Below are 144179 nucleotides of genomic sequence, written 5' to 3' on the forward strand. Positions count from 1 at the left end.
CCCTCAGGAGCTATTCGTCTCCTTATGTCATTGCTAAAAGGGCTCTGACAGTATTTCTGACGTTCTCAAATGGAGTTTAGAAAGGATCTCCCAGGCGCAGGCTGCTGGGCAGGTTGCTTAGTTCTCATGACCACGGAAGAGACAAGGCAGCACTCTGTTCCTCTCTCCTTTCTGAAAGCCCTCCTCAGCCAGTCAGCCCTTTGCCACCGAGTCACCAAACCTCCTCTAACAGGGACCCCTGCGTGTGTGCGGCTCGTAAGGGACCCGTGCAGCTTTTCTCACGGCCACTCTCCATCCTGCTCCAAATACAAGCCAAGCTGAAGTGAGCTGTCTGGCGCCCTGGAGGCACCTCACCATTGCCATCATTGCTGAAGGGTTCAAACCCTGCCGTCTTAGCACTCAGTGGACAGCAAACAGACAATGCAGTGGTGGAATAGAACAGTGGTGAAGCCTTTTTGGGCTTGCCAGCCCCATTTGAAATCCCACGAAAAGTATTAAAATGCACCCATAGTGTACTGTAAAAATACTATTGGTACTGTAAAGAAAACGGGACGAAGTCTTTTATTTTCTTTTTAGGTTTTATATTCCTTATAATATGTTCGTACATATACATCATTGTTCATCTCATACGTGCTGTGCTCCCCTGATGTCCCTCCGTTAACCTCTCTCCTCTCTTAAGGAAAAATGTCTGTTATACCTTTGTGCTTTGAAATTATTTTACTTCAAATATCATGATCATTTATAATATGTGATTTTACTGTTATTAGTGTTATCTTTTTGAGACACGTTCTTATAGTCCAGAATGGCCTGGAACTCACTATTTAAGTAAGCTGGCTTCAAATTCATGGGAACCCTCTTGCCTCAGCCTGTATGATCTCTTAAAAATAAATACCCAGTGGTCTCAAAGGCTGGTTGGCCTCTCTTTGCACTGACTAATATTGTCCAATGCTTTGTCCAATAGCATGTTCCACATATGAGAGCTGCCTAAAACTCTTCGTAACCCTTGTCTATTTATCTACACCAGAAAGAATACCACCACCTTGCTTGCTCTCAGATGGCTTCCTACCACCCACAGTCACCTTCTTCTGTGAAATTGCTCTTCTTTTTAGTTTTCATTTTTGACCACTTGATAGGATCCATTTACCACTGTCAAAAGTTTCCTGTTTCGGTTACAGTTGTATTCAACATAAACATCCGGAAGAAGATCATTCTCTTTTCTATCCTTCAGTAAAGTTCTATGTGGACAAAACACTTGCAGATTTCGTGTTTACTTTGTCCAACAGTGCCCAATGGCTTTTGTTGAGTTTTATATCTGTTTAAATCTTCCGCTATACCAGGAAGGTAACTCTTTCACAATGTCTATCTTAATGAGTTCTTATAGGTCTTAGTACTATACATCATAAACATGACCAGGTCTTTCTGAACAGGTAAGAAGCGAGCCCGCCCACGCACGTGTAACCAGTTGCAGCCCGTAGAACAAGAGAAGCAATGATACCTCTTCTGGGCAAAGACACGGGGAAGCTCCGGAGAGATTCCACAGCAGACTCGGATACCATTGATCAGGTGGTAGATCTGAACTGATGAATCACACACAGCATGGCAGTCACTCAAAACCCACCCATGAGAAAGAAAGAAACTGTCTTTGTATTGATCTACCTACATTTCAGGTTAGATGCTCCGCAGGATAACCCAGCCTTTGTTGACCAATACAGTTGTTCCATAGATTCTTTTGGAAGTTATATATATGTATATACATATATATATATATATATATACATATATATGTATATATACACACATATATTACATATATAAAACATATATACTATACATAATTATAACATATATAATATGTATTAATTATACATATTTGTGTGTGTAAATATATATAATTGTTATATAATCTATTGACTAATATAGTTTGTCTATAGATTCTCAGAACATATATATATACATATATATATGTGTGTATATACATATAGATAGATAGATAGATAGATAGATAGATAGATAGATAGATAGTGTGTGTGTGTGTGTGTGTGTGTGTGTGTACCATTAGAGCAGTCATGAGTAATGGTGGTTGTGTTTCTTTTGTTCTAATACTTAGGTAATTAAATTTTTATGAATACTAAACTTGACAGTTAATGAAATTGACACAGTGTTACAGTTTGCCGCTCCTTACCTCAGGGTTTGTTAGTTTTGATTTGCACTTTCCCTGTGTGCTCTTTCAGGTCCCAGACGTTTGCCGAGACCTTACAGAGCAGAAAGGCCCTGAGTCCTGGGCTGAGACCATCTAAAGGTGAACAGGGCCCTGACTGGGCTGGCCACAGTTATATAATGTCATGGGGGAAGGGGAGACTGTGCCTTCACAGGTGAGAAGAGTGTGACTGGCACTCTGACTTAGACCCCAAACAACAATGGCACAGTAGGGAAGCTCACAGACTGATGCTGGCAAGTCTCCCTTTGTCTCCTTCATCTTCCTCCATGGGAGCAGAGCCCTTAGTTTTCACCTTTCTTCTCTTACCTCTAGACCTCAGAGGACACTCTCCCTATCTTATTATTATGACTTTAATGTGGTAGGTATGCTGTAGCTTAGAAAAGTCCAACATAATAAATACCGATCTTATCATACACACAAACACACACACACACACACACACACACACACACACACGGATGGTAACTTGCTTTTTTAAAAAAAAAAACGGTTCCTTGCCCCATAAAATGAATTCAACTTTGGTCTCCCTAAAATAGCCCACTCCCTTGGTGCATGTTAAATATAATTCAATTTACAAAAATTCGATTTGCATATAACCTTTTCTGCAGCACATCCATTGTGCAAAGCAATGTACACTTGTAATTGGCTGCAAATTGCCAGGAGACCACGCTTGCACATATTGTTCCTAGATGTGCAATTTTTTTTTCTTAGTCTCCATGGGATAAGGGGGGTGGAGCGGCTGAAATTCCAGTTGTTCATCTGATCCCATTGGCTATGCTGAGGAGGGAGGTTTGTCAATTATTCGGAGGCTGCACGTGCTAGTGCAAATCAATGCGGTGCATTTAGAAATGGGAAATAGGGAGAGGCTAGGCCACTGAGCCTGGACTGCCTGGCTGCGGTTGGTGACAACTGAGGATGCCGGCAAGCCCTCTTTATCTCAGTGCCTGACAGGTATCAGGAGGAGAAATGAAGCAGAGGACAACTCACAGTAGTGGCTGGGCTATCAGTCGTCCCCCATGAGATGAAAACAGCAGAGCTGAGTCCAGTGACCTGGGCCATGTGGATAAAGAGAATGAGCCCCAGCTGCACCAGTAGCTCCAGTGTCCTGCCCTGGGAGCCTTCTGGCCACAGGAATGTAGCCAAGGCATTTAGCAAAGAGCAGGACGAAAGTGTGTGTGGGAGGGAGTGGGGGACATTTTCTCACGCATCGGCGTAAGAGGCACAAGTGGCATCTTTTTGCAGCAAATTAAATTAAACTAGATTATTGCCGATGATGCCAAGTCGCATTTAAAACCCTTTCCAACCTGAATATTAAAAACCCTGCCTGGCACATCCTGCTCTCCTTTCAGAGATAAAGCTCAACTCGCACACAGGCTGCTGCCTTGCCTCACTGAGCCTCACTCCCCGCCTCTTCTGATTAGGCCTCTCTCCCGTCTCCCCTGGGATTTCATCTGGGAGGCTAACAGCACTGGTTCCCCAGGCTAGCCTGCAGGGTGTGTCAGATACCTGGGGAAGAGTCAGGCCCCTCCCTCTAGAGACCTGGGCTGTACCGCCAGAGCTTGGAAGATGTTCTGAAAGGAGCCTAGAGATGCCTACCTAGACCTCATTTTCTTGGTACTTTTTTTTTTTTTTTGCTGGAGGGAAAAGCTCCTTAGGCCCCCATGTAGCTGAGAAGTCTCTCACACTGCAAGTTCAACTCCCTGAAGGCAGTGCTTGGCTCCTTCTGGTTTTAAGGTAGGTGTTATAAATTGCCTGCCATAAACTCCCTGGAAGCAGATGAGGTACCACATCAGCTAATAAGCAACAATGACTTGACAACTGGAGTTTCTGCTCAACCAAGTAAGAACACTGAAAACTCACAAAGCTGTGCTTGTGGTAGCTGCTTTAAAGTTCTATTTTTATTTATTTTATTTATTTTTATTATTTCTGGAGGGGTTGTTTTGTTTTGCTTTGCTGTGGGGACCAAGTCTCATTCTGTAGCCTAGACCGACCTAAAATGCATTATGCAGCTGTGGCCTTAAACTCAGGGCAATCCCTCTGTTGCAAACTCCCACGTGTTGAGAATTATAGGCATGAGACACTATACCTGAGTCCCTGGGAAAACTCATCTCAGCCCACTTCCAACATAAAATTGTTTATCTGGGCAAATCTCCTTTTTCTTTTTTAGTGTGGTAGGGCACCATACGACTCTGAGCCATTGGCACAGGAGTCCTCACACTGGTGCCCTTAGAGGCAGATCACACATTGCACTGGGCAGTGCTGGCCCTGGGAAGAATGGGGCTAACATGTTTTTAATTAAGTTTGATTTCAAGGGAAGGAAATGGCTTTGTGAGCAAGCCCACTCAGTTCTTATACATGGTTAGCTCCTGTGCTCAGCGCTATCCTGGACAATACACACAGGCTCTAAGTAATTGCCCCGCTCTGACTCACAGGCTGAGAGTGGAAATGAAATCACAGGATGAGCTGGCAGTGCCCAGTCCCTTGTTGTCAGAGTAAATGGGAAGTCCCCTTCCCTGTCACCAGTGCTGCTGATACATGGGCATGACCAACAGCTGGGCAGGACAGGTCAACAAGGGCAACCTGTAAAACTAACAGAAGGCCAGAGCCACTGCCTGGTGGCCTGCATGGGCCCTTTGTGTGAAGGGCTGGAAGTACTAAGCCCTGGCAGATGCAGGCATCCTGAGCCCCTCTCAGAAGACGCTCCTGTACTCTTTCTATTCACATCCAAGCCATGTTGCTGAGACAGTAAGTGGCTGCGGAGGAGGCTGAAGTAGATGAGGTTGTGCGTGTCCCTTCTGTTCTCGGGAAATATCAGTAGGGAATAGGAGAATAAGGGATAAGTCATGGTTTCTACAGAGACAGTTATTTCCTATGCTTGCTTCTCCTTTCATATGTACCAGTATATTCAACAAAGCCTGCAAGACCTAAGTGGAAGGACCTGACCCAGCAGAGGCCACTGTATCACGAAGCAACAGTGACCAGGTCAAAGTCTTCCACCAAGGTTTTAGAATGTGGAAAGCCACCACTGGACCTTTGGGTGTCCTCTCTATTTATCTCCATTAGGGATGTAGACTCCAGGATCTTCTGGGTTAAGTCCTTGGAATTTTATTTGAAGAAGCCTTCTTTCTTTCTTTCTTTCTTTCTTTCTTTCTTGCTTGCTTGCTTGCTTGCTTTCTTGCTTTCTTGCTTTCTTGCTTTCTTGCTTGCTTGCTTGCTTGCTTGCTTGCTTGCTTGCTTGCTTGCTTTCTTGCTTTCTTGCTTTCTTGCTTTCTTGCTTTCTTGCTTTCTTGCTTTCTTGCTTTCTTGCTTTCTTGCTTTCTTGCTTTCTTGCTTTCTTGCTTTCTTGCTTTCTTGCTTTCTTGCTTTCTTGCTTTCTTGCTTTCTTGCTTTCTTGCTTTCTTGCTTTCTTCCTATCTACTAGATATGTTAGCAACACAGACATGGTGCATTTCAGAGGTTTCCTCTAGCCAGCTTTCTTCGGGAGAGGCATAGAATAGAGCCACAGAAAACTGGAATAGTGACTCATTATGGCTAGTGGAAGGGGATGTTTAAGAAATCTTTTTCTGAGTCAGGTGGTGGTGGTGCACGCCTTTAATCCCAGCACTTGGGAGGCAGAGGCAGGCGGGTTTCTAGTTCGAGGCCAGCCTGGTCTACAGAGTGAGTTCCAAGACAGCCAGGACTACACAGAGAAACCCTGTCTCTAAAAAACCAAAAAAAAAAAAAAAAAAAAAAAAAAAAAACCAAACAAAAAACAAAAAACAAAAAAAAACAACAACAAAAAAACTTTTCTGGGCTGGAGAGATGGCTCAGTGGTTAAAAGCACTGACTGTTTTTCCAACAGTCCTGAGTTCAAATCCCAGCAATCACATGGTGGCTCACAACCATCTGTAATGGAATCTGAGGCTCTCTTCTGGTGCATCTAAAGACAGTTCATATATGTATGTATATATATATTAAATATATATGCATGCAGTTCTGTGGTCACCTGACTTGTGTTCACTCGAGCTGTAGCATCCCACTGTGGTGAGATGGTAGGTGGAGCCGGAGTCACCTGAAGACTCAACAGAACTGGAAGTCCAAGGATGTCCATTGGTGCCAGCTGCCAGCTGGAATTACTGTGTATGTTTTCATTGGGTGGTTTGGGCTTTTTACTATTGGCAGCTCATTCCAAAGAGAGGGTGTCCTAGAAAGAAAGCCCGTGTCGTGTGTGGTCAACAGCAAGCCATAGGACCTTCTAGCTCACAGAAACAGAAACTACGTAATGGATGAATGATGGGAGGTGAGATTGATTCAGTGCAGGGGCCGTCTTTGAAAATTATTGCAGACATGTATTATTGAAGCTGGTCCTATAGCATGACTGATCTTATATATATGGGGTTCTTATAACAGCCCCCCTCCCTTCAGCTTTCCCAAAGGTAAAATGTTACTGAGATCATATTCGAACTCTCTGATAAATTAATGAATGCCTCCTTATAAACCGTGCTCTTATTATTAGCCTGACTCGTCACTGCCACCTGGGAGTCAGTCCACAGAAAACAGCCACAACATTACATGTATCTCAACAACAAAATTCCATTAAATTCGTTGAAATAACACAGACATTCAAATTGAGTACAGATCAAATCCTATTACAAACAAATTGCATTAGGTTGTCTCCAAAAATCCAGTGGAACCAGATGTTTTTGCAAGCCCTACTTTCTGCAAGCAAATACTCCATGTTAGCAATGTGGAGGACTGGCGCTGAAGGAAACAGCCCCTGACATCTGCAAGGGTGGGATTTAGGCTCATTATCTTTTAGTCTTAAGTCCCAACACCTTAAAAATCTAAAAAATGTTGGCAAGATTCGTATGTGTGGGATACCTGGGAAACAGTTACATTATGGAAGTTGCTTCTTTTTTCTCCCATCAGGCTTCTCTTCTGGACCATAGCAGGGTGGGATCCATTTGACTCTTTAGCAGGGATTTGGTGCCCTCATAGTGAAGAAGCCCGACCAACAGCTGGAAGCCTCGGCCACACCAATAACCTTATGCACTGCAAGAGTAAATTCAAAACAGAAGAAGGGCTTCAAACTGCCTGAAAATGTGGATGACTGCTAGTTAGCTCCTTGTCACTGTGGCAACCTATGTTAGAGAAGCAACCTGCAAAAGGGAAGATGTTGTTCTACTAGTGATTCCAGTCCATGGCCAGCTGGTTCCATTGCTGTGGACCTGGGGTGAACCTGCGACATCATGTTAGAGCATTGATGAAGCAAGCTGTTCAGCTCCTCCTATCCGGGAAGCAGAGATGAGGTGGGTGGAGTGGGTGGGGATGGGATAAGATGTATCTTTTAAACGCATGCCCTCACCACCTTCCTCAAGATCTAGCTATCCCAGAACACTGCCGTGAGAGGAAGCCTTTAGTATCTGAGCCTTTGGAGACACATTGTATCCAAACATTGTATCCAAACAATAGCAATAAGCCAAGCGAGGCTCTTGCTTTATTTTGTCTAAGTATATATCATATTAATGATTTTCTCCTTATCCTTGCTTCATAGTCCTAAGAGGTTAGGTCACATCTATAAACACTATCTAATGTCATTATGCTTGCAGATGGCAAGCCATCACCCAGTAAAAACATTCCTAGAAGTTATTCCAGTCCTTCCCTCCACCCACTGAACCTCTGCTAACCACAGTCCTGTGTCAGATGGCATTGTTCCTTCCCGGTGGAGCTCAGAACATTCCAGCATTTCAAGTTGCCCCACAGAACTTTCTTCCTTCCCTTTGACCAAAACACACACGGGAGAAGAGAGAGGGTGTGAGGGTGTCTTTTTTTTTTTTTTCTTATAGCAAGAGTCCAGACATGAATCTGCCTGCTCACACGGGTTCCCAAAAATACGCCACATCTAAAACTGGAGATTCCCAAGACAGACACCATTTGTTCAAGCTATCTTCATGTTACCGTCCCTTGTGAATTCAGCCATTTCTATCCCTGTGTCTTTTTCCTCCATTACAGAATCCCATTTCCTCCCCTCCCCCTAGTTCACTGCCAAATTAACCTCGTTCTTTCTACCAAAATTCATTTAATTGACTGTTTCGTTTTGTCTCACAGTTAGACGCCATATGTACTACATTATTTGTGTTTGGGTTTTCTCTGATTCTGTCTGAAATGAAGCAAGCGTGGCCTGGGAACTTGCTGAAATACCAAGATTCTGCAAAGCTGGAGAGGTTCAGAGACACACACAGAAGGAGACAGAGTTGGGGCGGTACTTTCCCAGATGGGCCATAGTCTTTCCGGTCTCTCTTATACTTACCCTGTGTATCCTAGTAGATTATCAGCACTTGAAAGATAGGAATCAGGTCTCTGCTCCTATTTGTCACTCCCCTGTCAGCACAGTCAGCCCAGGGTTCTGCTCTTTGCGGACACGCCATGCTAACAAGTGAATGGCCAATGGTCCCAGACTAATCAGACCCAAGGCTCCCTTTCTTTGAAAGGATGGCTCAAAGTGTTGAGTAGATTTATAAGACCCTATGGAAGTAAATAAAGATACTGGTCCTGAACTTCCAAAACATATCACACAGGTGCCACCCTTGGGTGCCGTGAGAAGCTTCCATTTTAAAATGGTTGCTTCAATCTCACCCACATAGGCAATCCACAACAAAGAGCTTGTTTCTAGTGCCTTCCTAGTATATTCCTAAATGACAAATTTGACTCTAAGATGTTGGGCAGATTTAAGATTGCCTCTCTGTATCTGCTGTAGGCCACACACGCGACTGCAACAATTCAGGAAAAACTAGGTAAGTTATAATGAGCAACACTGCACTTCACACACTTCCAGACACTGCGAAGTCCACGGCCCACGGGATGCTTTGGTGTCTAGTGAGGCGTGGTCTCCACTGCTGAGGGAGCATTACTGCATCTTCTGGAGGAGAAGAATACCTCACATGGCAGGGAAGCTAGAGACGAAAGCCATGCTGTTGTTGATTTTTTTAAAAAATCTTTTATAGATCTACTTTGTTTTTATTTTATATGTATGGATTTTAGCCTGCATGTATGTATGTGACAGATGGCTATAGGAGAACTAGGACTGTAGTACTAGGACTTGAACCTGGGTCTTTTGCAAAAACAATAAGTGCTTTGAACCCTGGAGCCATCTCTCTAGCCCCATAAGCCATGTTATTAAGGCATTAATGTATCCATTAAGATGGAGTTCCTATGGTCTCAGCATCTCATTCTAAAAGCCATGACTCTATTACTATTGATAATTAAATTTATCTTTCTTTGATGTTTTATTTATGTGTGTGTGTGTGTGTGTGTGTGTGTGTGTGTGTACATGTTTCGACCTACCTTGGACACATGTTTGTGGTCATCAAAGGACAACTTCTGGTTGGCCCGTGAACTCCTACTCTTGGTCATCTTGCCCTCCCCACAGAAATTCCATTTTGATGTCAGTTTTGAAGAGGTCAAACACTCAGTCTAGAGCACCGACTCACTTTTTCTCCTCCACTCTGCTGAGAATGTCTTCATCGCGTGGTGTTGGCTTCAGAATCCTGGGTAGAAGCGGGTAAGAGGCAGCTTACCCAGTTGGCCTGGCCCAGCAGAGCGCGAGAATTCATGTTGGCAGCTACTAATTTTCATAAAGAAAGCTTTCTCGCTTTTTTTAAAATCCATGTTTTCTTGAAGTATATTTGGCTTGTGAACCCCGTATTTACATGTGTTTGGGGGAGAAAAGGACTGACAATCCTGCCTTTAATATGACCTCTCGCTGAGATGTCTCCGAAACAGAGAACAATTGGAGGGCTTTGGTTTACATTTCTGAATCTGTTCTATCGGTATGCCAAGGCCTCTGAAAGGTGTGACTGGTCTTTGTGGTACACATTTAGGAACTTTTTGCCTGGCCCAAACACAGCAGAGCTCCTATTTGCTAGTCTACTATGGCAAACGCTTGCCTTAAACATTGTTGTTTTATTGATCGGGTATATGACAGTAATTGCCCTTCAGCTTTATGCATTTTAATTACTTGCTTTTCCTCCTGTCTTTGAATCTCAGTGTGATGGGATCACAAAGGGTACAGCTCGAGTCATTTCAATAAAGAAATGAGCCCGTTGCAATGCTGGTGAGGTGGCCCTCTTTATCTGGCCAGTTCCAAAATGAAAAGCCTTCTTAAGAGACTCCGTGAAAACGGAGCTCACATTTGGCTGGCTGTGGGGTGTGCACAAAGCCTGGAAGGCCACAGTGTGGTGATGCACGTGTGTGCCTGTGAGCCTGTGCTCCTGCATGCATCTGTGCAGTCCCCTCCCAGAGATAGCAGCAACAAGGCTCTCTGCCTTTATCCAAGGCCCATCCAGAATGACAAGCAAATTAAGCTAAGGCTGTCTGCTCTCGATGCTCACAAAGGAGCAATTTCCTCTGTTCCCTGTGTTACTTTTTTGTCTTGTTGCTGTGACAAAATCCCATAGGAGTGGGAAGGGCGAACTAGGGACTTAAACTTGCTTCTTGTGACAGTAAGGTTTGTCCCTTCGGAGCCACGTGTTCGCATGTGCATGAATTTGGATGTGTGTCTATGTGGTACATGCATGTGAGGCTGGAGGCCAATTCCAGTTATTGTTCCTAGGTCAGGAGCCTGATCCAGTCAGCTTGGCAGGCTCTCTGGTCATCGAGCTCCAGAGATCTGTATGTCTCAGCTACGCAGTTCTCACCACTGCTCCACATCTGGGATTTTTGTGTAGTTTCTGGGGATCAAACTCAGGTTCCCATGTTTGCCAGGTAAGCATTTTACCAGTGAAGTCACCATCCCGGGCCCCAAGCTGCTTTTTAAATACCATGTTTTGTCTACAACTGTTTTCTCTCTTTCTGTTTCATCAAGAATCCCCACAGGACTCCGATATTTGTTCCACAGTCATTTCCTCCCTTGAAACCTTCATGAGGGACCCACCAGGAGGATCCTTCAGACACGGGTTCAAGTCTCTGTTAGATGGACAGTGACTACTCTGGGTGTCTGAGACCTGTGTCAAGTCTCAAGTCTTTCTCAGGGTGAGCTTTAAAGCACAAAAGCCACACTCTGTATTGACACAGTACAGTTAGCAACAACAACAACAACAACAAACAACAGTTAACCAGAAATAGAACTGCAAAAGCCAAAAAGCAAGCTTAGCACAATTAGGAGCTTTCCCCAAGCCATGGGTTTGATGGGTTAGCCCTTTCCTTTTGTTTTGGCAAGTGGTGCTGCTTTCCTGCTCTGTTCCAAGGCCCGAATGGGACTCCCATCATGGCGTTGGTTGGGCTAGGCTATGGGGGCCTGTAACAAAACACCACCTTAGAAACTGATTTTCTTAGATAGTTTTGGAAAGTCAACTCAATACACTGTGATTTGAGCACATGTGTGTCCACACACAAGTGGTCTCAATCGAAGTATTTCAGTCTCTGGGGCTATGGGCAGCTGAGCAAGTCTCAGTAAGGGCAGGATGCTTCGCCAGAAGGACCCAGGTCTCACTCAGACCCACTGACAGCTCCTCACACACAGAGCTTGCTCTGAAATTTTGGAGGGCATTTTTTTAACCCTTGCAGTTACCATGTATCTGGTATGTTTGGTCCATGTATTCTCTGTAAGAGATGAATAGTGATTGTGTTAGTCAGGGTTTATGTTCTTGCACAAATCATGACCAAGAAGCAAGTTGGGGAGGAAAGGGTTTATTCAGCTTATACTATCACATTGCTGTTCGTCACCAAAGGAAGTCAGGACTGGAACTCACACAGGGCAGGAAGCAGGAGCTGATGCAGAGCCGTGGAGGGATGTTCCCCTGGCTTGCTTCCCCTGGCTTGCTCAGCTTGTTTTCTTGTAGAACCCAGGACCACCAGTCCAGGGATGGCACCACCCACACTGGGCCCTCCCACTCTTGATCACTAATCCATTTACAGCTAGATCTCATGGAGGCATTTTCTTTCCTTTCTCTGTGATAACTCCAGCTTGTGTCAAGTTGACACACAAAACCAGCCAGGACAGCGATGTGATGACTATTCCTCATTTACAGATTAGGAAACCAATGTCCAAAACCTGTACCTTTGTCAGTGTTGAGTAGAAACTTATTTTTACCCAAAGCCTATATTTTCCTTCCTTCCTTTCCTCCTTCCTTCCTTCTTGCCTTCACTTCTACATTTCTTCCTTCCTTTCCTTTTGATGTTAATTCTTTGACGGTAAGAAAACAACAGAAACATCCTAGATTAATCATCACCGAGAACATCACACTTAAAGTCACAAGTTTTAGCCTGGAGCATAAGACTCAAAAATAGTCAGGAGTTGCAGATTCAGATGTACAAGACTTTGGGCAAGGAGCCTTCCTTGCCTCTCTGGGCTCCCATTGCCCAACTGTGTGAGGCTCTCTCCGAAGTCCCTTCTTATTCTGTGATTCTTGGAGCACACCTATGGGGACGGACGTGTTCTTGTTCAGAATAGTTCTACCACCAGGAATCTTATGAAGCAATAAGGCTCAATTCCCCACAGCCACCACATTCAGCATCCAGACTTCCCGAAAGCATATGGCACAGTGGATGCCTGCCAGGATGCTCTGTGAACGGAAGTGAAGAGCGAATGAGCAGCAGCAGCAGCCAGCATGTTGGGTTTGTCCCTCTTGTTCTCATGACTGCGAGTCAGCAGTGCTGTGCTCCCGCGTGGGAGTTGGCGCGGTTTGCCAGTGATTTCCTGGACGGAAGCTCAGGCTTTGCATGGCCAAGGATTTCCGCTGTCTCCTTCCGTACTGCCCATCACCTGCACTATCTCCTGCCTATTCTTCCTTTTAGTGTTTCCTACTTCTCTGTGTCTCCATGTTTACTACACTACGGAGAAAAGTTTAGGAAAGACGGGAGGGGGGAAAGAGAGAGAGAGAGAGAGAGAGAGAGAGAGAGAGAGAGAAATAGAGAGAGACAGAGGGAGACAGAGAGACAGAGTCCAGTGTGGCATCCTGACCTCATTTCAAAGAGGAAGCTGTAAGAACTGTTGACCTGCTTCATTTGTGTAGAGGGAGAGTTTATGGACTGAGGAGGAAGAAAGAATGTGAAAACATTTAAAGTTTTAATTTTATCGGTTTTTCTATTCATTCTCAGCCTTCTCCAACTCTGACCCAATTTTGCCTCTTTTCATGAAGCTCTTGATGAGAGAGAGGAAGATGGAGAGAGAGAGGGCAGGATTTATGGTAAATTAAGTTAATCTCATGAGCAATCATTTTATACAGGCTCCTTCAGAATCCTAACATTCAAGATACAAGCCTGAATTCCATTTGTAAAAGCTTAGACTTTTGTTTGTTTATTTTGGCTATTTGAGAGGTAGTGATTAATTTTTTTTCTTTTAATCACAGGACATTATGTGGGCACAAACATTGCTCTGTTGCCAGACTGTGGTACCCCAGGCCAGAGGGAAGCCAAGCACAGACACCATTCACACAATTGGTAGGAAGGCAGGAATAAGGCTCACGAATGCTGCTGCATTCTGGATTGTCTTTTCTACCCAGGGGAGGGTGGGCCCATCTCAGGCTTTGCCAGCTTCACGAGGAGTTGTTCAGGCAGAAATCCCCTCCCCAGAGTTTCATCAGAGAACGGGGGTAAGGGAGGTGGCCCGAACCTTGATCTGTGACAAAGTTATAATCAATGCTGTAAATTGCAGTTAGCCTCACCAGCTACAAATGACAGTCAGCTCAGTGACACCAAAATGTTGCTGTTGTAGATGGCCAGCCTCGCTGGGAGGGGTACACCTTGACTGAGGGGGACACATTCAGTCCCATAAGGCCAGTGTGCAAAGTAGCCGTGTGTGTGTGTGTGTGTGTGTGTGTGTGTGTGTGTGTGTGTGTGTGTGTTGATTGTGGGGGGAGGCGGTTGAGTAGGAAGGCTAACTCACTCCAAATCTATGAAGCAGTGACCTGCAGAAAGAACACAGCACTCTGCCCTGTACTGTAATAGTTACCTGCTATAGTGAGTCCAAGTAGAGACCAAGGGCTTCTCAATGTGGTGGCCACGGCCACAAGGTCTATAAATGATCCAAGAGAAAGGAAAGAAAGCAGAGTTGGCTGATCACTTGCCCTTGATTGCTTAAGTAAGGCCGGCTTTCTTAACTGGCGTTTGAGGTGAGTCTGATTGCTCGTCCCCTTTGGTTTGACGTGGCAGCCAGTGTTTGGAAGGGAGCCCTGGAATGTGTGTCTTATTATACAACTGTTTATACTTTTGATAACAAAAGAATATAGTGACTGGGGTGGGGGGAGGGGGAGGTGACTAGAGAGTGGAACAGGCAGACTCTCTGAGGGGTGGGAGGGGCTGTAATTGAAATTGTAGCAAAGGAAACTTTTGAGAATCCTGGCTTCTGAAGCTCAGCTCCTGTCCCAGGTGTCTAAGGAAAATATTTTGAAGATTTTTGTGACTTTCATAGAGTATTTAATAAATGCACATTTTTAATATTACTATGTCCCATTTTAAGTTGAAAAGGGCTTATGAAGGCTTAATGGGAGATTCGCTCCGAGTCAGGGGGAAAGGAATGCGATAAAGATAGCGATTTACCTGAGATCTGAGACATACCCCTGGGAAGGCACTTGACTGCTGTGTAGGATTAACCGTCCTCTGAAATCTCAAGTTCATCTGCATATGTTTTGGAGAGGCACCCAGCCCCATTCGCTCCCTGTAGCTCTATTTGTTCAGTTTGCTGACACCAGACTCTGGCGCTATTGTGAAGATGGCACTTAAAGCCCATTCGAATTAGGTAGAACATCCTTTGAAATAGTCTTAGCCTCATTTTTCTCGGAATGTGTACAATGAGGAAAATTCATTTCCTTCCTGTCGAGAAAAGTTAATGATAATTTTTCATTATATTAAAATATTACCCATTGTTATGACTTCAGTTCAATGTTCCAGGGTTTAGCTGTGCCAAGGCCGAGACACCCATGTGTTATTTTAGACTTCCTCTAAAAAGAAAAAAAAATAGATTGTTTAAGATGAGTTATGATTCAAAAAAAGAGAGAAAAAAGGCAAGTCATACCATTTGGGAAGAATTAGTAGGTAATTATATATTTTTTTTTTAAAAAATCACTTTTTAGCATGAAAGCCCAAATTTTTAACAATGTTGACTCCAGAATATAATTATAAATGCCATGATGTTGAATCTCTGAACCAGAAATAAGAGCTTTCTTTCTTCTAAGATATAATAAAGGCTTTACTTATTGGGCACCATTTCTCTTTCAGTAGCAATGAAAGAAGAATTATAGGCTACTATTGTATTGTAATCCCTCAAGAAGTTTATTTATTTATTTTTAAATTTCTATAATCTCCCAGGGGTAATTTGTGTGTGAACGAGATATGGTAAGTTCTGGAAGGAGAAGTTACAATCCGGGGTTCAGGCAGCAATTTGGCTGATGCAAGACAACCAGAGCCATGGTTTCACTCCTGTACTCTGGAAACAAAGAGAACAGGAGGGGAGATCCTAGCAAGGAGTGAAGTTCTTGTTGGGAAAAGGGAGAGCAGCCTGGGGTGCCCTCCAGCAGCTAATGAATGCAGGCCCCCACCTCCATCCCATCCTGGACCAGTATGCCTGGGCCACAGGCTAAAGGTTCAAACATACAAACTTCCATCTTTCTGCTTTGAAGGCTGAAGTTCATGATCAAGGTGCCAGTGGGACTGGTCCCCTTTGAAGCCTCAGTGCCTGGCCAGTGGATAGTCACCTCTAGCTGTCTCTATGGTTGCTGTCTTTGTGCCTTGGTGTTTCTCTTTATCACAAAGACACCAACTATGCTAATGTCTACCCACTGTCTCAATCTAACCTAATCACCTTCCCAGAAAACTCTATATCCCCAAACACAAAGCTCCATAGCTGCCCACATAAGGTCCTTTCACCTTAGTTATATTTTTACAGATACACTTTCTGAGGCACTAAGGTTGGGTCTTTAACATGAGTACAGAGGACACACTTTAGACACACCCATCACTTTCCTGATGCAGCTGTAATATGTCAGAAAGAGCAGGTGATGTATCCGTGGTACACAGATGGAGGCTGTCTCCTATGCATTAGCTTGAAGGAAGAATTAACAAGAGATGAGAGCTTTCCACCTAGAGATGTTTCAGGAACTGCAAATGGTAAGAAACTAGTTTTATTTCGGCGGAACTGTTTTTTAATTGTTCCACGCATGCTTTCAATGGAGAGAATAGTATAGCTAGCTGCCTATATTCCTGGGCTGGATTCAACAACTGTGATTCTCAGCCTCTTGTTCCAGCTATCCTTCTTTTTGCCTTTTTTTCTCTTTTAACACAAATCCTAGTGACTCTGTCATGTTATTCCAGTCCTCTTCAATATAAATATTTAATTAGGAGACTATTAAAACACTAACGCTATCTTATATGACAAGAATGCCATTCCCGTGCCTTAAAAATGAGTGCTAATTTCACATTTTAATCTTAATTCAGATTTTCCCCATCTCAAAAAAATTATAATTGAGTACATGAAGCAGGCGTCTAGACAAGATTGTTACTGCAGTTGGTTGTTAGTAGACTGTTTGTTGTGGAAAAATGGTATTTTCCAGCGTCATCTACTTAGCTTGTCCTGTAAGGCTGAGGTTTTATTTGTTGTTTATTTGGGAATGGTCCCAACTATCAAAATAAATTCACCTTCTAATGAGTGAGCCTGGGTGGAATTGCATATATTTTAGCCTTGATGGCTGCACTTTGACCTGGTGAGTGGCCGGCCTTACCACAGAGAGAATTAAAGTAGCTTTTTCTCTAGCTTCTCCATGTCTGTGTCATTGTAGTAGAGTCTAAAATGTTTCCTCTCATCGTAGGTAACATATCTGATTCAAAACACAGAGGTAATGGACAAGTTTCCCTATTTCTGTTACTGAGTTTATGTACACATGGCCTGGGTTTTAGAGGCCTCCTCCACCCATCTTTAAGATAACTCTTCTCAAAGCCAGCTCCACTGCTGCTCAAGGACCCCACCCTTTCTTTGAGTCTTCCAGGATCAGTTTCCTCATGGACTCCATAGCCCTGTGGTCATGGGAACTGCCTGACTCATACGTGTCACCTGGACACAAACCTCAGCTCCTTCAGTGGATTTCACGAACTGTCACAATGGTCATTGTGCATTCTGCGAGCTTTGTCGCTTAATTTAGTACCAGGAGGAGAGCCAGTGAGATGGTAGAAAAAAGGCACTTGATGTACAAACCTGAGGACCCGAGTTCAAGTCCCAAAATGAATAGTAGAAGGAGAGATGTGTCTCCCAAAAGTTGTCCTCGACTTTTGTTCCTGGCTGCCAGGAACTGCAGAATCTATCACTGTGAGACTCAATTCTGGGTCCCGGTATCTTGAATCTGCTTATAATCCCTTGTCTTTCTCCTAGAGCATGTTATGTTTACAGGTGTGTGTGTGTGTGTGTGTGTGTGTGTGTGTGTGTGAGACCTTCACACCAAGTGTCCTATGCGCATGTATGCATGCACAAACACACATAATGATGGACTTAAATGAACTGGAGACTTCCATGTGGGTCACAACCTTTTACCTCTCGCTGGTCTCTGGCTCCCACACTCTCTATCCCACTTCCTCACACCCTCTGTTCAGTCCCTCTTTTGTCTATTATTAGAATTATTTCTAGCTTAGTCTGGGGTCTCACTCGACCCTGCAGATGGCTTGCTAAAATATTTCCCGTCCTGGTATATTCAGGGCTTGCCTTCAGACGAGTTTTGATGAATGAGTTCTTCTCCATGTTCTTACAAGTAGACGTTGGCCAGCCCCTACTTCCAATCCAGCTCCCACACTCACCCTGCACCGTCCCATGCTGTGCTGCGTCTGTCTCCTCCCCTTTGCCTGAGCAGGGCACTGTGAACGCTGCTTGCCTGGTACATCTGACACTGTTTAAAAATTAGTATCAGAGTTGTGGAGAAGAATGTCCCATATTCCAAATGGCCTTTACATCTTGTTGAAAAAACATATCTGGACTATAGAAGTTCCCAGTTTTACCTGTATGCATTTCTCTCAAAACCCCCTCTGCAAACCTACATCAGAGATCAGAAACCCGCCCCTTTAGCAAAACAAATTTTCTCAACCTCTCAAGTTCCTGTGGCCAAGGAATTCTCGCTTGCAACAGAAACAAACAAACAAACCAATTCTCTGAATAATTGTGCCTCACCCAATTTGGCATGGCACAAAGGCTAACTGGACATGCTCTCTTTGAACTTGGTTTCAGCAAGATGTGCAAGAATACCAACGATCCCGCTGCCAGGAACTGCAGAATCCATCACTGTGAGACTCAATTCTGGGTCCCAGTATCTTGAATCTGCTTATGATCCCTTGTCTTTCTCCTAGAACAGGTTATGTTTACAGGTGTGTGTGTGTGTGTGTGTGTGTGTGTGTGTGTGTGTGTGTGTGTGTGTGTGTCTGTGTGTGTGTGTGTGTGTCTGTGTGTGTGTGAGAGAGAGAGACAGAGACAGAGACAAAGACAGAGAAAGAGAGACACACAGAGAGAGACAGTGACAGAGACAGACAGAGAGAGAAGAGAGAGAGAGAGAGAGAGAGAGAGAGAGAGATGGGTTTGGACATGTTCATGTGTTGGTACTTATGCAAGTGTGTAGACCAGGAGTAGACATCAGGTCTCTTTCTCAATCCCTTCTCTTATCTTCTTTTTAAAGAAAGGATCTGAAACTGAACCTGGGGCTTACTGACTGGCTAGATCTTGCTCTTTCCCTCTCCATCACCCCCGTACTGGGATTACAGGCACATGCCACACCAGTGAGCTCAGCTTTTTATGTAGACCCTGCCAACAGCACTTGGGCCTTCATGTTTGTGCAGCAAGCAGTTTACTGAGGGTGCTATCTTCCTGGGCCTGGCCAGGGGTCTTTATGTCTCCCTTCCTCCACACTCCTCTGTCACTTCCCTCGGCTTCCAGCCATCTTAAATGTGCCCATCTCCAGAGGACTGAAACACTAGCTGCTAGTTCACCGTCGGAGGAAAGCTCTCTATACATGTGAGAATATTGACGATGAGTGTGACAGCACTTGAGGTATGCAGTATTCTCAACTCATCCAAAATGCCTAACACACCTCGTGGAATGCATGTGTGCATATAACCATTCTAGCAAGATGCCTACAGGCTCCTGGGAAGTCTCAAGCTCCTGGCACTCAGTCCTTGAAATTAAAGTCACACAACATCTTAATTTCCTTCTTTCTAAGCCATGGAGTTGGCCGCTTTTGCTACACACCTACAGTCGGATCATCCATCCCCAGGGTTTGTCTGCAAAGGGTATTCTAATGGCTGTAATATTTGATTCGCTCTGCATTTCCTACGTACCCACCTCGTTATCTTAACAGAATCTGTATGTCCTTTGTTTGGAAGTGTGCATACTGTAAAGGCTATTACAACTTACATTTGAGTGAAAATAGTAGATTTATGAGCTGTCCTCCAGTTCTTGTCTGCCCTCTCCTAAGGCCACAACCCTGAAAAATCAGTCACTGAAACCTGTTTTGGTGTCAACTCTGAAATTCTGCTTTTTACGAACATTTCATAATGAAATCTTGGAAGTAAGCGCACAGAGGTTTTGCTCCTGTCATACCCCAGAAGGTCACATGCTCTAATTCAGCTTAAAGGGACACTAATCATATTCAGTGTGTGAGCGGAGAGGCTTACAGTTGGAGATGACACCATCATTTGCATAGGATGTAAAAATGAAGGACCATTAATTTTATAGCATTAATTGAAGAGCAGAAGTGTTAGACCTCTATAATTATCTCCAGTGAATACATTTCAAAGACATCTCCACAAATGAGGCTTGTGCGTGCGAATGTGTGAGGACATAGACACAAAGAGCAAAGCGAAGCCTCCACTTCGTCCTCCTTCAAGATGCATAGATTAGCGAATTGTTAAGTTAAAACCCCCAACTTAAATTTGAATTGCTTCTTCTGTGTGGAAACAAGACGTGTGCGAATTCTAGACTCCCAGGGGGATAGCTCACACAGAAGGGGACTACCCAGCCTGAAGGCTACGTCTCAGAGCCACTGGAGAGAGAACAAGAGAAGTGGCAGCTCTAGCAGGTGGACCATGTCTAGAGGAGGACATATGGGGATATGTCCTCCTCTAACACTCCTAACTCCATCAGCCATAGCTTCGCCAGGACCTGGTGCCCTTCCTCCTAGCATGTCTTTCCTCACTCTGGGTTTACCAGCCCTGTGTATATTCCCAATGTCTCAGACTGATAGACACGGGTTCAAATAAGGAATCCCTTTGTAATACTACTCATCTTAGTGGTTTGTGGTTCAAGGCCAAAATGAAAGTGTTTTCTGTTTTTCTCTCTCTTCTCTCTCTCTCTCCCCTCTCTCTCTCTTTCTCTCTCTCTGTATGTGTGTGTGTCTGTGTTTCTGTCTCTCTCTCTCTCTGTCTCTCTCTCTTTCTCTCTGTCTGTCTGTCTGGTAGGGTATCATGAAGTTCAGGCGGACTAAAAACTTGGTATGTAGTTGAAGCCTTGACCACCTTGATCGTCTTGTCTCTACCTCCTTGTTCGCACGAACCACAATACCCTGCTGGAAAATAGCGTTCATTCCTGAAGGTTTAAGGGGAATATTATAGGAGTTATTTAAGTGCCATTAGTTTTGGAACCAAAAAAGTCAAAAGTACAATAAAGGCCACGGATTACTGGGGAAAGGGAAAAGGAGTGAGAGAAAGGAGAAGACAGCTGTGCAATCGCCCCTGACACCCTGCTAGGTCAAAAGCACCTTTCACCTCTCAGGACTGCTGGGCCTTTGTTTCCACTGTTGAGGGTTTAGGAACAGAGAAATCAGGGAAAGAGAAGGTGCAGCCTGAGGCTTAAAAGCTACTTGGGCGTTTTAGTAATTATATTGACATGAAACACTCATCACTTTTAAAAATATGAGCTACCTCTGAACCTTAGAGTCCCAGGATCTCCCTGGGGTATAATTTTGGGTTCCTGAGGGGAAGGTTGGAAGCCAGTGGTGTAAATCAAGCAAGGCTTTAGCTAATGAGCTAATCCGATGCACACACTCAGTTTAAATATCCCTGTCTCCAGGGTCCCTGCAGGAGTGATAACCCTGGTGAGGGTGTCAGGTACCACTATACACGGGCAAAGGAGGAACTTGGGAGCGTGTGGGCTTTTAAGATATCTTACCCGACAGAGCACAGTGTAACTCTGCGAAGCTTCTCCGGATTGATGGGGTTACCAGGGGTGGTAGCTGCTTCCTTTCCATTCTTTATACCTCCCAGCTCAACCGGCTTTTCATTTCATGCTTCATTTGCTTAGTTTGGTACAACATTCTTTTCTCTTTTATGGCTTTCTGGAGGTAGACTGTACGTACAATAAACTTTACATATTTAAAGTGTACAACTGGATGTGTTTGGAAACACACATATACATGCACATATACATACTCCCGAGGCAAAGCATCAGATGTCCCTGTTCCCACCACAGCGGCCTATGTCCTTTTGCAACGCTTCCTTCCCTCGGCCCTGGTCCCAGCAAGTGCTGACCTGTTTTCTGCTGCTGGAGGTTGGTGTGCATTTTCTAGATGTTCTGCTAGATACTCACACACGTGCAGCTTTCACTCTTCTTTCTTAGGCTCCTTTCATGCACCAGGACCATGTCTTGCTCTTCTGCTAGAAACATTTCCCCCATCACATTAGAAATAGCTTCATGCTCCACGATGGTCCATGATGTGACAAGATTTGTATCTTACACAGGATGAGAGCATTAGCTTCTGTGTATTGCTTTGTTCCGAGACATTCACAGAACTATGCAGATAGGCTCCCTAGCCTTATTGGTTTTTAGTAGGAAGGGAGGGAGAGAGGGAGGGAGGAAGGGAGACAGAGAGACAGCGAAGGTCTTGGTTTTGTTTTTGGATGGGGGGGGGGGAGGATTAATTCTTATCAAGTTATTCTTCCTTTGCGGTGTAAATTCCAAGAATTTGAGGGGGATTTCTTCAGATCCGTCTGTGGAACTGGGTATGGAATATCCCCATTTCCTTTTATTGCTTCAATAAAGCAGCAAGCCAAACTTCTGTATGGAATGTAAAGCAAGCTGATATACCTGTGAGAGTGACTTACCTCCGGCTTGTTTCTCTGACAGCCCCTTGTAGGAACTGCAAGTACCACAGGGAGGAACTTATACTAAGAAACCTCCAAGACCCTCCTCCTCTGTATCTTGGAGTCTAAACATCTGCCCATGGTTCAGGCAGAAGTGTCCTTAAATGTTTCAGGTCACACTTCCGACACTTGCAGATGTCAGAAAAGTCACAAAAAGTGATGGCAAACCAAACCAAAACAGTCCGAGAGGCCCAAGCAGTTAAAATTCCTGGGGTTGGCTGGACTGGATCCAGAGGCTTAAGCATGTCCACCACACCCAGGCTTGTTTAGCCCTGCCTTTCTCTGTATTGATTTTATTCCCAGGCCATTCTCTCTGTATAGTGATCTCCCTTGGCTTCAGGCTCATGCCTGGCAGCTTCAACCTACCATCCCAAGAGAAACAAACCAGGGAGAAGTGCTTTACTGTGAATACATCCATGGCTGCGGGTAGAGAGGGACAGATAATCCCATATAGACTGTTGGGAGGAGGATGTCTTCTCGTCCCAGGGAGATGAAATATACTTAACTAAAAGAAAAGGATGGAGGGCATAGATGCTGTGCACAGAATGAAAGGTGCTCACTGGAATTGACCTGTGTCTAACTTCTGCAAGCCAGAGCACAAGCATATTAGCAGGACCTAAAATCAAACACACTTTATAAGATCTTGAGATGTAGTGTGAAGAGAGAAACACTGAATGATCTCTGTGGTGGAGAGCAGTGGAGAGGCAGGCAGCCAGCCATCTTTCAGAAGAGCGATGATGTCCTAGGGCAAGCATCCTGTGCCAGACATGAGCCACATACTGTTAGCAGCAGCAATGGAGTGGGTAGGGGCTCTCCACTGGAGCACGATTGTGGCATTCTATGAACATTGCTAATGATTCTATGATCTTTATAATTACGTTTTGGCTCTTTGTGAACTGATTAATATGATTAATACATCCTATATCTGCATGTCATAGCTCATATGCACTGATTGGTTCTTATTGACACAGCAAAATACAGAGTTATACTGTTCTGTACAGAATGTTTCTGGAAGTTAAGAGATCCTCTGGGTACTTCCACATATTTCTCAATAGAAGACTATAGCAACTTCAAGAACCTTTTGACCAATACAGTGATCTCAAGAGTGATTTTAGGCTGTTAAACATATAAAGAAATGAGTGCCTAGTATGGATTTTCTAGTGAAAACCTCAAATGGCATTAAAAGCTAGGTATCAGGAGAAAATTCTTAATGTTCTCCTAGGAGATTAACATCTGAGAGTGAGCCTTGGTTAGGTTGCAACAGAAGGAATTTAAGTGTCTGGATGATGTTAATTCCTCAAGCATACATCAAATTGCACCAAAGAGTTTAATTTCCATACTCAGGACATGATCCTAAGAAGGGAACTTCTCGGTATTAAACTAGACTATCCCTTTTAGGTGCAGCAACAGAGCTCAAATTTGATCCTGATGTGGTAGCCAAATTACAATGCTAAAGGAAAATCATAGCCTTATCAAGTCTTTCTTGTAGGAGTTAGGAAATAACTGATGGAGAAGAAAGTGGCCTTGGGAATTTAATTTAAGGGCATGTAAAAATCTTCCAGTGATTCTAAGAACCCTGGTGGTCACTGAGTCTATCAAAAAAATAGCAACTGGACTTGCACAAAGGTGGGGTGTCCACTGAGATGTCAGTGATGGTGTTGGCTACACAATAGCACATTACAAGCTTGGGGCAGTCTGCATAGCACATAGGACATCTTCAGACCCATGATACATTCCTGGTGCTCTTTGATCTCTTCTACCATAAAACCCATGGGTTTGGAATCAAAGAGTAGATGCTGAAAAGGCACAGTGCCTCTAATAACTCTCCTACAGACATTCTCCTTTCAATGTCTATAGTTCTGGGATCCTCCAGCATAAAGGACTGAATGCCCAAGGGAAGAATGGTTCTACCAAGAAAGAGGCCACTACCCTTGGGTTGGAAAGTGATACTCCTTCATGCTAAAGTTTTTGTTTGGACCTCTCATGGCCCTGTAAAATCAGGCAACACAATAGGTTTTCAATGTTGCCTAGGCAATTGGTTTTTTGCTGAGATAGCAAAACAGAGAGTTCTATCATACTGTACCTAGCATAGAGTGTACAAATCTGTACAAAGAATATTTCTGGAACCCCAGGGGTCCTCTAGGTACCTCCACACATTGCTGTGTCTGGGTGTAGAATTCAATAGAAGTCTATAGCAAAAATATGTCAGAAGGATCACCTAGAGGCACCCCCTACCCCAAATGAAGGTTGAAAGAGTCTCTTCATCAGATAAAGGGCCCTTGCCTGATAGTTCTAAAGAGGTTTTGCTGTTGATGTTGATAAACATGGAATAATTCCGAGGAAGAATGTCATAAAAATCCTCCCATAGCCGTATGTCTGCGTGCATTTTTACTTCTTGAAGTAGGTACATGGCTGTGTTGGCTACTCTTCCTCCCCTTCTTTTTAAAAAATTTCCTCTTATTTCTACAAAGCTTTGTGGGTAGGCACAGACAGAGCCTGACTCGTGGACCATCAGGATGGAATGACTCAACTGAATAAGGTTCACATCCATCTGCCGTTACCTGAGCTCAGATCTCAAGGCACAAACTGAGAGGTTCCAATCCATCCCCTTGGAGGAGAGGGTGTGCATATTTCTTAGTTACTGAGAATTAAAAGAATTACTGCAGGATATTAGGCAGTGGCACTGGTTTGTGTGTTGTTCTGGACTTTAGTATAGAAGAAGTTGACAGGAAGACTAGGTGAGCGGCTAAGAGGTGGGTGCTGCACATGTGCTTCACACCACGTGCCGCCATTCTCTCTTTTCGCTGTTGGAAAGGACTTTCAGCTGCTCAGGGTGGAGGTTGGGAATTTGCTTTCTCTCAGCCGGAGAAGAGCCAGGTGACCAGATGTGCCACATGAGATTTCATTTTGCAAGACTGTGTCATAAAACTGAAGCCAGGAAGAAAGTAGTTTAGTAAGGGAGGCAGAAACTCATAAGTTATCTGAGGCATCGGGGCCTGAGATTCTAGCCATGGTAGCCCATACCACTTTGCTGGAGGGAATGATGACATCTGCTTCATGGATCAGTTCAGTGGTGTGCCCAGAAGACCCTTCCTAACTCCACCCACTCCAAGCTTGATTCTGTGGCCATCTAGAAATTTCTTGGGCTACCAAAACAAGTCATTACCAAGCTATATTTCCTGCTTCACTGAGAGTCATAAAAGCTTTTCCTGCCTGTCACTGCCCCTGCTGAAAAGCACAAAGAAAAGCGTTCTCTATTCCTACAGATGTTGCTGCATCCTGTTGTCCCCTGCTCAAAACTCTGGACTCACATCAGGTTAAAAAAAAAAAAACAAACAACAAACAAACCAAAAAAAAAAAAAAAAAAAAAAAAAAGAGGTGCAACTTAAACAGTTCTTTACACAAAGGGACATTAGCACAGCTGTGGTTTGCCTAGAAAACTTAAGAGTGGCCCATAAAGGGAAAACCCATCTGTTTGGGGACACTAAATCTGTTTGCAGTCCACAGGATATCGCACACCCAAAGCAGGGACTCTAACTGCGTAGCCTAATTCTATAGACAAATTGTATTTGCCCCTTCTGGCAGCCTAGTGGGATACACCACAGTGTGCAGGGGGCTGCTCCTTGCGTCAGTCCGTTGCTGGTGTGTGTTAGCAGGTCTGCAGTGTAGTTTGACTAAACCTAAGTTTGAAGAGAATTCTGAAACAGCTTATCCCCAAAGAGCACAGAATGTGTTCTCAGTTCAAAATTCCTAGAAAGCCCTTTCAAAATACCTCAAAGAGTTTTAACTAAGAGGAATGCTTGATAAGACAGAATTCTAAGGATTCTTAATTGTCGTCTATCATGTGCTCAAAACAGTGTCTTTTTCTTGTAATTTGTGTTTTTAGGGACTAGATATGGGACTTAAAACCATCCCACTCCTTAAAGCTTATGTCATCCTGGGTTAGTGGACTAAAACTGAAGGCCATTATCAGAAGGATAGCATGTTCTCTGATTACTCTCACGTACAAACTATCTTTCCTTTATAGCCCATTTTAGTACAAGTGCCCAGCATCCGCCTGCTTTGCTGGTACCATATGGTGTTGATGTAGGTTTATTTAGGCTCTGTGTTATCTGGGGAACTGAAAATTGACTGGGGAGTTAGGCAAACTCTTATCTCCTGCTGGCTTCTTTGCTTGCTTATGCTGCACTTTAAATAAATCACTGAGCCCCTGAGCCTCTGTTTTCCCATTTCGAGAATGGGATGGGTGAATGTCTTCTTTGCAGGCTCTTGGGAAGCCAGGAAATGCGAAGGTCTGCTGTATGCAGGAAGGCAAAGAGCTATTGGAGACAAATGTAGTAGTGGTGTCTGCAAGAAGGTAAACTCAAGCCTGCAAGAGATACTGACACTCCCTCCAGTGGACTTCCTGTCTTCTCTCTGGTACTAATTGATGGTGGGCACCCAAATTCTGTGCTCTCAAAGGGAGAGAAATGCTTCTTACTCCCACCATCACTTTCTCTCCCTTCCCCTCATTTTGTTTGTTTTCTCAGAGGCAGTAAGGAGAGGGGCTGTGGCTTGGAGGGTTAACCATGCAGCCTAATTGGCACGTGCACAAAGTGGCAGGGCTCAACCTGTCCCGCCTCCTCAGAGTCAAAGCCTCCACAGAGCTTTCCTTGCAAGAAGGCAGTTGGGGCAAGACATGCCTCTCCTTCTAACAAATTTGCTTAGGATGCATAACACATTCCATATCAGTTATGGTGAAAGATGAATTCTTTAACAAAGAGGCTCAACTGCATATGACCTATGAATTCCCCACACCCCTTGTCTCTCAGAACAGGGTAGCCTAGTGGCTTTCTCCCCTTCTTTTGTGCCCTGGTATTCTGCCAGCTTAAGTACAGTTCTACTTATGATAAGAAATATCAGTGCAGGGCATTTTAGAACATTATTTTCTTATTCAAAGATACTTGACGGTGATGGGTTGGCACCAATGGGAATATCTTATTTCTTCTTTAGATGTCTACTTCGATGGGATCAGAAGCTGTTGTCTGTTGTTGTTGTTGTTGTTGTTTGTTTTGTTTTTGTTCCCAATGATGTTTGGTTCTTCTTATTGACCAGATCATTGGGCAGTAGCTTTTCCAGGCCACAGCTGCCTACAATCCAGTCCTTGTCCCTAACCTCATTCCCTGGAGGCTTGGGGAAAAGTGTGTGAGTCTGGCCAGAAGAGGCTCTAGCTCTGGTGGGGACAACCACAGATGAACAAATAACAGGTAAAGTGTCCTCAGTGAGGGACTCGGGAAAGCTCTCAGCACCAAGAGAAGGACGCATTCCCAGGAACTTGTGATGAGGCATCCTCACAGAGAATTGAGGGGGTGGAGGGGTCTTGGCTCACTATAAACTAGCTGACCGAGTACAGGCTGTGAAGTAAAGGGAATGGCTTCCGGCTGAAGAATACTTACAAGTCAGTGACTGGAAACACAGTGGACACAAGCAACCCCTCTCTCAAACTTCAGAAAAAATGAAAATCAGGAAAATGAAAGTTGAGGTTTTAGGGTATTAGCTTGGGGTGAAACATAAATGCAGGCCAGTTTCTGAGGAGGCCTAATTTGCCACCTATTATATTAGGACCCAGTCTTCTCAGCAATGGAAGAGCACTAAAGAAATGCCTAAAGAGTACATTGTGAGCCTTCTGTGTTATAGAAAGGTCTCTCACAGATAAGAGGAAAGGATGCTCTCAAATATAACGTCTCAGCTACACCAGTGTCAGATTCACATAAAGTGCCAATTAAAATGACAGGTTCTTGTCTCCCTCTTATATTTGCTGAGCTGGAATCTCAAAGCATGAACCCCACATGCCTACACTTGTATATCAGATATTCACCAACTAATTCTGATGTCTACTGGGCACCTTGACATCAGTGGGGGCATACTATCAGGGACAAGAGTCAAATAATGGGCCAACAGCCCTAAGGACACAAAAGGAGCTTCTCAAAGTTGCAGGTACTGATGGGAAGGGTGAAAAAACACCAGTCAGTCCCTGGTGTGGGACGTTAGGGATCTATGGCTCTGAGAAAACTTTGATCTCAAAAACAGAAGCTGTGACTCTTCGCCCCTATAGATAAGAACACAGAAAAGTCTGCTTAAACGTAAAGCCCACTCTGCTTCTGAATGGCCTTCAAGATGCCCACTGGGGGTCTACGGACAAGACTGGGTAGATAGATAGGAACGCTGTGTAGCTGTGAGCATCAGCTGGAGAGGACTAAATGGCGTGCAGCTGTGAACATTGATGAGCAGATTCTAGTCTGTAGCTCTGAACACTGAGTGGTACGTTCTAGTGATACACTACACCTTTGGGGGCTTTAAAAATTGCTTGCGTTGTGACTAAGTATATTTCGTATTCATCCTATGGCTAGAAAAGTTGACTGTGACAAGGATGGAGACATTTTGATTGGTGCATTTGCAGTCTGCCCGCATCAAAGAAAGGTCGCAATGCTCCTCTTGCTGGCCAGTCTTGGAATCAGTAAGCAGAATTCGGAAGATTAGAAGGCACCGTGCATCCCGACTGCCACAGCATACAAGAGCCCAGCCAGAAGAGGATCACTCCTGCAGAAACCACTGTCACTTGCATTTCTGCTGGGGCGGTTGTTTTAGCTTTCATGTCTCTTCCCTACAAGTGGGTTGTTTCAGTAGGGATGTAATTTTCCTTAGCTGAATACCCAAGTCCAGTGGTAGGGGGGCAGATCTAGGAAAAGAATCTATGCTTCTCACCACAACATGCCACAGAGTTGCCCGTTGATCTTTGTGAAAGACCTTTTCCCAAAGCATAGAATGCCTGACAATAGGAAGGCTTTTTAGAGTAGAAGAGCTCTTGTCCATCTACAGTTGTCACGGTACGGAACCCAGTATGGACCGAGAGCATTCTACTTCCTCTCATTTCAGGGCAGTGTGAGTTACAACAAACAATTCAATCAACCCCTCAGTGTGGGTGACTTGACACAGACAAAGTTCATTTCTCCCTCTTCTAGAAACTCAATGGAAGTCCTCAGTTGGCTTTTGATGGGATATGGTAGGTAATTGCTTCTTACAGTCATTTAAGTATTCGGGATGACAGAACCCTGGTTGCCTTCAACCCTGGCTTCCAAGGTCACTGAGGCACTCCCCAGCCAGTAGAAAAGAAAAGGTGGAAGATGGGACTTGGGAAGTCCAGACCTAGAAGTGCAATGCCCACTGCAATGAAGCTAGTCATATAGGCACACCTAGCCACAAAGGAAATGAAAACACAGAAGAAACAAAGCATGATGGACGAATGAGAAATCCCAAGCAATCTGCAGAACACAATGAAGATGCTTTGGTAACAGGTGTGGAAAAGGCCAGTGGAAGCTGGAGGCTCTACTTCGGTTTATTACCTACGATTCCTAGTTCATTCATGTACCTTTCATTCACAAACATTCATTTAACTCCCTTTCTATATTTATTTGTTTGCTTGTTTCATGTGCATGCCTGAGTGTGTGTATGTGGACCACATGCCTACAGAGATGAGAAGAAGACATCAGATCCTCCGCAACTCAGTTACATGTGGCTGAGCCCACTGTGTGTGTGCTGAACCCAAACCCAGGTCCTCAGCAAGTACTCTTAGCTCTTGAGCCATTTCCCTCACCCATGTTCAGCTTTTACTGTAGATCAGATACTGTGTAAATGCTTAAAGGGGATTTGAAGCACATAAAAGCTGATCTCTAGCTCAAGGAGTTCACAAAACAATAGAAGAAACAATAACAAAAAACAATAACAAATAAGCTGGGGTATATCTCTATTTGGAGAGTACTTGCTTAGCATGTACAAAGCCCTGGCTCTGATTTCTTGCACAGTGTCTTAGTCAGGGTTTCTATTCCTGCACAAACATCATGACCAAGAAGCAAGTTGGGGAGGAAAGGGTTTATTCGGCTTACACTTCCATGCTGCTGTTCATCACCAAGGAAGTCAGGACTGGAACTCAAACAGGAGCAGGAGCTGATGCAGAGGCCAAGGAGGGATGTTCCTTACTGGCTTGCCTCTCCTGGCTTGCTCAGCCTGCTCTCTTATAAAACCAAGATACCAGCCCAGAGATGGTCCCTCCCACAAGGGGCCTTTCCCCCTTGATCACTAATTGAGAAAATGCCTTACAGCTGGATCTCATGGAGGCATTTCCTCAGCTGAAGCTCCTTTCTCTGTGGTAACTCCAGCTGTGTCAAGTTGACACAAAACTAGCCAGTACACACAGCATATAAAACCAGGTGTGGTGGCACATACCTGTCTATAAATCCTAGCACTAGGGAGGTGGGGGCAGGACAATCAGGAGTTCAAGGGCATTTTCAGCTATACAGTGAGTTCTAGGTTAGCCTGAGATACCCAAGACACTGTCTTAAAATAAAATGATAAGACATAAAGCAATAAATTCTGTAGCAGTAGGATTGTATACAAGGGACACTGTTTATAAAAGATTGCACAAAGAGAGGTCTACCCAGGTGAGCTCTTAGTTATGAAGATCTTCCCTATACAAAAGGAAGAAAAGAACAGTTTTGGATTGACATCAGCGTTAGCAAATACGTAAAGGAATGAAAGGCTAGTAAGTGCTTAAAAATGGAATGTGGAGGCTAGGGAGCTGGCTCAGTGGATAGATTATGTACTGCTCTCAGGGGACCAGAGTTTGGTTCCTAGCACCCAGGTCTAATGGCTCACAATTGCCTGCAGCTCCAGTTCCATGGGCGATCTAACACCTCTGGCTTCCTTGAATATCTGCACATATATACATACATACATGCATGCATGCATACATACATACATACATACATACCACAGACACAAACATGCATGCTCAAAAATAATAAAAACTAAATAAATTCATACAAAAATGGAATGTGGTAAATTCAGTGGGTAGAGCAAAGAATAAAGTCAGGGCTGCATGGGAGACAAAGGTAGAAAGATGGCTTAGTATTAAACTACTAAAAGCCACGCACTCTTGCAATGATGTTCAGCTTTTTCTAGTTATGCACTATTTCCCTCATCCTTCTCTAACACCCGGTTCAAACCCCAGTCTCTGAGAGTCTGGAACAGCACTCTGAATATTCAGGTATGGCTAGATGCAGGACCCAAGCATTCTCTCACTGTACACTATTCCCTCCATCTGTTTGTAGCAGTGAAGCCTCAGGCTTGGTACAGTATGGAAGAGACAGAATGAGTATGCTTGGTCTCTCTATTGCTCAGCTTCTCACTCAGTAGAAAGATCCAGCAAGGTTCCTTGGTGGCAGAGACTCATGTCTCCATCCCTAAATCATTTCATTCTCCCATTAACCAGTTGCTTAGACTCCTGCTCGGCTTCTCATCTGGGACTTGGAAAATGATGGTTATCAGAAGGAAATCAAGGTACAGTTACAAGGTGAATGGACACTTCGATGAGGCAAAAAAAGTCTACCACCCAGAATTGCACTGCACAGGATTTCCAGCCCAACTAGCAGGTTGCTGGTGCCCAAAATATGCCTTGATTTTTCTAACACATCTACCTTTTAGCAAATCACATCATTTAAAAAAAATTTCTCTTTAATCCTTTTAGGTGGTCTAAATATTATCTTCTTTAGAAATTAAGTAAAACAATAAACTCAAATCTATGTTTAAGGAGGTCTGATGTGTCTACTTCTTCCTTTAAATAAATGCAACACTTCATGTCAACATAACCTTTAGGAAACCATGGGTGCTGTTAAAGACTACCTAAAATTCCTTTAGGGAAGCCACTGTGTCCTGTGTGTGTATGTGTGCATGTGTATGTGCGTACATATGCATGTGTATGTGTGTATGTATGCATGTGTGTGTCAGTGTGTGTAAGCATGTATACATGTGTCTGTGTGTGTTGGGGGATGCCTTGCATTTTGTGCCCCTGTGTGAGGTTAAAGAACAATACAATTGTCAGTCCTCCCAGGTAACACCCATGTTGTTTGTTGACCCACTGTCTCTCACTAGCATGGGTAGGCTGTCTTTTCAGCATGCCCCACTGATCTGCCTGTCTCTGTTTTCCCAGTACTAGGATTACAGTCATGCACCACTACACCCAACTTTCCTTGTGTGGGTTTTGGGGGGTGAGATCAGGTCCCCAGGCTTTTCCAGCAAGTACTTATCAACTGAGTTTGCTCTCTCTCTCTCTCTCTCTCTCTCTCTCTCTCTCTCTCGCTTCTATTGTGCACCTCTTTTTTGTCTCTTGATACCTGATTTACATGTTTCTATTCCACTTGATTTACATGTTTCTATTCTGTCTTGCTCTGAAGAGGGTTTAAGGTATGCATATGCATCACAAAGTCGAATGAAGCTAAAACATGAGAGAGGAAGATTCTTTGGGGAATCCAGTTCCTGTCTAAGAAACTTGACTCCTGTGAAATTTCCTTGCTGTGTAATACAGAAGTACCTGTGGCGAGTGAACTGTCAGCCCTCACTGTTCCAAGTAGTTCAGCTCAGGTTCCAGACGTAGGAATACAGAAACCATTTTAGACAGTCCGGCTCAGAGCATAGCCAATGAAGCAAAACAGAGAAATCTGAGAAGTAGCCAGAAGTTAGGATCAAGGGATAGGCTAAGCCTCCCTTGGTGTGTCCAACCATGTTAGCCGTTTCTGTTGAGGCTTCAAACTTGATGAGGTAGATATGAATCCTGCCCATATGTCCTAATAATTCTAGACACAAAATCACATTCAAGGCACCACATCAGGCTTAGAGGTGGTACAGGGTTGCTAAGTTCTGTGTTTAACCCTCACGGAGTACAAAAAACAAAGTTCTGAGGAAACAGAGAGCTCAGATTTGTACCTAGTAGTTCTGGGATAGAATAACCCAACTTCGTTTCTTTCAGCTGGAAAACTTGCAGAATCCACGGACTCTAAAAAGTATAGAGACAAGAGTTTGAAGCACATTCATTTTTCCTGGTCTTATTCTTTGATTGGATTCCATGTTGCCCAATACCTGGCAAAGCTGTGCATGGCCCAGCCAACTTGTTCTAGCTTGAACAGCAGGAAAATCTCTCCTAATGCTTGGATAGGAAGATATTTCCTCTATATTTTTGGTTATTTACATTGTCTCATACCCTGCCAAGCAACATGTCATAGGGGTATCAGCTCAGAATCTCATGGGACTAAATCTACAGAAAGATTAGCCCTCTCTCTGAACAGCGGATCTGTAGCAAGATCCTGCTGCATTTATTTCTACATCTGGACCTGGTCACAGCTTCAGGGAGTGCACAGAAGAGTAGGGTATATCAAGCTCTGCACGTCTAATGGAGTTAAAGCAGGAACCTGGTCAGTGGAAAGCCCTGGCGTGATTGCAAGTCTTTTACAACTTGTCCACTTCACCCTGAAGAGCATACCATGTTCCGAGAGAGTGAATCGTGAGACAAACTGCCACCTAGGTTTCTGCTTAGCCAGCAAGTTAGCATACACACAGGACCAATCGAAACGGCAGCACACGGTTTACAGAATCAAAACTGAAGTTGGAAGCTGAACTCACACAAAACCATTTGTCCCGTGTTGCCTAAAGCCAAACCGTTAAAATTCTCTAACAAAATTATCACTGTTCTCCATAGAATTAAAAAAAAACCCAGCGTTTATCACAGTACATTTAAAATATCTAGAACATGATCCAAATTAGTCAGCATACAAAAGCCTGAAAGAAAAAAAAAAAAAAGCAAACAGATTCACTCAACTCACAGGATGTCAATCAATCTATGTCGACGACAACGACAAAATCAACAATGGAAGCAACTATTGTAAAAATACTCCCCCAGGGAAGGGCAAAAAATCTGCTAAATTAATAGAATGATATTCTCAGTAAAGAAATAAAAATACACCTCATGGACATTTTCACAGAAGGAACAGCTACAGGTTAAAAACCCACTTGGTGGGCTCAAGAGCAGATTGAAAATGAAGGAGGAGGGAGCCAATGAAACAGAAGAGGGACTAATAGAAATGACCTTAATACAGTAATGGGGGAAAAGATGGAATAATAATGATATAAAAAAGGATAACCACCAGGATTGTGGTGTATCAAGAGGCACAATATTCCTGTCATACGAGTCTTTGGGGAGAGAATAAAGATTGTGGCTAAAAAATAACAATATTTGAAGAAATGATGCCCGAGAATGTATCAATTCAGTGAAAATCATGATCTACATTCAAGGAACTATGCATTCTCGAGTAGAATAATTAAAAAATATGCCCAGAAATATCATAATCAAACTACTGGAAACAAACGACAACAGAGAAAACCCACCCTGGTAGCTGGACATCCTGTCTCAAGTAGGAAGACCGGATGGAAGTGATAGAGTTTTTCCAGGCACTGAAAGAAATACATCTCAAGGAGAGACTTTCCACCCAGAGAAAATACGCTTGAGGGGTAAGGGAAATAAAGGGATCCTCCCAGAAGGGGAACTAAAAGACAGTGTTGCTAATTAGCCTACTCCAAAGGAATTGCTTAGAACAAAATTTTTTTTCAGAGAAAAGGCGGCAAATGATACTATATGAACATTTATTATATTAGTGACTTGAGATACTACCATATTGGTAAGATGGTTGCCACATAAATATGAGAAATTGAGTTCATATCTCCAGCACCCATGTAAACAACAACAACAAAAAAATCAAGCAGGGCGGTGCACACCTCCAATTCCAACACTTAAAGTAGGGGTGGGGTGTGGAGGCAGGAGCGTCCCTAGAGTTTACTGGCCAACCATTCCAGGCAAACCAATGAGCTCCACATTCAGTGAGAGATGGCTCAGCAGTTAAGACCACTGACTGTTCTTCCGAAGACCCAGGTTCAAATCCTAGCACCCACATGGCAGTTTACAACTGTCTGTAGTTCCAGTTCAAGAGGCCATGACACCCTCACACAGGCATATGTGAAGGGAAGGCAGAATACCAATGTAAAGAATTATTTTTTAAAAAAAAAACAGAGAGGGTGATTGAAGAATATACATAGCATCTGCCCCCATACTCACATGCTCACACAGAGGTTCAAAAATAACTGAACATAAATGTAATTACACACACACACACACACACACACGCACACGCACACGCACACACACATGCACACAGAGAGAGGGAGAGGGAGGGGGAGGGGGAGGGGGAGAGGGAGAGAAGGTTTCACTATATGCTAACATAATACACAACAAGTCTGACACTATTAGGCCTAAGGACCAATACAGAGTGGTAAAGATTTTGTTTTATTTTGTCTTTTGTCTTTTGGTTGGTTATTTGTTTGTTTTCAAGACAGGGCTTCTCTGTGTATCCCTGACTATTCTAGAACTTTATTTGTAGACCAGGCTAGCCTTGAGCTCAGGGTCCACCTAGCTTTGCTTTTCCGATTCTGAGAATGCAGGTAATGTTCTACAACACCCAGCGTTAAAAGTGTTTGTTTGGTTGGTTGGTTGGTTTGCCATTTGAAGTGGTAAAATTTTGACTTTAAGTAGGCTGCAGGAGGCTAAATATATATGCTATTCACCAAAGCAACTAAAAAGAATCCCACACAAAGACACAGGAAGCAGTACAGTAGACAATTTAAACAGGAATACATGGGATAAGCCATGTTCAAATATTGAAAATTAGGGTAAGACTCAGGAAATGAAATGAAGAATAAATGGTAATTATGAGCAAAGTAAATAATATGAAACATAACATTAAATATAAATGATCTTTAGGCACCAAATAAAAGGCAGGTATTGCTACACTAAGAAAATGATGCAACTATATTCTGTCCATAATTTACTTCACAATGATAAAAGTGTGGTAAATGTAAATTATGATATGTTTATATATTGTGAAAGGTATTAATAATAAAGGTATAGTAAAAGAAAAAAGATAGAAAAAAATATCACACAAAAACCTACTCCAAAGGAAGTTTGAGGGACTGTATTAATGTAGAGCAAAGTAGATTGCATATGAAAGAAAATTAGCGTGGGTGAGAGGAATACTGTACAAGGACCATCTCACCAGAAAGAAATAGCATTTTAATAAATGTACTTATCTAATTACAAAATACATTAAACAAAAGTGACAGAGAGAAGGAAAAACCTAGATGGATTCCAATTACATTTGAGGACTTGAACATTTCTTTCATCAGTATTAGTGGGAGCTGCATTTAATAAGCCAGGTTTAAGCTTTAACCAGCAACATTTGCAGACCACCCTACTAAGAGCAGTAAATTTGTATCTTCCTGTGAAGACGTGAAAAGGTTCACCAAGATAGGTCATACCTGGCCCATAATACAAACAGTAACACATTTTTAAAAATTGAAGTCCTTAAAACTATTCCCACGGACAATCATTGAATTTGAATAAAAACCAACAACCGAAGAAGACAAGGACATTTTTTACACTCAGAAACTAAATCATGTATCTCAAATGGTTTATGGTTCAAAGGGGACCCACCTGAGACATTTTTTTCCTAATTTTTCTTTTATTGAAAATGGATTATTTTTCATAACATTCTGATTGAAGTTTTATCTCCCCCAGCTCCTCCTCACCTCTGATCCCATCCACATCCACTTCCACACCCTTTCTGTCTCTCCCCGGAAAACCAACAGGCATCTAAAGAATAAGAAAATAAGATAAAATGAACAAACAAGAATAGAACAAAAAACAAAAAAAAGAAGAAGAAAAGTAGTCAAAGAAAAAGTGCAAGAAACACAGACACAGAGACACACTTTTACATCCACAGGAATCCCATAAAAACTGGAAGTCACAAATATGCAAAGCTTCTGTAAGGTAGAAAACATCATGGAGAAGAGAAACTCCCATGATGCCACTGAACTTGTTTTGTGTTGGCCATCTGCTGCTGGGCATGGACAAGCCCTTAAGGGTAGTTCGTATCCCTAGGGAGACTCTGGTTTTCATTTGTTAGTGGTTATCAGATGGAAATACCTTCTGTGTTAGGGATGGGGGCTTGTGGCCACTCCTCTCAGTGGCAGGACCTCATCTTGCATAGACTCATACAGGCCCGATGCATGCTGCCAGTCTCTGAGTTCATATGTCCATAGCTTTGATGTGTTTAGAAGTCCTTCTCTCCTTGGAGTCCTCTGTCCCATCTGGCTCTCCACCTCCTCTTCCCCAGGGTTCTCTAAGCCCCAAGAGTTCATGGAGACATTCCATTTAGGACTCGCTGTTTAAAGGTCTCTCACCCTCTCAACCTCATCTCTCAAATACAGAGCTCCCTCTGTACTTGCTTCCATCTTTAGCAGAAGGAAGCTTTTCTGATAATGGCCAAGTAAGGCACTGATCTGAGAATAGGAAAAATGTCATCAGGAATCATCCTATTGTTACATCCTTCAGCAGGACAGTACTGTTTTGTTTTCCCCCAGTTCCTGGCCTATCTAGTCTCAGGTTCTTGGCCACCAGAGGAGTACAGGGGTTAGGTTCCATCTTACAGAGTGGGCCTGAAATCCAATCAGAGATTGGTTGGTAACTCCCACAAGTTTTGTGTCACAATTGCAAAGCACATCTTGCAGGCAGGTACCATTGTAGATTAAAGGTTTTGTAGCTGGTTGGTGTTCACCTTTTGAGTTTGGTAGTGAACACGGTTCTTTCAGTATCGTCCGTGGGATGAAAGGCTCTAAGTAGGTGCCAGCCTGATTTTTTCCATTTTCAACGAGTTGTGTGCATCTTGTCTTCAGCAATAGAGAGGGTCTTACCATCATTTTGGAGGGAGTAATCAATAGCTGTGACAATGGCCTGGGTTGTTTGGGTGTCTTTGGCCAAAACTTCAATTAGACGTAACCAATTTCCAGAACTGGAAGTTTCATTTGGTGACAAGAGATATCCAGTTGGGACCTTGTCTTCTCCATACTTGGTGATTTCATTTATCTTGCCTTCATGTATGTATCATTTTAGTAAGCTTCTACTATATTGTTTCATACGACACTTAATTTTTTCAGTACTTTAAAGTAGATGTGCACAAAAATACAGAATGGCAAAATTTGTGGATGAAACAAAACAGGGTCTAGGAACATATCGATGACAATAAATGGTAGTGCTTGAAAAGAAGAAAGAGTGCAAATCGATATTTAATCTGACAATTGACGCAATTAGAAAACAAGAGAAAAATGAAACAAAGCATACAGAAGAAATATTATAGTAAAGATGAAAGCTGAAATCAATAAAACTGAAAATGAGAAAAATCAATGGAACTAAAAGCTGGATCTTTGACAGATCAATAAAATTCATTAATCTTTAGCATACTGGCAAAGGAAAAGGCCAGGATGTACAACTGGCCAATGTCAGGAACAAGAGGAAGACATCATGGCAAAACCTCAAGATGAGAGAAGAATGACCAACTGAAATGGAGCAGACCATGAACCTAGCAACCTCAGAGTACCAAATTCACACAAATGAAACAGATAACCTCCACTGTCTTTCAGCTACTAAAGAAGTTAGACTTATAGTTAAAAGCTCCACCCAGTCTCCCAACCTAAATGGCTTCACAAGCATATGAAGAAAAACATATAACACAAATTCTAGACAGTGCACTTCAGGAAATAGAAAATTCATACAATTTCCAGCTTATTTTATAGGGCTGACATTACATTCATAAAAAATCAGACAGACAGTATAAAATTGCCACAGACAAAAATGAAAGCAAACCAGATTGATTACACAGCATGGAAAACTAGGAGTGCAACATAAAAAAATTATATTCTGTATGTTGTAATATACAACTAGAAGTCAAAATTTCAAAGGTAATATAATTTATAATGTCTCCCCAATAATAAAGAAAACTTGGGGCAGAGAAGCACCTGAAAAAATGTTCAACATCCTTAATCATCAGGGAAATGCAAATCAAAACAACCCTGAGATTCCACCTCACACCAGTGAGAATGGCTAAGATCAAAAATTCAGGTGACAGCAGATGCTGGCGAGGATGTGGAGAAAGAGGAACACTCCTCCATTGTTGGTGGAATTGCAGGCTTGTACAACCACTCTGGAAATCAGTCTGGCGGTTCCTCAGAAAATTGGACATAGTACTACCGGAGGATCCAGCAATACCTCTCCTGGGCATATATCCAGAAGAAGCCCCAACTGGTAAGAAGGACACATGCTCCACTATGTTCATAGCAGCCTTATTTATAATAGCCAGAAACTGGAAAGAACCCAGATGCCCCTCAACAGAGGAATGGATACAGAAAATGTGGTACATCTACACAATGGAGTACTACTCAGCTATTAAAAAGAATGAATTTATGAAATTCCTAGCCAAATGGATGGACCTGGAGAGCATCATCCTGAGTGAGGTAACACAATCACAAAGGAACTCACACAATATGTACTCACTGATAAGTGGATACTAGCCCAAAACCTAGGATACCCACGATATAAGATACAATTTCCTAAACACATGAAACTCAATAAAAATGAAGACTGAAGTGTGGACACTATGCCCCTCCTTAGAAGTGGGAACAAAACACCCATGGAAGGAGTTACAGAAACAAAGTTTGGAGCTGAGATGAAAGGATGGACCATGTAGAGACTGCCATATCCAGGGATCCACCCCATAATCAGCATCCAAACGCTGACACCATTGCATATACTAGCAAGATTTTATCGAAAGGACCCAGATGTAGCTGTCTCTTGTGAGACTATGCCGGGGCCTAGCAAACACAGAAGTGGATGCTCACAGTCAGCTAATGGATGGATCACAGGGCTCCCAATGGAGGAGCTAGAGAAAGTACCCAAGGAGCTAAAGGGATCTTCAACCCTATAGGTGGAACAACATTATGAACTAACCAGTACCCCTGAGCTCTTGACTCTAGCTGCATATGTATCAAAAGATGGCCTAGTCGGCCATCACTGGAAAGAGAGGCCCATTGGACACGCAGACTTTGTGTGCCCCGGTACAGGGGAACGCCAGGGCCAAAGGGGGGGAGTGGGTGGGTAGGGGAGTGGGGGTGGGTGGGTAAGGGGGACTTTTGGTATAGCATTGGAAATGTAAATGAGCTAAATACCTAATAAAAAATGGAAAAAAAAATAAAAAAAAAAAAAAAAAAAAAGAAAACTTGGGTTTAAATTTAACAAAACATTTTCAAGATCTGTGTGGTCAAAACTACAACTTTCTGATGGATGAAAGCAGACCTAAATGGTTAGAATTCCATACTACGTTCATGGATGGGAGGACACATAATAGTTAATAGGTCTCCCTAAATGGATCTACAAATACTGTACAGTTTCCATCAGAATTCTAGCAAGGGTTTCATAGAGAAAGATGATTCTAACATTTGTGTGGAAAGACAAGGGAGTCAGAAAAGCAAAAATAAAATTGAAAAAGCATGTAAATAGGAGAGCAACACTGGCTGGTTGTAAAGTGGCTAGGAAGCTAGAGTAATCATATCTGAGTTTGGAGAAGAGTTAAACCCATAGCTAGATGTCCACGATAGAGCCACAGAAACGCAACCACTTATAAATACAATTGTCGGCAAATATACAAGTAATTTGATGAACAAGGATACTACTTTCATGAAGGACACTGGAACTATTGGGTAACCAAATTCAAAGAGTTAAAATTAAAAAAGACCCTTTGCTGTAAACCTCACAACCTCACACGTGATTAAAAATCAATATAGAACTGATCATAGGTCTAAACTTAAAAATATCAAAATATTAAGATGTTACAAGAAAGGCCATGAATCACGGTTAAGCAAATAATTCCTAGGCATCTTATCAAAAGTACAACCAATTAAATTTTAAAATGAATAAACCACTTCATCCAAACTTAACAAAATTATATTGAAAAGGCGTGCTGCCATTGCGTGGAAGCATTTTCAGATAACATATCTGATGGGATGTGTATCCAGAGTACTTAAGTAATTCTTAAAGTTCAACAGCAAACCAATAATTGAAAAACATCTTCAGAGTGGGTGCACCGTCAACAGGCAGAAGACCTTTGGAGGAAACACTCGCTGAAACTGAGACAACGCATGCACAGCCTGTTGGTAAGGATGGATAAAATATGGCCAGAGTGTGCACAGAGAAGAAGGATGTATGTGCGTGTGTGCGTGCATGTGTGTGTGCGTGCATGTGTGTGTGCGTGTGTGTGTGTGTGTGTGTGTGTGTGTGTGTGTGTGTGTGTGTGTGTGTAATATCACAGCCCTTCTGGAAAACAGCCTGGCCATTTTTCACAAGATTACACACGCATGCAGCATGTGTATCAGCAATCTCACTTCAAATGTAAGCTATCGGATAGGCAAGTAAACAGAATATATCCTTACAAAAGAATATTACTTTTATAAAAAAGAAACACTCAGATAAGCCTCAAAGACAAGTTAAGTGAAAGCTAATCTCTGCTGGTGACACACTGTGAGAGCCTATGCGTGTGATATTTTCAAAAGGCCACAAGTTTTACTGGTTGGGACCACACTAGTGGCTTCCATTAGAATGATGGGGGAGGGATGTAACAACCATCGAAAGAGAAATGTTTCCTTGGTTTAATTTCTATTTGTTCCGTTTTACTTTTGAGGCAGGATCTTACTATAATGCCTCTGCTGGCCTGGAATACTCTATATAAACCAGGCTGGCTTCGAACTTGCTATGATACACCTGTTTCTGCCTCCTGAGTGCCAGGATTCCAGTCCCATGCACCACATCTGGCTACGGGTTAATGAAAAGAGAAATACATTCTAAAAACACAGCGGAAACTGTGCCCCTATGCAACAACCTTTAACAACCACAACAAAGCACAAACCAGGGGAACTGAAAGATCAAGAGAGCTGAGAGGTCTGAGAAGAACAATACCTCACATTTAAGCTTTTCCATCCCCATAGTGTGGGTCTCCCTCCCTACCCAGGGCTTCCACAAACCATGCTGAAAGAGGCCATGGGTACAGAGAGCATGTGTGTGCTGACAGTGATGGGAATGCTGACTGTCCCTCAAGGAGGAAGACATAGTGTCAGCTGACCTTTATCCTATGACAGCTATCTCTACCATCCCTCATGAGCCTGTGAGCCAGCCTCAGCTTCAGCCTGCTCTTGTACACCTAAAAACTCTTTCACGGTGGCACCTCTTTCAAACGCCATCTTGTGAAAGTCAGAGGTTATTATTTTCACTTTGTGAAAGAAGAAATTGGTTACCATATTTCACTAAGATCAACCACAGAGGAAAGTACCACAGATGAAAACCCTTGACTTGTGTTGCTCATTCACTCATTCATTCATTCATTCATTAAAAAGATGTTTATTAAGTACTTGCATGGTGAAGAATGATAGTCTCTACCCAGCTAAATTCCACCTGAAAAAAGAATTTTATATGTATGTATATATATGAAATAAATATTCATGTTTTATGAATATTACATATGCTTATATATTTATTTTATATACTATATAATATTTCAATATCTAACATATTTTATATTTTATAAATTTATAGAATATATTTATATTATACAAATATGTGTTTATAGTTATATAATTATAAATATTACATAATATATAAAATTCTACATATAAGGTGTATATGTTATATGTATAATTTTATATATTGAACACACATATGGCCATAAGAACAGTAGCAGTGGTGACAAAGTGCTAGCTGTTGAAAGATCTAAGACATAATGGAGGAGATGCCATATTGGTCAGATTCTTCATTGCTATGACGAAGTATCTGACATACACAGTTTAAAAGATGGACGGACGTATGCTGGCTCCCAGTCTCTGTGGTTTCAGTCTGTGGCTGCTGATGGCCGGAGCTTCTTCTCTGCTGGATCAGTAGAAAACAGAGAAGAGCCCAGTTTAAGTTACTTGGTTCTACAGTAAGTCTCATTACCTAGTAACAAATACGCACAAAGTATCAGGCTTAGTGATAGATGTTTTGTGAACATATTTTGATAGACCGACTGGCAGCTGTGTCTATAGTTTTGAGGGTGAAAAGGAAGACAGGAGGAACCTGAACATCCAGGGGTGACTGAGCTGGGTCACCCCTGCTCCATCTGGCTGCCAATGGTCACCAGGGTTTTCCTCCGCTCTGTATGTTACTGTTTTCTCTCAGTGCGTTTTCTTGGGGTAGCGCAGTTAGGAGCAGTGCCTGGAGAATAAGAAGAGAACACAGCCTAAATGGCACTGCAAGAAGTCATTATGATATGCTTTCCAAGGTGGTAATTACTACTCCAGCTTTTCATGGAAATCACTACTAGTATTTGTATTTAAACGACAACCTTGTTTTGTTATTTGACACAAAATGCTTTTGGAGAATATCTGCCCACCATTGGGTTCCTCTCCAAGCACTCCTTGGAAGAAGAGGGAAAGGATGCAGGGGGTAATTTAGTGTTTGTGGTTAAGACCCTGAAAAGGATCTATTGTGAGGGGGAAGAAAGCCAAAGGGAATGAGTTATGAAGCACGCAGAACCATTTCTGGTTGCCCTTGTGAAACAAGGCTGGAGGTTTGCCTTAAAAGCAAGAACCTTCACGACTGGCCTCTTACAAAGCCGAGAGGTTATGGTTCACACTGGGCAACTGAGGTTCTGTGGAAGAGTGATTTGTGAACGGAGGGCTGCGAGCATGATGACGGGAGACATGGGAAAATGTGGGAAAGCTGTGAGCCCGAGGGAGACCTGGGTAACTGATGTGGTAACTGTGGCCAGCCATTTCAGTGATCATTTAGAGGAAACTAGAAGGGAGGTGGTCTTTGAGAAGGGAACCCACATCAGCAGACAGTGTCTGACACTGGTGGCTTGCAATCTTTAGCTACAGGGTGTGGCAGGGTGCGGGTGACTGGAATTGAATGCATTTGGAATATGAGTTGCACACCATGAGCAGGGAGAGTCATTTAGATTCCCCTTGAGTTGGGCAAAATAGCTGTGACTCTGACAACAAGATAGATAAATTGTTATCTTGACAACTCAAAATCTGGCAAAAACTAGCGACCTATTCCAATGGCAATGATAGAAACAGGTCAGGCTCGAACTCAGCCAGAGCTAGGTCACAAATATGTCTGGTATTATATGCAAAACACTCTTGAGCCATTTCTCTTGCAGTGCAATGAAGCTTAGAAACAGCAAGAGGCGGTATTTATATGACTTTGGAAAATTCATAGGGGCCGCAAGGACACCTGAAATCAAGAGTCAGTGGATAAATATGGATTTATCTTGTGTTCTTTTAAGTGATATAATCTTAGACTCCAGGTTTACTTTCAGAGAGACATAAACTTAATAACTTTTTCTCAGCCTTCAAAACATCTCTTCTCCTCAAAACTTCAAGGTGACTTCTACTCTAACCCCCTAAACTGCACTGTCCACTCCCAAGACTATACTGCAGACTTCCTTGCCCCACAGAGGGAGTTGGCTCCCTGCTTACTTATTCAGTATTAATTCCACCCCCTTTCCTTACAAAAAAAAAAACAAACTGTAAGTTTATTTGGCAACTCAGATTCTTTTGCCCAGCCATATACAAACCATGGAGATTCTGCTATTCTGTCTAACCTTTTCTCAGGTCTAGACCTATGATACTGGGTTGTGTGCTAAGATAGGAGGAGGACTCCATTGGGAGGATTACGACATAAAAGTACATGGGGCAAAGGGTGATCCAGTTGCTGGCCACTATCATATTCACGTGTATTTGAAGTTAACAGCCATCAAAGGTACTTGTCAATGAAAAGACAACAAACAGAAAGACAAAGAAGACAGACCAAAGGCGTATATCCCATGACATCATGGAGTCATGAACCAACCCAGCTGGAGTGCTCCACTTCAGAACACTCATTGCTTGTCGCTGAGAGTATAACTGATAAACATACACATCTGTGTGCTTATTCTCCTCATGTTTGTTGTTACCCATAGTACTTGCTGTGTGCCAGGTGTCAATGAATGATGGATTCCTAAAGAGACAAAAGCATGCATAGATAAGAAGATGTGCTACATCTCAATACAGAGATATGGACCACTCTCCTCCCAGGTGTGTGTCATCACTTGCTTCTACATACTTTCCCATTTCTCCTTCCCTTAACCAATCCATCTTCAAATTCTATTTATTTTCCATTCTAGATTTACTTTAAGGCCACTTCATTTTGTCTTCTTCCCCATTCAATTTCAAGTTCTATCCTCTCTTAACTAGACCAGTATCTCAAACTTCTAATCAGTTTCCTGGATTCTCTTAAATCTGTCTTGTACACTTCAGGTCCAAGAAAAATCTCTCAAAATGCCAAATTCCTTACTTCCCCAATCTCTACCTTAGGCTGAAAGATGAACCTCAAAATTCTTAATGCTTCCGGCTTGTAGAGTCTATGCCTTCCACCACTTGACACATCTTCTTGTCTTTGATACTCTAAGAAGACAGGCCTATTGACTGTTTGACTGTGCCTTGCTTTGTGCTGTTCCATAAATCCATAGATTTGGCCTCTATGTTTCCCCCTTTCATGCCTCAGCTCAATCTTGACTTTCCTAAGGAAGGCTTCTCTGAACTCACTAACCAGGTAGCATCTCCTACCATAGCCTTTACAAATATCATGGACCTCTCAGGCATAGTCAGGATGATCAGCCAAAGTGGCATGCCTCTAAAAGTGACCTGGGTGCTATTGATAATTACACCAAACAGTAAATATAAGCAGAAATTGTCCTGGGGTAGTAAAATGTTTGACTCTCCTTTCCTTAAACTATGTTGTAATTTCTGTTTGCTAGCTGTGAGCTCATTCATTTAAATTTCTCTACTTCTGGACATAGACATAGACCATGTCTCATTGTCACATTTTTAATGGCAGGCACAGTGCCAGATTAAATAATAGACAATAAGAATCTGTAGGAAAAAAAGTTAGAATAAATGAATATGCAAAGTCGGTTCACATTTCATTTTCTATTACTTTTTATCATCCTCTGTAGACTAGTTTTTACATAGTAGACAATATTATTGCTTCTCATTTTTTAAATTTAGAGACATTTGATACAGCATTGCTTTATTAAAGAATCATTTAGTCAACAAGTATCCACTCAACATCTAATGTGATTCTGGCAATTCAAAAGACTCAAACAACAAACAAGAGTGATCTTCTCTCAAAGACCTCAGAGTCCCATGTGGGAAAAGAGCAAACCCAACTTGGATTTCAGACAAGTTTTCATCATAACAATTCCTAGCCAATCTGGAGGTGAAAGGATACTTTTCAACTTTATTTTTTTTTCTCTACTCTGTCATCTCCTTGCCTCCTATTCCAAGGTCATTGCCCTCGTGAGTTTCATTTCTTGGTAAAAATCTAACTGCAGGAAACACGCTGCTACTTTGTGGTAATTTTAGATCCTAGCAATATGTTAAAAATGATATTAATGCATATCAACCTGCAAGAAATAAATGGAAATCTCAAGGAGCCCGAAATTAAGTGCTATAAGCATAGAATCTGATCCCAAAGCTTCCCCATGGGTGCTTATCAAATTCAGTAATAGCTAGTAGTTTGGGTTTTAATATACAATCAGGCCAGATATGAGGCCGTGGGTCTTATGAGACACTGAATTAGAAACTAATACCCCTTCATGAAGCTGTAATGCTCAAAGGGATAGAGACTGAGTAATTAGAGGCATTGGGGGGAAAGATCCACCCACCTTAACAGGGAAACAATGAAATTGGATGTTTTAGGCTACAAAGGGGATATATATATATATATATATATATATATATATATATATATATATATATACACATATGAGAGACTCCCAGAGGAATTAAAATTATAGGCTTCTGTTTCATTTGCTTGTTGAAGTGTATATGTCTATAGTAGTGTAGAAACTGTCAAGATGAGAAATTTACATAGAAATTAATCCTGGGACAATGATGTCACTGGAGTACCCAGAAAACTGACCAGAGAAATGATTACAGAGGGATACATCTGCATCCTGGGCCACACAGGATTTTCATAGGTAGGTTACCACTGAGGGATGGCCCTATAGCACAAGACATAGGCACACAAGCAAGGTAAGAATGCAATACTCTTTAATATTAGAAGTATCATTAGGAAAAGATGGTACCCTGAGGAGAATCCCCTGAAAGCCAAGTGTGAGATGGAGATTTACAGTCAGGAGGTGTCTGGAGAATGCTCTGTGGAACACCATTAGGGACATGAAAAAAGTAGACTTGATGAGGAAATGATACAGTAATCCAACTGCAACAGAGGCCTCAGCTAATCCTGCAGGGACCTCAGTGTCTGGAGAGGGCCCTTAAGCATTATCACAAATTGGAAGAATTAAGCTAGGCCTGTATTTCCTAATATCAGCTAGGCATTAGTACAAACTGCCCTGGGAAGAAGTCATAAATCTGGAGAAATTGGCTCTCTTTGGCCAAAGACAGTTTTGAGAGAGATCTAAAAGTAAGGCACCAGCAACCGTTTGTGTGAAAAGAAGCTAACGCTTTTGTTCTTATCAAAGTAGATGGACGGTGGGGGCTCGGAGCCTCACTGAACAGCGCCCACTACAGCCTGCGCCCTTAACTTAAATGGACTCATTTACTTCTGCACGTTGTATTTTGTGCTGTCTCAAAAGAATGTGTCTTCGGAGTTCTGTTTGTTCTTAACCCTCAGCAACCTTGGGTAAATATCCTTACTGGAGAACATTGGCAGTCGCTCATGTTGCAAGTAGCTTCACAGGCGCGACACTTCCCGTTGCTGTTATCCATTCTAGATCTCTTCCTAGTCACTATTATCTTATTAGGTTTGGTGAGGAAAACTTTGAGGACATAGGCTCTCTGTCACTTTGCCCTTCTAAGACTGTGCTGACTATAGCCACTAAAAATTGGCATCAGAGTCTCAAGACGTGTGCCACTGGTCCATTTAAGTGTGAAATATACTTTTTTTTTTCTTCACTGGGGACCAGTACCAGCACCAGCTGTATCTTCTCCTGAAGCATAAACTATCTCTGCAAGTAAGGCATGCTTTTTCCCGGCTGCTAGCCTCTTGAGATACACTCTTGTAAAACATGGTGCAGCCATAATTTAAAGTAAAATGGGATGGTGGTTACCCCATCCCCAAGGAGCGGCCTCACACTCTGAGCATTAGAACATCTAATTAAACTTCTTTTCAAGTTGCCATAACAGGAAAAATAAATTTTGTAAGTGGGGTTATTTTATCTTGTGGTACTAAGATAAAAAATGGCAAAAATGGGAAAGCAGTTAAGAAGCTTGACAGATAGGAAGTGAAGATCCTGTGTGTGTGTGTGTGTGTGTGTGTCATCTGAAATATTTACTTCTTTTTTTTTTAAGATTTATTTATTATATGTAAGTACACTGTTGCTGTCTTCAGACACTCCAGAAGACAGCATCAGATCTCATTACAGATGGTTATGAGCCACCATGTGGTTGCTGGGATTTGAACTCGGGACCTTCGGAAGAGCAGTCGGGTGCTCTTAACCACTGAGCCATCTCGCCAGCCCCATATTTACTTCTTCAAATGAACACTTCAACAATGGTATGGGCTGGAAAGCAACCAAAAAGGAAATACAAAATATTAAAAGCAGAAAATGAGATGAAGGAAATAAAGGCAAATGTATAAAATTATAGGAAACTAAATGGACTAAACCTAACAATCAAAATTCAGAGATACTCAGACAATCCAGTTGTAAAAACAAGTATATGAAAAACAGAACGGCATGAAAGACTCAGAGTTAAAAGACAAATAAAATTTATCAGGCAATTTCTTCCTGAAAAGAAAAAGTCATTATATTATTTTTATCAAACAAATTGGTCTTTTAAAAAAAAATCACAATTTTAAGAACAAATAAAAAAGATAATTTAGGAAAGTGTTTACTAGGAAGATGTATGATCTTAAATACATACACACTTATCATCATAGAACTATATGGCATTCAGGGCAACCTGCCTCAGAACTGTATCTCCCATGAGGCTTTGTCTTTTTATAAGGTTTGCTACCTCAGGAAAAGGAGGCCAAGTTTAAGACAGTGGCTGTTGGGTCAATTTAATCCTAACTATTCAAAGGCAAGGTTAATTTATAAATATATTCTGGAAAGTGAATAAATAGATCTTTTTTTTTGTCTTGTTAGGTTTGTTTGCCAAGTGCAGCTGTGTTTATGAAGCTGAGGTTTTGCTTACTGATTCTAGGAAGTGGATTCAGTAAATGGTTTATGGAATTGAGCTGAACTTTTTGTAAGGAAACACAAACCTGCTGTCAAACACTCATGCACCATGGTGGACATTCTAGGTGGGTTTCCTATTACATGGAAGTTATTTTTCAGAAATGTGGATTGGCTGGCAGCCCTACAACAGAGCCAAGGGCTGGAAATAAGGATGATACTTCTCATGGGCGGTGCTCTGTCTCTTTGTTTGTTTCTGTTTTGCTTTTGCTTGGCTGAGAGTTTTTTTTTTCTTTTTTTTCCTCTAATGAAAATAAATCTCACTGGCATGGTTTATACAAGCACAAGTCTCAATCAAAAAGATCTTCCCTCGGATTAGTATTCTAAGAGAACCTCCCAACTCTAGTTGTCAGTATCTATTTACCAAGTGAAATGATCTCTTCTTTGGGGAATGCTGGCTCTTCCCCTTGTCCTTTATAAATAAAAGTGAAGTCAAATAAATGAACGGGGCTTAAAATCAGGCGGGGCTTTCTAGCTGGTAACATTGAGATAAGGCTGAGGGGGGGTCAAGAAAAAATGGAGAGAGGGAGAAAGACCAAGATGGGAGAGAGGGAGAGCACGCACACAGAGGCTTTCGCAGGGGAGCAGCCTTAGGAGGGGTGCTGATAGATAGGCGCTTGATGGCCTTGCTAACGGGGAGATTTGACTGCTAAATTTGACCTTGCTCTCAGAGTAATTGATGAGACGTAACATTATCATCAGAATGACGGTAATGAGCTAGAGATGCTTCTGCCTGTGGAGGTTGGAGAGGAAGGCCGAGAGGCACAATGCACTCCTCAGGCTAAAGAGAGCAGTGAGGAAATTCCTGTTAGGAAAGCTTTGGTGGGGTTGTCTGAGTAGCGTGAACACAATTCTTCCACATTGGAAGCATAGGAAAACTCAACCAACAATCTTCATCTACACTTGGCAGTGAATGTTCCTGAGTCTTTCAATAATCCCTCACAATCAGGTTGACCATCCAGTTCATTACCAGGGTCTGTCTTAATTATACCTTCTGGTGCTACTTCTCCGACGTTTGAAAATACCAAATATCTTCCTAATTGTGGTTTCAGAATAAATTAACTTCTTCGTTTCTGCTTTCCTTTCACTCCTTCTTGATGGATTCCCGTTGAAGGGGGAAAAAAAAAAAAGCAATGCTTGTGTTTTCAGCCAGAGTGACTTCACCAGACACCCAGCCATTACAGCCTTCCAGCTCTGCTCTGCGGTTGTCTCGTGAAATGAGATTTCAGTCGTGCGTGTTTGAAAAGCTCCGTCTCTACAGCTTTGCTCTGTACTCGCAAATGTTCTCACTAAGTCTGGAATAGAAGCAATATCTCATTGTTCCCTGTTTCTCTCTCTCTCTTCCTCTCTCTCTCTCTCTCTCTCTCTCTCTCTCTCTCTCTCTTCCTTTCTCTCTCCCTCTCTCTCTCTTTCTCCCTCTCTCTCTTTCTCTCTCTCTCTCCCTCTCTCTCTTTCTCTCTTTCTCTCTCTCTCCCTCTCTCTCTCTCCCCCTCTCTCTCTCTCTCTCTCTTTCTCTCTCTCTCCCTCTCTCTTTCCCCCCCTCTCTCTCCCTCTCTCTCTCTCTCCCTCTCTTTCTCTCTCTCTCTCCTCTCTCTCTCTCTCTCTCCCTCCCTCCCTCCCTCCCTCCCTCTCTCTCTCCCTCTCTTTCTCTCTCTCTCTCTCTCCCTCTCTCTCTTTCTCTCTTTCTCTCTCTCTCCCTCTCTCTCTCCCCCCCTCTCCCTCCCCCTCCCTCCCTCCCTCTCTCTCTCTCTCTCTCTCTCTCTCTCTCTCTCGTTGGTGTCTTACTATTAATTTATGGTAATAGATGAACAGAGCATTCTCTTCTGTCATTCACAAGTTGACCTCCTAGTTGTGGTTTTTCTGAATCCAGTGCACACACAGTGTGTAAGCACAGTCAGTCTTGTCAACTCTGAAGGCTGGCTCCCACTGAATTAAGGCTCAAAAAACAACTAAGGCCCAGAATTGAAACACTGAGAATTTAGCGTGTCCGGACACTCGTTTACAAACCTAGGGTTGTGACTTCACTCTAAAATCTGGTGTCTGTCACAATGATAATCCTTTCTCAGAAAACTGGAGTAATTAAAACTATTTTACTGAGCACAAGTCTAGCCTTAGTGTAACTGACCTCTGTATAGATAATATTTATTAATATTCAAGCATATACAATCGCCCCTACTTCTTCATACTATGCAGCTCAAAGACCTGATACAAAGAACTTTTCTAAGTCTCTTGGATCACAAGCCCAAATCCTGCCATCAGTCTCTCCTAATCCTGTCTCACTAAGATGCCAATATTGTTTCCATGGCACCCCTACCTCCCTGCTGAGACAGGTAATATACCAAATTGGCGTGACTATAGGTGTGCCTGTGGTGCTATTCAGTTGGAGGATATTGACAAGGGTCACCAGCATCTCATTCTTCCTCCATACCTAAGTTGTGCCAGCCACTTGGAGCTGCTAAGGCCTTCTGGCTGTGGGAATGTATGGGTGTGCATCAATCATGGCACCCAGGACAGTACACACAATGGGCTCAGTGAGTTCACAATAGCATTGTCTATAGAAGATGATGAAACATCAGGGACTAGTAGAATCAAAAAGCTGTTTCTACCTCAAGGGCTGAAAGCATAAGAATGAAGAAAGGTTGCCAAAAAAAAAAAAATCCAGGCATTCTCAAAGAGGCGCCCCAACAGAAACTTGGCCTTCAGAATAGACATATGGCTCTTCCGGACTGACTGGCCATTGATGCAAGAGTCAAGGGGAACAAACGCTCTAACTTCACTCTTCCTACACCTCTCAGGCTTCTTCCCTTTACAGAAGACACCTGCAGTAAAGGGTGCCTTAAGCCCTTATTCTATTCTACCTAAGCATCTATTTTGAATGTAGCTTTAACATTTCAGTGCCAGAAGCAACGCTGAGTCACCTTTGATGTGTTTTCCATTTTCCACCTCCTCTCTGTAGCTCGGTGTGGTCAGTACAGATAACCTGCCTTATGTGGTGTCTCCTGATGGCACTTCCCTACAGGACATCTGGAGACAACCCACTTGACTTGCCTCACTGACCCTCACTCACAGTGACATGCCATAGTAATCACCTGTCACTCACAGTATGACTCCACAGGGCTGTTTGCTGTAAACCCACCAAGTAGACTTTCCCGAAGGAAGCCTGCTCAGGTAATGTCCTAGATCCTAAGGTCTTAAGTCTGTAAGTCAGTCTCTGTTACCTTCCTTCCACTTCTCCCTTCCCCCATTTCTGCTTTCTTCTCTTTCCCTCTCTCTGATTGACAGTAGAGCTTGTTCTGTGGTTTCATATGTTTTCTTGTGCTTCTGTATCTGTGTATTACCTGAGCTATGTATATGAACCCACCTTATTGCTGAGTGTTCTCATATGGAGTGGCTAGCTTGGCAGAAATAAACAGGCCACAGCTTCACTGAGGACTCTATAAATGCATCTGCCAGTTTAAATAAGCTTCCTGTGAAAGTAACACCTGGCCACAAGTCAGATACCAAAGCCATAGCCAGGTGTCAGCAAGAAGTATCCACAGAGGGCACATTGTCAATATCCATCACCACTCCTAGTGGCGCCCCATCAGGGCAGGGCCAAAGTTTACACCTCCTCTGCAGGAAGAGATGTCAAAACCAGATCAACAACCAACAACGTGCAAGGAAAGCCCATTATGTGGTTTGTATAGTCAGCCTCTGTATGTAGTGAGCAGGCAGGAATGGAGGTCACGGCACTTATTCATACTCATGTTGTGTTGTCTGCCCTGTGGATATTGGTGTCATCAAGTGTTTCCAGTCATCCACACACCCTAAATACAAATGCAGAGTTTTCCCAGAAAGTGAACTTGGAGGCTTCAAAAAGACTAAGTAGCAACATCAACAACAATAGCAGAAAAGGAACTTGGTGGGCCGGATACTGCTTTAAACCTTTGTATCTGTTGAATTAGCTTCTTACTGCTGCTATAACAAATTGTACTGTTCCAAAATGGGTCTTACAAACTTATGTTAAGATGTCAGGAGGGTTACATTCCTTCAAGGGTTTGCAGGGAACAAATTATTCCTGCTTTTTGCAGCTTCTAGAGGCTATTCACACCCCCACAACTCATTTCTCCTTTCCAGTAACCATATCATTTCAAACTTGGTTTCCATTATTTGGCCTCCTATTCTGACTCTCTGTCTGCCTCTGTGTGTTTCTGTCTGTGTTTCTATCTGTCTCTTTGTCTCTGTCTCTCTCTGTCTCTCTGTCTCTCTCTGTCTCTCTCTGTCTCTGTCTCTCTCTCTCTCTCTCTCTCTCTCTCTCTCTCTCTCTCTCTCTCTTCTACTTCCCTGTGTCATCTAAAAGGATCCCCATGACTGTATCTGGAAACCCATTATGATGTCCACTGAAAACACTAACCCTGTCTACACCATCTCTGCCAGAGGGTAATAATACATACATGGGGTCCTGAGACTAGGATCTGTATTTCCTACAAACAAGGACCTTCTGCACCTCGGGTTATTACTGTTGTCTAGCATTCAGACCCTGCTCCAACGTTAACAACAGACCCCACACCATCTTTTGTAGTAACAGGACCCTGTTAAAATCACAGAGCAACTAATGGCCGTGCTTCTTCAGCTTCCCCAACCCAGAAGTCATCTCCATCTCTTCCTGACACTCGTGACATTGACAATTCTGATGACAGCGAGCTAGCTATTTTGTATGATGTTCTTTAGCCTGTCTAATGATCCCTCATTCTTTTACTGAGCTACATCGTATAACTGACGCTGTGTTCCTTTCCGTGCTTGGATCAGTGTCCGAGTATGTCTTATTAGTTTTATTAGTCTCACCATGGAAGATACCCACTTCCTCATTCAGATCATCTAAATCATCTCAACACTTCCTATACAGCTTCTGGTTTCCCCTCAGGGTTAGTGGCAATTGGTGTCTGTTTTTATGGGTGTGGGCACATGAACAAGGATTCATGCCACAACAGGCATGTGCTGGTCAAAAGGCAGCTGGTGGGAGTCGATTTTCTTCTTCTACTGTATGAGTCCCAGGGTATTGAAATCCTGCTGTCAGGCTTGGTGGCAGGTTTTGTCCCTGCTGGCCCGATCTGCCTATCCCGTGAGAAAGAACTTTGAAAGTACGTTCTCACACTGATCCTCACCAGTCTTTCAACCCCATCTTTATGTTCTTCTTTAAGATTTCATTGGCAGGCTATCATCTGTTAAAGTACAGATTTTTCAGTACAATGCCCTTCAGACTCGATTATTTCCCTTGTTTTTGGCCCTCGAGATGACTTGGGCTTTTCTCGTGTCTTCCCTGTTTACGCCTTAGATTCAGCTATTTCTTCATTCTCGGGCCCTTTTAGTAGAAAGTAGTTAGACAACAACATTTGGACACTGTGTGTATTCACAGTCCTAATCCTTGTAGTGGACAAGGGTAAAGAAGCCTCGTTACATCTCTTTGATTTGTCTTTCTACTTATATTTCTACTTCATAAATACATCTACTGCATCTGATACAACCTTTCCTAAAACAGATTTTATCTGATCATAGAAATGAGGAGGGGGGAGTCTAACTAGGGATAAAGGAGATAAATACAGAAAAAGAAGAAGGGCTAGGGATGGGGGGAAAGAAAAAAGGGGGAGGAGGAGGAGGAAAGTCATAAGGAATCACACTATTAACTATCTACCTAAAAAAATAACTGATCATACATATAAATCTGTGTATAGCTATACACATATGTTTAAATGAAATTTTTTTCATAGAGGTTTACAACGCTTCCTCCAAGAGCCAAAGACCTATCTAACAAAAAACCCAATATCAGGTATGAAAAGGTCCCTTTAGAGTTGTTGGTGAGGGTTGTCCAACAGACTCCCAAACATTACAGACTATTGCTGTTGCCCTTGGCTGTCCCCTTGAGGTGATCGATAAGTTTCTGTTGCTTGTGACACCATGCACTTCAGACACAGAGTCCAGAGGTGCCTGACCTGAATGGCTCTTCCCTTAGGACTGGCTTTCATGGTACCAGAAGGTGCCATGCAAGCTTCTAAAGGAGTGAAGCAACCAATCCTCCTACCCGGCTCTGATGCACATGAATCACATCCATGACCAACATGGTGCTATAATCCCAAGGGTTTGTCAAGCAGGAGGAAGGCAGAGCTGCTCTGACTTTAATCTATTCCCTGGGGTTATATCATCCATCCTATCTGACTTGTGGCTGAGGCAAGTTGCCTAACCTCTGTGTGCCTCAGTTATCCTTTCTACAGAAGGAAAGGCTCCAGCTTACCTTACATTGGCTTTACTCCAAACCAGGAGTCAGCCATTATCTCCAAAGAGGCTTGGATCTGTTTAGTGGGAAAGGTATTAACAGCCAAGGTTAAACACTGGGTACCCCATTCCATTTGGATAGTTGCTGCTTCTAGGCCTTCAAAACAGCAGAGTAGAAATGTTCACTGCATACGTGTTGATTTCTTTTTTCTTTTCTTTTCTTTTCTTTTTTAATGTTAAAGATTTACTTCTTTATTTCAGGTGCATGAGTGCTCTATCTGCATGTACACCTCTGCATGCCAGAAGATGACATCAGATCCCATTACAGATGGTTGTGAGTCACTATGTGGTTGCTGCGAATTGAACTCAAGACCTCTGGAAGAGCAGCCAGTGTTCTTAACTGCTGAGCCATCTCTCCAGCTCCATATGTATTTGTTTCTGCATCTACTCATTTGTCACAGAACCATAGTCACACTGGTATCTTGAATTCCAAACCAACACAATGAAGGTTATTTTAAAATGCTGTATTTTTGTAACTCCTTCCTCTAGTCTTGAATAATCTAGTTTTCAGTATCTTTAATATGTTTATTTAGTTGATCAATTCTAATGCATCAAGCCAAACTCTTATTTCTACTACCATTGACTCCCTATGTGGACCGTGTCATCCTACATTATCTCAGCTTGGTCACCTCTAAATCCTAAGGGGCTCTGACATCCCAGGCTGGGTCACCTTCACCGTGGATGCCCTTGATCTTCTGCTTAGACTCTGACTCACAACGCCCCACTTTCCATTGACAATTTCCTCAATGTGTTTGCACTCTCACTCTCCACACAGCTCCAATCCCCTGCACTTGCACGTGTGTTACCATTCCTAGGCTCTGACACATTCTATCAAGTGGCCCTGCAGCTCTCCACACAAGCTTCAGTCTACTGCGGTCTCGTGCCTTTCCCACCATGGTTTTTACTCTTTTTAGAATAGATGCCAATCTTTACTACTTAAAGAATTCAGGACTAAATTAACAGAAGGGAATGTCTGCATCATCCCATCAATGACTCATTTCTTTACTTAAAATCTGCAAAGAAGAACTATATCTGTATTTATATTTATAAAGAAAAATTTGTCTATATTTATCAACAAAGTATATTGCCACCAAAACCTCTAGTTTCTTCAATCAAATATTCAATATTATAATTGTCAAGATCATTGCATTGATTTTTTTACCTTAGTTCCTCAGTGCAAGGCTTTACCTTCTCTGTCTGTGATATTTATTTTCTTATGTATTTTTTATATATTCTAGAAAGGCTGGCACATTTTGTATACTACATGATCAGTGTAAGCTTAGAACCAGACTCACTTTTAAATCATTCTGATTTATTTGCTCTATGAATTTGGGCAACTTAAGATGCATTGATATGACTCAGTTTCTTTAACTTTAAAATGGGTAGTGATATTTAATTTACTGTAAGAGTTATTAATTACAATTATGTAACATTAATCATATACATGTGTATATATAATGTAATTAATGAAATAAAGTGTTCTTTAAATGTCCATTCCTACCACTGCTTGGTTGTGATGGTGGTTTGAATGGGAATGGCCCCCATATACTTGAATACTTAGTCCATAGGGAGCAGAATTATAGGAGATATTGCCTTGTTGGAATAGGTGTGGCCTTGTTGGAGAGAATATGTCAGTGTGGGGAGGTGGGCTTTGAAGTTCTCAGAATCTCAAGTCTGACCAACATGTCTCCTTCTGCTGCCTGTGGGTCAAGATGTAGAACTCTCATCTCCTTTCCAACCATGTTTTTCACCATGATGATAGTGGATTATTCCTCTGAAACGGTAAGCCAGCCCCAATTAAATGTTTTTCTTTATAAGAGTTGCTAGAGTTATGGTGTCTCTTCACAGAAATAAAACCCTAACTAAGTCATTGGCAAAGCTCTATATGAGATTCTATGTTCCACTCACCTGTCAGATTATCCTTTTATTCTTCTTCTTTGAAATCAAAGGCTATGTGTGAGAACTTACAGCTGGCCAAAACTTCTGACGTCATCAGTCTCCAATAACAATGGGTCTGAGGAGATAATTTGTTACTGAACCTTAAATAAGTTCATCAACTTTTCTGTTTTCAAAATCATTGACTCGACAGTTGAACTAGATTTCCCTAAAGGATTTCTCTTCTGTTTCCGGATTGCTCTCGGGTCCTTGGTGCTATCCTGATAGTTTTCTCATTATCCCCAACAAAGGAAGGCAGAGGCATCAGTTCCGAAAATCTGCCCCATTCTACACTTGGTTTACCCAGAGCACATCCTGCTTCACTCCTGTGAAAATCCTCCTGCTTCAGCATGCTTACCTCAGCAGGCTCACCTCAGCAGGCTCACCTCTCCGCACCCAACCAATTATTACCAAGCACTGGGGAATCCCTGTTACCTCTGTATTTCAGGAGAAGGAGAACTGGAAGATCCACAAAGACCTTCTTGGGGAATCTACATCTGTTGCCATCTAAAAATATTCTGTGGCATCCTGCCTTCTATTATTGAACCACTTTTGTTGAAACGATTCCTTTTTCTCTCGGTGATTTTATTGTAGTTCTGCAGCGTTTGAGCCTTCCTTTGATTACAACGAAAAGACTTGTGGAGAGTGAAGCCTGCATCTTGTAGTGCAATGAGATGGAAAATCTTACCCTTGCCCCCATGACAGCATAGTCAAATGGGAGGCTGTGTTGGACTAAAATCATTAGACTGCAGACCATGCAGGCTGAGTGTAGAATGGTTTCCTTTTGAGGATGTAATTTACATCATTACCTAAAAATAAACATTCTGACATCATGAATAAGCTATTTTGAAAAGTGTAGAACACCTATGAGAATTCAAGGTTCCATAAGAAAGTATCTCTTCATGCACACATGTAAGCTTGCTGAGTTCAAAAATTTAAAGGAATCTGCCAGTCTCCTGTCTAATAACAACAATTTTTTCACAGTGGTCTGAAATGTGAAGTATATCAAAATCATTTAATATTTTATAGTATTTTGTATTCTGTTTTATTCAATAAGGATTAAATACTCATATCTATGTGCTTTGTTGGTTATTTCTATAATTAAAGCAAATACATATAGGCTGAGCTGATTGCAATATAAAGAATTATTCTCCTGGGCCCTGCTTATATTCATTCTTTTTCTTCTACATTAGAATAAAAAAACATCCATCAATGACGCTGCAGTTGCACTAGCATTTAGCATGCGCGTATTATCTCCTCATATCCCATTGCAGTCTTCCAAATGCACCAATGTGCATGTGGGTATATAGGCATCCACCCACATCCACAAACACACACATATATACAGACAGCACTTAGAATGGTGTCTGAACATATTTATCCATAATCATATTCTAGGCACTTTCCACAACACCGAAAATTTTGCATTCTTCTGTGGAACCTGCAAAGAATCTGTGCTAATGTTTGGAGTCTTAAAGCAAACTGTAATCTTATAAACAGTGAGGTGAACCTCAGAGGCAGGAGTCTTTGATATGCAGCATAAGTGAAATGCTGCATAATATAAAATGATGGTGCTATTAATCCTTCGGCACTCATGGTACCCAGCCCCCTCTTCGCTATTGATACCAACACCATTGTCTCTGGCTTTAAACTTCATCAGTATGCAAACGGAGTGTCACTATGATGGGTGGTAACTTGGTTGGATGCACTTTCTACATTTCTGGCAAATGAGTATAATTATTTTCAGAGCTGCGGGCAACTCATGCATGTTTTATCCCCCATCTGGACCGGCACGGTACACAATAGTGATAAAAGATGATTTTTCCCCCTTGGATGTTCACAGGCCATCATCGACACAGTCCTGATGAAATGGCCATGTATCCCTTAGCTGTTCTATAGCTGCCACAGCTTGACAACAAAATTATTTCCCCATAGTACTAAAACACTTCAAATATTCAAGCCCTCTGTGCATATATTTGTGTTTTGAAGCATTCAGCGTTAACATAATGTGGTAATTTATAAACTGACAAATTAACTATGCAGAAATCACAGAGAGGCCTTATGAGGTCTGCGAAGCAGCACAGAAGAAGGCAGCAGCTTTTTGCGGCCGGTAATAATAATAATCCTATCAGCTGTCTCGGATTGCCCAGCCTCCCATTGTTAGAGCTGCTTGCTCTGAAGCCTGCTGACTGTAGGTGATTGCACCAGAGCTGCCTGTCTCCAACAACGCCAGCCTCTTGGCTGGCTCCAAGCTTCACAGGGCCAACCCCCTCTAGGACTGGGGCTGATGGGCACCAGTCAGCAAGTACAAGCTGCCCATATTGACCACTTAGAGGCATGCGTGTGAAACGAGATCTGATGACTGTAAGCTTTGCCTTCCAGACAAGAAGTGAATTTAGGACCCGCTGAAGCAAAAGCATCCAAAGTGAGATTGTGCACGTGAAGGTAGATCAGCCTTCTTTGTTCGGTGGGTTATAAAATGATTGTAATGATTAAAATCCATCATCTTGCTAGCCCATTCTGGCAAAGGCTGGCGATCCTTACAGGCCCACTATTGATCCTCAGGCAGACAGCTGAAGGGAAGCGGCATTCATCACAGGGCGCAAAGAGCACATTTTCACTTTTATTGTATTAGCTTAATTCTCTTTCAGATGGAATTAAAGACTGATTTTGCTAGACCAAAGGGTGAGCTGCACATCTCCTGCTGCCCCCATCTGTCTAGTGTGCGGATTCTTAGAAGGCAGGATTCATTTTTAGAGGCAAGAAAGTAGAAATCCGTTATAAAAACACAGAACATTCCTTCATGATCTGCCAAGCTAGTCTCACTTCTTTCGTCTCCCACTGCACTGTGCTCCCCACTCCTCTCCCTCCACCCCCACTCCCCACATGGGCACACTTGCTCTCTTGCAGATTCACACATGTAACACACACACACACACACACACACACACACACACACAGAGTTCTTTAAATGGTATGTACCATTCTACGAGGCCTACCAAACATCAGACACTCTTTATCAGCAGTTGTGCTGGGGTCTCCATGGCAACAGTATAATAGATTTGCCCTTATTCAATCCCAGAGGCCACATTGAAGCGCAATGCAAAATTTGCTGGGGCCTGAATTCCTTTCAAGCCATGGCTCATGTGTCAGGAAACAAGTCAATGCACAGGCAATCCTGCACATAAAGATGGAAAGGAACCTTCTCTCTCCACTGCCGTCCGCTCACAGTGACATTCAGAAGCCCAGAGACTTCTAGATCTCGTTTCTGTCTCGTTTTCTAGTTATTAATTCACTCCTTTGGGTGGAGGGGGGGGGGAGGGGAGCACCATGCTTCGCAATAATCAACCACCAACAAAAGTGCAAGCTAGCTGCATGAAAACGAAGCATGCATCTTAGCCTCCAAGGTTACATAGGATCCAGTATGGCTGAAGCCCGTCCACAACTGCAAATGGACTTCCAAGGTGTGACGTACCTCCTCCATGAGCCAGACAGAGCAGCTCGGGCCACCTCGCCACGCAAACTGGAGTGGTGTTCTTTGATAGTCTAAGCAATCTCCCCCCAGAGAAAGGAACACCGAAGAATGGACGTGTGCTCTCTCATCCTAGATCCAGGCTCACCAGGTAGGTAGAACTCCCCGGAGTTCACACCTGAAGTCGACGGTGGCTAAAACAAGCGCAGCTTAAAAGTTAAACAATCATTTGTTTCAGGTTTATTTTAATCATGAGCTTTGAGACTTCCAAGATGATTACTTTGTGGGTTAATTATTTTCTGTGCTGTGGATTTCCAAACCTAATTGCTCAACTTCATTATTGTACATAGTGATCCATAGCCAGTTCCCCAAATTACCTGTCCAAATATTTTCCCTTTTGATTATCGCTGGGAACTTGCTATTTTTTTTCCCTCCCTGAGTTGAAACTGCATAAATGACTTGGTTGCTCTGTGTATGTGTGTGTGTGTGTGTGTGTGTGTGTGTGTGTGTGTGTGTGTGAGAGAGAGAGAGAGAGAGAGAGAGAGAGAGAGAGAGAGAGAGAGAGAAGAGGCTTTGCTCAGGCAAAGCCTGGTTAACAGGAGGGCAGTGGTTTTCATACATTAATGTATGTAAAAATCATTTTTTTTAAACACACTATTCCTTGAAGCCTAGGCCTAGAGATTCTGGTTCAGTAGGTCAGAGCTAGGAGTTTGGGTCCAGGGATTTCCATTTCCAACAAACTCAAGACAAAACCATTGGTCCAAAGACCATAGAGTGAAAACCAGATAGTCAGGGCTGACCTTGAACTCATGGAATGAAGCGATCCTCCTGATTCCATCTTTAGAGTAGCTGGGGACCTGAATATGTGTTAGCACAAAGCTAATGTCCATGAGTTAGACTTTCTTGACTTCTGACTCAAAGGCTGTCCGAATGTTTGTCATGATTGTCTATGTTTTTCTTGAAAGCACAAATCATTAACCTTTAGCCTCTTCTCCAGCACACAGACCTGTATTTCTCCCAGCCCCTGGATTAAGACAGGATGGGAGCTGTGGAAAAGAAAAGGGAAAAAAGCACCAAGAAATCCAAATATTTCCTCAGGAATAGGTGTCGATCAGTCGTCTTTGGATGGATATGTGAATGAGTAAGGATGTCACAGTACCAAAGCTGCCAAGCTCCAGGTAAGGAATCATAAACACACGTGCCACATGCTGTCTTATGTGTGATTTTTACAAGTGATAAGTGGGCTTTGTGAGGCATGTGGAGTCAATAATATTGTGGACTCTCCTAGGAAGCTAAAATTACTCTGAGGATCACTGTGTAGAATACAAAATTTAAAACATGTCCAGGTATGACATAGTTGCTTGAACCTGGGAGTTTAGGATCAGCCTGGAGAGTTTGGTGAGACCCCCATCTCAAAAAATATAACTACTATCTATTTTGATAGTATGAGATCACATGTGCATACACACACACACACACACACACACACACACACACACACACACAAATTAAATAAATAGAGGCCATGAATCAGAGATAAAAAGCAAAGGACAAGCAAGAGTCAGAGGGAAGAAAGCAAAGGAAGAGAATGATGTAATCATCTTTTCATTCCAATTTTTTTTAAAAAAGGTACACCAACTTATTCTCTACTAAACGACATAAAAGTTTCTGTTCCATGTTTAAAATCTGAAGTCACAGATGACTTCATTTCCTATGCCTGTTGATTTGACTCTAAAATCTGGATCACTTTAATAATTAGCAACAAAAAAAAATGTGATTCTACTTCCTCAGACCACAGGCTTGCTACTAAGTGCTGGGTAAGCGATGCTCTAGAGAGCAGACCCTAGAGAGGGTGGTAGAGAGTGTGGAGCTGGGTTACTGTGGTCTGCTTTGTGATTATGTTTCAGTTGGGTTCTTAATAAGGTAGCTGGCAGTCATTCATTGTCATAATACTTTCCACTACATCTTCTGCTCTAAGATATTCTTCCCAGAACAAGACCAAGTATTCCAGAGTATGCATCTCTGGACACTAGGTGGGAAACCCCCTGGGTCTTCTCTCTTCTTCCAAGGGGTAAGCTACTGTGTAATGAAGAGACTATCTTAACTCTATTGCCATCCTGCCACAGATCCAGCCTTCCAGTAACAGCATCCCACAGAGATTGGGGAGAGATGAAATTCTCTAAACATAAACATGGATACACGGAACTCTATAGTTTTACCTCAGTCTTTGAAAGGTGACACTTAAAGAATTCTTCTACCAAAGCAGTAGGGGAGGGAGAGAAAGAGAAAGGCCCAGAGAAGGTCAGGTCTGAGATCGTCAACTAGTCAGCATCTGAGAGACACAGTAAGCCCACAGTCTAAACGCCCCAGAAGTTCCCACATGCCTGGTGTGCTTTACCCTCTCAGAAAGGATAGAGGTGCTATTACTTCAGTTCCTGCCTCCAGGTTCCTGCCCTACTGGGGTTCCCGCCTTTGCTTCCTTCATTGGTAAACTATAATGAGGAAGCATAAGCCAAATAAATCCTTTTCCTCTTCACGTGACCTTTGATCATGATGTCTATCATAGTAATAGAAACCGGAGCTGAGACAGACAGTTACCACAGACTCACAGTTCAGCAAATATTCACGGAGCACCTGCTCTGTGTTTGGTGCTATGCTATGCTTTGACAGTTGCCAGGATGAACATGGCATGCCGTTTCATTACAGGGTGGTTCCAGCCAGGGACGTCAGCTTTTGTCACTGTCCCATAGCTTTCTCCTGTTCACCTTTCACCCTCCTGTACCTCGAGTCACCAACTAGACTGGCCGTCATTCCTGACTCTTCATTTCTCTTGGTTGCTATTACTCTATTTTCTTAACATATGAGCTATTTTTCCTATTTAAATTTTAACTTTTGGATATCTGAGATAGATCCTTATAAAGCGTGTGTTAAATGGATGGCTGTCTTCTTATTTTCTGATGTAACCGGGTTGCACCTTAGAACGGTAAGGAGTTGAGAAATTTCAAGGGCCTAACGGTAAGGAGTTGAGAAATTTCAAGGGCCTATAAATCTCACCTGCCATGTTAACTATTTTGTGTCACTACATAATGTATCAGCTTGGAGGACATTTGTTTTAGGAGATAAACAAGCATAATAAGGAGTGTCTTCCTTGTGACGTATCTCTGTGGGCTTCACCTTGGAGCCCTGAACTTTGACTGAGAGTTCACCTGCATCTGGACTACATGGACAAGCATGGGTCTCAGTCATATTTGCAAATATCTAAGTCGGGAGGATACAACTGGAGCCGCAAGAGGGTGCAGGGAGCCTTCTCAGCAGAAACTGAACTGGACACAGGCAGATGTTCCTTTGAACTGAATATGGTACTGAGCGCTGCTAAACTGTCAGTTCAAGGACTGCCTCTATCATCTCCAAGGAAAGCTGGTTCTGTCCCTTCTTGTCATAATTCTCCACAATCTGCCCAGAGTTTGGATTCTGCCTCTCCCACTGCCCCCCACAGCCCTGTCGTGCCTGCAGTGGTCAGAAAGACCATGCCTTTCTGGCCATGTGGAGCCCACACTCTACGGACCATTGTTTCATGGGGCCACACTGTCATCCCCAAAGACGTCCTATTAGGACACTTTGTCAACAGCTGTGGGAGGCTTCCCATCCTATGAAAGGAGGGATGGGAACAGTCTTTGCACACATCGGTGTATAGGTCATTCCAACAGTCCAACAATACCTGATTATTCAAGAGACTCCAATTCATTTCCCTCCGCTCCTCCTCCACGGTTACTCTTGATAGAAACCTAATTTGCAGAAAAATAGCCCCTGCCAGCTAACTTCTTCTCCGGAAAGCATGCTGCTGACCCTGGAACTCTTGTCTCAGCGAGTCCTCATTCTCCTTGTCAATGCCTCAGTCTTGAAAAGCAGTCTTCTCCGTTAAAAGCCTCCCTTGGCCCCCTTGGCACCTTGTTTGGAAGATGGTTTCTTTCCCTCCTATTCTTTGCTTCTCTTTTTAACATGTGTGCCAAAATTGGCACTTTCCTTTCTCAGCTCGCTCCCTTTCGGGTATTAATGCAGGCAGCAATGGAGAAATGTGAGCGATTTTTCCAGCTTCTGCACTCAGCCAGCCCATGGCTGATGGATTGAATGTAACATGCTCTCCCTTACATATCACTATTTAAGTGAAGCGCTTGGGCCGCCTGGTGATGTATGGTGTTATCCAAAGCGCCTGACACAAGCAGGGAGCCAAGGCAGGCTCCACCGTCCTCTGCAAAAATAACGGTGCTAATGGCATTTGGTGCAAATGAGACTCCTGGAGAACACACTGGGCTTGTTTATCTCCTTATTATTTCTCTTTGTCAAGCAGCCTTTCTCTTTCCTCTCTGGGGCTTCACAAGTGTGGCCTGCCAGGGTTATTGGGGGAGGGGGAGAAGGTCTCAAAGAGCTCAAGATTTTGTAACTAATATTGAACGCCAGGGAGAATGGAAGCCAAGGTCAGGTTAAGAATAAAGAAAATTGATTTGGAGGTCAGGGTCATGGGTGTGAAAGGCCCTGAACATTGCCAAAATATTTTCATCATCGCTGTTTTTGTTGTGGAAAAGAACAGAACCTATGTGAGGAGGCTAAGAGAAGAGAGAGAAACTGTCTTGGAGAAACCTGCAGAATCAGAATTTTGCATGATTCGTTGAGTTTATGTTTTCCTTGTTTCCTTGCCTCCCTTGTATGTGGCCAGATCTTGATAATTAAGCCCTTTCTTCCAACATGGAACCCTGGACTTGGGATGAACTATCTCTCTCTCTATCTCTCTCTCTCTCTCTCTCTCTCTCTCTCTCTCTCTCTCTCTCTCTCTCTCTCTCTCTCCATGCTGTTCCCTCTCTCTCTGCTGAAGCTTGAAGACAAATTCTTCCAGTTCTATTTGGGGGACTGAGCTATTTAATGCACCACTGTGGGTCTTTCTACTTCCCGCCCATGCCTACAATATATCTACCACACAGAGCTGTATATTTTAACGAACGCTCGTTATTATTGGATCTCTGACCCGATTTCATTGCTATATTCTGAAGCAGAAAACACGCCAGTGGCATGGAATTAGCAACACATTCTGCCAGTGTGTTAATTGTGCGAGAGCTGTTGGCAGGAGAATCTCCTAGCACAACACATCATTTATTTTTTATTTAAATTTGGTAGCAATGTTATATTGTGTTCAAGGAGAGGTGCCATGACATAAATCACTTGAGATTTACTGTACATTCGGGGGGTGGGGGGGAGAAAGAAAGAAAACCTCTGCTTCATGCAGCCGTGCAGAAGAAATTATGTAATTTTTTTTTTCACTTAGCAGGCAAGCTGCTCGAGCTAATTCCTAATTTTTTATAAAAAGTTGGCATTTCCCAGCAGTGGTTTGGGACATCCTCGGGCCCCAACACGGTATCTGAACGCAGTGGTAGCTGCACAGTAGCAAATCCCTTACTTTGATACCAGCAAATACACATAAAAAGCATAAAAATCAGCCAGGCGTGGTGGCGCACACCTTTAATCCCAGCACTTGGGAGGCAGAGGCAGTCGGATTTCTGAGTTCGAGGCCAGCCTGATCTACAGAGTGAGTTCCAGGACAGCCAGGGCTACACAGAGAAACCCTGTCTAGAAAAAAAAAAAGGCATAAAAATCAAAATCTTCCAGGCCAGAGAGACTAGTTTTCTCTGATAGCTAGCCCTTCTATATACCCCCAAAGACCTGAGGTGACATTCTATAAATCCTGCTAACTCTATAAATGTATGAATGGATGGGGGAGTCCCAAAAAGGGGGGATGGATCCACACAGAGGCCCTACAGAAGAAGATGGCTTTCCATCCTTCCCTTAGGAGTAGGGGCCACCTTTAAACGAGGAGAAAGGTAATATACATTTACCATCATGTTTTACTCAGTCCTTGTCTGCCAGCTTACTGTGCCAGCTGATATATGTCAGCTTGTTCAGACCCTAGCCATATCCTGGATGTATAATTCTATATTCACCCCCCCAACATGACATCATCAACTCTCTTGCCCTTTCCCTTCTGCTCCTGGCTTCTGAGCTGCCTCCTCTCCCCATTGTCCTGTCCTTGTTCTCAGGCATCACTAACCCACTAACCTCCTGCTTGATATCTACCCTCGTTGGCTGCTAACTGTCCTCTGCTTTCCACTGTACAGCTAGTTCAGCCCAGAAGTTTGAAGCAGAATAGGCAAGGGCTGTCCCCTCAGGTGCCACCAACTTGGTAATGAGTCTTTCTCTAGAATAATCCATGGCCTGAATCCGATATGGTATGTAGAAAAAAGACTGAGCTCCCAGCTCCCTGCTTTTGCCCTGCCTTTAGGTAAATGGTTTCTTCCTTGGGCCTGGATTTCACTATGTGGAAAAGAAAAAACATAATGTAGGTAAGAACTGAGTCAGGTGACATTTACAGAGACCTCAGGGTTGGGTTGACCTGTGACCCAGTCAGGTTTCTGGGCTTCCTGATCCCTGAGTCATCATAGTCGTATTGACTGAGCCCATAGAGGCCATCTACCACACCAAGCAAGGTATTAGCAGAGATGAACCAGGGGCAACATGGAAATCAACCCTCATAGAACCTCGAAGAGATGGGGTTTCAAAGTCTCCTACAGACAGGAAATCTGGGACTTAGCCAAGGAAGACCATGCCATCAAGAACAAAAACTATGCTTCCATATCAAGTTGCCAGATTTGAAAGACATATTTGAAATCAGTGCCTTTTAACTATAGTTATTTGGGGTGGTTGTCAAAATAAGGATACAAAGACTGACCCCCATCTAGACCAGCTGAGTGGTAGAGTCCACGTAGGGTTTAGAAGTTAAAGAGGGGTTTAGTGACCAAGGAAACTACTGTCTTCATGTTGTTCTACTGCAAACTCATCTGTCACTGTGCATTCCTACCAAGTAGGCCCTTGACAGAGGGAATTAAAACACTGGCTGTTCCATAGCTTTTATGCTAGTGTCCTCAAAAGACCTACTGTGGGCTCTTATGCTCTCTCATATTTCAGAAAAAAAAAAAAACACACACACACACAGAAATGATAGTACCTCTTGAGTTTTCATAGAGTTTGCCAGACCTGTCAACTTTATTCCTTAACATCCCTGGAGTCTGCCAATCCTCTCCATCTACACTGCTACCTTGTGTTCCAGAATACCCATCATCCCCTACTCTGGACAGTTACTACAGTCTTCTAATAACTCTCTATCCAGCCCCATCACCTTCCAATCCTTTTCTGCCAGACAGCCAGTGCAATAATCTCAAAACACAAAACACTGGACCTGCCCTGACTGTGAAATAGTGGGAACTCTCAGGGTTGTAATCTAGGATGGCAGTGTGAGCCCTTCACAAAAGTACCCAATGCAGGGACTAGTTGGTACCAGTGCTCTCTCCAGACTAGTGCTGTCAGGTTCTTGCCATGTTAGAAAGCACACAGAAGCAGCAAAGTAATGAAGGATGTTATTGAAAAGCAAAGCGGATTTCTGAGTTCGAGGCCAACCTGGTCTACAGAGTGAGTTCCAGAACAGCCAGAGCTACACAGAGAAGCCCTGTCTCAAAAAGCCAAAAAAAAAAAAAAAGAAGGAAAGAAAGAAAGAAAGAAAGAAAGAAAGAAAGAAAGAAAGAAAGAAAGAAAGAAAGAAAGGAAGGAAGGAAGGAAGGAAGGAAGGAAGGAAGGAAAAGAAGAGAAGAGAAGAGAAGAGAAGAGAAGAGAAGAGAAGAGAAGAGAAGAGAAAAGAAAAGAAGAGAAAAGAAAAAAGGGAAGGGAAGGGAAGGGAAGGGAAGGGAAGGGAAGGGAAGGGAAGGAAAGGAAAGGAAAGGAAAGGAAAGGAAAGGAAAGGAAAGGAAAGGAAAGGAAAGGAAAGGAAAGGAAAGGAAAGGAAAGGAAAAGGAAAGGAAAGGGAAAGCGAAAGCGAAAGCGAAAGCGAAAGCGAAAGCGAAAGCTGTAGAGAACAGCAAGAAAATCACAGGTCCTTAGCAAGACTTGTCCAAGAACATCCACTTCTGGGCCTTCCTTTGTCATCCAGGAAGACGAGGAGCTAGTTACTAGGGGTACAGTATGGATGCTTTTCTCTTTTGATTGATGGGTTTGAGTTATGTATTAATTAACTAAGCACATCTTTGCTTATGATACTTCTGATTTTAATCATATACATGCCCAATCATTTATAAGCATAAGACAGTAATTAAGGTTTTTTCCCCTAAAATTTCACTTATAAGATTCCTTGCCTTATTTGCACGTACCCAAAACCAATCCAGGCTAGATTGGAGCATGGCTTCTAGCTCCAGGATACGTTTGATCACAAAAGTGAGTTACTGGGCCATTCTTAGGGGTTATTGGGGCAGAGTGACTTTTGTTTGGGGTGTGTATGTAGCTCAATGCAGGTAGCTGTTCAGCTATCCCTGTAACTATCTCCCCCCATCTTAGTGCTTAAATCTCTTCCCGTGCTTGCCGGCCTCCCAAGGTGAGGCCATTGCTCTGGCTCTGGGGACAGTGTTCGTTTATGCTACATGGGTTCAGAGCACGCATGATGTCATTTGGTTGGGTGAAGGAGGCATGTGCTTTTCTAGTTATCCCAAAGGGTTGAGTTTAACCACAGCTGCCCTGATACTGAACCAGCCTCACTGAGTCAATGTGCTGGATAAATGTGAGATTTCCATAAAACATAGAAGATCCCTAAGGGAGTTCCATTTTGAACCCAGGTTGTCAGTCTCTCAAGCTCAGGCCCTAACCTCTGCTGTTTTCCCAGGAATGCAGAGAAGTGGTATTCTGTGGGGGATGCTACAGAGAGGTAACTGAGCAAGGCAACCGGGAAAAGCTCTGCAGGTAGGAGATAAAGTGCCTTCCCACAAGGCCACAGGTAGAACCATGCAAACCAGCCAGTATGTTCTCTCTCATCTCATCTGATTTAAGACCTCAACTTCTCTGACCTTTAAAGGTAAAAAGTAAGCTAAAACTTTTGATGAGGAAATCTTTCTCGGGAGGTGGAAACTTAGGTCATATGGAAAATGGTTATGTTTGGTACCTGATCTCCATTTCAAGTTGATTCATCCAAAGCTACCTATTTAGTAGGCAAGGTAGAGATAAAGAAAATGAGATTTTAATGAGATGGTCCATGATTGCTCTTTTCTGTCAGTTCATTGCTTTTCTTCGCAGCCTGAACGTTTGGCAGAGGGTTTTAAAATTGTGAGGTTCCTTGGAAAAATAATCTAGTCAATGGTTGGCATCCAAGAGACCCTTTAATGATGGGGGCCTTCACGGAGCCCCTCAACATTTCTGAGCTCCTATGTGTATTAAGTTGGCTTGAATTTTTTAAAAAAAAAGTAAAAATGAAATAAAATCATACTTCTTTACTCTAACTAGAACTTGCCATATCTCAAGAGATGAAAACTTAGCATTTCATGCAGACGTCTTGCTGACAGCCATGTAACTTTAATGAATAAAATTGAAAACAAAGGCATCATGACACTAACCCCCACACAAATTCCACAAGTTCCTGAGTCCCAGATATGGGGTTATTTGAACCACAACATCCTGTCGTTTTCTTGACATTTAGGTCATTGTGGAACTTTGAGACAATCTCAAATCAGCTTGCATGTCAATACCATCAATTCTGTTTCCAAGTTTTATTTTAAAGAAATCCGTAGCTACTATAGATTTAAAGCATTTTTTAAAAGACCATTTTTTGTCAGTACAGTGTAAACTGTAATTTATGGCAGAAGATTTTATTTGTTCCTGTTCTATCTCCGAGATAATTGACTCAAAGACCTATTACGTTTATTAACAAGCTATAAGCTTAGGCTGGGCAGATAGGTATTCCTCTGTTCAAATCCTCTAAGCTGTCTATCTCTCAGTCATGAGCTTTGCCCTGGTTTGCTCTGCTCCATGTGTGGAAACTCTTGGCAACTTGTTCATCACAACTCCTGGATCCTCTGCCTCATGGCCACCTCTTGCTCTTTCCAAGTGGTCTCTCTACCGCCTTCCTCCCGGACCTCTTTTCTCTCTCTCCATGGGTCCCCTGGCTGGGGTCAGAAGTCTAACCTTCCTATCTCCTCTGCCTATCTGTAGGTTGATCAGCTCTTTATTAGCCAATCAGAGATAATTGAGGAGCATTCTTCATATAACATTCACTCAGGAGATGGTTCAATCATCATGACAATGCTAACATCTACTGTAACCAGATCTCTGGACACAGAAATCAGCATCTGAATATACAGTGCACAAGACCAACCCCCAACAGAACAAATTAATACCAGGGGAATTAAAGAGATGGCTTAGTGAATAGTGCTTGCGTTAAAAGGATGAGAACCCGAGTTCAGATCCCCAGCATCCACTAAAAACCTGGGCATGGCAGTAAATGCCTTCAGTCCCAGGGCTGGAAGTGTAGAGACTAGAGAGTCCCTGGGCTTATTGACCAGTCATCTATCCAAATCATATTGGTGAGCTTCATGTTCACTTATATCCCTGGCAAGATGGTTCAGGATGTTAAAGACACTTGCAACCAAGGATGATGACCCAAGTTTGGTTTCCCGGGCTCAGATAGATCCACACAAGTTGTCCACTGGCCCCCAACATGCAGATTATGACAGGTAAACGTATACACACGTGTATGTGCACACATGCACACATGATAAATAAGATGTGAATTTTTTTTACAGATTTATGTGTTTATTTTATGTAAATAAGTACACTGTAGCTGTCTGACACACCAGAAGAGGGAATCGGATCTCATTACAGATGGTTGTCAGCTACCATATGGTTGCTGGGAATTGAAATCAGGACCTCTGGAAAAGCAGCCAGTGCTCTTATCCACTGAGCCATCTCTCCAGTCCCCAAGATGTTATTTTTTTAAAAATTAGATTTATTTCATTTGAAGTGTATTAGTGTTTTGTCTACGTGCATGTGTATGTATTATACATATGCTTGGTACCTCCAATGGCCAGAAAAGGGTGTCAGAAACCCTGGAAGTGGAGTTATAGATGGTTGTGAGCCACCATGTTTGTGCTTGGAATTGAACCTGGGTCTTTCTGCAAGAGCAAGCACTCTTATCTGAGCCATCGTTCTAGCCCAAGGTATAAGTTTTCTTTCTTTAATTAAGAAAAAAATAAAGCAGAGAAGTGATTGAGATAAGATACGTGACATATTCAACCTCTGTCACCCACATGTGTGCATGTACCAGTACACAGAGAGAGGGTGGGGGAGAGAGAGGGAGAGAGAGAGAGAGAGAGAGAGAGAGAGAGAGAGAGAGAGAGAAGGACGGAGGGAGGGTACAAGAAGAGAGGAAAAGAAAGGAGAGGAGATGGGAAAGGAGGAGGAGAGGAGGGAGGAGGGGGAGGGGGAAGAAAAGGGAGAGGGGAGAAAGAAGGGGAGATGAGAGGATTATAATTAACCACAGAAGGCTACCAGAACTCTTAAACTGAGACCTATTTACTTTTTGTTAAGGAAAAAGGGTAGAAAATAGGGAATGTCTGGAAGCCAGTAAAGGAAAATCGGCACAAGTGGGTCTCTCTCTGGATTTATTTAGAATATGGAAAGGCCATAAAAATGTAATGCTTTTCTTATAAAAAATATTTTATGTTCCCACTGTCTTTAGCTCATGGGAGAAACACCTCATTACAGAGGTCATAAAAGATGTCAGAAACAGATCCTCAGCTTGTGTTCAGCCTTCTCCTTTCTACTTTGTCCAAGATGACCTTACTGTCTCCTTCTTCTCTATCTTTGACCCTTTAATCTCCTTCCCTGCACAGTCACCAGAGCTTTCCCTTTATACCACCGTGGGGTCTCAAGCTCTGAAGTTCTCAGCCTGCATGCGAGCACACATGGAGGGGGGCGGGGTGGGGTCTTGAGGGTAGAAAACAGAGTGGTGTTAATAAAGTAATCAGCTCTGGGTCCCTGTAATAAAATACCTCAACGTGAATAATTTAGGGGGAAAGATTTCTTGGACTCAGAGTTTCACGATTTCAGTCTCTATGGTCAGTTGGCCCCATTGCTTTTGGACAGAGTGGAGATGGAGCATCAGGGTAGGGAATGTGTGGTAGAGAAAAACTGCTGACCTGGCGACAACAAAGACTCAGAGAAGGAACTAGAGCCCCAATGTCCCCTTACAGAGCCAGGGTTCAAGGACCTACCTCTTCAAGGTCTGCCCATGCCCCAGTAGCACCTAAGCCCAGTGGCCTGCCTTTAATATAGGAGGGGCATTGGGAAAACAATACATGTCCAAACCAGAGCAGGTAAGGAACAGTTAGCCATGGCCGGCGGCTCTTCACAGGCACTGTGGATTCATGCTCAACAATCAAAGCTGGTTCTACATTGTCCTTCTGAGGTCTATTGTTCTTTATGAATCTAATGGGCAATTCCTACATACCTAGTGACATCTCTTGGCCATACCTTCCTCGGCCCTCTAAAAAGGAGGCCCCATTCTAACTTCCTTGTATTTTGCCATTTGATGATGCAGGCGAGGCAGCTTATTTAACCATCCAGCCCTTTCTATGTGATTACAGTCTTACCTGGCTGAGGTTGAGAAATTCAAGCATGCAAAGCCATATAGTGTGGGTTCAGATACTGCACTTCCTTGTACTTAAAACTCTCCTTCAGCCGGGCGGTGGTGGCGCCCACCTTTAATCCCAGCACTCGGGAGGCAGAGGCAGGCGGAGTTCTGAGTTCGAGGCCAGCCTGGTCTACAGAGTGAGTTTCAGGACAGCCAGGGCTACACAGAGAAACCCTGTCTCGAAAAACTAAAAACAAACAAACAAACAAACAAACAAACAAAAAACCCTCTCCTTCAGCTCCTACCACTCACAGTGACCCTGTGCTTGTTTATGCTAGAAAGTCTCAATTATCTAAAACTCCCTTATTCAGAGACACACCCCCTGCCCCTGCCCCTGCCCCTGCCCTCTAAACTCAGGTTATATGGCTGACTTGCGTTACTTTGAAATCTACATTTCTCAGTAGAATTTCTGCTTCTCTGCTTTAAGGCAAGAAGGCTTACCTAGACTGTTTTAATCATCAGGGCCTGGAACAGGAGTTCTCAACCTGTGGGCCATAATCCGCTTCGGGGTCAAACAATCCTGTCATGGGGTCACCTATGACCATTGGAAAACACAGATATTTATAAAACAATTCATACCTAACAAAATTACTACAGTTAAGGTAGCAATGAAAATAATTGTATGGTTTGAGGTCACCACAAAATGGGGAACTGTATTAGTGAGTCAAGGCATTAGGAAGGTTGAGAACCGCTGACTGGCCTGAGGATCCTGACACTGCTAGGCCTGACTTACGGATGGACTCAGTTGCTGTTCTTCTATGTAAGCACAGGCCAGGCAAGCTGAGTTGTCTGACTATCTTCATGCCTTCCTTCTTCCCAGAACCCACATTAGAAAAACATCAACCAAACTGTTGAAACCCATGGAGGCCCAAGACATTAGAGCCAATGGAAAGGATGTTACCCTGAGCCACGGGACTGTGCTTTGGCATTGGGTCTGAAGTCATAGGACATTTAAAAGAAGTCGCCTGACCCTATGAATATGTTTGGGTCTCAATCAGCCAGCAAGGGATACCAGCTTCCAGACTTCTTTAGTGCCTGGTGTTTTGTGGACGATAAAGAATACAGCTGTAGAAAAGATTTCAAATGAATATCCTTTTTATAATTAACTTAGAGACAGAATCATTCATAATTAATAATCTCAAGTCCTTAGTAATTATTTTTTATAATATCTCACATTTGGCAAGAAGTAATATGAAGGGGTATTAAAAGAAAATGGGTCCCTGACTGAGGCTTTCTCCACACCACATACTGATGAGAAAGTCCCAACAAGGAGCATTCTCCCTCAGCTTAGACACGCCCCCCACACACACACACTTTTTTTTTCAACATTCCTTTCCTGACTCTCAGTTAGATGTTTCTTGCGTAAGGCAAAGGAAATGCCCCTTTGTGAAAATTTCACCCACTTGACCCACTACAATTCAATTTACCCGCTATTCACCAAGCCCTTGGTACCAAGTCACCTAGGTTTCACAGATAACACTCAAAGAGGTGCTTTCACTCTAGACCACTACAGAGCTGTATGCAGAAGACAAGTTATGTGGGTGAAAGGCCAAATGTAGTACAAGGATTTTTTTTTTTAAGGTAAGTATTCTTCCACTGATAATGTGGAGCAAGGGGGCCCAGAATTAACTTTCTCATCCTGGAGCTACTAAAATAATGAACAAAATACAAAAGCAATGGTTTTTCAAGGCAGAGGATATGGAGGGGGGGGAAGCTACAGAGATTCCTGAATCAGTAAACAAGTGGTGTCCTCTAAAACACAGACCCTCAGACACCTCACGGCCTGAAAAGGCTTTATAGATCCCATTCAGAGATCGAATCTTGAGGTGGGGAGTCCTGTACACCACCTGAGGAAATACAGAAAGATTTCTGGAGACCAAAAAAGCCTGAGTTTACAAGACTGAAAGTGGGATTGCTGTCCCCCTCAAAAGGATGCAAAACTGTAGAGCCTCCTCCTTGAAACTCTGCATAGGCAACACAGTAGCAGACAATGGAGTCTGTTAGAAAACTGCCCAGCGTGGAACGCACCACACCTCCAAATCAGAAGGGGAAAAAACCCACTACAAATAAAGCTCACTCCCACCAGACTGAAAAATCTCATAATGTTTAGGTCATTGGGTAGAGGCCCCAGTATGCTCTGTTAGTGGTAATGAAAAATTATTCACCCTAGACTAAACACACTCTGAGTTCCATGAAATAAATCTTAAAAAACAAGACCCAGAGAAAGCAAACTGTTCACAAGCAACTTAACTGCACCCCAGAACAAAACTCAGTAATATTTATAGGAGCATAAAAATAGCCAGTACTCAACAAAGGAAAATTTAGAAAATATTATTTTCTGTAAGAAATGACCAGATATGCAGAGGCAAAAAATAGAACCAATAAGGAGCAGAAATACCATCCAGTCCAAACCAAGGCAGGATTCACATAGATATTAAAATTAATACACAAGGACACTTCAGCAATTACTGTCAGTATTGCTTGTGGTCAACTAGAGAAATACAAATGGGAAAGATATTTCAAAGTCATATATACATATACATATGTGTACTGGCTAATTTTGTGTCAACTTGACACAGCTGGCGTTATCACAGAGAAAGGAGCTTCAGTTGAGGAAATGCCTCCATGAGCTCCAACTGTAAGGCATTTTCTCAATTAGTGATCAAGGGGGAAAGGCCCCTTGTGGGTGGTGCCATCCCTGGGCTGGTAGTCTTGGGTTCTATAAGAGAGCAGGCTGAGCAAGCCAGGGGAGGCAAGCCAGTAAAGAATGTCCCTCCATGGCCTCTGCATCAGCTCCTGCTTTCTGACCTGCTTGAGTTCCAGTCCTGACTTCCTTTGGTGATGAACAGCAATGTGGAAGTGTAAGCTGAATAAACCCTTTCCTCCCCAACTTGGTTCTTGGTCATGATGTTTGTGCAGGAATAGAAACCCTGACTAAGACAATATGCATATACATATACATATATGTGGGTATGTATATTATATGTAATATATGCATATATTATGTATGTATATATTATATGTAATTTTTATTTCTGATACTACAATATATTTATATACACACACATATATATAACGTTCATTTTTCCCAAGTATATATGTGTGTAAGTGTGAGTGTATGTGCGTATTTTACTCACTTCTCTCCAAAATTACATAATCATTCTAGTAAATTACCAAAATAGTACAATTTTCAGACAAAATGAATAGGATCTATTCTATTTTATAATCTAGTATAGAATCTATTTTAAGTCTCCTAAGCTGCATGTGAAGAACAGTAAAACAAAGGGTTTGGTTAAGAAAAGAAAAAGGGACATAAAATGGAATCATAAAATAATCTAAGAGAAGATAAGAAAAATTAGAGAGAAAAAAAGATAAAATGCAAATAGCAAGGTAGTAGACCTAAATTTAACCATACTGGTAATTGAGTGAGTTAAATAGCAAAATTAATAGGCAGAAGTTGACAGATTAAATATAAATAAACCCAACTATATGTTACCTATAAGAAATACACTTTGAAAGGGGCCATAGACTTAAAGGAGAACAGGGAGGGAACGTTGAGGGTTTTGAGGGAGAAAAGGAAAGAGAGAAATATTGTAATTATATTATAGTCTCAATTTTTTTTTTAAAATAAAAGAAATCCACTTTCAGGGAGAACTGATTGTTTAGTGACAGTTTTCTAACCACAATTTCAATGCACCTCTTTATTTACTTGCATTTAAATTTCTTCTATTAGCAATATTTTTAAATTTTTATTACACAGATCTTGGACTTCTTTGTCGGATTTATTCTTAAGTGTTTCAAATTTCTGATATTATTGTGAATTATATTACAGTTTCATTTAGCTGTTTTCTGAGGCAGGGTCTCACACTCATGTGTAACCCAAACTGACCTCAAACTTACTGTAGTCCTCATGTCTTAGCCTCCTGCATGCTGGAATTACACATATTAGGCACCGTGCTGGGCTTCTGCTTTAAATTTTAATTTCCATTTCTCTGTCGTTAGTAAAAAGAAATACAATAGGTGATACTGGCCTTTGTTCGGCACTACTGTTAAACTCAGTTATTTCTGTGGCTATACTATAACCAGTAGAATTCGCCACATAGATCATCTGCACACGTAGAGGTTTTCCTTTCTTCTTTGAGTCCCTTTTTCTCCCTTCTTCTTGTCCTTCTAGTTTGCTCTTTATTGCTATGATAAACATCCTACACAACCAAAAGCAACTTGAGGAGGAAAGATCTTTTTTTTTTCTCTCGTGTTTCCAGGTCCCAATCCATCACTGAGGGAAGTCAGGGCAGAAACCTAAAGCAGGAATCGGGAGGCAGGAACTGAAAGCAAAGACCACTTAGGAATGTTGTTGCTTTCTGGATTCTCCCACCAGGCTTGCTCTGTTGGGTTCATTACACAGCCCAGGCCCAGGCCTAGAGATGGTACCACCCAAAGTGGGCTAAGCTCTCCCACATCAATTAATAATCAAGAAATTCTCCCCACAGATGTGACTACAGTCAACCTAATGGAGACAGTTCCTCACCTGAGGGATGAAGATTAGTCATCACAATCATCTTAATGTACTGTTTACAACATTAGCACTAAAAAGACCATCCTTGGCTTGTTCTTGATCTTAGAGGGGGTGGGGGGAAGCACAGCTTTTCACCATTAAATATTTTGCTAGGTAAAATTTTCCATCTGAAACAAAACAAGATGGGGTTGATATATATTCTAGAGAGACAAACGGGTAACAAGCAAGACAAATCAATGAAATATAGAATATATTGGATGGTGGGAAGGTCTGGTGGGAACAGGAAATGAGGAGGTTGGATAAAGCGTTAGACACTGTAGCCAGGAAAGCCAAACAGTGTATCTTTGAGTTGTTGCTTCATCTTAACCATTTGTCCCACCCATCCTCCTTTCCCCCGTGACTGCCGCCAACTTTGGGTCTCATCATTTCTGCAGTGTACCATTAAAGCAGCTTCCTGATTGACTCTCCTCCAGACTTGTCCTGAGCCACACCTCCCTCCATATTCCCACCGAAGTACTTCTCCAGTGAGGTTCCCCTTCTTACAGGATAAAATCCAAATCCTCACCTAGACTGAAAAGATCCTGCCGGAAGTTCACCCCATCATGAGTATTCTTTCTCCCCTTGCACCCTACATCCTCACCTGCTCTTTCCTAAATAGACAACTCTCTCATTCCTCTGAGCATCTGCCTCAGCTGTTCCCTGGACTTAGTTGCTTCCCCCCCTCCCCCGCTACATGAAGTATTGGGGATATGGGCTTGTCACGGCTCCCTGAGAAGTGGCTGAATCCACTGGCATGCACAAAGTGTAGCTGGATCAATGTGGTCCATGGCTGAACAACAATCTTCTAGTATCTAAATGCTTCTTAGATCTAATCTTCCTAGATCTTAAATCTATGACCAACTAAAACCCCCAAGTCTTTCTCAGTGATATACAGCCAAGGCTCTCCTGTCCAGTCCACGGTGGCCAGGCTTCTCCTGTGGAGCAGGTAAAGTTCCATTCCTGGTTTTGCTTCTGTGGCAATGTATGACCCTTAGACGACTTCTCCTTTTTCTTTTCTTTTTTTTCTTTTCGTCACATTAAACTTGTGACTATACAGAATCATAATAGAATCAAATAACCAAGATTTAGAGAGCAGATTCCTTAAATAGTCGACACTCAAGGCTGCTACAGAGAGATGCTACACAGAAAGTCTCAGGGAGTATTCATGTTCCTGCCCTGTGGGAGCCATTTTAGCTAGGACCCAATCCGTAAGCACCGTTCCTGACCAAAGTGGCTGATTTTCAATTCTTGTTTAAATCTTTAGCATGGAAGAAAACCACAATGTACAAAAAGCTGGGATGCAAATGCATCTAATCAGACCATAGAACAAATTAGAGCAAGAAAGATCGAACCTGCAGCCAGACCCCAGCATAGAGAAGCCACTGCAGGGATTTTAAGTAACTGATGAAACAGTATTAGCCGGGAAGAAAGTACCCTCCTTCAAATAAGCTTTGGAACATAGTGCTTAAAGCAAATTCTTTCAGTAATATCTTAAGCAAAAATTGAAAATATTCAAATGAGATGAGGGGTTTCTTTTGGTATGCAAGAATACTTCAGTTAATGGAGATTACTATAAAATTATTCTAATTACAATACATGTCATGCTCAGACTTCCTAGAGGACCGATTTGTGATCTTGTCATTTGCTCCACCTCCTCCTGGCTTCTCCTTCCTAAGGCTTCCATGGCTTCCCAGCCTGTGGTCCATCATCTCTCCCCCGCTTGTCTCACAGCATCATTTGTCAGGCAGGCTCATGTCAACCAAACAGCAGTTTATCAAGTCTGCCTGCAATGTTATAAGGGCAACTCAAACTTCTACAGCTATGGGACAACTTCATTTTAAGGGTGGAAGGACAGCAAAACTACCTCAACAAATCGTTGCCAAGATTGAAACTCTTGATCGGGAAGGCTAGAATCCTGAGACCCAGTAAGGAGACCATGTGGGTAAACATGACTGAAAATGATAAATCCTCAAGAACTTGGAGCCCTGCAAAGCCCAACAGAAAAATGCCCTCCCACTCTAGAGGAAACCAAACTCCTTGCATGATAGCACTGTGCAATCTCATCTGAATCAAATGCTCTCAATGATAGTGCTTGTACTCTATGAGACACGACTTTGCTCTCTTTTCTCTTCTAATTACTGCAGTCAGACCTCAGTACAATGTGATCCAGGAAGCAAAATGCCTACTCCTTCAGTACACAAAGGCTTACAAATCCTGTCAAATAGTTCAGATATCAAAAACACACTTGTAGAGTACCTGCTGGTGACATGTACAGAAGGAGTTAATGCAAAGACAGATAGATATGCAGCCCTCTTCTCTGACTCATGACAGTATTTTGGTGCAGACATATGGATATGACCTGAGCACATTACTGGATGGCTTGTGGGAGGCTGGACACAATGATGGACTACAGAGAGTAAGGTTGTGCTTCTGAAATGACCTTGGCAACGTATCAAAGAAAGGTTAAAGGGAAAAGAAATGTCAAAATGGGATTTATTATTTATTATATTGTGAGATCAAACAGCTTTCCATCTGTTACTGCTCCCCGGGGAGTTTCTGAGGATAGCCTTTTGAATGAAGCAGCAAGAAATAAACTGGAAGAGGACACAGATTTTCTGCTCTTAGAACTCAAATACTGATTATCCCTTGAAAACCAAGGTTGAATATATGGTATGCTGCCGTAGAGAAGCCTTCACAATAATAAGGATGATAAGAGGCAAGGCACACTTAAGCAACTAGAGCAAAGTATATGTGATTATTATAACAAAAAAAAAAGTTGGGTGATTTCTTGGTGCTTAGGCATCTGCCATGAGGATTGGGGCATTCCCAATAATGGTACAGAAAAGCATTTCAATTTTTATTTGTAGAATTGAAAAAACAGTGAGAGCTGCCCAAGCAATGATGGTGCACACTTTTAATCCCAGCGCTTGAGAGGCAGAAGCAGGAAGATCTATGAGTTAGAGAACAGCCTGGTCTACGGAGCAAGTTCTGGAACAGCCATAGATACACAGAAAAACACAGTCAAGAGAAGGAAGAGGAGGAAGAGGAGAAAGAGGAAGAAGAGGGGGAAGAGGGGGAAGGGGGAGGGGAGAGGGGGAGAGAGGGAGAGGGGGAGAGGGGGGAGAGGGGGAGAGGGGGAGAGGGGGGAGAGGGAGAGAGGGAGAGACAGAGAGCACTGATGCAAATACACCTTTAAAAGAATTCAACAGTCCACAGACTCACTATGTTGTCATTTCCTGATTCTACAAGTATGTGATTTGGACACAGTGGCTAGCATCAGCTTCCTGTTGGCTCTCTGGTCAATTGAATAAGTCTCTAGGGTAAAAGGGCCAAGTAGGATCCTCTAAAACTATCCAACCACAACCCCATTAGCCACAAGAATGTAGCTGAGACAGCCTCATGTTGTGAAAGAGAATCACTGTCGATATCAGACTTGAAGTATATGGGAATGGTGCACCCTGGCATAGTCCTATATAATTCACATCTAGCCTGTTCAAAGAATAAACTGACAGATCATGATGGATGGCAGTGGGCTACAATCTTAACTAAGTGATAGTCCCAGTTTCAGCTGCTAAGCTAGATGTGATGTCTTTACTAAAACAGACCAACACAGCCTCTGGCACTCAGTATGTTGCTATTGATCTGATGAATATGTTCTTTTCAACCCTCATCAATAAACAGGATCAAAAGCAGGTCTCCTTTCAGTGGTAAGGATGTCAGCTCGCACTGATAGTCTTGCCAAGGGCTATGTGAAGCCTCTTGTGCAATGTCACAAAAAGAGTTGGAAGAAATCTTAATTGCCTTACTATTCCAGAAGCAATGGAATTGGTGGGGACATCATTATTATCAAATTTAACACAGTAAACAGAAGCGATGCCTCTATTGTCAGAAGGTAAGAATAAAGCCACATAAGTATCCCCAATTCACCCCTATAGTGACCCTTTAAGGAGTCCCATGACCCTGGGCATGCTTGTACATCTTTGAGGCAAAGAACAAGATGTTGGATCTTGTGTCTTTTCCAAGTTTTCTATTGAAATCCTACCCAAAATGTGTTGATGGCAAAATACTACCATATTACTATACTGAAGGGCCTATAAAGGATGTTTGAATAAGCATAACATCTCTACTCTGATTACATTCGGGTTTCCTAGACTGGATGTTCATGAGAGAATTTGGCCCTAATGCCATAAGCCCTATAAGCAGAATGAATGTATTTCTCTTCTGGGCATCTAAAATGGTATTAGTGTAAGATATTGGAAGGACTGAGAAAACAGTCATTTGGGTCACTTTCTGTCTTCTGTGGCTCAGATGAAGATCTCCTTTTCAGAAAACCTTGCTAGAGCCTAAGGTCGTAAACCTCAAATGGCTGAGAATAACTCAAAACCGTTTGGGATCTTGTAAGGTCACCAGAAAATATAATAAAATGCATAATCATATTCTAGGGGACGAGGCATCCTCTTGATGAAAGGAGTGTCAAAGATTTTTGGACTATTTTAAAACCACAAAAAAAAAATCTTCAAAAATTCAAAATAGTGTGTGTTCCTCTAGGGAAGATTGTACTGACCCATTGATTAGACGACTGTGAAGTCTGCTAGCTTTGAATTTCTGAGATCAGCAGCAAAGCTGAGTTATGGCACAGAGCTGTCACCCATCTATGTGACTAATAGATTAAGCAGTGCCATCAGTTGCCAATGAAGGTGACCTGTGTATGGAATCACTGTAGCACCCTATATAAGGAAAGGACAGCACTAGATCCTGTGGTTCTGGAGTTGTGCCTGATTTAACTCCTTTCTCAGTCCTAACAAGAGATGTCTTTTCTTATCATGGGGCACTGACTAACCAACCAGCTAGAGCTACCCATTATAGCCAGATAGTATCAGATCCACAGTGATAGCCACAATGCTGGGCAGGCACCAAAATCCCATTCAACTGTGGAAACGTCTAGAGAGATCGATCAAATGGCACAACTAAGTCCATTCTTCCTCAGATTCCTGCATTTCCCAGCTAAGTTCACATCCAAGGCCTTGTAACCAGCCAAGGAGGAAGTTAAAGGACCATATCTTATAAATGTGTTGCTTCAGCAAGACATGAATAGATGAGTAATGGGAAAACTGGCTACCACCAGACTATAGACCATTACGAGATACCTTTAAGGGTGGTAATGGTCACTCCTCCTAGTGAAGAATTTATTGGCTCAAACCATTTGTAAGAGAGAGAATTTACATGACTTAAGGGTATACTTGGAACCATTCTTGGCTGAAAATGTCTTGCTGTATAGGTAAACAACCCAAAGAAACAAACTTAGAGTAATATCTTAGTCATGTCAAGGTAGATGGACCTATGTCACAGGACACATCTCACAAAGTGGCTGTCTGGTTCGCTTCAAGACGCTCCATTGCAAGTGTGGCACTAAACAACTAAACAACAGAATGTCCTATGTAGGCATACTTTTTTTTTTTTGCAACCTACTTTTAATAAGGGTTAAACCTCTCCCCTAGCCCACCACCCAGCAGAGGTAGTAGAAGGGAAATACTAGGATATGAGGGAGGTAGACCTGTTTAGCAATAGTTTCTTAGAGGTGAGCTCTATCTTCTTTCTCAGCAGTTAAGTCCTGTAGCAAACACCAAATGCTCAGAAGCTGCAGACCAGTCCTCTAGGCAGGCAGATACCACACACAAACCGGCAACTACAGTACAGTCCTTTTGACAAGCAGACACCAGGCACAAACCAACAGCTGTAGTTTAATCCTGAAGAAACTTCAAGACTCACCAACTGGCCTGAGGTAAGGCCACAGAAGTGGCAAGCTGCCTCAGGAACCTCACAAGCAGTTCTTGGGCAAGCTTCTCTCAATGGCAGCTTTACCACAAGTTGAGCTGAACAATGCTAATGTAAGGTAAACAAATACATACCTGTTGTTATTGAAGAATAGTGAGGCAGAGCAAACCAAACCAATGCTCACTGCTCATCTCCAACTGCCTATGGGGACATATTTATACTTCTTCACAAGTCCTTTCATATGTTTGCTATATCAAAGCATCCTTTCACGTGTCTGCTTTAGCAAAACATCCTTTCACCTGTGTGCCCCAGTAAAACATCGTTTGATATAACTAACTCTGCAAAGAAACTAGACGTTTCTACTTCATTCCTACTAGGTAGTCTATCTCCCCAGATGCTTCAGGATACATACTGCATCTAGGAGATGAGGCAGGGATAGAGGCACGGGCATGACACTAACAGTATCAATGCTGTCTCACCAAGCCCAGCCTGGCAACTGCTGTGCCAAATGTCTGCCCTTCACAGAGTCCTCTGTAGAGCATACAGCTCTTAAGAAAGCCAAAAGGCTGGTAGCCTTTTTACCTTGAATGCTCTCTGTTTGTGACGATGTGTGGCTCATTCTTCCTCAGTGTGGACACTCATTTGGGGATGGGTTTGCCTTTCTTGATCCTGTGCCTCGGCCAGTGCTAGCAGCATAACTATTCTGACATATTTGCAGAGGATGCCTGAGGACAATTGGTGCCAAGAGTTGGGATCCAGATGACAGGACATATTCCTCTCTCTTGCCATCGCTAGCAATCCTGAAATAGTCCTTAAGGCTCTTCAGAGGGCTAAGCAATATGAAGTTCTATTTACATTCAGTATGGAACACCTCAATAAAGCATATTGGGTTGGCATTTTCTCCTTTACTGTCTCTCAGTTTCCTACCCCTGGTCTTGTATTTCCTAAAATAAAGCCTTGAATTCACACTCTCTTCTTGTGTCTTGTCTTCTGAGCAAATTGTGGCTAAGACACTATTCCATCTACACCTATTAAAATGTTGTTTGTTTGTTTGTTTGTTTGTTTTCTGTGAATAGAGAAGTCTATGTGTTGCAGTAAGCAATCTTTGCTCACAGCGGCCCTGACGTACAGGAGCTGGGTTCCTGAGTAGATACTGTGCAAGCTTTGGAACGATTGCAGTTATGACTCTGATGGCCATCACACTGATCTTGGGATGGATTGTGCAGGTGGTGACCTCCACAATAGTGAGAGTATCTTTCACTAAGCAGAGCATCCTGGCAGAAGCTGCATCTTCCCACAGGAAGGAGTGACGTTCTGATTTGAAAAAGAGACCATCCGTTCATTATATCCAAGAGAGATTTCCATTCAAGAAAGGCACTTTTGTTCTCTTCTCTAGAAAACTCTCTTATAAAAGATTCAGCACCCATCCACACACACACACATCTCTGCTACTCAGCTCTCAATGTTTCCATATTTGGTTCAAATAATTATCTCTACAAGACTCAGAGCAGAGCTCAGTATATAGTTTAGTCTTTGGGCCACCGCTGGTAAGAAACTGTACATTTTTAAGTTGAGACAAACTTTGGAAATTATCTATAGCTAGGAAAACACTCCCATTTGACAGATGAGGAAACTGAGTCCAGAAACATTTCCAAACTTCTCACTGTCATGAAGCTAGGCTCCAGACTCTAGCCACACACTGTCTGGCAGGGTCTCTGGACTGGTATTATTGTCTAAGTCAGGATTTCTTAAACATTTTTTACTCAAAACCTTTTTCTTTGCAAAACTTTTATAAGATTCCAAGTACATAGATACATAAGACAGGTACACAAATCAAACATTACTGATAAAAGTCTAATGAAATTTTATGATGGTGCATTGCTGTGCATACAAATTTACTGTTAGGACATAAGCAAATCTGCACACTAATGAGATGGATTTGCTTATTTATTTTCTAAAAATAATTAAATCTTGGCTGAATATTTAAAACTGCAGGACATAGAGTATCTTTAATGACTTTAAAAGTTGACCAACCTTTTGACTTTATAATCATCAATACTAAGAACATATACATCACTATGTTAGATACAAAATGGTAGAATTGAGCCTTTCCAGATGTTTTGGGAAATTCTTTCCCAATTCCAAGTGAAAATTCATTTAATACCTTTCTGTGAAACTCTGGTCAGCCACTCAAACAGCTACTCTTAAAATCAAAGATTTTTAACCCAATACATTCTAAAGATATACTAATTTTATCTTTACATGAGGAATGAGAATAGGAACATATTGAAAGTCTTTATTTTTATAATTAATAATCATCTATAGGAACAGAAAGTTCTATATGTACAGTAAACAAACAAACAAAAGACCACCATAATTCATAGCATGACTTTAATCTGATCTGGGGCATTTCAGAAAGCATTGATTCCCATAGCATCGTGTGATATCATGTGCAGTACAAAATGCACATGTTTTATGTGCAGGATTAAGGCTGCAGCAAAGCCACAGGATGTGGTATAGGTTCGTGGGGCATTTGATTTTCAACTAATTTTTGTCATTACATATTCTGAAACCTTTGAGTCTTGCCAAATTTTCCATTGCTCACAGGGTCAGAGGCTGGAGACTAAATGGTCCTTTACTAAAAGCAGCTATAGAAGATGAGAAAAGTGAAAAAAAAAATGAAGGACCGACCATCACTGTGCACATTGAAAACATATACTTTGTTCTATGCATGATGCAGGGATCTCATACAAACACTAGGCAACCTCCTTTGAATGGTTACTAGGCACCTGCACAATTAGGAAAGGTGGTTGCATTCTTATTGCTTCAATGTGTATTGAATATTGGGTCAGAAACAAAGGGAGAGTGAAAAGGAATCAAATAAAAAGAGATTTGTTGAACGGGCATTTAATTGTTGTGTTTTCAACAAGCTTGTGGACATTACTCTGGGGTCTTTGGCTCACTGGTGACATATCGCTCAACATGTTCCACTGTTTGCGATAACTGATCATATTTCACTCTCAAATGAAAGACACAACTGACCAAAAAAAAAAATCTAGTTCTAATGCCTCTGGCTAAGAGGAAGCCAAGAAAGAGATGCAGGTAAGTTAGTTTCCAAGAAATGAAATAAAGAACACAGGGGATTGTGATACAACTCAAGCTTTAAAGAAGTCTTGGATCCCCATCTGTGCTTCCTCGCTTGCCTCTACGTGGTCTGAGAGCTTCTCTCACAACCTGCCCAGATGACTGCTTCTGGTCCAACACAGGCTACAGGTCATGATGTGCTTGACACCTTCTGTGTGTGTGTGTGTGTGTGTGTGTGTGTGTGTGTGTGTGTGTGTGTGTGTGGCTGCTCCATCCTCCCATCTGATTCACAGTAGGCAACTCTGCTAGTGCTTAAAGCAAGCAATGCTACCACCAGCAGATGCACACAGTATGAACTAGCACTGTTGCTGTAATGGAGACCATGAAAGTGAAAAGAATGTGCCATAGAGAGGAAGAGCAGAAAGAGACAAAGGAGGCGAGGTTGACTCTACTCTTTTCCCTCTTCGTCATGAGCACCAGGAATGATGATATGGCTGCCCAAAGGTGCACAATGTTGCTTCCTATAAAATTCCACACGGGCATTTTTGCGCTCAGCTCAGACCAGAAGAGCCGTGACCCTCAGGCTTTGGAGCTCTGAGAGCAGGCAGGAAAACCGTGTCACACAGCTCATGTTTTTCTGGCAGGTGGTTCCTTTTTGTTTCAGTTTCCTGTTCGACATACACCCGCCCCCCTTTCTCTCTCAGGGACCGACCCCTGTGTTTGCTGCTCAGTCCTTTATCAGGGCCATATCCTATCATTCTCTGCCCCTGACTTTGACTGTTTACCCATACTGCCTTGCCAACTGCCTTCCAAACAAGCTAGGTCACTGGGAAGCATCAGCAGGAAATGAGGAGACAAAGGAGAAAGGTCAGGGTATTTCTTCTTGCTTTCCTAGACCATAACTGTAACCCTTCAGTGCTGAGGCTTCTACGTGGGGTGCTCCACACAACAGCAGTCATCCCTCAAGTGCTGGAACTGTGTTTTTTACTTTCGTCCAGGAATATCCCTAGTGTCCAGAAGTCTTATCCCCGTGTTTAGCTCTCTCTCCCTTTCACAGCACTGTGTCCGCTGTTTCTTGCTGTATTCGTGAGTGAACCCAGACTCTTCTGTATTAAGCAGCTATTTACCAATTGCTCAGGCTGGCCTTGAACTCACTCTTTGTAACAGATTTTGAACTTCTGTCCAGTGCCACTGAGTGAGGATATAAGCTGTCTCTCAATTCACATTTTTCATTCCCGCCATCTGGACAATTCAGATCCCTGCCAGAGCCTTAGATGATATGTCTATGTGCCTGGGGAAATCCCTTTACCCCCAAGGCCCAGGGATAGCCCTGCACTCTCCCCCCCACCCCCACCCCCACACACTAATTTTGGTTAATCTGGTAGTACATGCTGAGTAACATAGTATCAAATTTACTGACATTAAGATAAGTAGTGGTCAAGACAATGTGATATTGCCTTATCTTAGAGCTCACATTGCATCTCCTATTGTTTCTTGGGAAGTGGGTGTCAGGGTGGAGGGAAGGGTGAACACACGTGTATTTGCGTGGGTGTGCCTATGCATACATGGAGATGGGTAGGGGGGTATTGGGAGTTTTCCTTCATCATGTTCTACCTTGTTTTTTTTTTTTTTTTTTTTTTGAGGCAAATCTTTTTACTGAACCTCACATTTTTTTTTTTTTTTTTGGCTAGGCTGGCAGACAGAAAATCTGTGTTCTCTCCGTGTCCCCTTCATCAATGCTGGGATAATAGGTATGCTTAGAAGCACACTTAGCTCTCACATAGATACTGGGTGGTATTCTAATCTTCACACTTACTCAACAAGAACTCTTAACTGCTGAGCCATCTCTCCAGCCCCAGCCTCTCCTATTGCTGTGGCCTTAAAGATATTAGAAATAATTTCCTTCACCGATAAATATACTCCCAAATTGACAAACTGATCTTTAATAGCTCTAAATCAAAATTCTTAATGACTTCATGGTTCTCTAGCGGAGCCTGCCCTACTACTCTAGTTAAGGAACATTTACAGAAGTTCCAAATCCTCTGTGTTCAGAACACATCTTCATTTACCATCTTTGCACAATATATAGCACTTGAAAACACGACATGTTGAACTCAGGATGATGCTATACATATGCATCAACAGCAGAGTCAACCCTCAAGAAATGATCACCTCTGTCTCCCTCTGAAACCACGATGCTCAACTGAAACCTTATGACTCCTTTATAAACTGTAGAGGTATTGTTAGAAATTTTTTCTGAATCTTCCACAAAAACCCTTAGAGCCAAGAATAGCGTCTATGCCTTTAGTCTCACTGTATTGGCAATTTGTCCAACGTGAGGAGTTGGAGTCCTTTTTTTTTTTTTTTTTTTTTTTTTCCTTCAAGGTAGGGTTTCTCTTTGTAGACTTGACTGCCCTAGAACTTGCTGTGTAGACCCAGTCTGGCCTTGAACTCACAGTGATCTGCCTACTTCTGCCTCCCTAGGACTGGGATTAAAGGCATACATCACTACCACCAAGCAGAGTTGGAGTCTTACTTCAAGATTATTAAATATGTATTTCTCTTTAGAAGCGCAAAGAATTGTGTGTTAGAAAGGCAACCTCCCTGTATCACAGTGAATAGGAGCTGTATGTTAATCCTCTCCATCCCTTCTAAAAAACAATGGCCAACCCTCAAGGAATTTGAGTCCCCTGAAAGGTCTCTCACTGCTGATGCTTACCCAGCTCCTAGAGCTAAGTAGTCATAATGACTCCGTTCTGTTCCTTTCCTCCATAGTCTCCTATAAAAAGCACTTTTGATAACTCTGCTTGATTAAAAAAAATTGAGCAGTAGTTTAGCTTTTTTTAATGGGAACTTTCATGTCAAGTGCAGAAGCCACATCGACATCCCAAATGAAAACTACACCGTCACCCAGGAGGCACTCCGTGCTGGATGAATTCTTGATTTGCCTTGTATGAGACGGAGTTCATGGATTTTTCTCTGCCATTGCTAAGGCAATACTATTAACATGTCAGAAGAGCTTCCTGAAGCAAGAGAGTCTTAGAGTGTTTTCAGTTCTTAATGAAAGACACCAGATGTGATTTCCAACTCCGACTTGAATCGTGCTTAATGCTATCTGTTAACTAGTATGAAAAGCAGAGGCTCCTATGCGCTAAAGCAGTTGTACTCTACAAGAGAAAGAAGGTTTCAGGGCATGATATTCTATCAGATGGATTCTTTTCTGATGTAGCTTGAGTTTTCCACAAAAATTCGATAAAGGGGACATCAACCTACTTTAAATGTCAAGATGAAGTTTTACTTTAAATTCCCATGAATTAAGAAAATGCGCAGAGCCTCCACTTGGACTCTCTCCTCGGCTACTTGATCATTTTTATCTCTTCTGTGTAGCTAGAAAGGGGAAACAGGGCAAGTGTGACGTCTCTGTGCCAGGTGTAGCTGGCCTTCCCCACACAGACGTCTGTTATCTATACGAGGCAACCGAAGCACCTGCTACCTTGCAGGACAAGCCCGATCCAGCCGCGCAGGCCAGGAAACCGGTGAGGGGCTTGCAGAGAGATACTGAAACGGCTTTTGTTTCCTTCCTTCCTAATTTTATCTCTGTAGATGCTTCACTGTTTCCATGGGCTTACTCATTTCCATCTCTGCTACTACCTCATGCTTTTTTTTTCCAGTTGTGTATTCAACCAAAGAAAATGAATAAGAAAAATAATTATGATACTAAAGGAAAAAATAAGTAAATTCAAACCCACCATACGTGAGCCCCTTGGGAGTCTCTGATTAATTTTCATTTTCTTCATTTAGTTCTGAGCTTGGCCTGCTTTAGTAAATGTGTGAATAACTCTGGTCATGGGATGGCTTTGCTCACAGCTCCAGGAAACAGAAATGAAGCAGCTTAACCCTTGTTGTTACTGAGACCGGTTCATAAGAATGCAGGTTCATGAGCAAGTGGTCTCAGCACACATTATAGGCCTTTGTCACACAGCAAGTCCCAAAACAGGAGGTCTGGTAGATTTCTGAGAACAATCAGCTAATATGGTTCTTCAGGCACAGTTATCAATGCTTCCACTGGACTTTCTTGTCCTTTCTTGGAGTCATGTTTGTCTACACATCCTATGTATTTCAAATGTCAGCTCCTAAAAATGTCATCAACTAACAAATAGTCACACACACACAGAGAGAGAGAGAGAGAGAGAGAGAGAGAGAGAGAGAGAGAGAGAGAGAGAAAGAGAGAGAGAGAATCCCCGAGGGATTCAGTTGGAAAAGATAGGTGCCAACAAAATTATGGCAAAATGACTTGTAAAAATTAGTAATTAGGGGGATCATAATATATTGAGGAAGGCTAGCAAAGACTTCCTATAGGAGCAGAGATGTAATCTGAGACTTAGGGTAGGAGTTGGATGGAGTTCCCCAAGAGGATGGAAGGCATGGCATTTGTAAAACACAACTTGACAGAGGTGAAGCAATAAGTTTGAACAGGTATACGAAGGTGACAGATTCTGACAGCAAAGCGATTGTCACGGAAGAGCAATGACACATAATGGGGGCACGTTAGAGAACGAAGAAAAGCACCAGGATTGAGGCTGTACCCTGTAGACTCAGAAAATCACTGAGCATTTGGGGACAGGAAAGTGGCATGGGGCACAATGTCCTTGAAGATAATTTATGTGCCATCAGTGGCCCACATGGGCATGAGGAAGATTTTTCTAGCCCTGCTGTGAGGCCATGGAGTCTTAGGGATGGTGGTGGCAGTGATAATGAGAGAGGAGACTTGGGTGACCACTGCCAAGCATACTCGATTAAACCTTTTAGAAAATGCTTGTTCTACAGATGGTCTCCCATTGCCCTTGATGGCTGGGTAATCTGTGCTTCACTGGGATGCCATGGGTATCCCAAGACTTAAAGTGGGTCAAAATTCATGATAAACAATAGTATACAGTAGGCGCTGCTTGAGAAATAACCTCTCAGACCAGTCCAAAGCATCTCTAGTGATGCATGGTCTTCTTCAATATGAAGAGACAACAGAGTTCTCTGAGATTTGAAGGGAGTCTTAGACAAGAAACTATTGGCTCCATTTTTTTTTCTTTAAGTTGTGGTATTTAGACTGCAGTTGATTGCTATGGCCCCCTCCTCCTGGAAGGAAGGAAGGAAGGAAGGGAGGGAGGGAGGGAGGGAGGGAGGGAGGGAGGGAGGGAGGGAGGGAGAAGGAAGGGAGGGAGGGAGGGAGGGAGGGAGGGAGGGAAGGGAGGGAGGGAAGGGAGGGAGGGAGGGAGAAGGAAGGAAGGAAGGAAGGAAGGAAGAAAGAAAGAAAGAAAGAAAGAAAGAAAGAAAGAAAGAAAGAAAGAAAGAAAGAAAGAAAGAAAGACAAAGTTGGTTTCAGGTTAAGGTTAAGTATCATTTTTCTGCTCGTCTAATTATCTAGATTGTACAGGGTCATTGCCCTTTCCACATCTGAACTCGAGGAATGACTCATCACCCCCAAACCGAAGTTTCTGTTCTCAGAAGTAGCTCTCTGTTAAACTGACTGTTAAACAAACTGGGAATCCAGCAAGAGCAACTAAAGCAGTCGTGCGAATTTCCACCATCCACAGGTTTCAAAGTCACTGGGCATGGCCAAAAAAGACCTCAGGTGTCCTCAAAAGGAGAAGAACCTTGTTTCTAAGAACGTTCTCTTCAGCTTCGCCATTTCCTTCCATGACAGGCATCAGTGGGGTGACAATTAGGAGTGGTGGGTGGGCACTTCTGTGGGCTGGCAGCCTATTTTAACTTCCAACTGTGGGAGTGAGCTTTAACTCTGTGCTAAAATTAAGGGACTCCAGTAACTCCTGTGGTTATTTCAATCAGCTCCCACTTATTGAGTAGCAGCAGCGGAGTTAAGTAATAATATGGTAACCTTGCCAAGACACAAATGAAATGCAGAGTGGTGCCCAGTTGGATCTGAAGTCCCTTCAATGATCTAAGTAGAGAGCCAAACCAACAAAAGAGCTGCTGGCCCTCCGGGGGCAGGGGAGCCAGGGGCATGGAACAGAATCCCTGGCAGCTTCTCTAATGCCAGGGGAAAATTGAAGGGAGCAGGGTCTGCTTGGTCTAGAAATTCAGACTCCACTAAAGAGATGCCAGAAGCCCTGGTGGTCTGGAAGACTTGTTTTAATCTGCCAGAGCCAGAGAGCGCATCCAGCCCAACCTTGGCCCCTGGTGCTTGAACCTGCAGTGTAGTAACAGATGTCATAACCAACCAGGTAAGCAGCTTCCATGGCCACACTGTGAAGGATGCTGTTCTAACTCCACTGCGAAAGGAAGCTTTTTCTCAGCTGAGAGAACAAAAAGCTGTGCTGCCAGCTCCCAGTTCAGACAAGGCCACCCCCGTCAGCAGATAGTGAAAGGGACACCTGGGTAGAACTAGATGCCTTGAGAGAAGGCTCTGTCAGGGATGTGCACAAATGTGGGTCAGCAACCCCTCCATCTTCCCTTCAGAGTTGGAGTCAGGGAGAATGAAGAGCCAGAGACGAAGATGGCACAGGCAGGGGCTAACTATGAACTGATCACACAAGCCTTTGGATTATGCAGGACTTTCTGTCTCACTGTTCTTCCCACTGGCCATTTTCCTCTAGATGATTAAGTTGTCTAACCAATACTAAAGGCACACGGTGCACACAAAGAGTGTCAGAATCAGGATGAGTGTCTATCATAGAAGTCTGCCCAACACATACACCATCCTTTAGTCTATCTGTGAACTGGAAAGGAAGAAAGGAAGAGAGAGAAATGAAGTCTGTCCTGGCACTAATATGTCTCATGGTGTGGTCAACTCTAATTGCACGTACACAGAATCTTCTCTGTAATTCCAGCATTAGACCTCACCCTAGAGAGTCAAATGGAATTGGTGTCAGGGAGAACTGAGACATCTATACTTTGAATTCCCCCCCTCCACCCCCCATGATTCCAGTGAGCAATAAGGCTGACACAAGCTGACTCAGTCACTCCACAAAAGCTCACTCAACGGACTGAGGTTAAAGATTTGACTAACAGAGCAGGCACAGCTCTGGGCATTGCAGGTAGGAAGCTAGCATGTGAAAGGCCATCAGACGGGTGTGTTTTCCCTTCGCAGATGGACTCACTCCACACCCTCACCAATAGGGAGCACTACCTGGACATTGGAAACTCTTGCCCTGTAAGCACATTGCTTAGTCAAGTGGTTCACAGCAGGACACAGACAGCAACTCCAAAGTTACCTGACTGCCAGCTGATTTCACTGACCTATTCTTATTCTATTTGTGATGTTTTAGTAAAATGGCAGAAAAAGAGTTTCACGTAATGTTGTTCAAAAAAAAAAGTTCTTTTGAGCAGCAGATCTGTTATTTGGATAGTAGGATTAATCCTGTGGCATTGCCAACAAACAGTCAGGATTCCCCCACGACCAAAGATGGGGCTCATTAGTTCAGGATTCATCTCCTCTGCCTCTAGAAACTCACGTGTCCTAGTCTCCACTCTCTAGACCATAACAGTTTTCATACTCTCATCAAGGGGCTAGGGCTCAATATGTTACTATGGAGTTTGTTTAAGCCAGCGGTTCCCAACCTGCCTAATGCTGAGACCCTTCACTACAATTCCTCATGTTGTGGTGACCCCAACCACAAAATTATTTTGTTGCTACTTCATAGCTGTAATTTTGCTACTGCTATGAATCATAATGCAAATTTCTGACACGCAGGAGATCTGATCTGTGACCCCCAAAGGGGTTAGGACCCACAAGTTGAGAATCACTGGTTTAAGCACTCACCACTTTATCCTGAAACTGGGACTGTACAGAAAAGTGAGCACCTCTTGTCCCATGAACAAATAGTCCTATTTGACAAGTATTTATTGAAAACCGTTCCATGCCACATCATGACAGGTTCCAGAGGACTTAACAGTAGGCAGAGGGAACCACAGTTCTTTTCTCATGGGGGCATGGAGGAAATAGTAAACAAAATGCAGGCTTTATTAGTCAGAGATGTGTATATGTGTGTGTGTCCATGTGCATATACATGTATGAGTGTGTGTGTGTGTGCCTGTGAGTGTGTGTATGCATGTGTATGTGTCTGTGTATGTGTTTGCATGTATGTGCTTGTGTGTGTGTGCATGTACATTTATGCATGTATGTGCGTGTGAGTGTGAGTGTGTGAAATTATAAAGAGAAACTTATTAGGGTTACTGAATCCGGAAGACAGGATCATCCAACATGCTGTTTGTAAACTGGAGAATCAGAGAACTCAATCCAAGAGTCTGAAAGCCTCAGAACATGGGGACCAGTGATGCTGTCTCAGTCCAAGACCTGAGGGCCTGGAGGCCTGGAAGTTCCCCCAGGGAGCTATCCATGTGAGCCTATGCTGAAAGGCCAAAGAAGTGAGAGCTGGCTATGCATAGGTGGTGGATTTGCTGGAGGAGAATGGAGTTTGCACACACTCCCTGGCTTTGTCTCTCTCCATTTTTATCGCATGCAGATCCAGCCTACTGGATGGTACCACTCACATTCAGCATGTCCTTCCCCCTCCATTGCTGTCCTGTCCTACTTATCAATTGTCTCTGGAAATGCCCTTGTAGAGGCACCTAGAAATGTGCTCTGCTATTCTTCAAGGAATCCCTCAAGCCAATCAAGTTGAGGATCGTAGTTATCCAGCATACATGACAAGTCACGACTGTGACTCGTGGTACTCAGGGGGAGGTGTTAAATGGCTTAGAAGTCTTATATAGCACTTAGACTTTTCTGAATGCTGCAGAAAAGGCTTCAGGAAACAAGGCTTAAGGTGAGATGAGAAAGGCGAGGAAGCATCAACAGTACAGAAGTTGAACCAGAAGAGTCATCCAAATACACAAAGCCCTTGGAGTAGATGCGATGGGCAGACAGGGAAAAAAATGCAGGAGGACCTGAAGGAAGAACAGAGAGCTGGGGCCAAGAGCAAGTGAAATGGGCAGAGGAAACAGCAGAGGCCTTGTGAAAATACATTATGGCCCTTGGCATAGTAGAAAACCATCAAGTATTGTGCTTTTAACTACAAAGGAATTTGGAATGTCAGAAATAGCTTCCACTGGAGACTCCCTCCTGCACACAGTGAACACCACTAATCTACATCCGGGCTGTGACACTCGGATAGCTCATCTTAAGAACTGGAAAAGCCTCTCTGACTATCTCAAGGCCTCTATTGTTTTATTTGTGTTATCTGCTCAACTTAAACCATTATATTCTGGGGCTGCCTCTTGGTCACTGCCCATGGGAAGCTTGCACCCAGGTGATAAAGACAGAGGAGGAACAACAAGCAGGCTGCAGGTAGCCTGCAGAGCTCCTGATATCCACAGTGCCTCCCCACACCCAACCCCTGTCAAGCTTCCATCAGTGGAGGGAAGTTTGAGGAGCACAAGAAGAGACAGTGATGAGCAAAACAAAGTCCTCGTTCCTGTGGCTGCCAGCCTGGGAAGACAAGATAGGTGACACGAAACGAATAAACATATACACGCAAGTCAGATGATTACAAATGCTGCAGGAAATAAAGGGGAACGAGTGGTGAGAAAGAACCTGGTATTTTATAGACAGGAAGGTGTCTAAATCAGTGACAATTGAGCAGAACGCACAGCAGGAAGCTATAGGGAAGAACAGCTACCAGGAGCACGTATGGCAAGCACAAAGACTTCAGGGCACAAACAGGCTTGGCATGTTCCCCAACACAAAGCAGAATAACTCTAGGGGAGTCATCGGGGCTTGGGCAGTCTGGGGAGCTTGCCTCTTGAGAGTGTAGAGTTATGATAGCCAAAGATAAGGAGCTGAGAGAAAAGAGGGCGCAGTGAGAGCTCTCAGGGTAGTGGGGGCGGGGCGGGATGTTATTCAGCACACTCTTTATGAGAAGTGATTTTAGTGAGGTCTTAAATGATTGGAAATAGGAACCGGACAGATCCATGGGAGAGGACGTCTCCTGACAGAGAAAACAATACTGGAGAGGGGCTAAGCATGCTCTATTCCAGAGAGACTGGAACACGGTGCAAGAGAGAGTAAGGAATGGGTAGGGGAACAACTGGGCAACCGGAAGTGGATGGGACCAAACTGGAGGCCTCTGGAGGTCTGGCCTAATGCTGCTTGTACTCTAATGTCAATTTTGGTCCCTAAAACTGCTTATACAAGCATCTGCATGTAGCTTCTGGCAACCTGCCCCCGGTTGGTTCCTGAAGATGCTAGCAGCTAATGGCTGGGCAGGGCAGACCGAGGCGGGAATTTAGGATTCCCAGGTTGGGACTAGGAGGTGAAGGAGGATGAAGAGATCCATAATGCCGGGAGAGTGTGGAGGAAAGGAAAGACCTCATGCCTGAGAAGAGTGCAGAATAGAGAGGCATGGCAGCCATGGAAAGGAGCCGGGCGAATGCGGCCCAGAGCGCTCTGGGTCCAGATCAACAAAGCAAGAACACAAAATTTAGTAAGTAATAACTCGGGATTAACTGTGTGGAGATTAGGCAGTGGCCCAACTATTGAGCTGCATAAAGCATATAAAAATATAAAGGTTTTGTGTGTGTGTGTGTGTGTGTGTGTGTGTGTGTGTGTGTGTGTGTGTGTATGCGAGTTTCTTTAAGGAATGTAGAACATGAAGTAGGTAGTGAACCCACGGCCAGGACTTATTTATTAATTATTTAATTCAACAAAGCATCTTGGATTTTCTTCTACATACACCAGGTAGCTTTGGAAGGGTTGTGTGTTGGGACAAGTGACATAACATTTGTTGAAGTAGAATTTACTGCAATTTCTGTGTTGGGAAGAGACAGTGATAGAGAGCGAGGGGGCGAGGGGTGGCTAGGAAGTCACTGTAGTGGCTGAAGCCAAAGACTGCAGTGGCCTGGCTTGTATAGACTCAGATCCTATACTGGATGAAAAACTGTCCAATGCTCGGTGGTAATTTGCACATGGGAGTGAGAGAAACAAGAGAGAGGCGTCAAAGATCTTCCTGCTTCTATTTCTTTTGTTAGTTCATTGGTTGAGGGGGTTGATTGAAAACTGGGGGTGATAGCATTCCTTCTAGGCGCCGCCCCACAGTTACCTGGCAACAGCAAAGTAATGCCTGGCTTACTATAAAAGGTGCTGTTTGGACCCTCCTTGCTCTCTTACTCTGTTACTCTCTGTCCTCTTTCTCTCTGCCCCTTCTACCTCTCTCCCCATCCACCTTCCCCCTCTCTCCATGTGTTCCTGGACAGCCTCTCCTCTCTCTTTTCTCTTCTCTTTTCTCTTCTCTTCTCTTCTCTTCTCTTCTCTTCTCTTCTCTTCTCTTCTCTTCTCTTCTCTTCTCTTCCCTTCCCTTCCCTTCCCTTCCCTTCCCTTCCCTTCCCTTCCCTTCCCTTCCCTCCCCTCCCCTCCCCTCCCCTCCCCTCTCTCTGTCTCTGTCTCTGTCTCCGTCTCTCTCTCTGTCTCTGTCTCTCTCTCTCTCTCTCTCTCTCTCTCTCTCTCTGTGTGTGTGTGTGTGTCTCTCTCTTTCTCTCTCTGCTTTCTATGTCTCTACTCTCTTCCCAGCTCTCCTCCGCATGCCCTAAATAAACTCCATTCCATACTACATCCATCTATGGCTGGTACCTCAGAGGGAAGGGATGCCTCAGCATGGGCCTGGCGAGGCACCCCCTTCCACCTCACCATACTGCACTTCTACCAAACATATCCTGGCTCTTTTTTTTTCTTTTTTTTTTAATAAAACACAACAGGAAGGTATTTTGGCAGCTGTCTTGATGAAGAAGTGATGCCAAAGCTAAGCCGGCACTGAGTGAAGGGCCACCAGGTGTAGGAATACGTGCAGCCATCCTTCTCCCTGGAGAACAATGATAACCATTCTCCTTAGACTACTTCTTTTTAAAATATATTTGTTTGTTCGTTTGTTTGTTTGTTTGTTTGATGACGGGGTCTCAGTGTGTAACTCTATCTGTCCTGGAACTATGTAGGCCAGGCAGAGATCCACCTGTCTCTGCCCACTAAGTGTTGGGATTAAAGGCATGTATGTGTCATTATGCCTGCCTTTTAGATGACTTCTTTATATTTTAAGATTTATTTTTATTTATTTATATGTCTCTGTGTGTATGCGTGTGTGTACACATGCAGGTGCCTGGGAGACCACAAGAGGGTGTTGGATCCCCTGGAAGTACAGATGGTTTGAAGTTAGTACTGTAGGATCCAAACTCAGGTCTTCTGGAAGACAGTGGCCCTTAGCCACTAAGTCATGTGTCCAGCCTTACCTGTTAATCATCATTTGTCCACAAGTACAGATCTATGGATTCCAGAGCTCATATACATGCACACAACCACCAGATCAACCAGGATGCAGCCAGCTCCATTGGCTAAACCTCCAGTATGATAGCCCTGTAGTCTCCCAGTTTCCACTAACACATGAGACATCCACATACACAGAATGACATAGTTACATAAGCTTTTGAGATAGGATTCTTCACAATGCCCCTGAGATTCATCCAGATGGTTGCTTTTAATCACTAAATAAATATCCCAGTTTATGAAAGCACCATGCTTTGTTAACCCATTCAGCCATTGAAGGACTCTTGGATTATGTCCAGGTCTGGACAATTACGAAGTGAACCACTGGAAACATTCATGTGCAGCCTTTTGTTAGAGACTAAGTTTTCATTTCTCTAGAGTAAAAGCTAGAGGCTGGCATTGCAGAATAGTGTGCTCAGAAATGTTTCACTCCATAAGTGACTGCTAGACTTTCCAGAGTGGCTATTCTGGGTTGCCTTCCCACCTGCAATGGATGAGAGCACTTAGTTTTGTTAACATTTTCTTTTTGTTTAAGCCATTTTTTAAAATGTACAACCAACTGTGATTTTATAATTTAATTTAAAAAGTTAATGCATGTGAAGTCATACAGGGTTGGACATTTCATGATTGATTTATGTCAATCTAGGTTCAGCTTCATTATCAATATGACAGGATTTTCTTCTTTTTCAGGGGTACGTAATACCATATGGCATATGTATATGTATATATAAAATCATCCAAATGTCCTAACAAACTGTATATATGTGTGTGTATATGTATATATATGTGTGTGTGTATATACACACATATATATACATACATATACACATACATATGTTTTAAAATGTCACATTTAGCTATCTGAAGGACATTTGGGTTGTTTCTATACCTTGGAAACTGTGAATATACTTCAGTGATCACAGGGATATAGATGTATCCTTAAGATTTTGATTTCAATACTTTTGAATATCCAGAGTTGGAATTGCTGGGTCATAGAGTAGTTCTATTTTTAAGTTGTGAAAACCTCTACAAGTTTTTCATAGTAGATACCCTATTTAACAACCCTACCAGCTGCATGTCACGGCACACGCCTTTAATCCCAGCAAATGGGAGGCAGAGGCAGGCAAATTTCTGAGTTTGAGGCCAGCCTGGTCTACAGAGTGAGTTCCAGGACAGCCAGGGCTACACAGAGAAACCCTGTCTTAAAAAAAAAAAAAAAAAAAAAAAAAAAAAACCCTACCAAGAGGGTGCTAGTCCATATTCTCACCATGAGTTATCGCCTATCTGGTAAACACCATATCAATAGATGTGAGGTGTTATCTCATTGTGGGCTTTTGAAGCATATCTTTATATTTCAATATTTTATTTTTATAGTATACATCAATATTTTAAATAGTCAACATTCAATTACATATGTCTTTATTCCTTTTTAAAGTATATTTTAATTAAAGTAAAATTACATCACCTTATCCTCTCCCTCTTCTCCCTCCAATAGCTCCCATGTCCTACCTCAAGTTGATAACCTTTTTTGCTTTGATTATTATCATTACAAACATGTATCTGTGTGTGTGTGTGTGTGTGTGTGTGTGTGTGTGTGTGTGCAAATATATAAATACAGCTCACTGAGTCCACTTTCTTCTTTGTATCTATTGGTTTCATTGTCATTTTGAATTCCATTTTCTTGATGGTTATCATTTTGAGTGTCTAGCCAAGTTCATTGCTCATTTTTAAAATTAACTATTTTATTTTTGTTTATGATTGTTAGCCACTGGATTGTACGAGTCCCTTATCAGAGAGGCAGTTAGAGGATATTTTCTCCCACTCTGTAGATTGCCTTTTCCCTCTCTTTATTATACAGAATGTTTTTAATATGATAGTCTTGTAAGTCTATGCTTGTTTTTGTTGCTTGTGCCATTGCCAAAACTAATGTTATAACTGCTTTCTCTCTCTCTCTCTCTCTCTCTCTCTCTCTCTCTCTCTCTCTCTCTCTCTCTCTCCCTCCCTCCCTCCCTCTCTCTCTCTCTCTCTCTCTCTCTCTCTCCCTCTCTCTCCCTCTCTCCCTCCCTCCCTCCCTCCCTCAGAAATTTTATATTTTCAGGCCTGCATTTAAGTCTTTAATCCAATGTGCATATTTTTTGCAGGTAGTATAATAGTCCTCATTTTGCATATAGAAGGCCAGTATCATAAACCATAACCAAGTGGGATTCACCTTTTGGATGTAAGGATGTTGGACAAATATAAACCAATTAATGTGAGATATGTGTCAGAAGAGCCAATGACAAAAACCACATACGCTATCATTTCAGTAGATATTTAAAAGGCAATCGACAAAATCCAACACCATTTTGTGGCTAAAAATAGCAGCATGGTAGATATAAAAGAAATTCACCTCTACACAACAAAGGCCATGTGTGTGGAAATCTCACAACTAACATTGTAGTCATGGGTGACAGATCAGAGCCTTGCTTCTATGATGAAGACCTAAGCAAGCATGCCCATGCTTTCTACTGCTTTTAGTCTACCTGAAACTAGAAGCCCTGCAAAAAGCTGGTCAAGAGAAAGAATTTAAAAACATCAATAGAATGGTGGAAAAAAATGAAATCACCTCTCCAGATTATCTGATCTTATGTGTAGAATCCCTTAAAGATGGTACAAAAATAACAAATAATTTCAGCAACACTACAGGATATAAAAACAATATATACAATTCGTTCTATTTCTGTACACTAAGTATCTAGAAACACAATAAGCTATCCTCTTACAATAGCACCAAGAAGAATACTATGCTTAGAAATAAATGTAACCAAGGAAATGGAAGTACCTAAAATCCACCAAACACTGCTTTGCAGAAAGCAAAGAACACACACAAAAAAATGTAAGGCACTTTCCACTCATAAGTTAGAAGTCTACTCTTAAAGTTTCCATGCCACATAAAGCTGTCTGGAAACCAGACACAGAGGCCCTTTCCTATAATCCTGTACTCAGAAAGCTGAAAGAGGAGGAACACTACAAATTTTTGGCCACTTTTGGCTACAGAATGAGTTTCAACTAGCCTAGGCTGTAGCAAAAGAGCTTGCCTCAAAAAAAGAAGAAGGAGAAGAAGGTGGTGGAGGGGGGGGAGGAGGGGAAAACAAAAAAGCTATCCATGCATATAATTCTAGCCAAAGTCTTAATACTAATGTCATTTTTATAAAGTTAGTAAAAAAATAATATGAAATTCATAGGAAACTACAGAAGATCATAAGTATTCAAATCAATGTTGTAGGGGATGGGTAGAAAGCACCTTCCCAATTGAAAAAGGTATAGCAAAAGTATATAACTTAAAGTATTATGGCAGTGGTATAAAAACCAACTGGTAGACCAGTAAGACATATCATCTCCAGAAGAGACCAGAACCAATCTTCAGCAAGGCTGTCAGGAATCAATAGTCAGGGAAATACTAATCTCCTTAGACATTTTAGAATCTCTTTGTATATATCTATAAAAATTCCTGCTGGGATTTTGATTGTAATTATAACATAACTATAGAACAATTTCGTTGACCTTTTTCCTATCCATTCCCACCCTTTCTTCCTTCTGCTTCCGCCTTCCCTCAATCTTACCAGAAGCTACCAGTTTTAGTAATTTTCATGAAGAGTCAACTTTTGTGTTCCTTTCATTTTTCTTCTATTACTTTTCTGGTTTTTGTTTCCAGTATTTATTTTTCCTTTGTCCTCATTGCCTCTGTTTTTTAAAAAGAAAAAAAAAAATTTTAATTCTTTTATTTTTTGCTTAGGAGTGGTGCATGAGGGAACGTTGAAGATGAGAGAGAAGTGGTAGATTTTTGTTTTCTTAGTCTTCTCCTTCTCTGCTCCCTGAAGCAGCCACACACACACCCTTGATCTCCCTGTTCCCTGGTGTCCATTTCTAGTTTTCACCCTACACTGAGTTCAGAAGAGAAGAATTAGGAAAATAAAAACAAAACAACAACAGCAATAAAGGCAAGTTCATCACCAGTTTAGCCGTCCTCCAAATTCTAGCCTCTTTCCTCAATTTACCTGTTCTCATCTTTGAAGCTCTTGTGGACTTTTATCTCCAGATTCTATAGCTATAGTCAGTCAGAGAAACAACGATGAATATGTCTTTTCCATCTGCCTAGAAATGAAGGCAGTTGTTTTTAAGCCAGGTCAGAATAGGACTTGTAATGTGGTAGTGGGGCCATTCCATCTTCTTTTTTTTAATTAGGTATTTTCCTCATTTACATTTCCAATGCTATCCCAAAAGTCCCCCATACCCTCCCTGCCCACTCCCCTACCCACCCACTCCTCCATTCCATCTTCTACAACCACTACCACACCACCTCTGAGAGCCCCACAAGAACCATCTATAAAGGGGACTGTGACAACCTTGAAGATTTTCATATCCAGAAATGGGAAAATCCCAGGTTTTTATATTTTATTTTTATTTTTCAGAGACCAACTGACTCCTGCTGCGTGAGAACAGGTACTTTTGTTCTGAAGAGAAAACTTATTGAATTTAGTCTTGGAGCATCATGTGCAAATGTGGCATGGGTTGTCCAAAAGGCCTACAATGGATAGTACAAGCCCTCCTCCATGCTAGACCAAGAAGACTGTTTTCTCACAAAGAGAAAAGCAAGCTTTCCTGGACTCTAAGCCCATGCATACACACCATGTTTCCTCACTCTTGGTCAGTTTGTTCCAAGTTTCAGGCACTTTGCTAAGAATTCAAGGTCAGCTTGAGCTGAGCATCCTTCTCGTCCTCATGAAGTGCAATTCCAATCCTGGTGTGAGTCAGGGGACAGCCCCAGTTGCAGATGACTTTCTGCAAGCTCTGTGGAGACACAGAGAGGGGGAGCCTGACTCTAAATTATAGCTCGTCATCTTTCTCCCTCTCACCTGAACCAAAGGAGCCTTGTGTTACTACATAGGATCTGCTTTTTAAATATATTTTAAGATTAAAGTCAACATGGAAATGGAGAGGGTGGGATGCTCACATTGAACGGTCATTGTGTAGCAGGCTGGTTATCTCGCTGGCTGTGTTATACAATGAAAGAGGATCAGATAAACACAGGCACAACCTCTGCCTCCATTGATAATGTAAATCATCCCTTGTTTCATTTGTCCTCCCTTCAGACCGGATACAAAAGGCATAGAAATGAACAATCCATGCCTAAACACAGAAGAGCTTGAAAGCTGATAAATGTCAGATGTTTGTTCTGGGTCATCATTAAGGTCTTGAGTGGATTTGCTTATAAACAGCAGCTATTCTCTCGGTGGGAACATGAGAGATGGGGAGGGGGGGTTACCATGTGGAGACAGCTCTTTTAAAGACACATTGCAACTTTTCTGCCATGCATGGTAAGCTATATAGATAATTCTTCTTGCAGGCTATGCACTGTTGTCTCCCGAGCAGCCCAAAATGTAATGTGCTAGAGAAAAAATGAGGTGGTTTTTTTTTTCCTCTCTCTCTCTCTCTTCATTTTATGGAAATGCCATTTTTCATTATCCGCTGAAGGTGAGCCTGCTGGAAATTGAGATGAGAGTAGAGTTGCCCCTCCTACAGATGGCCAGGCATGTCCTGACAAACATGCTGCAAAGACCTCCATGGGAGCCTAGGGAGACCTCCGCCAGCAGGTTCCCCACAATGAAGCTGGCAGCGCCAAGCCTTTGAAAGATGTGGATCCTTGCGGCCCATCCATTTCCGCTACCCTCTGTTCTCTGCTGAGGGTTTTGTGGGATGCTGTTGTTTCTCCTCTCCAGTCCAACCAAGGCCCGGCTAAAGAAAAAGTGCCAAGACAAACAGAAAGGGAGCCGTGGGGACCCGGTGTTGGGTACAGAGCGTGAGGGTGGTAATCATTCTTCTGATTTGTGCTCCGATTTGTTTTCTGTTTGCTTTCGCACAGAACGCACACTCTCCCCCTGGATCTCAAATAATCTGAACCAAGGTAAAATCATTACAAAGTGGCCTTCAAACACGATGTCTCTGCTGGAACTGAATGAGTGATCATACATTTAAATACGGAAACTGGGAATTCGGGTGAATTACATCGGTTCAATTGTTGTTTTAATGCTCAGGGCTGTTCAATCTTTGCTTTCTCAGAATATCCTCCTCTGTCTCCCCTCCCTCCTGATTTTTCCTCTTTCAAACACACACACACACACACACACACACATACACACACACACACACACACACACACACACACACACACACACACACTTTCTTTTCATTTCAGTGACTTGGTTTTGGCTTCAGTACTTGAGACGGAATCTGAAGCCTTGGGTATGCTGGGCCCAGTAACTTACCTGAGAACACCACTTCTAGCTCCTTAATTTAATATGGTCCACAAAGCCAAATATAAAGAAATAATTTCTACCTCATTGCTAACACATGGGAACAAGGAAAGGAAAGACAGTCTCACTGTCAGGATTCTGAGCATCTGGTTAACTCTGCCCTTTATCTGGATTATTATTCTTGAGGTAACCAACCCCTCATGTGCCCCCAGTATCTGTCTCTGAAGTCAATCACAGAAGAGGATAGAAACTTCGTGTTATCTGTGGGATGATTGCTTCAGCTGTTCATCCTCATCCCATCCAGAAGACGGGTGGAAAAGCCCAACTGGGAAACAGAGCCGAACATCCTCCATAGCAGAGGCAAGGCCCTCCTCTGGCGGTGCCCCTGCCATGACAGTCAAGCAAAGGAATCCTACTATCGGGATCCAGGTCCCAGGTTAATGTCAAGAGCTGGTTTCTGTTTAGTTACTCAAGGATCAAAGGGAAATTATTCAATAAAAAGGAACGTAAAGAGGGACCCCTGTGCCCACCTAAACCTTAATAAAAGACACTTGTTCCAATGCATCTTCCTTAACTTGCCTTTTCATGCAGCCCTTTCTGCTTCTTGCATACACGTTTGTTGTTGAAATAAGGATGTTTTCCTATCTCAACTCCCCACTCCCTCCCCTTGCAGCTGACCAGGGTGTCACAAGAATGGTGTGACAGCTTGTTGCTAAGGAACTGAAGACAGGGTCACCACTCTCACATACATATACACACACACACACACACTCACACACACACACACACACACACACACACACACACACACACCCATGAGGAATATGAAATCCTTATCAACAGATTGAATAGGGAGTGTGTATGAGTGTGTTGTTGTGTGTGCACATGCACACATGTATGCTATAGTTTCTGTCTGAAGTGTAAATTACAGGTCGCCACTTCTACAGCAGCTGCTCCAGAGAAGCCTTCAGCTTCCTCACCCACCAGCCACGCCTGTATTTGAACTTTTCACTTCAGTGTGAGTGCCTTCACACTGTCCTGTCCGTGATTTACCGCAGATGTATCACACTCTGACCTTAGTCACAGCCTCCCTTTAAGAGTCAAGTACAAACTTTGCAAAGTCTCTAATATGCGAGGTGTTCAGCAGACAAGACTAGGACATGAAATTCCTCCCACTTGGAGCACACCCACACCAAGGCTTCTCTAAAATCTATTTATCTTAGTCACGACCTCTGAGCTCGAATAGAAGAAGGTGGTGAATGTTCCCGTCTCCCTGTCCCATGTGCCTGAGAGCAGGGAATGGTTAGAATTTATACTGTGACAATTATTAGAGAGAAGGGAGTTAACTTTAAGAATTTTTTAAAAAAAGAATTATTTGAGAATCTGAACATTTAAAATATGTCCTATTTGGTGCCATTGCAAAAGATCTCTTTTAGCTCCCCTGTTATTCATGTTGCTGATTTTGTGATTGTAAGACTAAATAAAGTGGGGAAATCTAACAGCAGATGATCTCACAAATGAATGGTGCACATACAGTAACAGATAAGTGTATCCATCGACATAGAGGAAACAGCATACAAAAGAGAAAGCTGTGATCCCTTGAAAACAGAAGATAAGACTTTAATTACTTATATAGAAAGATACAGAGGGATGTGAGCTGAATTTGATTGAAGGGAAATAAACTTCTTGTCAAATCCCTGGGTGCTGGGCCAACAGTTCTCTTGAACTCCGTCGATTTCTGCTGCGGTGCATTCTGAGTAATGCATGTTTATTCTGCCTAATTGAGGAGGCTGGACACTAATGAGTTTTCTGAGCACTCCGAAGAAGAATGCTGCATATGAAAGGGGAGCCAAAGGGTATGTGGAAATGGAAAGCAAGGTGGGGGGGGGGGTGCCAGAGAGAATGTTCTCAGAACGTGGGAAAGTTCGTTTCGGTGGGCTGGGAGAAATCCAAATGAGATGGGTTTTATAAAGAAGTGATGTGGTTAAAAGACACTGGCTCATCCAAGTTAGAACTAAACTACAAGCCTAGAGTCTGCTTCTGGTTGCCCATAAATGACTCAGGCATGTGGCATTTGATCCTGCCCATTATGTATGCTGCATGGAATTGCCTTTTTGTCAGGTTGTTGTTGTTGTTTAATACTTGCTATGGTTTAAACTCTTCTTGCCCCCCCCCCCAGCCTCAGTGTGGCCAGGGCTATGATTACAGGTGTGCACGGCCACCGGTAGCTATGTTAAATTTCTTTGCACACTCACTGAGGTTATTTTCCTCAGTCATCCTTAAAATGTAAAACACGTGCACTTAGCTTAAAAGTGAGACTCTCGAAATCCGAAGCACCGAATCAAAACTGTGCAACTAAAAACAAGTGTTTTCACGAATGCCGATATGCTTTTGGTTTAAGGTAATGAGGTCAAACTGCCTCAAGGCAAGAGCATTTATGAGCATCAGCTTGCATTGACTCTACTCTACCCAGAAGCCCAGAGACTAAAAAAGGGGACTAAGGAGTAGGATCTAGCTTTGGGGAATGATAGCAAACAGATGGCATAGCAATGGTCCTCAGGGCAGCTTCAGCCAAACTGTCACAGAAGAAGAATAATCATTGTAGTGGGAGGTGGAGAAGAAAGAGAGCATCCTTGGGCAGGAGAGTGTAAGAAAAGGTCAGGAGGCTGAATGACTGGGAATATTCTGGTTACCTGGGTAGCTGATTTTGGATCTATGAATTAACATCTAGGCTAGAGGGATCATTCCTCCAAGATGTCTTCTACATGTGGTGGCCTATACCTGATCTCTCTCTCTCTCTCTCTCTCTCTCTCTCCCATCTTGCTTCTAATGTCTCCTTTCTTCCTTCTCCATTGTCTTTCTTCTCTCTGCTCTCTGATCCACATCTCAGGTTCCTCATAGCATGGCAACTTGGGATCATACAATTTTTTTTTAAAAAGCAGCTCAGATTTCCAGGACAGTGTTCCCAGAGGTGTACACACACAGACACACAGACACACACAGACACACACAGACACACACACACACACACACAGGAAACAAAACAAAATATTTGCAAGTCTTCCTATGTCCTGGGTATCACCAAATGTCCCTTTGATTGCATTCAAGCGATCGAACAGATCACAAGAGTCAGCCCATGTTCCAGGGAATGGGAGTGAGACTTATTCCTTCAATGAAAACAACACCAAAATCTATGTGCAGCCAAATGTAATCTACCACAAGAAATAAAGAATAAAATGGAATGGCCTAATGAGATGTCGGTACTAGATAGAAAAAATGATCATAGCAAGAAGCAGGGCTTTGAAGGTAAGGTGGGAAGTCAGAACACATGGGGATTTTACTCTAGGCACTGTCTGCTGTGTCTTTAGTTAGGAAAATGAAAGTATCGTCATCTTCTGGATTATCAGATTCTTCATAGTCCCAAGCATTGGACTAAGCAGAGGAGAGACTATCATGCCCTCAGAAACTCATTGGCAAGACACTCTGCTGTCCAGGCACATGTGCTTTTGAAGGACATAAGCTCCTTCAGGCCATTGTCTTAAAAACAGAGAACACAACAGGCAGGTGTAAGAGTACCCTAAGCAGTAGAGAGCTGGCTTCCTGCCAGACTAACCTGCCTGATGCTTCAAACCCAGAGCCAGGACTGCCCTCTGATCCTGACAGGAGCCCGAGGTCTTCCATATTTTTCTATTTTTGATCTCTCACCCTTTTGCACAGATAAACTCTCTTCACCGACTCATTAAAATATGTATGTCTGAAAATGGCTGCTCCGGGCCAGTGTGGCCTCTGATTCCTACATGATTGATGTATTTTCCATTCTAAGCTGGAGTTCTGGGTTCTGAAGAGGAGGAATCTATCTGGATTAGACTTATCTCTGGACTGCTTTCCTTGAAGTCAAGTGTCCATTCTTAGTGCAGTCAATGATGACTGCCAAGCAGGTTCAGATCTTCAGAGAAAAGCAACCTGGAAGCATCACCTGGCTCCTGCTGCCATCAGTAAGGGAAGACAGGTAGGAACCCATTGGCTAGAAAAGGCATAGGCTAGGTGAGTGACAAGAAAGAAAGACCATGTGGGAAACATACCAGCCTGGCCCTGCAGACTCAGATAATGAGAGCAGAAGAGTTTGGTTCCCAAGCTATCCTTCACTCACATTCCAGACCCCTTCTTACCCTGCTAGAATGTCAAGCCCATTTCCCATTGAATTTGTCATGGCAGCTTTGATGTATGAAGCAGTAAAGTAATGCACAGTAATGGACAATATCAAAGAAGATCCTTTCTTATCTGGCTCTCGCAGAGGTTTTCTAATGATTGTAATAGTATTGGGGGTGGCTGGCTCTCTCTTCCTATACTTATCCTCCAGCATCTAGCTCTATGACCATGTCATAAAGGAAAGATGGATGAAGCAAGTGTAAGGGCTTTCGTACTTCCAATGAAAATTACTAATCCAAACAATGAGAGGGGAAACAAATCTAATCAGAGAAAAGTATCGATTCTGTTCATTACTACGTCATGTGTCACAGAAAAAAAAATGTAAGTCAGAATTTCCTTAATTAGTACACACGAAATGGAGTAAATTTGAAATTGATGAGAACTCTTTGAACATCATAGAAAAATACTGCCTTCCTTATGGTAAAGTTAAGTATGGAGTACATCTTTTTAAAAAAAAAATCATCATTTTCTTGTTAATCGAGCTTACCTCCACAATAACTTTAGACTACAGCATTCCTTCAGAAATGCTGTCTGCTCAAAATTCTCCAAACAGTGGCAGCAAATGGAATTCTGCTTGGGTAGGAGAAACGTGGCCAAGCAGTCAAAATCAATTTGTTCATGTGATTGACACTAGGGACTGTGTGTCAGCCGAGCTCTTTCATACCATCTGGGCTCTGATTATGATCAATAGGTATTTGTGATATGCCCAGGAAATGTGCTGTTTGATTACTTTTACATGGGAGAGGAGACACAAATGTCTCAACCCAGAGTCCCCTGATGTGGCTACAGAAGCCAGATAATGAATTATTAGAATATGGAGTTTGCACTGATAAACTTTTGAACTTTCATTGAACTTGTAGATTAAGAATAGGCAGTTTTTCCAAGAGGAGAATTCACCAGACAACCAACAATTTTTCTTTCACATATTTAAGAGAGATGTTCGATCTGGTAAGGAAATAATAGTAATTTATGTCTTTGATAATTGAGAAGGATTATAGTTCTATACACAGAAAAAGCAACCATCACCCAGGCTGTGTGAGTCACAAACCCATTAAAGAAGAAGCTTCTAGCTTAAAAGCAGATGAAACCCCTGGGTCTGGAGGGTGGTATTTTCCAAGAGGGAGTTAAGAGAAGGAAAAGAAATCCCTCAGAGACTTGTAAAATTAGGGCTCCATGTCTGACTTCTTCCAAACAAGAGTAATGACAATTATCAGATTCATCATGACACCTCACGCGGAAAGAAAAGCATGTATGCTCAGACCCATTTCTTAATATGCACATTTCTCTCTTGGAGAGACCTTCTGGTCCACACACACAGAGACCTCTGCAGACCCTTGTTGAGAGGCAGCCTTTCCAACAGCAGCCTCCTTCAATCTGTAGAGATCCATCATTCTATGAACATCATTTGCCCTTTAATATTTAAAGGCAGCCTAGAGAAGATTAAATAGGAAGATTGCTGACACCTGAAAACATGTGTGGTACAATCAACTCACTACAAGAAGTCATTTTACTGATAAAACAGAGTTGACTGAGATCAGGCTCTTGAGAGAAAAGAATTACTAATTTTAATGCTGTGGCATTGAATAGGCTGCATGAAAAATATATGCTAGCTTGTTGGTGCAATGCACTGGTCACTTCTACTAGATGCTGGGCATGCTACAGCTCAGTTAACCTTATTAAAGTCTTCTTTCAAGATCTCCTCACTGGAATACTTTGCTTCCTTGGAATTCAATTATACTCAACTCCACCACTGTGTTGAAGCACACATTGTAGACATTTACAGATGAGTACCCCATTTTACAATTGGTTAATAGCTGGGATTATAGTACCCCAAGTGTTACCATGTAAGGCTAAGAAATAGCCAACATGAATGAGGGTCGCATTCTTAAAGAGGTAGTCATGGATAGAATAGGCTCTACTAGGCTGCTCTAATCCAAGCTAGTTTGGCTACTGGGAATGGAAATTTCTTGAATTTTCAAGAGTAATGGGCTTTAGAGAAGGCATTTATAGAACCCATAATCTGGTAGTGGAGAGTCATTGGAACTTGGACCAGTGTGGAATCCTATTATTATCTGTGCCTCTATCTCTGCTGGTCCATAAGCGTGTTGGCTGTCTTCCTGTCTTTAGTAATGTGGATTACTCAATGACCTCTCCTAACATTAACTAACTCCTAGTCTTCAGTTTTAGTATCACTGGTAGCCACCTTTTCTGGTTTCATAAAAATGAAGAGAGACCAATTAGCTAGCCAGCCACTGTATACGCTACTATGATGTTGCTTTCTCAGCAGTAGACCAATCCTCTAGAGCCAACATGACTAAATCAAAGGGAATAAATACAGTTGTCATCTAGAAGGGGCAATTCTGTTATAAGGGACTTGTAGCCAGTCTGAAGGTTGGATTCCCTGGTCCATGGGATACCTGGGAAAGGTCCCATGGATGACGTAACATTTGAAATGATCATAAGAGGATTACATGAATGGATGGGCAGGTACTGAGGGAATGTGGAGCTGGTGGGATGGACATGATAAAAAGAAAGTAAGGAGAGAGTGTATGCACTTTCCTTTGGCTGGAACAGCACTTTTCAAACATTGTCTGCACACCACTCATCTTGAGAGCTTGTTAAAATACAGACTTTAGCTCATAGGTTCTGAGTGGAACCCCAGATTTTGCATTCCAGATGGTGTGGATGTGTTGGGATTCACTTTGAGTAGTCCGACTTGAACAAAGGGTGTGACAAAGCCGAGAGTGCCCAGCTAAGAGAATAACACTCACCTCACGTCAGTAAGTAATGGGAGGCTTAGAAATGATAGAACCAGAGTTGCCTTAAAAGACAGGAGAGCTTGGAGATGCTTTATGAGGTTAATCCAAAGAGAACTGGAAGACCAGCTACGTAGCAATTATAAAGGCCAGGGGGCAGGATAGGAGTACTTCAGGACAGTCACAGCGGAAAGGGAGAGAAAGGACATTTGTTTGAGATAGATAGCTGATGCATGTGCCCTTCCGTCTGTCCTTGCCCTGTTTTGCTGTGGTTGACAAGAGGAAGACTCTTTCTCAGGCATCATCTGGTGACATCTTTGTATGCCCTTCTGAGGGTGTCTGCTTTTCATTTCAAATCACATCTAAAGACATAGCCTCTCTTTTACCTCTAACCCTTAATTTCATTCTCTCTGCCTAACCGCATTTGCTATTGTGCGCAACTTGCTGCATGAGTTAACTATATTATAAGCTTGTAACTGGGTTATTTCACTATGATTTCATTGTGTACCAGTAACCAAATTCAGTGACTATATTTGTTCTGCTGAGGAGTTTTGGAGGAAGCGTATCTGAAGGGCACTGGGCAATGAAGTAAAGTCTCTTACTGCCCTTATCACCGTCAGGAAAATGATCTGTTTGTTTGCAGTTCACTGGAGTACATAGCAAAGAAATTGAAAGAGGGCTTAGGGGGTGTCTGAGTGAAGTGCAGCTATGGAGATGGATGTGTGCTCTAAATATTATGCCGTGGTTCAAAACTCAAAAAAAAAAAGGCAATGACAATATACAGCAGAGAGGCTTCTAGATCATCTATGGGCAAGGGAAAAATAGATACGGCAGACAAATCATATATGGGAATGAAGAACCCCTGTTATTAACCAGTTTACATAGTCCCTGCTAGCAGTTTAAGCCAAACCAAAGATAAGCCTGGTGTTAAATAAAAATCCCCACTGAAATTTTCTTAAGGCTAAAGACCTCGGAATATCCTGAGATTGTAAGTTAAAATGCAGAATTCTCTGCTTACCTAATGGATTGTTCATGCTATTTTCAGATCAGGCTCTTGATTGCTGAACTTTGGTTTCCCAGGCCCCTGTGCACTAAATCATTTTTTATACCAAACAGGACTTTAAATCCAATCCTTTTTATTTGTAATCGGATGAGATTTTTGTGCATGTGAGCACTTTTACAACTCAAAACCAAACATTCGGTGCTGATCAAAAAACACTAACTTATAAACAAACAAAACAAAACAAAACAACAGTTTGAGTGTCAATAAGAAAAGAAAGAAGGAAGGAAAGGAGAAAGAACTGTCCAGCCCTGGGGAGAGCTGGTTTGATTGTGAGGGGACATAATCAGAGCTGGAACACAATGGAGGAAATGTTCCCAGAGGGAATCTAGATTAAGATTCACACTTTGGCCTCTTCCTAGAAGCACTGACCCCCCAAGCCCATGGGTCATTTTGCTTGACAATGTCTCATCGATTCACCATTCATGATGGGCTCAACTTTAGAATCTTAATGTGCTGGCTGGAATATGCTGCACCTTTGGAGAAGAGGCCAATCTTAACCATGTTTCCCTTTGGAGAGATTTCCTGGTTGGTTGGAGGCAACTGCAAGATGCCTTGTTATTCTGATCAGAATGGAATGGAATGAAAACCTAGCAAGACATTCATTTTAGACATATACACGGGTATATATTTTACATACAAACTTGTTTGATCATATCCTCATATGTATGCATATAAATACACACCCATACACATGTGTGCAGGTTACAAGCAAGCATGAAATGAAACATGCAATGATTGTACCTTTAGAAAAACATGGGTTTCAGGAAAGGGTTCTGTGGTGCAAAGAGGAGAGAGTTCCTGCATTTAGTATATGTGACCATAATGGGTCAAATGTATTATTCCCATCCCAGAAGAAAAGTGACACACAGGCCACTAGGCATCTCCAGGGAAGAAAATGAGGACTTCAAAGAAATGATGGAAACCAAGCGAGTGGGCAGGGAAACCAATGGAGATAACACCAAGCTACTGCCTAGCCTCTTTCCACTCCATGTTGAAGTTCAGGATTCTGGACCCATTCCTGAATGTCTTATTGATGAGAGTAGTCTGTGTGGGGCAGCAGGGAATAGCACAGCATGATGACACACTGGGTTGGTTTATCTCAGAGCTTTCCTTCTGATGTAATCTGGAAAGAAATGCTCCCGCCCCCTGTTCTCTGCACCATCTCTGTTCCCAAACCTACCACATCGAAGATCCATTTTTATCTGAAGTGGCATCACTCTCCCAAGAGTTAAAGTATGTTAGGTATGTGGTCACACAGCTATTAAGATGCTACCACAGATGTTAGGCAGGAAAGTCCAGGGTGCAAGAAGTTGATGGACAACACAGAAATAGTTCTTCTGGAAAGATGTGGCTGCAGAGATGTCTATCTCTAGCTTACCCAATGCCAGCAGGGACCAGATGCTGACTGTAAAGCAGAGAAGTCCTTCCTATGCAGGGTCCCCCAAAGAGACAGAGAAAGCTGTGGACTGCTTTGTTTAGCCTCCATTCTACATGCCTTCAGGAGTTCACCCTATCCATGCTGCAGACCCTGGGAAATGAGACCCAAAGCCTTACTTCCTCCTTTGCAGAGAGAGTCGTCCAAGCCAGATGCACTTACACAAGTCTTTTCTGGGGGCACAGGAAATGGGGTAAGAGATAGGACACAAAGTCTTTCTTTGGTAGCCAAGGCTGCCTAGATGGTAATCTCTGCAGTGTACAGCTAGGGGCACAGTGGTCTCAATCTCAGAGATAGCATCATTCTGGGACTTGGAATTGCCTGAGTTGTCCAGCCTTCCCCAGATGTGCGTAGATCAGCACACACCTGATCCATTATCCCCTTCTGTTTCAAGTAGATGCCATGATTTCTGTCCTCAGAGTGGTTCAGGACTGGCCAACCATATGGGACACCCAGAACTGGCCAAATTTTTAACATATTCTCCATTATGTGACAAAACTATTTTCAGTGGTAATCGTGTAGTAATCAGTAATTATTCTTCTCATGATTCATTCATTAGTTTTAAAAGACTAAATTTCAATTTAAAATATTAATCAGATTTGATCACTTTTATGTATGAATTACTAAACTTAAACACAAATTAAAATTCCAAGTGGTTATGCATAATGACAAAATGAAGTCCGACTGCAGAGTTTTTGCCATCTTGATACCATCCCCCTTATCAATTGTCTAAATACAAACAAAGAGCTAGTACTACTGACTGGCAACACAACCTGAGCCTGAAGCCAGCCCAACCCATCTCATGCTGCTTTGCCTTAATGGGCCTTCTCTTAATTAACTTCCACACAGATACAGTATTCATTAAATGATAAGTAATAAGATAAAATATGCTAATTATATGTAGAAACATCCACACATGTATGTATGAATATATGAATGTGTATATATAAGTGTGTGTGTGTATACATATACATGTACATATATATATAATACAACAGTCACCCCAGCAATTGTTTAGTACATGGACCAACAAAAGATTTGGGCAGAGGATGATTTTATCACTGACATTGTTTAGAATTGCTGCCCTGGGGATAATAAAAGCCAACTGACTTACAGTCAATTTTATTATTGGTTTTAAATCCTCTACAGACGACACAGCCCTGCACCATGTGCTCCAGCAGGGACAGTTCCAGCTACCCAGTCCCTGATGTCACAGAGCCTCGGTGAACATGTAAGGCCTTTCCAGAAACAGCTTGACTCCACAGAAAGGGCTTCCTGGGAGAAGAGGGGGATGAAGACACCAGGTGTTGTCACCAGGCACCCCTCACATACATTAGGCATCATAGCCTGTGCCTGTGGTGGTACCCTAGATTTCAAAACACTACTGAAACACAAAAAGCTCCCTCAACCATGCCGTGGGTGGTGAGGAACTGAGAGCCCCAAACTTCTGAAGCCTAGTGTCACATTCTCAAACTGAGGCAACTCATATACTCCATGGAGAGAAAAAGTGTGCTTCGGTACAATAAAAGGCCGTTTCAAGTCATTAGCGAACACACAAATAACTGACCCCACACATGTTAACTGATGCCAATGCTGCTTTCAATCCTATGCCTGCCATCCGTTTTTCTGGGCCATGAGCAGCACACTCAGAATCCTCAGGGCCAGGAGGAAAAGCCTTTTGCAGAAGTATACCACTCTCCACTCTGTGAAGTGGGGTGTAGCCCCTGCCCTGGTGAGAGGAATTTGTCTCTCCTTCCCCAGTCCTGACCACTCTGAGAGATGGCCATGCTTCTTTAAGACCAGAGACTAGAATTATGTCCTGTGTGCTTCAAAGTAGAGAGGGACAGACAGACAGACAGACAGACAGATCTGAGAAAGGCTACTTTCCTGGGTCTGAGGAGAGTCCAAGTCGCCCCTTCTCTTACTGATGAGCATCCTCTAACATAGAGGTGCAGATTCACACAGGGGCACTAAAACCACCAGCCAATTTGAACACTGAGTTCCATGACCTCATGGGAATCCAGAGGAGAATGCATCCCTGTTAAAAGGAAAGGTGAGTTGTATGCCAGTCCTCTTACTTGGCGCTATCTAGAAGGGTGTCCCAGTATCTCAGCCCACAGGGCCAGGGTATAGTCCTGCCCTTCTACAGGACCAAGAAAGTCTAACACATGGCTTGAGCCTAGGATACTAAGAGTAAAACATAGCCCCTAAATTCAGGTCTCTGCATTACTGTCAAAGGGCTTTTTTTTTAACAAAAGATTAAGGTCCTCAATGACTCCAGGGCACAGCCCAGTATCCAGAGTCCTGTTACAATGGCCCTTTGTGAAATGGGCCTTTGTCCCAGAAAACAGAATGACTTCTGGCATTCTTTACCGGACAGCAGCCCAGTGTGGAGATGTCACTTGGATGTTTCAGCAGACAGATCTCCCAGACCCAGCTGGCTGAGGTTTGTTGCTGGTGGGACCCAGGATGAGTCACATGCTAAAATGGTTGATACATATGAACATGCTTTCTCCAGTTAGCAGGCTAGCACACCAGGGAGCTGAGGTGCTGAGCAAGCTGGACTTCTCTGTATCCTGACACAGCTAATGGCATTTATGTCCAAACCTGGTAGGCAATTTTAACATCTCTTTCATTGTCCCCCACCCTCAGCTGTCCCTCATACAGGGGGCAAATATATTATAGGAAAAGGAGTGGGGAGAGAGAGGCAGAGGCAGAGGAAGAGGCAGAGGCAGAGGCAGAGGCAGAGGCAGAGGCAGAGGCAGACAGAGACCAAGAGAGAGAAACAGAAAGAGAGACAGACAGAGACAGAGGGCAAAGAGACAGAGACAGAATCTAAGAGAGTAATAAATGTTACTTCTCTCTGCTACCCAGGATCCAAATGTCTCCTCTGGGGTAGGAATCATAAAATCTCCTCCCACCAGAAAGGCTGGCAACACTATCCCACCTAGACACAAAAACAGGCTGATAGCCCACAGTCAGGCAAGACGATGCTCACAGCTGAGATGCTGTGCACTGTATCTCAGGGACAATCATGCTCAAGGAGGGTTGGACTTCCTCCTAACACTGGCAGAGTCCAGGCCTGCAGACGGTGAGGGGGTGGGGGCGGGGATGCTGTCAGGTCCTCCCAAACTAGAGATAGACACAGGCTAGACTTTGAATCACCATTATGTAGCTCCTGCTGCTTTTCTGAGCTTAAATCTGGAGTTTTCTGCCAATTCTGCAAGCCACTGATAACCTCTAGTACACTCACTTCTGGTTAAATCAGCTTCCCTTAGAGTCTGTCCTTTGTGATCAGGAGTTTTGCCTGATGCTGGAAAAGATACAGCCTGGAAATAAATTACTCAAAATCCACAGAAAAAAATATTAATATGCCAACACGTTATCACAGGATTAATTAAAAAAACAGAGGGGGGTAGAACATTCCCGTCATCTCAACACCTGGGAGATGGAGGCAGGAGGATTAGTTCAGTGTCTTCCTAGGTTACACAGCAAGTTCGAGGTTAGCCTTGGCTTTATAAGATCCTGTCTGAGAAAAAGAAAGAAAACTTTTTTTTTTTAATCCTAACCGTGGAAATGAGGAACAGCGTTTATGTCAAAAGTAGCACGGTTAGTTGAAGTCTGATTCTTTTGCTTGTCGAGGTGATCAGTCTTCAGAATGGAGACATGAAGGTGGCACATGTGGCACACACTCACACGAGAGATAGGAACGTGGAAACGAGACACAAACGTGTGTGCGAGAGACAGAAAGGGAGCTCTGGGGATTTAGAACTGGTTTTGTCCGGGGCTCCCATCTCCAGCCTCTGCAACAGTAGGGCCTTGAGCTAATTTTTAAAGAATGAAGGAATAAATGAATGGATGAAATATTAGTGCAGGAGGGCCGTGGGGAAACACCATTCACTGCTATGAATGACTAGGGAAGGTTTGTTAGATATTTTAAAGTTGTTTTCTTCTTTCCCTATTTCCAGCTCTTTTCATCACGTGTTTCTGTTTTCCTGAGAAAAGGGAGAAAAATAATGTTTTTCTTAGCCCAACCCACATTTGGTGACCCAACTTCCCCTAATATTTATGGGTCCCCTCTAGAGACTTAAGATGCATTGGAGAGGGGTGATAAGGGCAAAGGAGCAAAAGTTCCCCTTGCCAACTGGAAATGCTTGAGGAGACAATCCATTAAGAAGCCTGGCTCTGCCTCCAGCAAACACCACCTTCCTGTGGGCGGTGCACACGGGTGACCTTCACACCCCACAACCGGAACCTGGAACAGAAGAGACAGTCTGGGGCAATCCAGTAGAGGACATGCTAAAGGGGCAATCCAGCAGAAGCCATGCTAAAGGTCTTCCCGCCCCCACCTCTCACCCCCTCCCCACCCCCACCCCCTGGTTGTCATCACTCTGTTTCCTGGCCTGGCCACCACTCAGTGCACACTGCAGCGTCTAAACAATGGCAGATTCAATAGCCAGAGGGAGTTCAAAAGGGTCGACTGCCATCAGATTGGCATTCAGCGGAGCCTGCTACCAACTCAGCAAGTGGGATCCGGTTCCATTCCGGAATGAGTAAGCAGGGAAGCAGCAGTGCTGCTGGAGCCAGGAGGTGGGCGCCAGGCAGCCCTGAACTCTCCCAGCAGGAGAGTAGAGAGGATTGAATCAGCCAGGTGAGGTGAGAAGAAATGCAGTGTGCAACAAAATCACCCGGTAGAGCTAGCTGCACACCTGCCAGAGCCCCTCTAAAACACACACACACACACACACACACACACACACGCGCGCGCGCGCGCGCACGCACACACACACACACACACACACACACTCCTTACGGTGCAGGGAATCATACAAAGGAAACCGTGGCAGGGCACCACCCTCAAGGCTCCACATTACTAATTCTGTCCCTTTATTTTGCTGCAGCTGCCACTTCCCCCATTCTATCCAAACATGCTCTATTTGCCCCTACAAGGCACAGCCTGTGACATGTCTTCTTCCTTATGATGAGGCACCACCATGCTTCGCAGTCATCCAGTGATGTCACAGCTAAGCGCAGTCCCACTCAAGGCTGGCCTCAGTTCTGTGCTCTTCTCTGAGTTCAGCCAGCGCAGCTTCTCCCAAGTTCTAGGTCCCAGCTCTGAAGGACCCCAAGATTCTGTAGTGCGGCCACCAGATGTCTATGCCCTGATTCTATGGCACTGGCCTCTGAGTAACCAAGACCAGTCAAGCTAGCTCCTCTCTTCGCCTCATCTGCACTTCGGGTGGTAACTGCTTCCTGAAGCTATGGTTTGGAGATACCCCAGGCTTATTTAACCCTTTGTCTAACAATATGAGTTAAATCAATGCCCTTTGTTAAATTCTCTTAAAATAATAACTGCAATCAACCTAAATAATGTTTACATGTGACTTTCTATAATACCATTAGTTATTTGGATTTTCTTTCAATTTAAATAAAAGTCATGTTTATGCTTTAATTTTATAATCATTTAATATATAGATATGTATAGCATAAATGTATGCTATAATTATATAAATGTTTATGTCATATAGTGTTCTCCCCATTGGACTCCTACTGATACAGGAGAAACACTCATGAGAAGAAAAAAAAAGGTCTCAAGTTGAATTTGCTAATGAAGACAGATCTCTGGAAGCTTTGATGGAGGTCCACCTCTGCCTTGCCTGAGGTGGGCAGGAGAGCTTTTCATCTAGCATGTTCAAGTGACACTTCTCAAGAAGCTGTGGTCAAGACCTAATTGGAAGTTACCGCCCACTAAACTGCTCAACTCAAGGCTATTTCTCACTTAGCTCTGAAAGATTTTCATTAGGGACAGTTGAACAGTCCAAAAGCACATGGCCCCTAAATTTCGAAGGTTTCCAGAAGGAAGGATAAGGAGTTCTAAAGAAAGAGGAAAACCAGGCCCAATCAGAGAAGGGATTGCATAGAGCAATCCACAGAAGGAGTATGCAATCTAACTGTTCCTAAAGACCAAAGGGAGGCCATTGCACTTGAAGTCGGGAGGGGGAAAGACTATTAAAATCACAGGTGGTTGCAATAACCACGTATACATTTGGTGCTGAATTTCTAATCCCCATCTCCTTACTTTGGGAGCAATTAGTCTCGGGTGAAAAATTGCACTTGCAGCTAATTGCACCTGCAATTACCTACTTCCCGGTGCAATTAGCCACTTGAACCTAATTCTGAGTGTGCAAGTGTTTAATTGCCTATGTGAGGAGGTGATTCCAGACACAGTTAGTTGTGCCCTCAGTCTTTGCACCTGCAACTAATTGTGACTAGCAAAACAAGGCTCCATACAAGTCAGGTTGGAGGCGCATATGGTGACCCCATTTTGAGAATCTAAGACTTGGATTGGTTGAAATAATAGAAGAACGAGTGTAGGAAGGGCAACATGGGGGGCAAATTATTATCTGTTCTTCAGATGTGTGGCAGGATCAACCTCTTCCTTCCCTTCCTCCGGTCACGTTTCTCCCAGACTACAGAACATCCCATCAGCTAATTATAGGCAGGTACCTGGCCCTGACTGATACAATTACTACAACAATAGCAGAAATTCTGCTGCTAACATTGAAGAACATTCACGGCACACATTCCAGCCGCTTCCCCATTTGGGGGGTTGACTCTGGTAAGGTTGTTCAAAGCATTTAGGTGACAGGTATGTTTGTGTGACACATGCCTACTGAGTACTAACTCATATCTTGAAAACAGACATTATATTAGAAAAGGTTCCAGCCTTCCCTCTCCTATCAGTTCCATAAATGAATGTTGAATATCTACTCTCTGCTTGGTATATCAGAGTGTTCATGGGCTCATTGGGAAAATCTGTTTGTTCTGCCTTTTTACAAATATCTATTTATCAAGCCCTCTTGGAACTCACATGCAAGTGAGGAACCAGATGTTAAATAACTATTTACGGAATTAATGTCCTCATTACGGAGGCTGTGAGGGTGCATGATCAGGACCTGCCCTGGGCTGAGAGCTTGGGTTAGGATTCTCCAAAGAATTGATGCTTAAGCTGATGTTTAAAATACTACTAGAGAGGGGTAAGGGAAGAGGTCTCCAGACAGTGGGAAGGAAGATGCCAAGACTCTGGGGCAGGAAGAAACACACCCGCCTTGAAAATGAAAAGAAGGTCAAGGTGCATGGACACAATAGGTAGCAAAGGGGTATGAAGTTTATGTGGTGAGAGGGAAAAGATTTCCTTTCTTTTTTTTTTTAAATCTTCTCTCATACCTACATCCTGACTGCAACTTCCTCTCCCTCCACTTCCCCCAGCTCTCCCACCTTCCCTCTCACTAAAATCCCACCCACACCCCACACCCCACACTCCCAGAAAAGAGAAGACCTCCCAAGGACATCAGGCCAACACAGCACAACAAGATACACTAAAACCAGGCACAAACCTTCATATCAAGGCTGGATGAGGCAACCCAGTAGGAGGAAAGGGGTCCCAAGAGCAGGCAAAGGAGTCAGAGTCACCCCTACTCCCACTGCCAGGAATCCCACAAAAACACCAACATGCAGAGGATGAAGCATAGACCCATGCAGGCTCCGTGACTGCAGCTTCAGTCTCTGTGAGCTCCCATGAGCCCTACTTAATCGAGTCCACAGGCTGAGTTCTCCCCAAGTCTTCAACTCCTCTGGCTTCTCCTACAATTCTTTTCCCTCCTCTTCTATGGGATTCCCTGAGCTCCAAGTGGAGGGACTCAATGGAGACACCCAAGTTGGGATCTCTCTCAGCCTAATATTTAGCTAAGGGTCTCTGTATCTGTTCCCATCCGCTCCGTTAGGAAGCTTCTCTAAGGAAAACTGGGCTAGGCATTGATCTATACGTATAGTAGAACAGTCATAATCATTTCACAGATTATTGTTTTTTCTTTTGGGGCCAATTGAATTTAGTTCTGCCTTAGGTCTCTGCAGCTTCAGGTTCCTAGTCATCCAAGCAGTGTCAGGCATGGGCTCTCTTTCATGGAGTGGGGCTCAAATTGAACCAGTCATTGGTTGGCCACTCCTACAAGCTCTGTGTCACCATTGCCCCAACACATCTTGCAGGCAGGATAGATTGTAGGTTGAAGAGTTTGTGGCTAGGATGGTGTTCCAGTTCCACCACTGGAAACCTGGCCTGGCTGTAGTAGATTGTTGGTTCAGGCTCCATAGCTGTCATTACTTAGGAGTCTTCAATAGGATCACTCTCATAGATTCCAGAGAGTTTCTGCTGCACTGGGTTTCCACATCGCTCCCCAAATGCCCTCCAATTACAGTCATCTCACCCCATAATCTCCCCCTCCATCACTCCCCACCCCACCTCATCCCTCCTATTCCCATGCCCACTTGCCCCTGGTACACAGGCAAAATCTATTCTATTTCCTTTTCCCAGGGAGATCCATGCATCCCCCACCCACCTACCCAAGCCCTCCTTGTTACTTAGCCTCTCTAGGTCTATGGATTGTAGCAGGGTTATCCTTTACTTAATGGCTAATATCCACTTATAAGCAGTGCATACTATGTTTTTCTTTCTGGGATGATGGTTTTTTTCTAGTTCTCCATTTACCTGCCAATTTCATGATGTCATTTTAAAAAAAAAAAAAATCTGAGTAATACTCCATTTTGCAAATGTACAACTTTTTTTTAAATTATTCTTCAGTTCATGTTTTCAAACATATGCCAAACTCCATGAAAAACCAATGGCCATCCACTAGAATGAAGAGCATTGTGTGGTCTATCAGTCTAGCTACATGGGAATCTTGGTGTAAGATATTTTTTGCCCTTCTTCCTCCAATCTTACTAAAGACCCCCAGGACCCTGGTACAGCCAGGGAGATGACGTAGGGGACAAAATTGTAGATAAGACTCTACCCAAAGCCGGGCGTAGTGACGCACGCCTTTAATCCCAGCACTTGGGAGGCAGAGGCAGGTGGATTTCTGAGTTTGAGGCCAGCCTGGTCTACAAAGTGAGTTCCGGGACAGCCAGGGCTACACAGAGAAACCCTGTCTCGAAAAACCAAACAAACAGACAAACAAACAAACAACAACAAAAAGACTCTACCCAAAACTACACAATTGTGAACTTCAGCTTAGGTCCTATAAATTTAGTTTAGGGGAGATTTTTAATACTTGAAAATAAATATCATTATCAAGTTTACACCATTGTAATTGTTACAAATAACCCAGGAAACTTTTGGGTCTTCATGAGATGCCTCTTAGGCATGGGAAAGAGGAGTCCACCTAAGTGTATCCACTAAGGGGAAGAAGGACCACCTCTCCTTGACTGCAGGCTCTGAGCTGACCCACGAAGGCAGTCAGGGGCATAAGAGTAATGAAGTACACGACCCTCTCAGGACTAAGGGTAGAGAAGATATGGAGTGGGACCTAAGATTTGGATGGACCAGGCATCTCTTAGGAATAATGGTGAGAACACACAGGATGGTGTCTATTCTCTGTCGAATGAAAGGTCTTCAGAAGATTGGTCTGGCTAGACTGGATGGCGAGGAGCTAAAGAAGCAGGCTGGGTAGAACAGGAACGAAAGCCAGATGGATGAAGAGTCAAACACCAGGTAATCAGTGTTGGGAGTCTCAAGCACCAAGCCTGGCTTCAACTTAGGCTCTAAACAAAGAGTGTGATAACTTGGTTTCAATCCAAAGTTCTTGCAAATGAACGCCTTCTGGGGGTGGAGTTATGCCCTTCCCATGTGTTTCTTCTGGGCTCGCTGTCTGAAGTCATCACTGTCAGGATCTGGCTTGCCTTCCCTTCCCATCCACTCCTTTCCTAGCTCCATCACCAGTTTCTGATCAAGAAGGTAGTTCAGCAGATTATCAAGGCTTGAGGATGCTCATTGTCCCCGACCTAGATTCCCAGAAGGTTCCTAGAAGATTCCTAGGTGCCTTATTCCTAGAAGGTTCTTTTACTTGTTCTCTTGGCTGACTTCTCCTTAGCATCAACGACATTTTCTCAAGCAAAGTTGCCACTACCACTGACCAGCCCAGTCACCGTCTCCACGTTCTCCTTGCCTGGATGCAGTGTCTTCTCCTTCATTTCTGTCATTTATTGTCTTTATCTATGTAGGGTGTCTTCTGGAAAACAAAAACAAAAAAACAAGAGTAAGCTTTCATACCACAGCTTGTCCTTGACTGTTCAACAAGTAAGTAAGTGGTGGATACTAAATGAATGGATGAATGAATGATTATAAATGTTCCAAGCTTCAGGCTATCTTCTCTCACAAATTCATAGGTGAAGAACTTGAACCTTTTCCCAGAAAAGAGAAAATAGGAAAGTAACAGAGTTGCCTCCACCACACCAGCTGATCCTGCAATGTTGCACTTGAGCTCAATGCATTCTAATGAAAACTCTGGGGAAACAGTTTCAGAGGAATCCATTTAAAAAAAATGTCATTTACACCTGGAGAATTCACCCAACCTTTGAACCAATTTCAAAATGCAGTTCTTTAATGCAGATTTGACAAATTTGAAATCTCTTACACAAAACCGTTTTTTCATCTAATGTATTCCCCCAGCCTGTACCACAGTTTAAGTTATGGGTTTTTAATGGGGTAAAACACTTCTATAAAAAATCATCAATATACCATAACTGCCTCTAAAAAATTGATGAGTTTGGAGCATTGATTCTGTCCCTGAAAATGCCATCCTTGCCCTTGGCACCCTGGGCACTTCTAATAAAAAAAAAAAGTGGCTAAGGAGGCATAATGAATATCTAATGAACCGTTTTGTATGTCTTTGTGGCTCCTCCAACTATAAATAAATCAATGAGCCTTACAAAAATACATATTTTAGTGGTAAGTTCATAAACAATAATCTTGTTTTTCTACCATGACTTGAATGCTATTCTTTTTATAACATAGCTGAAAATTTTATAGTTTTTATACATATCCATAACCCAGAGCTTTAAGCAGTCAGGCAACCTAACCCATGTATGATTTTTACAATGGCCTCGGGGTATGGAAGCTGGGGGGTGGGGGTGGCATGTAGGAAAGCCAATATAACCATTTTCTAGTCGCCAACATAGGATATGAAAAAAATCAGTAATGAACGGACAGCGAGGCCAGGAGAAGACTTGATCAAACACTGTGGGCTAAATGAAGAACAGAGGTATGACAGCTACCCCACAGGTCAGGCTCAGTGGGCGATGGCCCTGGTCCCAGGCTAGGTCAGCCAAAGGCAGCCATTGACTGGAAAAATCTCCTCTGTCAGTATAGTGTGTTCACCTGATCCCTGCCAAAGGTTTTCGTTATATTGTTCCACCCACTTCCTCAACTGGAAATGGGGTAACTGCTTCCCCTCCTGTTGACTCAGACTCTATGACCCAAAGCTTGGCCTGTCTATCTCGCCGACTTCCCTTCCAGAAGCCAAATATAACCAACCCTTTCCTGGCTCACAAAAAAAATTCCAGTCAGACTGCTATGCATGGTGACCAATGGCCCAAGAACCTCTGGTCAACTCTGCCCACAGCCAAAAATAGCAGCCACTAGATTAGTACAGGCTGGGAGTTTTGTTTCTCCTGTTGTTGAGACTTCATTGGAAGTTTATTTTACATTTTTGTATTGAATTTGGTTTTGTTTTTGAAAGAGAATGGAGTAACAAGAATTGGCTACTCCAGCTTCCCACATTAGACTCACTGGTTTAGCGTTGTCACAGTGGGCCATGAGTGGAAAGGTATTCACCACTTAAAATTGACCACTCATCCACAAGAAGAGAGCTCGACAACTCCGTCCAGCATTGCTTCCTGCCTGGCCAGGGTTGAGGTGAGACCCAATTCCCCAGAGTCTCATCCTCAGTCCACCCAAAGACAGGCTGTAGACTTAATGGGGACCTTCCCATGGCTATGCCCACAATGTAGCCGGACCTCAGGCATGTTTTGTGCTTCTTGGGCTGTTGATACCCTCCACAGTACTAGAGTGAGACTCTGATTATTCATTTAAAAAAAAATCCAGCAACCAAGTGCCCTCTGCTCTGCTTTATGACATGCAAAGCTCTTATCAAGCTGGTTTTTCTGCAGGCCAACAGACACATCTTATTAAGTCTTACCTAGCGGGTGAAGTTAAATTGAAGCATGCTAAAGAGATACAGGCTGAAGAAGATGATTATCTTCTCGATGCCCTGTTTCCAAATGCGATGAATAATAAACAATTTTGCAAAACTATAACCTCCAAATTGTCGGATCATCTTTGTACTTCTGTTTCTTCAAAGACAGAGACTGCTTTCTGGCATTATGCTCCCGCCTAGGAAAATAAAAGAACACTCCCTCAATTTCTCCATGTGCAAGCATACTGCACAAATATATTTCATTTCTTGTCATGTTGTATGCTGTCCCGGAATCAATAAATAATTTATGGGCTTAATGCATTTATCAGCTCTCCTGTTTCACAATAACACCTGCTTGAATAAGAGTTCAGTCTTGTAGTTTGCACTGCACATACGCACACACATACTCACACACACACATACTCACACACACACACACTTTCCTATATATTCATGTCAAAGACGTCTTCTATATTAACAGAAAACAAGCAATGTCTTGGGTGTTTCTCTACCATGAAATTAACTTTGCATCTTATCCATCAAATGAGTGAAATGTGTTAACAGGTCGCCATACTTTGCAGAAGCTAAGAGCTAACAACCTACACCAAAGGAGAGCTTAAGCTGAGAATTTCACATCACATTTTCTGAAGTGGTTTCCCTTCTTTGTTTGTTTGTGGGTCGTCCCCCCCCCCCCGCTTTTGTTTTGTTTTAATTTTTCTGCAAGAAAGGTTCCCATTTTCCCAGGGCTACTTAGACTGTTGAAGGCACACACAGCTTCTACGTTGTTGAACTTGTGCTACTGAAGTTGCCTCCCTTTTGGAAAATATCATGTTTATCATTAAGATCTGCCTCTGAGCACCTAGCAATGCCAAGTGTGGTACCAGGTGCATGTGGTTGGCAGGACTCACCTCTACTGCCACCCACAGGCTCCAACTTGGATTCAAGCATGTCATCACTCACACCCTTGTGGCAGCCGCATCTTGGGGTGCCACCATTATGACAACAAGCAGCAGGCAAGAGCACAAGAGGCAGCAGCTGCTTCAGGGAAAGTCAGGTGACTGCACCTGGTTAGTGCAGTGCCGATTGCTCTGCTCCACTGCCTGCCCCCACCCCTTCCCATTTGGAAGGCTTTAGTGTTTAATTATGCCATAAGAGAATCACCATCCTGATAGATTCTTAGAAGAAGGAATCTCAAAATGAGTCTAGTCTACTCATTTTAAAGACAAGGAAATGGAACACCATGTGGGGGAGATGGAAGTGGGAGAGCAAGGGTTACAACCTCGGCTGAGATCACACAGGTTGTCCTTTGCACAACAGAGACAGAAATTAAGAATTTGTGGTCGAACAGCAAAGCTTTTCCACTGCACTAGCAGCTTCCCAACACTCTCTAGCTCAGTTCATACTGCAAAGTACGTTTGATGTCATGACCCTACGGGCATGCATACATGTAACTGTCAAGAAAGTGTCCCCAAACAACACTTGCCTTTGCTAGGTGATGCTCTTTAGTTTTCTGTTGCACCATCTTCATCTTGGATTATTTCTGAGCTCGCTTAATGGAATGTATATTAAATTGGAAACAATACAGAGATTTCCATGATATCTACTCAAAGACAACATACAAATCTTTTCTGTTTTTGTACATTTATCAAACAGTGCTTTTTCTTTGTGGGAATAATAAAATGTTTGAAGGTGTTGAGGCTTGTGCTTTGCATTGCCCACTGGATACATCAACCATTGGATACATCTACCACTGGGTACATCTACCACTGGGTACATCTACCACTGGGTACATCTACCACTGGATACATCTACCACTGGGTATATCTACCACTGGGTATATCTACAACTGGGTATATCTACCACTGGGTATATCTACCACTGGGTATATCTACCACTAGATACATCTACCATGGGATATATCTACTCCGTGTCTAAGGAGAAGGGTCTCGGATTAGATGTAGCACTGGGTTCCTTCCAGCTTTAACTTGTCACACATTAAGTCCGGAACAATCTCCCTGTCTAATCTCTCCTCAGTCCTGAGTGGCAGGGTAATCTTCTAGAGAAAACTTAACATAGAACCAGGCCCTTGGCTTTAGTCCTGGCTGTAGTAAAAACTAAATGTACAGATTTCCGTGAGTTTCCTCTGGTTTGCTGCAGCTCATCTGAAAGCCAAGCTGTTGCTAATTGACCAAGTTCTGAGAAGTGAATGAGATAATGCAAAATAAAGCAATAGACAGCTCTGTACACAAGGCCTGTCCTAGCATAGCAATGATGATCAAGTCTCACATTTCAAAGAAGTACAATGTCTCGAGATGTTTCTGCGTTTTCATCAGAACACCTGCAGAGTACATTCTGAGTGCATTTGCTCCAACAAAGAAAAAAAAAACATACCCTGAAACTGGCTCATTTTTGAATTTTTTTTTTTTTGCAGGTGTTTGGAGAAGAGGGTTGACCCTAAATTTTGAAGGTGTTCACACCCCCTCCCAACAACAAAAACATGTCCTTATAGCCAGAGATGATGCTAGCCTTGAAAGAAAATAGTAATGAATCTTAGCTTGAAAAACATTCTCAAAAAGCTGTCAGTGGAGAACAGAGACTGAAGGAACTGTGACAATGTCAGGTGGTACAGACGGACATGCAGGAGGAGACAGGGCTCAGAGTGATGCTGAAAGAAGAAAGAGAGGCGGTCTCAGAAGCACCCAGTGTGAATCCATCTCCTCATCAAAAATGCATCTTCCTGGGAAGTGTCTGGGCTTGGCCAGGGCTCTCCAGCTTTAGACTCACGTAGTCCAACTAGCAACAACAACAATTAATCAATTGTTTAGCAACACATTCAAAGTGCTTGCAGTAGCTTCGTCAAAGAGAATTAGGACACCTTGATATCAGAGCTAGCTGATGTCTGAGCACATACTTGTGGCCAGGTGGAAAAGGTATGATATCAGCTGAGGTAGAAGGGGTCACGGGTACCCTTCCTCCCACCACAGCTGTGATAGACAGAATACAGACTATTATGCAGTTCGTAAGGAGAAGGAGAAGGAGGAACCTGGCATGGGCGGGGTAGGTGGAGGTGGCATGGGAGGTGGCATGTTCTATTTCCCAAAATAGTCCCTTACCTTTATTCCTGAACAGTCACCCTGAAAACCCAAAGAAATCACTTGGGGAAAGAAACTAAAGAAAAGGTTGTATGTCTTCCAATGGATAGTCTATGGCGATTTATGGTTGTCGTTGTCCATGTCAAAAGAGAGCTGATTTAGTATTTTTGAATGACAGCCTTTCACACATTTGTTTTTTATAAAGATGCTTTATTCACAAAGGCCTCCTAAGTAGAGCATTTGACAGCGGAGCATCCACAGTGGTAGAAGATGGCTCAGGGATGAACATCCCTTGCTGTTTCCTCTCCTCCAAGTCTGCCTTCATCTTCTCTGATGCATGTTCCATGGAGCCCTTACTCCAAGGACTTTCTCAACACCTTCACCAACCTCATTCTATGGCAAGCAACTCCCTCTACCTTGGTGGGACAGCAAGTCCCATTCTGTTCCTGCTTCCAGGGTAGCATCATTCTAACCAGGGTACGACCTGTCCCATCCATGTTCCACACAGAGTGTACCTCACCATCCCATGACCTTTAAAGACACGATCTATAACCTCCTTGTCCTCCAAGAGACCATTTCTCTTCCACTTCTCTCTCCTAATCATCTTCTTTCCTGTCTTCAGCACTCCACATCACTGCCCATGTGTGAATGGACCACTCTCTTCTGTGTCTCAGATCTTGCCATCACATTCAATGTCCATACGGACAGCACACGCAACACCTTTGCCCTCTTCTTCTCTTACCAGCTCTCCTGACTCCATGCCTTCCGGGTGCCGGACATGGGGAGACTGGACAGGCAGACACGGGAGACTGCCGCAGGACCCTACAGAATCACCGTGGGATGGGCTTTGGGCCCGCTAGACCCCGCTCCTGGGGGGTGGGGAAGGTGCACTTTCAGCTCTAAATCTGGGCCACCACAGACCACTGGGTACAGTGGAAGATCCAGCTCTGGGGTTCCTGGTCCTCACGGAGGCCAGAGATGACAGGTTATCAGTTTCGGACATCTCAGACACTGCTGGATGTCTCAGAAGAACTGAGAACAAAGTGGAAGTCCCGGGGGCAGCTCAATCAGCCCTGGGACCGAAGAGAGAAGGGACAGGGTAAGAAGGCACTGGCTGGCTCCCATGCAGGCAAGAGTCCTTGGTCCGGTCTAGCAGCTGGAAATGCTGGGAGGCCTTCCTGCAGGAGATTATACGTGGCTCTTTAGGAGAAAGCCTATTCCATGGCTCCAGCACAACAAGTCTAGATGAAAGGAGGCAGTCTGTGGTTTTAAAGCTTTATTGTAGAAAACAGAGAGAGAGAGAGAGAGAGAGAGAGAGAGAGAGAGAGAGAGAGAGAGAGAGAGAGAAAGGTCGAGAAATAGAGGCTGGCCATGGCCACGGGGAGAGAGGGGGGAGGGAGAGGGAGAGAGAGGAGGGTGAGGAGGGTGAGAGATGAGAAAAAGAGAACAAGATCTTAAGAGAGAGAGGAGGGGCCAAGCAGCCCCTTTTATAGTGGGCTGGGCTACCTTGTTGTTGCCAGGTAACTGTGGGGAGGAGCATACCTGGCTATTGCCAGGTAACTGTGGGGGTGGAGTTCCAACAGCCTACATGACTGATGGTCACAGAATTATGGATCTGGGGCCTTGTGTTAGGAGTCTATGTCTGGGAACATGGCAAACAAACCTTCTGTCCCTTGCAGATTAATTTGCTGGATCTCCAGGGTTTAAACCTAGGTCGACCAGAAAACAGGCTACCTTTCACAGTCCCACACATGCCAACCTGGGAAATCACCTAGGATCCCACCCCACCCCACCCCCCACCTGAAACAATCTCTGTTTTTTTTCTCCTTTGCTCTCTGTCTTGGGGTTTCCATTGCTGTGAAGAGATACCATGACCAAGGCAACTCTTATAAAGGACAGTATTTCATTGGGGCTGGCTTACAGTTTCAGAAGTTCAGTTCATTATCATCGAGGCAGGAAGCAGGGCAGCTTCCAGGCAGGCATGGGGCAGAAGGAGCTGAGAGTTCTACATCTTGTTCCAAAGACAAACAGGAGAAGACTGGCTCCTACGTGGTTAGGAGAAGGGTCTCAAAGCCCACCCCCACAGTGACACACTTCCTCCATCAAGGCCACACCTCCTAATAGTGCCAATCCCTGGGTCAAGCATATTCCAATCACTGCACTCTCTAAACACAACCATTTCTCCTGTGAACCCCATCAATTCCACCAAACCTATTTCCCGTGTCCCCAAGACTCTCTTCTTCCCACCTTTTCCACTTTGATTGTCCTCATTTTCTCAACTCCCTTGTGGTTTGCTTCCTTCCTCTATCTACCTAAGCTCAAATACTCAGCACTTAAACCATGCTTTTCACAGCATTCTAAACCAGTAGTGTATGGCTCTGTTTCCTAATGTACATGCAACAGAGAAGCAAGGAAGTAACTGAGCTCACATTTCCAACACTTTATTTATTTTTAAATACTACAAACAGACTGGCATTTCCCTCCTTTCAAATAGTCTACCTGTTATAAGTATTTAAGTCCCAGCCCACGGATTCTATCCTGCCTTAAACCATTTAAGTTCCTTGATTTAAAAAGCACACTCATAGCCTTGATATTTACAGTAAGCCTTAAGCAGCACAATAGCTGGGCAGCTGCCTGCCCTCCATGCTGTTAGAACCCTGAGTTATTGTTCACTATTTTCTATGTTTCATCTGGGCTGCTCTTAACTCCAACAGCCAGGCCTCAGGGTGACATACTTATGGCTCACCTAACCAATGCAGTTTCTCTCTCTTCCTCTTCTTCCTCCTCCTCTTCCATGCTTCTCCTCTAGCACTAAGCTTTGGAACCCTAAGCCCTGCCTATGTCTCTTCTGCCCAGATATTGGCTTTCTGCATCTTTATTTACCAATCAGAAATAACTTGGGGGGACAGGGTCACAGGGGCTGGGGACCCACACTTAGCATTAAAATCGACCGTAAAAGACAAAACCTTTACATCTACCAAAACGGAAATGTAGAAAACCCAAGACTTTAAAAGACAAAAGTAAGTTTCTTGGTGTTCTCTGACATTCTCAGTGGAAAGTTTTACAGAACCCACATTGTATAGGCCTGGACTCCAGGTCCTATTGCTTCCTTCTGCCTGTGTCCACAGCTACATTCATGGAACCATCTGGATACAAGAATTCTGTACTCTGCCAAGTGGCTGAAAGATGTACAACACTGTCTCAGATTAACCTCACAACTTACTCTTAAGGCCCAGGGAAAAGGGACTGTTAGTCCTCAAAGACACACAATCAAACCAAAGGACAAAGATCTTTCTTCCATCTCCACCTTCTGCCGGCACCCACCACTGTGCCTGATGTTACCACAAGAGAAATTCTAATAAGCCAGGAAGTCCTCACTGGATGCTTGGAGACGTATCCACTGCCTTCCCATGTCACTCAAATGTAAAACCTCACTAAAACTCCAACTCAAATTAGGACACTGGTGCCTCTGCTAATTTAGTTAAGGCCATTTTCACACCTTGATTGTTCTAGGGAGTTGCTTCAGAGGTGGGAAATAGAACCCCTCTAGACAATCTTTTTACTCAAATGCTTACAGCAGCCCAAGCTTCAGAACACACCTGTACCCCAATCTCCTTTAGACTCAACTTCAGAGAAGAGTTTGTTTTCTATCAAAATGAAGAGATGAATGAGGCAAATTTTAATGTCAAAGACTCTGGAAGACAACGTGTAGGCCAGAATTTAAGTCCATCCTCCAAAGAAGGTGCTTAGGAGAAGTGTTGTGCAGAGCCTAGGAGATGTGCATTGTGGCCAAACTTCTCTCTGTGGCTCTAGGGCGTACCCTTTGTGTACAGACAGACAGACAGACAGACACACACACACCTGATGATGCAGCCCTAGGTAAGAATACTCTACAGAAGACCTCAGTGTTGTCATGGAGGTAAAGACGATGCAAACAAAACACCCTCCCTTTCTATCAGTCCTTCCATGTTCTCTTTCTCCCCTTCTGCACCCAGCACTACCTAACAACTGGTTCATGGACTCCTCCTTTGCTTCTGTGTGCCTGGAAGACTGTCATAAACGCACACTCTTGGGTCTCATCCCAGAGAGGCTGGAGTGGTAACTGAAACTGGAGGCAGAGAATCTGTCTTTGGACTTGGCTTTGCCATTACAGTCTGGGGACCACTGAAAAGTAGAATCTTGTCTCTTCTCCCAACTTTGCATCCGTATCGTATGATTCCAATCCATGTGGCCACATTCACTCTACCCTCCACCACCACAAAGCCAATGGATGCTCACAAGAAGAATCTAGAAAGGAATAGAAGCACCAGAGATCTCACTTCCCTGGACTAGCCAAGAGCTCCTCTCTCACAGTATCTTACTTCAATCTGTGAAATTTTGCTTGTTCCTCCTAGAGATACCTTGCTTAAGAGAGTTTGCTCTGCATACTCATAAGGAACACTGGATAAATCTGGGGATATAATACACAGAGTTCAAATAAAGTTGCCTGCAAGAGATCTGGAGAAATGTGTAGCCAACACTTCATCTACAACTGAACTGTGTTTGGCCAAAGCTGCCACTTACTAATAAATCTCTAGTAAAAGATTTGAAAAACTGGAGGTCTTAATACTAAACAAGAGAAATTAAGAGTAAAGACTTTTTGTCATCTGCTCACTGCTCAGGGGTGAGGTGTAAATTGGAGGAGCTATCATCCAAAACATTTTAACCTTGTGTAAAACTATTCTTCCATGTACAGAGTTTTGCTGAAAATAGCCTGTGTCACTTTGACCAGTGAGGTAGCATCAGAACAGAGTAGGGTGATCACTCTATCTCTCTGCTCTGAATCAAGGGAAAAGATGTAGGAAGAAAAAAAAGAAGAGTGCGATAAAAAGGAATAGAAGAGGTAGAGAGATGCACGGCAGCAGAGAGGACCATAGATGCAGAAGGGGAAAGTGCCAGGTTCCCATTCCCTGCTTGTGAACTAAAATCACCACAGGATTTCTCAGCAGTCATGCTAACTCTCCTGGCTCATGAACTTCTCCGGAGCCCAGAGGAACAGAGACAGCACTGTGTATGCCGAAGGGTTCTGAATATAACAAGGCTTCACCCCTTCCTGTTGTGGCCAAAGAAAAAGTGCTTCTTTCCCAAAACCCTACCCAAAGACTCAGAGCACCACGACCTTAAAGAGAGCGTAGTCATGAACTGATTTCCATCAAGGAAGACCAAGGAGCAGGGAGAGTCAAGAATGGGCCCTTATCCCACAGCTTAGATACAAGGTCAGGAGCTTGAAAAGTGCTATTTTAGCAGGAAACGAAAGTCAAGGACAGGATGTGCCCTTGAGTGGAGTATATGCAAATTTTAAAAAACAGCCTGAACAGCATCCGCACCCCGTCCCCTTGGTGATCCAGTATTTATGCATATTTACTTTGCAGCAGGACCTGAAGGCTACAACCACCCCTGTCCAAGTTGTGGTTCGTCAGCACAGGCACATGGTGCTCTCCTCTAAGACTCGAATTTTACCTCAGCATGAGAGAAGACATTTCTTCAGTGCTCATTTCTGAGTTACCTTATTCAACTGCCCAGCAACTCCTCTACCAAACAGGCCTGGCCAGGGTGAACCTGGCCACTTGAGGGAGCCAGGGAGGGACGAGGGCTGACCATTCGACCAGGATGGCCAGCTGCCACAGACATCTCCCTACTCCAGCCCAGACACAGCCCAGCCTCAGAGAGTTTGCCAGTCCAGAGACAAACCTCCAACCATCACTGCCCAGTGTCTTGGGAAACTCTCTCTCTTTTTTTTCTTTATCAAGTTTGGATAGAAAACAAAACAATTAATTTAGAAAGCAGCCCACAAGAATCTAAACATTATTTATGTCTCTAATTATTTCATTCTAGTGGGTATTTTAGTCCCTGTCTGGTCAGGACATTAATTATCTTCATAACTATGGCAAAAGTTAAATAATAAGCACCCACGGCTACAGCACTATGGTAATATGCAAGCTTAAATGAACTTATAAATTTTACTAATGGGTGCTTTATACAACTCCATATATTATAAATCAAACAAGGAACCTATTTCTATCTTTTAAGGGTATGGTGAAAAGGCTTTAACATTATTGAGGATAATTTTTATTAAGTTTAAAACTCTCTCTTTTTTCAGTAATGAGACTGTTATGAGGATAATTTAATCTAGTTTGTCATGAGGCACCCCGGCTTGTTAAATAAGTTAATAAATGACTGTGCATTAATCAAAGTGACAAAGCTATGAAGAGCTAGGGATGGGAGACAATTCTGGTGATAGTATTAATTAGTATTTAATTAGAAACTTAGGTCCCATAAATAAAAAAAAATCATGGTAGAGACATTTATGCAAATTGCTTGGAGCCTGCAGTGGAGTTCTCTGCTCTCAAGAAACACGATTTTTTTTTTCATAACATACTGTACACAGAAGCCCTGTGGCCACATCACGTGGCTTGAATGAGCTCTTCTTTTGTTTCCAATTTGTTCCAATTACAGGCCTGTAAATTCAAATCATTCTTTGGACTGTCCTGATTGAAATGTGGACTTTCCACAGTTTCTGTTGGGAGTTCTCTCCTTCTTTCTTTTACAACAAAAAAAGGAGAAGAAATCAAAAAAGGGGGGGGAAAAAGAGTTTCAGATTCTCCTTTTGCTCTGTTAATTAAGACGTGAGCCACCATTTTCAAAGGACAATTATGGATTGCGTTTGTGTTCGCGCAGTGCCTCTGTTTCTAAGGCTGGCGAGATGTACCTGGGTTTGTTCTATGATCTCATACTGAACACCACGCAGACTTGCTTGCCATCATTTTTTATGATAACCATAACACTTCTACATTTCCTCTCAATAACGCATTTTTGATAAATGGGCAATTTTGATGGCCCAAAAGCATAATAAGCATTTGCTTCTGAATGCCCCCACTCTGCTAAGGTATGGTTCCCCCTCCCCTTCACCCTTTAATATTTGTTGCATTTATTCAAGAAAGGTTATCCTCAGTAAAACTGCTTTTTCTATTCAACAGTCTATCTCTGTCATGGTTCATTTATGTGAAAGCGTGACAGACTGAAACCCGTATTATCCACAGCTGACAAGTGTCAGGGCGACAGTTCAATCAGCCCTTCCTTGAGATGATGCTCACGGCCCTGTGTTTGAAGTAGGACAATAAAGCAAGAGACACAATCGGGGCCAAACTGATCCAGACCCTGTATGTAAAAGGGATCCTACCTAATAACACAGTGCCGATTTTTTTTTCTCCTCTCCAAACACATTAGTCCTTAAACAGTAACTTGGCCCTTAAGAAAATCTGTGACTGACATGAAAATGCTAAGTTTTAACGTGGTTGGTTTATCTGTAACCTCACGGGGCTGCTTCTTTGTGCAGAGTGGTTTTGTCAAAGTCAGAAAAATAATGTATTCAGTGTCTGATCATTGGGGGGGGGGGGGAGCTGTTTGAATGGGATTTTAAGTCAGGCATCCTGATGTTGACACGGGGGATCATTTTCTTGTCCTCTTGTTTTACATTTGTGGAACAGATCATTTGCATCGGCTAATAAAATTAAAGAGAAAAAAAAAAGCATACAAAAGCCGGCTCCCTCCTGCAGCAACCCTTCATCTCTTCCACCAGCCAGGGAAACAGAGTTGCCAAGCCTGTTTCTTTATGTGAAGTTTCTCTAGGACACAGACTGTAATGCAAATAGATACGCAAGCGTAATTCCTCTGCAGCCTGGGTAGCACTTAAACACGAGCGCATATTGAAGCATTTCTGTACAATCAACAGCATGGCCAAAGCCGAGGAAATGCTGCTAACACTCCTTGCAGGGACTGGGGCACAGTAGGCCTTGCTCTCCGGAAGATTCTAGGTCACTGCCAGGCAATGGCAGCGTAGAAGGGAAGGGTGTTCGCCTCCTTAGAAGGAGTCAGAACACTTGAATGCCTTTAATAGGGAAAGAGTCAAAGACCCTCTTCAAGCATCATAAACTCTGTGCGCCAGAAGGTACCACAGGGAACGTCAGATCCAACCCCTGTTCTCTATGGATGGAGCCCAGGCACATTCTGTGACTTCCGTGGTCAGCTTAAAGCTTAACAGCAGACGACTCGGTTTTGTTTCTCTTCCGTCTGGCTTTAGCAGGCAGAGCCAAGTTCGTGGGGGAAAGGTTTGATCAAAAGGAGAATCCAGGTCAGATGGTGAGTAATGGTGGTCTGGAGCTACCAAACGTGACAGGCCGATTCTCTCTTGGGCAGTTTTAGCAGTGTGCGCTGTGTGTTGCTTAATCTGTCCACCCACGCTGCTCTGTCCCTGCTCATCTGTTTACCCACATTCTCTGCCGCTCTCTGCCCTGCCCACCACATCACTCAGACTCTCTGGGTTATCAGCTGCCAGGGCAAGGCAGATGTGGTCAGCCAGGCCCTCCTCCTTTGTTCCTCTCTTGAGTCCCCATCTATGGGGTGGCTGACTCCTCCCAGAACTCTGCTTATACTGAGTGATTGTAGCCCCAGTCACAAGCCCCAGTCTCCCAGTGTCCTCCTGTGACCCTACAGTCATAGGCTTTCATACCGTCACTTAGTTGCTATAACTAAGTCTGCCACCCCACCCCTACCCCTGTCTGTTCACACTATTCTGCCCAGACTTCTGAAGGAGCTCCCCTTGTTTAAGTCTCATTCTGAGCTCAGGGGAGTCCCATTTCCTATTAGGACCCACACAGAACAATGACTCGCAGGACTCTTAAATGGATGTCCTACAACTAGTCCCGTGCTGTTAACATATTTTGAATTCCCTTGGAGAATCCGGTGAAAGCTATAGGCTCTTATCCCAGAACAAAATCGGTGGCACGCATACATGAAGTGACAGGAAGTTCTCAGGTTCCTCAAGGCGCTCTCCATATCCCCTAGGGTGCCCCCAGACTACCAATATCTCCGCTCAATGAATCTTCTAGGAGCCATCTAGCAAAGCTCCATTTGATCGCGGCATGCTTCTCCCATGGCGCTTATAGTGGAATATCCCACAGAGAACATGAGGCCAGGCCTCTCACCACAGCATGTCAGACTTCATTGACAGGGTCCCGCTAACAAAAGAGCCAAAGAGAGGGAATTTAATGCAGGGGAGTTGCTGCAGGGGGAGGTGAAAGGGCAAAGGGGAGGGAAAGGCAATCCAGAGATTAGCACCAGCAGGAAGCCAGTGGCAGGGACAAAGGGGAGAGGTGAGGTCATTGGTACCCAGGAGTCAGGGCCTCCCGGAGAGCCTCAAGAAGACCACCTGGCCCCTGCAAGAGATGTTGTCCAAAGCAGAAAGACTGTCTGGTGGTTTTCCTCCCATTGATCTCCATTCCCTCATACACCACACTCTTCAGAAGTTGGGGGCTGGGGGGTGGGGGGGCGGGGAATGAGAAAGCAAAGGACTGATCTGAGCCTGAACAGGAAAATGATTCCCACAAAGCCTTCATGACCTGACTACCCCTTCCTATGGAACTCTGGCCCCTGGAACCTGGGTTGTTCTGGAAGATTCAGTCTCCTCATATCTTCAGGGTACCAACTATCTGCCAGGCTAGTTCCGAGAGAACAGAGCTGGAGAACGCTACCCAAGAGTTACAAATAATATCAAATAAAAGCAGCAAGATTAGAACAGAGGACGAAAGACTCATTTCCAGGCTTGCAGGGCAGTGTGATAGCTCAGGCAACATGAGGTCAGGAGCTGATGACAAGAATAATCAGAGAAACTTCCATGGCTTCCCCCAGAGACTTGTGATAATGAAACCTAAAGGTTTTGAAACCCAGGGCTGGATACACAGGGGCAGATACACTGATAACTGAGGTTGTACACAGGAATCCTCTAGGAAGCTTTGTGTGTGTGTGTGTGGGGGGGGGGTGATAAGATACAGGGTCCTACCCAGTGACACACTTGAGTCCATACTTAAACCACAAAAGATGGTTGTTGGTTAAACACAGCCACTATGTATATGGGTTATATGTGCTAAAATTAAAATGCTTACTAAAAATATAGTGAAGAAACATTTTTTTAAAAACCACCCCCTCATAGTAACTGAATGGATCTTATGCTTTTGAGGTGGTTGGCTGCCTGAAACTATGGGGACTCTATGTTATAATGTGTTGTTCTTCCTGACTCGGAGTACAGCCTCACTACAGTGAGAGCTTATAGAACACGTGCATCACACAAATTAGCCAGCACAGGGCTTGATTTAGTGTGTGTTGAGTGTGCACATCAGAGGTCAGCAAACCACTGCACATGCACCAAGACTAGGCAAGCATCAGCTTTGTGTGACAGATGAAGAGAAAGGAAAGCAGGGGAGGGGAGGGAAGGGAAAGGAAGGGGAGGCAGGGGAGGGGAGAGGAGAGGAGGGGAGGGAAGGAAAGGGAAGGGAAGAAAAGGGAAGAGAAGGGGAGAAAAGGTGAAAGGATGGGAAGGGAAGGGAAGGGAAGGGAAGGGAAGGGAAGGGAAGGGAAAGGGGAAGGGAAAGGGGAATGGAAGGGGGAAGGGAAGGGAAAGGGGAAGGGAAGGGAAGGGAAATGGACAGGGAAAGAAACTGACACATCTGTCAATCACAAACATGAAGGTGCATAAAGATTTATAATATAGCACTTTATTAACTTTGTTGGCCTCTGGTCTAGACTTACAGAAAGGTTAGTAGTACAAATTAAAATGTGTCACGCTTGTGATGGTTGTGATGCACTGTGAATACCACAGACAATGAGGGAAGGCTCTTCTGTTGCCAGCAACTTTTCTGTGACCCAACTGACCAAGAAAGCTGTCCATCACTAAAGAGCGAGTGGAGACCCAGCTCCACTGCTTCTCCCATGGCATTCACTGATGCTGATGGAAAATACCAACCGACATCCATGTTAGGACTATTCTTGTAGATGGGAATGGAACTTGGAGAGCAGCCAAGTGTTTATCTGTAGATAGGACTTGTCAGATCGTGACCGGGTGAACGGTAGACTCAAGTGTCCTGCAGAACCCAAGGAGAACATTAGCCGCTGGTCTCATCAGGGTATGAATAGGATGCTGCCCATCCCTCCTATTAGCAGATCGTGCACACATGAGCACCTTTGCTTCCCCGGAAATCCAGTTACTCATACCAGAATCCAGTTTTATTGATCTAGGGTGTGGTTCGGCGTGTTTTAACTTCTCTTACACTATTCTAATATGTGACCGTATTCCAAATCCCTCAGTAGCAAACAGTCAAAAAGCAGGGAGAGAACACCTCTAAGAACCTGTCGCCTTTACAAGGGGGTGTGTAGTGCAGTGGGAATTGTGCTTTCCAGGTAGTGCACCAAGCCTTGGCTTGGACCCCCAGCACCACACAAATGGGTGTGGCGGGCGGCACACACCCGTTATCCAGAACTCCAGAAGTGCAGGAGGCTCTGAGGCTTAAGGTCATCATCGGGAAGGAAGACACTTCAAAGTCTGCACAAAGTGCACTGAACAAGAGCATAGGTGGAGTATGTCACATACCTCCTGACGTGTCCCTCCTCTCTCAGAGGAAACTTCTCCTAGAGTACTGTGTGTGTGTGTGTGTGTGTGTGTGTGTGTGTGTGTGTGTGTGTGTGTGTGTGTCCTTCTAGAGCCCTGCTATTGATTTCTCCCCAAAGAGACTCCCACAGTAATTCCACTTAGGGAACCCTCTCCTCCCCCTACTGCCTGTCTAAATCATACCCACTCAAATTCCAGATCAGACAGCCCCTCTCCTATAAGAACTCTCTACCCTTAAAATTTTTTTTGGTTGTGAGCCTAGCCTTTAACAGCTGAGCAACAAAACACATGAAACTCAAGAAGAACGAAGACCAAAATGTGGACACTTTGCCCCTTCTTAGAATTGGGAACAAAACACCCATGGAAGGAGTTACAGAGACAGTTTGGAGCTGAGATGAAAGGATGGACCATCTAAAGACTGCCATATCCGGGGATCCACCCCATAATCAGCCTCTAAACACTGACACCATTGCACACACTAGCAAGATTTTGCTGAAAGGACCCAGATATAGCTGTCTCTTGTGGGGCCTAGCAAACACAGAAGTAGATGCTTACAGTCAGCTATTGGATGGATCACAGGGCCCCCAATGGAGGAGCTAGAGAAAGTACCCAAGGAGCTAAAGGGGTCTGCAACCCTATAGGTGGAACAACAATATGAACTAACCAGTACCCCGGAGCTCTTGACTCTAGCTGCATATGTATCAGAAGATGGCCTATTCAGCCATCATTGGAAAGAGAGGCCCATCGGTCTTGCAAACTTTATATGCCTCAGTACAGGGGAACGCCAGGGCCAAGAAGTGGGAGTGGGTGGGTAGGGGAGTGGGGGGGGGGAGGGTATGGGGGACTTTTGGGACAGCATTGGAAATGTAAATGAAGAAAATACCTAATTTTAAAAAAGATTAAAAAAAAAAAACTCTCTACCCATCACATTTCCCACTCCAGAGCCTGCTTGACCCCTTTCTAACAAAATGTTTCTTATTTAGCTACCCTAAGTCCTCTTTTGAGGACTCTCTGTTAGGCAGCTGTGGCAGACGTGGTAGTTTTGACTATTGAATCCTAAGCCAAAGCTAACTGAGGGCATGGATCAAAGCTGTTTTCCCCCTGATGGACTTGTCAGATGTGATGAAGGCACACCAGTTCCACTGACTGATACCCTGCAGCCATCATTTCAAGAGCAGGAGGTACCCAGTCGGCGTGCAGAGGATGGAAGGCACACAGAAAAAGGGAAGGAGCTGGGTGTTAGGGCCATCAGATTCACAGTACCAAGCCCCTTTATTCCTGCCTTTGAAAGTCTTGTTTTGTATGGACAATCATTCCCTGATTGTTCAAGACACTCCTCTGGCTTGCCCTCAGCCAAATGCAATTTCAAGAGACATGCCAGTCCAGAAGCCCGACCAAGAATGTCCTCTTACAACTCTTAATGCCACCTCTTATCTGTTCTGAAGCACCCAAAACTGACATATGACTGTGTCATATCCCAATTCTTTGAAATTTGAATGTATTTTTTCTATAAGATTGGACTATTCCAGAGAATCCGGAAGAGAAGTTTGCAGTTGTATGTAAACTCTTAGAGTATTGTAGATTAGAAATAAGATTTAGGTAGACTGACGTTCCTATAGCCTCCTATAGAAGCTAAGTCTCCAGTAATTACTTGTAAATAAATGATATACAGTAAAGAATTGTTCGGGGGGGTTGCTTTTACCCACAAATTACTTCTGAAGCAAGAAGAATGTATGTGGACATAGCATGTACTGTGCGAGTGTGTGTGCTTAGATGAGAATACAAAGGGCACAGAGCACCCAAAGGCCATATCTAAGCGTGTATGAGAACAGTCTGAGAGGCCTGTGCAAAAGCTTGACGGACCACACTAGCAATAACTATTACATACACGGTTGCGTTCTATTTTTGTATCACATTAACGGATGTATTATTGGTAATTGTTCTTAATAGAATCACAGAAATGAGAGATGGAAATGCTATACGGTATGATGGAATGCTGTTCCTTCACCACTGATCATTATAATAAACCTGCTCGGTCATTACTTACAAGCCAGGCTACAACTTTGCCAATGAGGCAGACCAAAATGAGGAGATAAACAAAATTTGTTTTCCTGCTAAATCTGGAGCCTAAATTTTAAGATATTTTGCTGAAGTTTTAAACTGATTGTCAATTAGTCAATGAGCTATGGCAGGCAGTGTATTTCTGGGTAATTAGTGTGTGTCTTAGGGGGGTTATTTGGCATGAGGCTGAGGGCAAAGTAATTTGTATCTCCCAGGAAGTGCAATAATTGCCTGAAGCTGAACTGCTTGGAAAGTGTATTAATTCTATTAGGAAACATTTATGGTTTTTTATATGGCATCCTGTATATTCATGAAGTATACTCATACGCTATGAATAATTCATTTTGGGGTCTTAGCATATGAAGATGGCATTGATGATAACCAAGGAAACAGGAAGGGTTGTATGTACTATCGAGGAACTCAGGCATCATCAGACAAGATGCATGTCAGCC

At 43.2% G+C, this 144179-nt stretch overlaps 4 long non-coding RNA genes across 17 annotated transcripts; 1 reads left to right on the forward strand and 3 right to left on the reverse strand.

Moving 5' to 3' along the window:
• Positions 1 to 12120: 12120 nt before the first annotated feature.
• Gm31803 lies at positions 12121 to 23372 on the reverse strand. 11 transcript variants are annotated; one of them, XR_873923.1, is made up of 4 exons: positions 22259 to 23372; positions 21744 to 21808; positions 21327 to 21503; positions 12986 to 15007 (listed from the first exon to the last, which is right to left on the reverse strand). It is a non-coding gene; the product is annotated as a predicted gene, 31803 (long non-coding RNA). The 11 variants fall into 11 exon arrangements; XR_873926.1 differs by lacking the exon at positions 22259 to 23372 and adding an exon at positions 12121 to 12759 and having other exon boundaries at positions 14735 to 15007; positions 21327 to 22018; XR_873924.1 differs by lacking the exon at positions 22259 to 23372 and adding an exon at positions 12121 to 12759 and having other exon boundaries at positions 14148 to 15007; positions 21327 to 22018.
• A 19105-nt stretch (positions 23373 to 42477) lies between these two features.
• Gm32004 lies at positions 42478 to 84246 on the reverse strand. Of its 3 annotated transcripts, none has more exons than XR_382878.4 (4): positions 84099 to 84219; positions 57589 to 57694; positions 43203 to 45128; positions 42478 to 43016 (listed from the first exon to the last, which is right to left on the reverse strand). It is a non-coding gene; the product is annotated as a predicted gene, 32004 (long non-coding RNA). The 3 variants fall into 3 exon arrangements; XR_382879.3 differs by having other exon boundaries at positions 42758 to 43340; positions 44982 to 45128; positions 84099 to 84246; XR_873929.1 differs by lacking the exons at positions 57589 to 57694; positions 84099 to 84219 and adding an exon at positions 55640 to 55749.
• Gm31920 lies at positions 59831 to 106789 on the forward strand. 2 transcript variants are annotated; one of them, XR_382877.3, is made up of 4 exons: positions 59831 to 61238; positions 62085 to 62265; positions 103762 to 105254; positions 105816 to 106789. It is a non-coding gene; the product is annotated as a predicted gene, 31920 (long non-coding RNA). The 2 variants fall into 2 exon arrangements; XR_382876.3 differs by lacking the exon at positions 105816 to 106789 and having other exon boundaries at positions 103762 to 105489.
• A 17405-nt stretch (positions 106790 to 124194) lies between these two features.
• Gm32090 lies at positions 124195 to 131695 on the reverse strand. The gene is made up of 3 exons (XR_003950574.1): positions 130930 to 131695; positions 127099 to 127292; positions 124195 to 125130 (listed from the first exon to the last, which is right to left on the reverse strand). It is a non-coding gene; the product is annotated as a predicted gene, 32090 (long non-coding RNA).
• Positions 131696 to 144179: the final 12484 nt, after the last annotated feature.

This window comes from Mus musculus, chromosome 13, assembly GCF_000001635.26.
Source record: "Mus musculus strain C57BL/6J chromosome 13, GRCm38.p6 C57BL/6J".
NCBI classification, from domain to species: domain Eukaryota; kingdom Metazoa; phylum Chordata; class Mammalia; order Rodentia; family Muridae; genus Mus; species Mus musculus.